This window comes from Bidens hawaiensis, unplaced genomic scaffold (assembly GCF_021521415.1).
Source record: "Bidens hawaiensis isolate Kalapana, Puna unplaced genomic scaffold, B.hawaiensis_p1.1 tig00000904_1, whole genome shotgun sequence".
NCBI lineage: Eukaryota > Viridiplantae > Streptophyta > Magnoliopsida > Asterales > Asteraceae > Bidens > Bidens hawaiensis.
Genome location: NW_027491052.1, coordinates 78,334 through 222,512, shown reverse-complemented (window position 1 = coordinate 222,512; position 144,179 = coordinate 78,334). Strand labels below are relative to the sequence as shown.

General features: G+C 36.4%; 6 protein-coding genes and 2 pseudogenes across 7 annotated transcripts; 5 read left to right on the top strand and 3 right to left on the bottom strand.

Moving 5' to 3' along the window:
- Positions 1-43,914: 43,914 nt before the first annotated feature.
- Positions 43,915-47,615, top strand: LOC143546399 (cytochrome P450 CYP82D47-like). The gene is made up of 2 exons (XM_077038081.1): positions 43,915-44,850; positions 46,832-47,615. The coding sequence occupies exons 1-2, from the start codon at positions 43,915-43,917 to the stop codon at positions 47,459-47,461; spliced, it is 1,566 nt and encodes a 521-aa protein (XP_076894196.1). The 3' UTR covers positions 47,462-47,615.
- Positions 47,616-48,753: 1,138 nt separating this feature from the next.
- Positions 48,754-50,944, top strand: LOC143544734 (uncharacterized). The gene is made up of 5 exons (XM_077036767.1): positions 48,754-48,766; positions 48,976-49,070; positions 49,161-49,803; positions 50,169-50,199; positions 50,869-50,944. The coding sequence occupies exons 1-5, from the start codon at positions 48,754-48,756 to the stop codon at positions 50,942-50,944; spliced, it is 858 nt and encodes a 285-aa protein (XP_076892882.1).
- A 10,880-nt stretch (positions 50,945-61,824) lies between these two features.
- LOC143544717 (cytochrome P450 CYP82D47 pseudogene) lies at positions 61,825-83,660 on the top strand (annotated as a pseudogene). Its single transcript, XR_013137299.1, has 2 exons — positions 61,825-62,807; positions 83,007-83,660. The product of XR_013137299.1 is annotated as a cytochrome P450 CYP82D47 pseudogene (transcript).
- A 5,253-nt stretch (positions 83,661-88,913) lies between these two features.
- LOC143545171 (protein JINGUBANG pseudogene) lies at positions 88,914-90,164 on the bottom strand (annotated as a pseudogene).
- Positions 90,165-92,399: 2,235 nt separating this feature from the next.
- Positions 92,400-95,130, bottom strand: LOC143544696 (putative E3 ubiquitin-protein ligase ARI1). Its single transcript, XM_077036736.1, has 6 exons — positions 95,020-95,130; positions 94,606-94,638; positions 93,949-94,228; positions 93,357-93,828; positions 92,577-93,116; positions 92,400-92,502 (listed from the first exon to the last, which is right to left on the bottom strand). The coding sequence occupies exons 1-6, from the start codon at positions 95,128-95,130 to the stop codon at positions 92,400-92,402; spliced, it is 1,539 nt and encodes a 512-aa protein (XP_076892851.1).
- Positions 95,131-99,264: 4,134 nt separating this feature from the next.
- On the bottom strand, positions 99,265-100,918 carry LOC143545160 (small ribosomal subunit protein uS9c-like). Its single transcript, XM_077037096.1, has 2 exons — positions 100,575-100,918; positions 99,265-99,728 (listed from the first exon to the last, which is right to left on the bottom strand). The coding sequence occupies exons 1-2, from the start codon at positions 100,905-100,907 to the stop codon at positions 99,441-99,443; spliced, it is 621 nt and encodes a 206-aa protein (XP_076893211.1). The 5' UTR covers positions 100,908-100,918; the 3' UTR covers positions 99,265-99,440.
- A 29,567-nt stretch (positions 100,919-130,485) lies between these two features.
- LOC143545149 (ent-kaurene oxidase-like) lies at positions 130,486-134,814 on the top strand. The gene is made up of 8 exons (XM_077037087.1): positions 130,486-130,618; positions 130,727-130,887; positions 132,643-132,804; positions 132,894-133,037; positions 133,124-133,378; positions 133,465-133,626; positions 134,190-134,384; positions 134,465-134,814. Exons 1-8 carry the CDS (start codon positions 130,486-130,488, stop codon positions 134,771-134,773), a joined length of 1,521 nt encoding a protein of 506 aa, XP_076893202.1. The 3' UTR covers positions 134,774-134,814.
- Positions 134,815-136,394: 1,580 nt separating this feature from the next.
- On the top strand, positions 136,395-139,865 carry LOC143546382 (serpin-ZX-like). The gene is made up of 2 exons (XM_077038067.1): positions 136,395-136,804; positions 139,006-139,865. Exons 1-2 carry the CDS (start codon positions 136,418-136,420, stop codon positions 139,786-139,788), a joined length of 1,170 nt encoding a protein of 389 aa, XP_076894182.1. The 5' UTR covers positions 136,395-136,417; the 3' UTR covers positions 139,789-139,865.
- Positions 139,866-144,179: the final 4,314 nt, after the last annotated feature.

Sequence of the window (144,179 nt, the reverse complement as noted above, 5' to 3'; positions counted from 1 at the left end):
AGCGGTCTTACCTAGTACCGAACCAAAATGATTTGAGGACATGCTTATAGTTGGTTATACGGACAAGAATACTGACTAAATTTAAGGGTTTTCTGGAGCGGATGTTTGTCGTATCGCATAGTGTATATATATTACTACTAACTAGTGTTAGAGCCCGTGTAACATACGAGATAATTCAAATAATAAAGTTATAAATAAAGCGAATAAGTACATGCTGTATATGGAAAAATGATTACATCTATACTTATATCTATACTATGTGCCTATGTGTACATAAATTGATTTAATTTATATCAGAAAACGATTTTTTTCAAAAAAAAAATGAACTTAGAATAATAATAATAATAATAATAATAACATAAGTGCAAAAACATATCTGAGAACAGTCCAACTATTAAAAATTTTATTCTCAGTATCATATATATATATATAATTGAAAGAATTTTGGTTATGAACAAATTTAAAAAAAAAACTTTTCATATAATAATAGTTCTTGGCTACACTATGAAAAAGATGTTTATAATTTTGAGGGGACTTATCAACTTTGTGAATTTTTTGCTTCACTTGAGCATAATTTTGTATGACATGTTTCACACACTACATTTTAATCATCATTAAAGGAAAAGTCAATGCTAACACAAATGTTTTAAATTTGATAAAAGTTAAAAGCATTAATAGGCCTGAAGGTAGCATGTCGAAAGTGTTCTCCGTCTTTTTTTAAATTTTAATAGTTGTGGGGAAAATAGTCAATTAGCCAAATCCCGAATTTTTTCATTATTTCCAAAAATGTCATTAAAAATAAAATCGAAACCTAAATCACGTTTAAAATTCTAACTTTCATTTGTTTGACATTTTCAAGTCAAAACTTTGAACCTGCAACAAATTTGATGATAAATCTACTTGCATTCTCAAACTTTTAAAAATACTCATATTACCCCTTTTGACCCGTAACAAATTTTGAGCCAAATGTAGTTAACTTGTACCACATAATCTATTTACCAACTTTTAACCCGTAACATTCAAATTTAAGTTATACAAAAACCTGAAACAATCATTGATAAAAAAAAATTGATAAACTGACTATGATAAACTTTATTATATATGAAAGTAAATGTTATATATTATTACATTTTAACATATATATATATAGTTTAGTAAATTAACTGAAAAACTAAATGAATAGATTTAAAATATATATTTATAAGAATATTTATTTTTATAAAAAGTATAGTATATATAATAAAATAGAGTTTAAAAGAAAGTAAATAATTTACTTATGTTATGTATAAAATATAAATGGAGTGTAAAACGAAATGAATAATTATTGATCTATGACATAGTTAATAGTTTGGAGGGAAAAAAGTTATAAAGTTTAACCACAAACTGATACGTGTCTACAATTATTTTACTTTATTAGAATATATAGATTGTTTGGCCATGACTAATATATATTTGCATATGCATTATGTTATTAATCATAGTTAACAATTATACACTATGATACAAACAATTCAAAGTTAGATAAAAACTAATTGTTGAAAATGTTAACACCTTCTGCTGACCTAGGGCTTAACTTGACCAAAATTCCTTTATAAATCTAAACTTTTCTAAAAGATATTTAGGAGTTTGCTTTTAATATTAAACTTAATTAATCCTCAGTCCCATGCCAAAATATATGGGTTTGGCAATGTTTGTTAATCCTCACATACACGCCATTTCTTTCTTTGTTTAGGTTCATAAAATAATGTTCTTTTGTTTAGTTTATCTTTTAAACATTCTAATATACCATTGGGTGTATGCATTTGATTAAGTCATATATCCTTATGTTCTTTCAGGTTCAATGATTCTATGACAACGCACTTGCAATCCAGGCTGCATATAACCACTAAACATTGATTGACTAATCTCAAGAACCACATGCTTTTGTGACATCTCAGGATGTTTAACTTTGTTATAACTCAGATCTGATGATGTATATCTTGGTGGTAATGTAGTCAGTACATTACCTCATTGCATTAGAGGTTAACTAGTAACAATATTTATGTATTATATTTATTTTTTATCTTTTTAAATAGACGTTAGTCTTCCATCCACACACTTGAAACATAGAATGTCCTCATTATGAATATAAGAAAGCACGTAAAACAAAATAGAACAATCAACAACAAAGAAATGAAACAACTCTACTTTCATGGTATATATCACTACATTTATTATCTAATAATCCTCGGGAATAAGTTACAGAATGTTAGCTGAGCTATAATGTGAATCAACACAAAATATTCATAAGAAAATTATTTTTGAATTATTTTTTATTTTTATTATTTTTTTAATATTTTTAATCTTTTTTTTGTTATGCTCTTACTTTTAATTTAATTTTTTAGCGGGTCCTCTCCCGTACCCACTTTCAAGGTTATAATTTCATTTAGCACGCGTTATTTTCACAGAATTCGTGAGAATTCAAAGGAACTGGAATTAAATCCCATGACATAACGTGTTCGTTTCGTTAGAATTGGAATCTTAATTCCATTTTGGTGTGTTTGGTTGTCAAGAAATTGGAATTCAATTCCTTCAAATTCCTTTAAATAGGGGGATTCCAAATCCTTCCAAAATGTGGAGGATTTCAAGTGAATTGGAATCTTTTTTTTAACGAGTACAACGAATAAAGCATTTTAGTTTTTTTACTTTTTTTGTTTTCGATTTATATTTTGAGTTATGAATTTTTTATTATTATTTTTGAATATTTTTTTGAGGGTTTTTTTATCTGAATAGAAAACCCCTTAAAAAATTCAAAAAATAAAAAATAAAAAAATCATTGTTGGGCCATATATTGTGGTTTATGCTTTGTATTTTGTTTTGGTTGGGCATGCATATGTAAACCAAGATCATTTGATCTCGGTGGGATTTAGTCCGTTTTTGAGCCTAGTTGGTAGCCTATATATAGGATATGTATTTACTATTTTAGGGTTGTTCGTTAAAGTTCATCTTTCACACGTGTAAGTTTTTTAAGGGCTTAAGCACCCGACGTATTAATATACGTGTGTTTTGAAGCTTGTTCTTCGTGTTTGTTTGTGTTTGTGTTGGATTTGTAGAATCGACTTGGTGATTAGTTTCCGCCTAGTCATTGAGTTATTGATATCACATTGAAAGATCTTTTTTCGAGACTTACAATTGGTATCAGAGCCTATAGACCTTTTCTAGGCTCGGTTATTGGTGATATTAAGGATTATACCGGTTATTTACGGGTGTGTGTTGTCACACCCCAACCTAAGGCGGAAATGACGGGGCGTGATCTGATTGCTCACAACTCGAATATACTATCATAATATAAAGGTGACAATATCTAGTTAATTATTTTATTTCAAGTGTACACACAACATTCAAATACAACAAAACAATTCAGATAAATATATACAACAATTTAAATTCATGCTCTTCTTCAATAAAACCCTAAAGTCTTTCTAAGTGTCCAAACTTCAACTCAAGCAACCTCCATATACGTAGAAAACAGAGTTTGTCAACAACACATGTTGAGTGAGATGATCACCAATTTTGACACAACAATAATATATATAATAGATAAATGATAAGTGATAAATGCGCCAACCAATTTATGTGGTAATAATCAATCAAACCTTAACAAACCATGTATATAACCGAATCGTGCTAGTGTGCCAATGAATCGTTGCCAAGCGAATCGGGCATTGGTTACAATGACTAAAATTGTCGTTTTACTAACACGGTTTTATGATCATACTAATGAGAATCCAAGACTTGATATAACACAAACACACTTAAATCAATAGCATTTAGCAAATAGCATTTAATTGATACAGTACACAATGATCATGTTTGCGATTATTTGAGATATATATATATATATATGATAGAAAATATGAATAAGTACACATATGTCCCCAAAACGTTTGAAAACAATATATAAAAAGGGGAATGATCAAACTCACCTTAGATTAATGACAAGTGATTAATAAATGTGATTAATGAGCTATGAATAAGCGAGTCGTCCACTACACGTCAAATGTTATGAATAGTTCAGAATTTGAGATTTTAGGATATGATAATATAAATAAAAACAAATTTTTTGCCGCTAGAATCAATCCAAACGGACGTCTAGAACTCAAGTTATGTTTGTTTTAAAATTTAAGCGAGCTGGTACTAACCAGAATCAGAAAAGCAAGTCAGAAATCGAGTTTTGGTCAGTAGCCTTAAAATTTCATTATGAAAATAAAAGTCTTTTGGACCGAACGTTGGTTCTGACCAGAAGCACAACAAAACTTTAAGTCAAACTTGTTGACTATTATGCCCTTAAACGGGTTTGAGTACAATTCACCACCGAGAATCCCTCAATCAGCAAAATTGATTGAGGGCTTTTGTTGTACAGATAAAAATCTATAATATTGAAGAAGACAACTTACCCAAACAATGAATGGAACAAGAGATAATCGAGGTCAAAGGGTCTTGAAGCTTGAAAGTCAAACTGTAGATGAACGAACTTGAACAAACTTTATGAAATTGATATACGGAATGGGAATTTCGTGGGATATAGGGTTGATAGCTGGAAATCAGTAGTTATTAGGGTTTATATATGTGTTTTGATTAAATATAACATGTTATAGCTTGTTTATGAAGTAATCCGCTCGATTAGGAAACTAAATAAGCTATTTAATGAGAAAATTTAGTACAATAACTAACAAATTTTGGCTTGGACACCAAGAAAACGAAATTGGACCAACTATAACATTTCTTGGAGTTTAAGTTTCGTTAATTTAATCAAAAATATGAAAGAATTGGCAAATTTAGTCCATATAGTTTCCGAAAATGCGATTTTTAGTCATTTTAAGCGATTTTAAAGGTTTCTAAGGGCTATATGGCATAATTGAAATTTATGAAATTATAAAATAAGTTAAACCAAGTTAAATACCAATAAATCTAATTTTTAAATAGTTTGAAAGATCTGAATTACATTCTCGAATCGGTTTAAAAAAATACGAAAAATCCGAAATGTTATAGTCTCCCCTACTTTAGGGAATTTCGTCCCAAAATTAAGGAAAACTAAAACATAATTGTTTTGAAAATAATTAAATTTTTAAAGAAAATATCATAACATAGAACTTTCAATAATCGAAGCAACGCTTCAAATGACAATCCGATAAGGGCATTTATATATAGGATGTACCAGCGGCATATCCACAATGTCCTTATCATTTCATCATTCGTACCGTTACTCAAGCTACCTTAGGTTCTAAATCATGACACACAATTGTACGTGTTATGATTTCCATGCGAGTACTTGGATAATTATGTTCCGGACCATAATTACTCTTATCCTCCGATGGTTCGCATAACTCTTTTCATCATGTGGGTTATAAAACCATCATTTTGGAAGAAACAAACGTTTTGATTATTTAAGTATAAATTCAGAAGATAATCAATAAATATTCGTGTTTGATTAATAAAATAAGGTAAGTTTTAAAATATATTTTGCTTATGAAGGAAACAAATTTCGTGAAATAAATGTTATCTATGAATCGTGATAATCGAGACTAAGGAAATTGAGGTATAGGTATAAGATTCTGATAAGTCTATCTTGATGAAATGAATTTTATTCAGGGGATGAAATACGCAAAGGTTTAATTTATAACAAATCTTAAAATAGTTAATAGCATGCGGACTCCTTAAAAATCGTATTCTTTAGGAATGAAGTTCTTAAGATCGAGAGTATAAGTTTAAACATAGTTAACAAAAATTTTGATGAGTTGAGTTTGATTAGTTTGAAAACTTATGAGGTTAAATATAAGTTAATATGAAGTCATAGCTTTTCCAGTTGGTGATTTTGAGATTAGACTAATTCGAATAAGATATTCCAAAATATGAAAATAGTTAGTAATTAATGGTTTAAATATTAGTGATAATGCGGAAATATACATATTTGAATCAAATTGTTAATAGATTAAACTGGGAAGCGGATATTCCCGAATCACCGAGATAGTCCTATTGCAATTAAATCTTTAAAATTTAGATTAAATATAAAGTAGGTAATTAAATTGGGAATTCATGGATTTTTTTTTTAAATCGTTATAAATAGTAGGAAATAAGTAAATTGAATTATTGATGATTTATAATGGAAATTCAAGTAAATAAGAAATTTTAAATTAATCATGATTCCAAAAATAAGATGTGAAGTACATAAGATAAACGCGAGACTAGAAATGCATGAACCACCATGACTATCCTAACAACTACCAATTTATCGTTTAAAACGTTCAAAATATTCAAAATGTATCAAACGTCAAAGTAGGGAGTTGTAATATTTATGAACCAACATTTAGTTTCAAATAACGAACTTAATCAATAAATAAAGTGAGTGATGAGTTTTTGATAGAGATTTAACAAAAAGTCAATTTTAATGGTAAAAATTTAATTAATGGAAAATTTAATTTAATAATGAGAATTAAATTTGGATGATGAAAAATTTAGTTTAATATCGATAAAATTTGTAATATTTGAATTTTAATAATAAAGACTTATGGAAAGTAAGTGTGAAAAGTAACATGAGAAAAAACAAGAGATAATAAAATATTTATAGTTTAAAGTTGAGGATAAGGATTTAAATGCACTTAAAAATTTATAGTTTGAGAATATGGATATAAATAAGAAAAGATAATTTAAATAATATTTTAATGGATATGAGTTAGTAAAAAATTTCTTGTTCGGTGTATTTTAGTTTTGTCGAGATTGGCGGTCATTTGGTTAACGGAAAACATCAGCAAACTCCTTGTCGATCCTAGTAGTCGATCAGTAATCACGAGAAATAGGGGAACGACGTCGATTATGACGATGATTTCCTAGGGAAGACATTCTGCGAGGACCAAGGATGAAATTTTAATGAGATGATGGGTAAGTTGTGTGAATAAGTTGATGCGAGATAATAGAGAAGTCTACGTAAATAAAATTGTGCAAGTGATGACTCGAGGACGAGTCGGGATTTAAAATAATGTGAGTAATTTTTTTGAGATATTTAATTTAATAAATAATGTTTATAAAAATTTCCAAAGTAAAATGTTATTGGGTTGGGCTTTCAATGGGCTTCCCATGGTAGCTCAAGAACCCAATTTAAATAACAAAACATGTTCAATGAATTGGCCTCCCATGAGCTTTCCATGGCAATTTGAATGGCCCAACTAAATAAAGCAACATAAATTTTGTGAATTGGGCCTCCCATGAGCGTTCCATGGCAATTTATTGGCCCAATTAAAATAACGAGTAACAAACAATTGAGTTGGTCAGCCCATGAGCGTGCACATGGCGTTTAACTGACCCAACTAATTAACGAATTATCAAATAAATGGAGTTGGTCGGACCATGAGCGTTACATTGAATTAAACCGACCCAACTAAATATCGAATCAACGAATCAAATATGAGTAGTTGGTGTATCTCAGGAACCACTCGGACGATACATGCCAACCAAAAATCAAATTGAAAGTGGTTTAAGAAATGGATAGTTGGAGTGACCATGGATTTGCATGGATTTTTCACCCAACTAAGCATTTAAAATAATTTAAAAACATAATTTGGAAGTATAACCGTTTAGCCGGTTATGTTTGCCACGCAACCGTTTAGCCGGTTACGGGTACCACTTAAAGTTACGATCGTACGACATTTTTCATACCCCCATGCTTCAAGGTGAAGGAGCAAAAACAAAACACGGAAATTCTTAAGGAATTTCCCACAATAAAAGATAATCTACCAAAATAAAAGATTTAGAAAAATATTTTTGAATGTGAGCCATGGCCTCGGAATTTGTGTGAGTGTTCAATAAATAAACAAGATAAATACAATTAAAAAATTAATCTAAGCAAGCTGTAAACAATTTATTAAATAGCACATAAGGCAATTTAGATAAGCACGTATAGGGTCCTAAGCATATTTCTAGGACAATTTCTAACGACCTATCTTATAACCTTCGGCTCTGATACCAATCTGTCACACCCCAACCTAAGGCGGAAATGCCGGGGCGTGATCCGATTGCTCACAGCTCGAAGATACTATCATAATATAAAGGTGACAATATCTATTTAATTATTTTATTTCAAATGTGCGCACAATATTCAAATACAACAAAACAATTCAGATAAATATATACAACAATTTAAATTCATGCTCTTCTTCAATAAAACCCTAAAGTCTTTTTAAGTGTCCAAACTTCAACTCAAGCAACCTGCATATGCGTAGAAAACAGAGTTTATCAACAAAACATGTTGAGTGAGATGATCACCAATTTTGACACAACAATAATATATATAATAGATAAATGATAAATGATAAGTGTTAAATGCGCAAACCAATCTATGTGGTAATAATCAATCAAACCTTAACAAACCATGTATATAACCAAATCATGCTAGTGTGCCAATGAATCGTTGCCAAGCGAATCGGGCATTGATTACAATGACTAAAATTGTCGTTTTACCTTCGCCAAGCGAATCGGGATCCTGTTACTAACACGGTCTTATGATCATACTAATGAGAATCCAAGACTTGATATAACACAAACACACTTAAACCAATAGCATTTAGCAAATAGCATTTAATTGATACAGCACACAATGATCATGTTTGCGATTGTTTGAGATATATATATATATATATATATATATATATATATATATATATATATGATAGAAAATATGAATAAGTACACATATGTCCCCAAAACGTTTGAAAACAGTATATAAAAATGGGAATGATCAAACTCACCTTAGATTAATGACAAGTGATTAATAAATGCGATTAATGAGCTATGAATAAGCGAGTCGTCCACTACACATCAAATGTTATGAACATTTCAGAATCTGAGATTTTAGGATATGATAATATAAATAAAAATGAACTTGTTGTCGCTGGAATCAATCCCAACGGACGTCTAGAACTCAAGTTATGTTTGTTTTAAGATTTAAGCGAGCTGGTACTGACAAGAATCCGAACATCAAGTCGGAAGTCGATTTTTGGTCAGTAGCCTTAAAATTTTGTTACAAAAATAAAGTCTTCTGGACCGAACGTTGGTTCTAAACAGAAGCATGAGAAAACGTTAAGTCAAACATGTTGACTATTATGCCCTTAAACGGGTTTGAATACATTTGACCACCGAGCCTCCCTCAATCAGCAAAATTGATTGAGGACTTTTGTTTTACAGATAAAAATCTACAATATTGAAGAAGACAGCTTACCCGAACAATGAATGGAACAAGAGATAATCGAGGTCAAAATGTCTTAAAGCTTGAAAGTCAAACCGTAGATGAAAGAACTTGAACAAACTTTATGAAATTGATATAGGGAATGGGAATTTCGTGGGATATAGGATTGATGGCTGGAAATCAGTAGTTATTAGGGTTTATATATGTGTTTTGATTAAATATAATAGGTTAGAGCTTGTTTATGAAGTAATCCGCTCGATTAGGAAACAAAATAAGCTATTTAATGTGAAAATCTAGTACAATAACTAACAAAATTTGGCTTGGACACCAAAAACGAAATTGGACCAGCTATAACATTTATTGGAGTTTAATTTTCGTTAATTTAATCGAAAATAGGAAAGAATTGGCAAATTTAGTCCATGTAGTTTCCGAAAATGCGATTCTTAGCCGTTTTAAGCGATTTTAAAGGTTTCTAAGGGCTATTTGGCATAATTGAAATTCATGAAATTATAAAATAAGTTAAACCAAGTTAAATATAAAAAATATAAGTTTTAAATAGTTTGAAAGATCCAAATTACATTCTCGAATCGGTTTAAACAAATATGAAAAATCCGAAATGTTACATGTGTTTGGTTGAAGATTTCTGGATCTTGAAGAACTATTCTTTGTGTTCTTCGGCTGGTGAGGAGTTCTGTTTGGAATAGATTTTGGTAAATTTTGTGTTTGATTTGAATCCCATCTTTCTCGGGATTTAGTTAAACATTCTAAGATTACCATATCTTGAACTATTCTTAGTTCTCGGTAAATATGTTTCGGTTTTCGGGAAGATTTCAAGGCTTTCGGGAGGATTTTTAAGTTCTCAGGCTGATTTCGACGTTTTCGGTCAACTTTCTGTGTTTTCGGAAGACATTTGCTGTTTTCGGTTTTTCTTCCAAGTTCTCGGTTAAGGCTATTATGGATCAATCTGCTGTTAGTACATCTTCCAATGCCACTCTTTATCAAGAACTCGACTCCATCATGGGGACTACCACTCGCATGCCCCGTCTATTGACTTCGGAAGGGTTTGCTGAGTGGAAGTTCAGGTTTGAGAAATATGTGAAGGCAAAGGATGCGAAATTATGGAGGAGCATAGTTAGAGGTCCTCAAGTTATTACGTATCAGAGAGGAGGGTCTGATGAAGTGGAGACGAAGCCAGTTGAGTCGTATACAAATGCTGATTTTGAAAAACTTGAGCAGGAGGAGTAGGCTCTGGCTACTTTGACCATGGCACTCTCGCCTAAAATTGCCTCGGGTTTTAGAGAGTTGGATTCTGCTAAAGAACCTTGGGAGGCTCTTATTGAGGTGTTTGAGGGAAATCAAGACATAAGGAGAAGTAGGCATGATCTCCTAAGATAGCAATTCAACATGTTTAACTATGTCTTGGGAGAATCTCTTGAGAAGCAGTTACACCGGTTCATCTCATTGGTCACTGAGATGAGATCGGCCAATATAAGCCTCAAGCTAGTGAACTCACTGCCATAGAACTGGGATCTGAATGTGACTGTTATTAAGAAGACCAAGGATCTGGCTAGACTGGCACTCTCTAAGGTGATGGCGATTATCAAGGCTTGTGATATGGACGACAAGCAGTGTGCAATCAATCATACGAATACCTACAACATTGCTGGTTATCGCATTGCCTCCAACAATGCTATAGTTTCACAAGACAGTTTCTCATTGTTCAAGTCGTCTCAAAGTCAGCCAGCTCAATCGTAGCAGTCTCAGCAGACCTTCTCCATCTTCAAGTCACCACAGAGTCAACCTACTCCATAACCTACACCAGCTGCTCCTGTTTTCTTTCCGCAACTGACTCTTATACCCAAATCACAAATTCCTATGGCTACCTCCAGCCAGTCTCCCATTCAGATTCCTTTCGTTTCTAAGGGGACACAAGAGAACATCGCATTAATGGCAGGTTTTATGAATTGCTATAATGCCTTTCTTGTTGGAGACCTGGTACAACCCGCTGTGGCCGCTGAGCTAGATCAGATACATCCTGATGATGTGGAGGAGATGGACATCTCTTGGCAAATCGCCTTGGCTGTTTTTAGAGCCAAGAAGTTCACTAAAAGGACAGACAATAACAACAGAAAGGGCCTGTAAATCAAAAAGTGGGATTTAACAAGAGTTCTTTGAGGTGCTACAACTGTCATGAGCCGGGTCATTTTGCTCGTGAGTGTACGAATCCGGCAAAGGGAATAAAGAGAGGGCGATGGTTCCAAACTTCTCCTGGGAGGATCAGAGGGCAGCACTGAACATGAGTGATCAAGTTGCAAACTTTGCTGAAGTGGATGTTGAAGAAGAGGAGAACGAAGTTGAGGAGCAGGTCAGGGATCTTCAGGATGCTTTCATGGTCTTCACCTCCACCAAATCCTCTGAGGTAAGTCCTGCATTATGTTCTCAATCATGCATTGATAAAGTAGGCCTGTATAAAATTCAATTCATTTCTCGAACGAACACATCAAGAATGGAATTGGATTTCAATTCCTTCCAATTCCAATTCCTATTGAAATGTTTAGATTCCAAATCCAATAGTAGTAATATTTCTAATATAATAATAGTTATATTATAATATACAAAACAATAATAGTAATTATATAATAATAATATAATAACTATAATTGGAAAATAATAATAATAATTATAATTTTATAATAGTAATAATGATTGTTAACTTTTTGACTTTTTCATTTCTTGAAGAAATGAAAAAAAACACTCATACCCAAAAGAATAAAAATCTTAAATATGGAAGAAGTTTCATTCCATGTGAAATGATCCATTCCATTCATGCATGGTAACCAAAAATGTTTTTTTTCATTCCTTTGGAATGACTTATTGCATTCCACCTTCCATTCCTTCAAAACAAACACTACCTTAGACTATCCACTATCACAACCCAACCCAACCCAACCTATCATTAAAAAACTAATTCCTCTCTCTTCCACCTATACAACTAACCCAATCCAACTTTCACACTCATTCACAACCCATCTCAACCCAACCTAAACTAATATTTTCTTACATTAATATGATTTATATTTATTATATATTATATAAAAAACTAGGGTCTGGAATGGGATGGACAACGAAATGGAATGGACGTGGGAATGGAATGGGTTATTACCATTCCAATGAGATGTTTGGTTACTACATGGGAATGCAATGAATGATTACTTTGCGTTGTTTGGTAGGTAGGAAAAAAAAGAAAAATAAAGCTAAAATGGTAGTGAGTGACGATGGTGGTGGGAGGTAGGTCGTGGTCATGGCATTGGTAGGCAGTGATGGTGGTTGGTGGTGGTGGGCGACAAGAGATAATGGTGGTTTGAGGTGGATGGTGGTAGTGCTGGTGGTGTTAGGTGGTGGTGGTAGCAATGGCGGCGGTGCGCAGCGGTGACGGTGGGCAGCAGGTGGTGGTGGTGAAGGGCGGGGGCGATGGTTGATGGTGGCAGCGAACGGGTGGCGGTGGTGGGCGGCTGACACTAATGACAGTTGTTGGTGGCGGTAACACTGGTGGTGGACGACAATGGTGGTGATTGGTGTTGATGGTGGTGGTGGTGGTGGGTGTTGATGGTGGTGGGTGGTGGTGGTGGAGGTGATGTAGGGTGAAAGAGGGAATGGAATGAAAAAAACATGGGGTATGGATGGAATGAAATTAGGGTATTTTAAAGGGAATGGAATGGACTAGGTAATAGATCATTCCATTCTTTTGATCAACTAAACACACTTTTCTTCATTCCCTCACAATGAGTCATTCCATTCCGGCAAACCAAACGCTACCTAGAAGAAATAAAAATAATACATTATTTGAAGTGGATAAATTTATATATTAAAATAAAAAATAAATATTTTATAAATAAATTAATTAACAATAAACGAAAAATATTAAAAAGATAAAAAGATAATAATAAATAAATAACCTAATTATTTAAAATGGTTATTGTAAATGAAAACTAATTGTTATAATTTATATATTAAATGATATGAGAAGAAAAAGGAATATAATAATATTAAAAAATGGATTGTAGGTTTGCAACCAACGAGTGCACACGCGATCCAGGTTGTAAGTAATTGTCATTTTTTTGTAATTAAATAATGAAAAAGTTAATTTGTCTTATTAACATGTGACAAACGGTTGCGGTACTTGTTCACCATAGCAAGTAGTCTTAGGGTTCAGTCACTCATATGACGGATATGGTTAACAAGATTGCGACCTTGGACAAACTGAAGCTCTCCATGTTCGTTGTCCGTATTATTACATTACACATTGGGATTTGCGTTTTGCAATTATATCCGTTCAAAAGAACCACTGCCACCAAATAATTATTGTGTGTGTTCGTTTCTCTTGAAACAAAGGTCAAACAATATAGCCGACAACCAATTGTGAACATCGATAAGGGCATGTCGCTATCCACATTCTGATTCATATTCCATTATGTTGGAAAATTAATTAGAAGTGTGTGTGAATGAATGTCTCAAAAGTTGGTCAAACGATTTAATGATAATAATTATTCTCTTAATGATTATTATTATTAATTTCGGTTTTGAGCATTTCGTAACTGATAGTCAATGACATTAATGATCATTATTCAGTAATGATTATTAGTTTCTGTTTCATTGCACTAATGATTTCGTAACTGATGGTCAATGACATTAATGATCATTATTCAGTAATGATTATTATTTTCTGTTTCATTGTACTAATGATGGCCATTATGGTGATAATTATGCACTAATTACTAAGTATTATTATGGTCAACAATAAGTTATGAGTTTTAGTTTTATTGATATAAAACTAGATGAAATGCTTCAGTTCATACACCCAGATGAAAAGACACGCAGCTCTCTCTTCCTCTCTACTGCAACATCTTACGATTTCGTTTCAGACAAGTGATCAAGTCCGGCAGTCCGTTACTGCTTCGAACCGGAATACCCTGGGAACATACCGTTATCATTTATTGTTTCTATTCTATTATTTCGGTTCTAATACAGGAATATCCAACAAACATAAACAGATTACTAATTGTTCATGTGTATTTCGTTTCAGACAGACAGACATAATGGAATCCTAGCTGTGATCACTTTCGTTTCAGACAACCATGATCGTTGTTTCTATTGTTGCTGTCACAACCAGTTTGGTTGCACCACTGCCTAGTGTAGTTACGTCTCATACTGACAAACCGGAAAAAAAAATTCACCGGTGTGAATTTTTAAACAGTGGCAATAAAAGATGTTCTTTTATCTGACCACGTTGAACCAAGTGAGGTTCTTGATTGAAACCGCTCTCCATGTTGATATAGGGAAATGAATGCTCATTCGGTGAGCACGGTTCAGGCTTGGAATCATTCAGATTACTCGTGCCGGAATCATGTTTTGAATGGTATGGTGAATGCACTGTACAATGTTTATTGCAAGGCCAAGACTGCCAATGAATTTGGGAGTCTTTGGATCGCAAATAAACATTAGATGCCGGTTCTAAAAGTTTGTGGTGGCTAAGTTCTTGGACTTTAAAATGATAGACTCAAAACTTGTCATGAGCCAAGTCCAAGAGTTGCAAGTTATTCTTCATGATGTTCATGTGGAAGGAGTGTCGCTTAGCGAGACATTCCAAGTTAAGACTATGATTGAAAGCAGTAACCAAGTTGGGTTGATTTTAAGAACTATCTCAAGCATAAGCGAAAGGATATGACCATTGAAGATCTTGTCTTTTGTCTTCATATTGTAAAAATAATAATAATAAATAAAATAAAGTTCCAAGGAACTTGTTACAATTATGAAAAGCAAGGTCATAGGGCCAATGAGTGTAAGCTTCCAAAAAAAGGAAATGCTCGACAAGTAAACATGGTTCGTGAGGTTGATAACCTTGTAGTGGTCACGGACCTCTCGATTATGGTCACCATAGTTAACTTGTGTCGAAGTAAAGCAAACAAGATCGTCATTCAAAATGAATGAACGATTCACCGAACCCCTCGAGATCGAAAAGCAATTCCTACTCGTGGTGAGAGTAAGTACTTCATCACGTTTATTGATGATAGTACAAGGTATTTCTATGTGTACTTATTTAAGAGTAAGGATGAGGATATTGATAAGTTTATCTTGTTCAAATCCGAAGTTGAGAATCAACTAAATCGAAAAATCAAAAAAAGTAAGGAGTGACCGAGGAGGTGAATATGTTTCACCTTTCGTTGATTTGTGTGAAAGAGATGGAATCATACATGAACTCACGCCTCCTTACTCCCCTCAATCAAATGATATAGCGGAACGCAAGAACCGCACTTTGAAAGAAATGATGAATGCCATGATGATAAGTTCTGGTATAAGCCACGAATGGGGGGGAAAACAATCTTATCGACGTATTATGTCTTAAACATGATACCCAATAAGACGAAAGATGTAACTCCATACGAATTATGGACGGGAAATAAACCATCATATAAATACTTGCGAGTATGGGGGTGCCTAGCCAAGGTAGTAGTAACACCACAGAAATGGCTACTAATATGACCTAAAACAACGAATTGTATATTTATAAGATACACTCGCCTTAGTGGTACATTTCATTTTCTTGTGCAAGATTCCAAGAACCATGGAATAAAAAAAGGCACAATACTAGAATCAAAGGATGCATCATGGTTTGAACATATGTTCCCATGCTTGGGTAAAGAAACCGAGTTGTTTTCTAGGCCGGTTAAGGAAATTGTTCTAGAAAACGAGGGTGCAAGAGATGAACCTCGAGAACAATCCGAAATAGAGGAAGTTGAAATTAGAAAGAGTTAAACGGGAAAGGAGTGAACAATCCTTCGGCTCTAACTTCCTTACCTACATGGTATAAGAGGAACCCCAACCGTACCAAATAACTTAATGATAATTATTATTATTAATTTTAGTTTCAAATGTTGCACTAATGATCATTATTCTGTTTTATTACACTTTATTGATCATTATGACGTTTGTTATGATTATTATAATAATTACTAAGTATCATTATTACGTTTGTTATGTTTTCAAATGTTGCACTAATGATCATTATTCTGTTTATTACACTTTAATGATCATTATGACGTTTTTTATGTTTTCAAATGTTGCACTAATGATCATTATTATGTTTTATTACACTTTAATGATCATTATGACATTTTGTTATGATTTTATGATAATTACTAAGTATCATAGCCATCAAAGGTGAGATAGATTCAATATTACAAAATCATACTTGGGAACTAGTGGATCTTCCTTAAGGATGTAAACCACTAAGATATCGATGGATCTTCAAGAAGAAGATGAAACCAGATGGCACCATCGAAGTACAAGGCAAGGTTGGTGATCAAAGGATATAAACAAAGAGAAGGTTTAGATTACCTTGATACATATTCGCCAATTACGTGAATAACCTCCATCAACCATTGCCGCCATTAGAAATCTGGAAGTTCACCAAATGGATGTGAAAACAGCTTTCTTGAATGGAAATCTGGAGGAAGAGATTTACATGGAACAACCTGAAGGTTTCATAAACATTGGGCAAGAAAATAAAGTTTGCAAACTTGTAAAATCCTTGTAAAGATTGAAACAAACTCCAAAACAATGGCATCAAAAGTTTGATCATGTCATGCTTGATGCCGGGTTCAAAATCAATGAATGTGACAAATGTGCATATGTGAAGGACACATCAGATAGATATGTCATTCTGTGTCTATATGTAGATGATATGCCCATTGCTGAAAGTGATGACAAAATCATAACGTCCACAAAGAACATGCTAAAGGCAAGATTTGACATGAGAGACATGGGTTTTGCGGATGTGATCTTGGGAGTTAAAATCACACGAACCCAAAGTGGACTTGTTTTAAGTCAAGCCCATTACGTGAACAAAATTCTTGAGAAGTTTAATGCGAATGACTCTAATGTAGCTAGAACTCCAATTGACACAAGTCAACATCTAGCTAAGAATAGAGGTGAACCCATTAACCAGTTGGAATACTCAAGAATTATCGGCAGATGATATATCTTATGAGTTGTACTAGACCAAACTTAGCATACGCTGTGTCACACCCAGTTGAGCGGTCTGCGGAAGCGTAAAACGGAAATGCAACAGATACAACTGGTATCAAATACATTGTTCATAAAGAAACATTACTAACTAATTTACAATATATTACATCGTTCTAACATCTTTTACAAACTAAGTGATTCAATCAAACTAGTCCGTTAACTACTTCACTGCATCCTCGAATGCTCATAGCATCGATCACAATCCCAACACGAAACACATAAGCAATCTATTCCACCTTACTGATTACCTGAAAAGCATGTTTAAAAAAATGGTCAACTACGAATAGTTGGTGAGTTTCATAAGTTTAACGAAATCAGTTCTGCGTACCACACAGTCATAGTTTGTATGTACGCGCGTATGTAAAAATATGTATTTACGTTTGTATAAATATGTACAGCCGTATCCTTGTGTGTGCATATACGCACATGTAAGTTTATAAATGAATTCGAAATTTCGGTAAAATCGTGATTGTTTGTTCGTACTACGTGTTTCCAATTTCCGTGTTTAACTAACCACTATGGACCCCCTCCCACAACGGTTCCACATAAACTCAACCACTGTGGCCCCCCTTCCGCCCACAACGGTTCCGCGTTAACATCAACCAATGTGGTCCCCCTTCCGCCAACAATGATTCCACGTAAACTCAAACATTATATAGTGTACACGCAAATAATTAGTATATTCTACACATAGTATTTCCTATGGCTAATCACATAGCATGTATATAGACACATATACACATATAGTATTTATCACGTATCACCAAACACTGTGGCTCCCCATCCTCCCACAATACGCATAATCACATTATTTTCCTAACATTCATGTCATAATCAAGTTAGTTCGTTTAATAAGTTGCAGCAGAACTTGGCTCATAGGTGTAGGTTCCCTGGACGGATCACACGAGATATCCCGATATACACAGGTGCGGAATCCCTGTGTAGATCGTTACGGACGTAGAACACAATCACACGAACACACGAATACGATACGAACAAACACACGTTATATTAATAACTCAACACGTGATACTTACAGACTCTCGATCTCACGTCACTTGACTCACTGAATTACACGTTAGTTAACCAACTCGAACTCTCACGTAAACAGTAACCTGTAACCTATATAAATACACGACAACTTCGCCTCAGGTGAAGTTTTCCATAACTTCGCTTGTTCAACAAGTTCGCCTAGGCGAACTTGTCAACAACTTCGCTTGGTTAACAAGTTCGCCTAAGTGAACTTGTCAACAACTTCGCTTTAAACAAACAAATACATAAACAATATTACAGACTCGATTACAGACATTAGACATATGAACTACTGACATCTATGCACCAACAGACTCCCCCTTGGCAGTAGCTTCATATCTTGATCTTTCAGCTCTTGTCTCGTAATCCTGTATCTTCACGCGTGCACTCCTTCTCTAACACACACCGTGACTACTCGCTGATATTTCCTTGCTTCATCCTTCCAAGCAGGAATATAGAATATCTTCATTTCATTCAACACTTGCAGATCAGCTTTCGATAAGTTAACAAGATGCATCGGATCATACACCCTCAGCACTTCTTGTTCATCTTCGTCTTCCATCACGGCTTCAGCAGTCTGGCAATCAACATACCACCATTTTAGATTCTTCAACACATCTTGAGGCATAGTCTTCATAGGAACCTCCTTGATGCATCGGATCGGTTTGTACTTCATCACCATCCATGGCTTGCCATCTGCTCTCATTCCCCTTTCTGTATCCTCCACGAGCTTTCCCTTCTGTGGCTTTAATAATTCAAACTTCTTCTCTTTTATGCTTTCTTTCCACACGATCTTCCCAATCACTCTTGCCATGTTGTCGTCACTTCTATTTATCAGGCCCAACCTGGCCAAATCCTTCACCTCACATTCCGGCAACGTATTGAGAGATCTCAGGGTTCTTTTGAAGTATTGAATACCATCATATCGCTTCACCACAAACAACTTTATCTGTTCATCATATATCCAACAGATAATTCCCTTCTTCGACTCAGCATAGCCTTTGATGTTATAACTCTTCTTGAACATGGCTGGAACAGCAGGCTTCTTGGTCTTAATAAACCAATGAGCACAGCCTTCCTTCCACCTAGGCTGCTCCTCCCACTCAGTCTCATCCATCTCAGTACCCATGTCGGCTTTCTCAACATCTGGGATCTCGTGTTCAACGTCTTCTTCTACTATCTCCCCCTCTTCTATCCCATCTTCAATCACAATCTGTGCGCCAATCTTCTCAATCTCCTCACACGGCAGCACATCTTCATCAAACAACACATCATCGCTGAACATATCATCGTCAAGTTCCCTCAACGCATCAATCACGTCATCATCAACTAACACCACATCATCACCACCAGAACCACCAGCCGCGTCGGCAGACTCCCCCTCAGCTGTGGAAGTACCAAGAGCTTGAGAAGTTCTTGGCAGCTCACCACCTGCATCTTTCGATACATTGGGATCATCGTCTCGGTCATTTCTTCTTTTCGTCCTGAGCTCGTCGCCCTTACAGCTCATCTCCCCCTAAGATGCCAAGAACTCCTTCAAGGCATCTATAATTTTCCCATTCTCAACCAGGAGGGATGACTGTAGTTGATTTGCTTCCACTAGGCTTTGAATAGTCTTTGATTGCTCTGCCACGATCCGCTTTAGTGAAGCTATTCTCTCTGAGTCTGACATAGGCGTAGGCGAGACATCAGAAGCAGGCGTAACCGCAGGTGGTACCATACCTGATAACCCTGCAGCAGTGACGACCGTTGACTCTACAAATCGTGCAGCTACCACCGACTGAGTAAGCGTTGGAGGTGGTAGAGACACGATCTCCGGAGTCGACGTCTGGATAGCAGTGATGGATGGAATGCCAGCAGATGATGTAGCCACCACGGGAACATCCGCAGCGCTTGTACTTGAAACCTGTACAGATGATCTGGATAGTCTGGGTCAGGAAAACCCGGAGGTTGCTCAACATACACAACCTCATCAACTTTCCCATTCAAAAACGCACTCTTCACATCTAGCTGAAACACCTTCATCTTTTCCTAAGCAGCAAACGCTAAAAACAGTCTTATGGCTTCCAACCTAGCGACAGGAGCGAACACTTCGTTATAATCAATCCCCTCTTGTTGATTAAAACCTTTAACGACTAGCCTCGCCTTGTTTCTTATAATAATCCCCTTATCATCTCTCTTGCACTTAAACACCCATTTTGTGCCTATCGCATGCACATTCTTTGGTTTTTCAACCAAAGTCCAAACTTCCATCTTCTCGAATTGAGCCAACTCTTCTTGCATGGCTTTGACCCACGAGCTGTCCTTTAAAGCCATTTGATAATTCTTCGGTTCAATCTGGCTTATAAAGCAGTTATACAGGCATTCATTGATTATTCCTGTCTCCTTAATGCTTGTATAAACACAGGTGTGTTCATTCAAGCTACTTCTCGTTTGTACACCTGAGGACACATCACCAATCACATTATCCAAAGGGTGATCTTTATGAACTCTCGTGGTCGGAACAGAACCGACATGCAAATTATCTTCCAAATTAGAAGAGATCTCGTCAATGGTTGTTTCTGGCTGAGAGTGAAAAGGATTGATAAATTCTTCTTCAGTTGAGGCAGCAGGGGTACCGATAGTGTTTGATGAGGAAGGTTGACATTTATCAATCAGCTGTCTTTGCAATAGATTTTCTTCCTCATCGAGTATCATCTTCGTCGCAACTCTTTCTTCTTCTTCAGAAATTTTCAAATCTGGTATGTTAAACGACTTAAAAAGCTTAACATAGTCGAAAAGCTCAGCAGGTCCATTGCTTGGTTTTGGCGGTTGGTAACTTGTGATGTCGGTGTTACACACCACCTCCACCTTGCAGGTCGAAGTATTGAAGACACGTCTGTTGGGAGTACCAACAACATAACCGACTAAGATTCCTTCATCGGCTACTTCGCCAAATTTAGAATCTGTCTTCAAGATCGAACAAGGGGACCCGAATGGTTCAAGACCACTCAAGTTGGGCTTCCTTCCATGCATAAGCTCGTAACACGTTTTACCAAGTCTCTTAACGGTTAACACTCTATTCAGAACATAGCAGGCTGTAGCAACTGCTTCAGCCCAGAACATCACAGGAAGCTTCGAATCTGCCTGCATAGTTCTGGCTCCTTCAATTAAAGTTCGGTTCTTCCTTTCAGCCACTCCATTCTGTTGCGGAGTATACAGAGCGCTGTATTGGTGTTCAATTCCTTTCTGAAGACAGAAGATTTCCATCTCAAAATTCTTGAACTCCGTTCCATTGTCACTCCTGATGAAATTAACTGTTTTACCCATGACGTTCTCAACTTTGGTAATCAAATTCTTCACCATTTGAGCCGTCTCATCTTTCGATTTTAGAAAATATACCCACGAATATCGCGAGTAGTCATCAGTGATCACCAAGCAGTAAGAAGTACCTCCTAGACTTTTTACATTCACGGGACCGAAGAGATCCATGTGAAGCAGTTCTAGAGTACTGGCAATAGAGTTGACCTTCTTGGTGAGATGGGATTTCTTGTGTTGCTTTCCCTTCTTGCATGCAATACATTTGTCTTCAAAGTTAAAACTTTTCAAGGGAACGCCCATCACAAGTCCATTCCTGACAATGTGGTTCATCTTCCGAAGATGAATGTGCCCCATTCTCCTGTGCCACAATTCGGATTCCGATTCGCTTGCTTTCGTCATTAAACATGATTCTCCCGTGGCCATTTCAGTAGACCTCATATCCATCACATAAGTATTTGTATCACGTGGAGCTTTCATCACTATCCACTCGTCTGGTATCTGAAAACCAGGCTTCAACACGATCGCCTCATTCTTCGTGAAGTGAACAGTGTAATCCTTATCACAAATCTGCGACACACTCAGCAGATTGTGCTTCAACTCTTCTATAAAGTTCACATTCTCAAGAGTCATTTTCCCATTGGACACCGTTCCTTTTCCAGTAATTCTGCCTCCACTTTCACCGGCAAAGCTAACTCTCGCTCCTTGAACAGGTTTTAAGTCGTGCAACAAGTATTTGTTACCCGTCATGTGCCGGGAACAGCCGCTATCTACAATCCAAAGACTGTGGGCAGCCCTGTTCAACTGTTCCTACACAATAAAGCAAAGGATTAGAATCTAGGGACCCAAGACCAATTGGTCTTGGATCTATACATCCCGTACTTCTGCTTTCCAAAGTTTGCATCTGGATAATTCCTGTCAGTCCTATTAGGAAATCTCCTTAGAAATTGAGTGTGAGGCCTTCCAAACCTATGTACATTGAAAGTATTATATCTTGTGGTTTGGTTATTAGCGTTGTTAAACTGAGGTTTGTTTCTGTGAAAACCTGAATTAGTTACATTTCGGAACTTTGAAGGGTTTTCATTTTTAGCAGTATTAAAATTACCGTTAGGCTTATGCTCAGTTTTAATAGGCCTCACACCTCTAAATTTCGGCGTCAGAGGGCAATCTGCAACAAGATGTCCTAACTTATTACACCTTAAACAACACATATGCTCCATTTTCTTTTCAAAGGTTGTTTTGGATGTAGAGGCTGTGTTACCGGCCGTTCGTCTCACATAAGGTGGGACGTACGGGTTGAGTGAAGTACTCTTTTTATAAGTTTTATCTTTTTCTCCACCAGTGGGTAACACTACCTTCTCTTTTGTCTTACCCGATTCGGACAACTTATCCGAATCTGATGAGACTGGACTCGTAACAGAAATTTTCACACTTGAAACAGGCGAACTCGTTTCGCCACTACTAACACTTGGTTCTTTACTCGTAACCTTGATTGGAACTGTCTGAGGAACTTCAAAATCAACAGATTTCTGAACACTAGGGTTAAAAGTGTAATTGTGGTTATAAGGTGGTGGAACCTCGTGATAACCAATTCCTCCCCTCTTCGCAGAGGTACCTTGATCACTAACAAGGTGATCAAGAATAGCTGAGGAATTTCTGAACTGCTCAAGTTTTCGGTTCAGTTCCACCACTTTCACCTGGTGGTCAGCAATCTGCTTTCCTCGTTCAGCAATCAGTTTAGTCTTTTCTTCTAAAACCTCATAACTTAGATCAATTACTTCAATTTTCTCAGCAAGTTTTGTTTTTAAGCTTTTAACATCTTTTTCACACGCTTTTATTTTAACTTTGTAACTGTTTTCTCTTGCTTTCATAAAGTGATGATCTTCTTTAAGAGTTTTAAATTTAGCATCTAAACGAACATACTGATCAGTTATGGTAGCAAGTTGCTCAGACAAATTCTCACATTTAGTACAAATAGGTTTAGAACTTACCTCGGAGAGTTGATCCTTGTTATCTGCCATGAAAGCTTTTTCCTTACCAGTAGCTTTCTCTTCTCCGTTAATCTTCTCACAATCTTCATTCTCAACCTTAGCCATATTTGCCTGCTCAATAGTTTCATTCGAATGCAGGTTCCAGTTGTATTCACCTGCTTCTCTAGACATCATGGCATTGACTTCTTTACTACTCCCAGTGTGCTGTGCAGACCGGCCTAGACCACGTTCAACTCGCTCGTTTCTGCACTCTTTGGCAAAGTGCCCGTTTTGTTGACAGTTATAGCACCTCACCTTAGACTTGTCGAACCCTGGCCTGCCACCAACGAACTTTCTCCCCGTCTTTCTCATAAACTTCTTCACTCTCCTCACTATCATGGCCATCTGCCATTGTAAATCCATTTCCTCCAGATCATCAGCATCGATCTGGTCATAGTCTTCATCCAGCATCGCTGGATCAACCACCTTTCCTTGAATATAGTTTTCATATGAAGCAATAAACGAAGCATAGAGGCCAAACTGCTCTTCAGCAGATTTGACGCTCATTGGCATCTTAGAGTAATTATTGGGAGGAACTTGAAGATCCACTAATCTTGCTTGCTGGCTGTTGAGTACCACTTGATCCACCGGCTACAAAGCAAACATCCCCATTTGAGTTTACTGACACATGCCCCTCTTGTGAAGACTTGTCACAAGACTCGCCCTTCGAGTAGTATACGGCAGAATCAGTCTTTGAACTTGTATTGGAGTTTACTTTAGCACCGTACATGCCTGGATCTTGAACCTGATCCATAGATGTTTCTTTTCTTACCATATTAAGCTCAAAAGTTCTGAGCTTGTTGACAGTGGTTTCAAGATCATAAGTAGGGAAGTCCTTGTCTTCCCTCATCAGTACAGTATACATCTCCCATTTTGGTGGGAGGGCATCGAGAAGCTTTTCCACAATCTCTTCTTCTCGGTAGGAAATAGAATAGTTACTCAATTCAGTCATTAGATGATAGTATCGAGTGATAATGTCATCCAGAGATTCGTTCTTTAAGTACTTAAAGACTGAAAATTGAGTCTTGAGCAACTTTATCTTTGAAGCCCGAATACCTACAGTCCCCTCAAATCTGTTCTCAAGAGCTTCCCAAAGCTCTCTAGCTGATGTATACTTTCTGAACGTATGGAGGATCTCCTGTGGAAGAGCCATTGTGATTGCAGCTTGGGCCTTGCTTTCGGCTTCATACATTTTTTTCTCCTCCTCTTCCATTTTACTGTATTTCTTGATTTGGTCTCGACCCTCATACTCCATGACTGGTGGAATATATCCATCTTGGATGCATACCCACATTTTCGCATCCTGGTACTTAACGTATTGTATAAACCGATCCTTCCACGGGACAAAATCGGTTCCCTTCAGCAACCTTGGGGCCTTTGTAGCTGACCCCGCTTCAACTTCCATCTTTACAAGCTCCGAAATGTTGATCGACGACATCCTTCTTGAAGACTAAGAAACCCGGAAAAATTCTGAGTAGGCGAAGTTAAACAAAAATTCCTCTGAACAATACTGTAGGCGAAGTTAAGGATAACTTCGCTTAAGTAATAACTTCGCTGGATCTTTCTTAAATTCGCGTGACTGGGCGAAGTTGAGAATAACTTCGCTTAGGGTAAGCGAACTTAGAAAGTAGGCGAACTTGATGAGAACTTCGCTGAGTTAGGCGAAGTTGATGAGGTAGGCGAAGTTGTAAATAACTTCGCTTCTCCTTATATCTTCGCCGAAACCCTATGTATCCTGACGGCAACTTCGCCTGATGAATAGCAACTTCGCCTGACGAACTTAAACTTTCTGCAGATCTGTAAATCGGATTTTAACGACGTTTTTGACGGTTTAAAGGCTTGAACACACTGGTAGGAAGCTAGAATGAGCAAAAACACCAAAAACTCGTCCCGTGAATAGTCGAAATGGGACGAATTCTACACCCGCGTGAATATCCCGAACCACACAATCGAGCAAAAGATCTGATACCAATTGTAAGTTCCCTGGACGGATCACACGAGATATCCCGATATACACAGGTGCGGAATCCCTGTGTAGATCGTTACGGACGTAGAACACAATCACACGAACACACGAATACGATACGAACAAACACACGTTATATTAATAACTCAACACGTGATACTTACAGACTCTCGATCTCACGTCACTTGACTCACTGAATTACACGTTACTTAACCAACTCGAACTCTCACGTAAACAGTAACCTGTAACCTATATAAATACACGACAACTTCGCCTCAGGCGAAGTTGTCCATAACTTCGCTTGTTCAACAAGTTCGCCTAGGCGAACTTGTCAACAACTTCGCTTGGTTAACAAGTTCGCCTAAGCGAACTTGTCAACAACTTCGCTTTAAACAAACAAATACATAAACAAAATTACAGACTCGATTACAGACATTAGACATATGAACTACTGACATCTACGCACCAACAATAGGCCATACTCAACTTTAATTTATAAGTTGCAGCAGAACTTGGCTCATAGGCCATACTCAACTTTAGTTTGGTACTATTGTGGCCCCCCTTCCGCCCACAATAGCCTCATGCCCATCACGGAACACGTTATTCCCAATGGCCGTTACAGACCACGTTATTCACCCATGGCCATTACAGACCACGTTATTCACTCATGGCCATTGCAAACCACGTTAGGTTTAACAGTACACAGCGTATTTGTATAAACGTTTTGTCACATGCTAATTACATTATGTTTTGGTATTCGTGCCATATCCATTTAATTTGTTATTCAACACTACTATTCACCATTCATTTGCACGTAATCAATCGTTATGTTTGTAAGGACTTTTTGTTTGTTAACGCTCAGGTAATTTATTTCCTGACCCATTTCCAGATAGATAACGTATGTAACTATGCTTTTCACCCCAAAAATTTCGTAAACAGTTTGAAAAAAGGGGTCATGAAACTCACGGTTTTGTAGGCACTCAGTGCGAGGTCAGCTCGGGGTTTGTTTCCCTTGCTATCACTTAGTCCCTATAATTAATATTATAACAATATTAATATTTTAATATTAGTATAATCCTCATACTAGACTGGGCTGTATATCTAATCTGGGTATAGCTGTTACACCCAGAAAGTGTCAATAGGCTTAGATTGTGATGTTGTTCAATGTCTAATGTTTAAAATCGAACTTGGCTCAGTTTCCCCGTTTCACCAGCTGGGCCAAGTTGCTCGTTTATGCGTTTGGAAAACAGTTATGGGGATGTAAGCTTGGGTAAATCTGTTGGTTGATAAAATGATTAAGTTATAAAGAAATATCATACATTGGGGTCCCAGATTAGCTACGGGGCCCGTTTCCGTTAATTCAGTTTGATTTGAGAAGAAACGCGCTCAATCTATCCAGGTTGTCCAGGCTTCTCATAAAAAGTTCATTTTTACTTAATTAATCCAAAAAAAAAATATGATTTTTGATCACTCTTGGTGTTTTGATATTCCCGCAGGTTCGTTAATCGCCAACTTGCCGGTTTTTATTAAAATTGAATTTGTTTAATATTCAAATTAGCATAATTAATTATCCATTAATCATTAAATTATGAAAATTTAGCCACTTATCAAATAAAATATGTAGATTTTTATAAAAATATTTCTGGAATTATTTACTAATTTAATAATTTATAAAAATTCATTTTATCAGCTATATTTTGCTTGAAAATTGTCCGTCTATCCCAAACGATTTCCAAAAATTCCAAAAAAATTCCTGTATACTCAAATTATGTCCCAAGACAACACCTGTATAAATTCCAGAATGTAAAAAGCTCGTTCAATATTCTTTTCGGCCCAAATTCGGCTATGAAAATTCACACGAACGCATATGCACAAAACACCCTTAGTCTTCTCCATATGATCCCAACATTCATATGTGATCAAAATACATTAAATCTGAGTTACCTGAAAATTTTGATAATTTTTGAAGCATTTTTCACTATTTTTTCCCATTAAACGTCCCAATTCGGTAATAAATTCGCCATATATTCTTGGATGGTCGAAAAATTACCAAATTTGAACAGGGACTCAATGACATGGTTCCTGATGTCCCTGAAAAATTTCAAGGCCTAATAATATGCACATCACAACTTTAACCTAAACAGCCCGTAAGCGAGTGTTTCGGCATTACCTTAGCGGTTTTGGTTCGTTTCCGCCTTTCTTATCAACTTTTCAAGATCTTGTGCTCCTATGTAGGCTAGATACAAGTCCTATATCACAAACCAAGAAATTTTTCATCAACATAACCGCCCTTAACTTAGGGTTTCGGCTGGTGCACAAATTCGGCCCAATATTCGGTAATAAATTCGCCATATATTCGGCCCAAACAAATTCGGCACAAATTCGGCACAAATTGGCCCATACAATTCCTATAACAAATTCGGCACAAATTCGGCCCAATATTCTTTTCGGCCCAAATTCGGCTATGAAAATTCACACGAACGCATATGCACAAAACACCCTTAGTCTTCTCCATATGATCCCAACATTCATATGTGATCAAAATACATTAAATCTGAGTTCCCTGAAAATTTTGATAATTTTTGAAGCATTTTTAACTATTTTTCCCCATTAAACGTCCCAATTCGGTAATAAATTCGCCATATATTCTCGGATGGTCGAAAAATTACCAAATTTGAACAGGGACTCAATGACATGGTTCCTGATGTCCCTGAAAAATTTCAAGGCCTAATAATATGCACATCACAACTTTAACCTAAACAGCCCGTAAGCGAGTGTTTCGGCATTACCTTAGCGGTTTTGGTTCGTTTCCGCCTTTCTAATAAACTTTTCAAGATCTTGTGCTCTTATGTAGGCTAGGTACAAGTCCTATATCACAAACCAAGAAATTTTTCATCAACATAACCGCCCTTAACTTAGGGTTTCGGCTGGTGCAAAAAACGAACTTTTGAACCGTAAAAATGCCGTTTCAACCCTCTAATCCATGTTTATGGCCAAAAAAACTATCAAACCATGTTCCTTACCATGTTTATGATTAAAACATGTTTATGGACCATTTTTAGATTTTTTACATGGTTAGGAATGATTTTTAGCAATTAAATCATGTTTTTATGATTTTAAACATGATTAAAACTAGTTTAACATGGTGAAATTAGTAGAATTTAGCTAGGGTTTTAAGAGAAACCTTTGAAGATCAGCTGAGTATGATAGCTTCTGCAATAAGACTCCCAAAATATCTTCATTTCTTTTATATATTAAATTTAGTTAATAATAATAATAATAAGAGTGGCGGCCGCAAGGGTTTGGGCCCCCCTTAGGCCCCACTTTGGCCCAATTAACTAATTTTTCAAGCCTAAACACGAAAGCCCAATTCTAAATTTACATCGGGTTTGGTTTTTGGCGCGAAAAACATATCGGGTGCGTCAAACAGTGCCAAAACGAGTGTTTTTCGGCTAGTTTTGTGTAAAATTATAAAAACATACTATATTTTTGTAAAAATCGAAAATATTTTAACAGATCGCTTAAAACATTTCAATTAAGTGTTTGGTAAGTCTTTTTCGGCTAAACGGATGATACAATGCTTGTTTTGTAACTATCTTTCGCGTTTAAACCTATAGCGGGTAGTTAAACGAGCATGTTTCCGTTTAACTTGTTTGCTATCGAACTAAGGCCATATTACTAATATTTTAGCTTATATTAAACTTATATCACTTATAGATGGCCCCTCGGGGATATCTGAGTCATAACCCGACCCGTTCGGTTAATCGTTTGTTTGTTACGCAAAAAACGTTTATTTGCTTAATCGATAAATACGTACTGAGGTGTACCTTGTTTTGGCTCAAATGTCACATTCTCCCCCCGTTAGAAAATTTCGTCCCCGAAATTTGATAGGTCAATTACGCCACTTTAGGGAGAAAGTTTATAATTATATTTTACGGATTTCATTCTTCTGTTTCCGTACACAATCGATTCCCCGTTGTGGATACTCCCGAACTTATTCAATGAGATTTTATTGAGTCATAAGTGTTTGATTTTCCCCGTTCAACATTTTCACGTGTTCTTTTATAGAGTTTATTTGTATATAAGATTTCAGGTGGTACTAATTTCGTCTTGTTAGTAAGGCACTTGTTCTGATTCGATATATATAAAATATCGGGAATGAGGTAATTTTGTTTAATACGTTACGGGATTAACCTTCGAGGCAATTTTGTACAGTTCCATGTAATTTCAAGTTAACTCGTCGGTTTTATTAACTCAACTAACACCTTTCAAGAATCGTCACCTTCTCACATTCATCGGTATAGTACTCTGGTTAGCCTCAAGCGACTTTCAGTTTGTTTTCGATATTACGAGCTTTATCTATGGTTTCCAGAATCGATTCGGGTTTTGTAATTTAGGGGTCGCCAATTTTCAATTGAACAAGGTAGCGAGTTACATTCTTGCTCGTATAATATCTATATCTGTGTATCGGGGATTGGAATTACTGGTCTCACTTTCCTCTAATGTTTGAATATTGATTGTTTGTTAGAGGTCTACAGACCGTGTTCAGATCGATTAGGGATCTGAAGTTTCATACACAACCCACCAAGAATAACACGTGAAGTGGTTTTCTCGATCTAAAATAACTAAAATGAGCTCCCTATGTCGATATACGATTAAGGTGAATTTTTCAGGTGCGCAGTTGTTACAGATCGGAAGGAAGTATGCGGATTAGGTCAGTCAGTGAACTATTATTCAGATTGCGTTGCTTTCTTAGGATGTTTTAGGAGCATGTGCTAAGAGGTCCATTGTAATTTGTTCCTCTCTTCTTTGGGGTATTTCAAGCTATTATAATGTTCCCGAAGGTTTTTGATATTCCGCCTTAACTTAATATAGAGTACACCTTTACAACACATGTGACTATAATCTTTCTCATACCAGTTTGTTCATAAATTTCCCTTACATCTTTACATCTTGCACTAATACTCGGTCTAACAGAACGTTTGGACTAGATTTTCTTCCTTCATCACCCGATCATTGAGGCTATAAAAGCTTGAAGTTCAAGTTTCGGTTACAAGTAGTATAGTTCTTCTCATCCGTGTTTCGTCATTGGGGTACTAGGTTTTGTTCCGTGTACGGGATCACTTCTTTATCTAGAAGAGGCAGTATAACAGTTCTATTTCTATATATAACCTTCATTTGAACTTAATTAACTAGTCCATACTGACTATTACACAATGACTCCTCACTTCCACCGGAAGTGCATCGATAAGGTATAGCTAGTTATTTAGGTTAAGAGGGTAGTTTTTCGAGTAATATGGTTAGTATTTATAGTCTTACTTTTAATAAGTATATTAGGCATTACTAAGAACGTACCTATTACTACATTTGTTCTATCCGGTTTATTCACAATATGTGACCCCTAGTCAAGTTGGACGTCGATGCCGGTCCTTGCCTTTGTCTTTCCGTCGCAATTGGGTTCAATCTAGGGTAGTCTTTCTTGATGTGCTTCACACTACCACACTCATAACAGGCATTACGGTTTATTATGGGTTGGTTTTGGTAGACTGGTTGTTGTCGTGTTGGTTGCGGTTGGGGTAGTTGTGAGTCCTGGAGTTGGGTTGGTGGATTTATAGTATTCATAACGGTTCTACAATTTCGGGCATAGTGTCCCACCTTCCCACATTTGTGACACACATTGGTCCGACATTCACCAACATGATAATAACCACATTTTCCACATCTAGGCAAAGGCCCGTTATACTTATCTTGCTTCACATCAGAACTGATCGTAGCGTAATTTTGTATTGTAGGGCGCGCACATTTATTCTATTGTCTTTCTTGTATTCTCGCTCCATAATTGGTTCATTTTGTACCAAATGATTCCCCAGACATTCTTAACGCACAACTTCTAATCAAATCAGAAGTCATAATGCCGGCTTGTAACATGGCATTTTCGAAAGTTACAGGGCCAGTTGAATTAACCAAACTCCTGACTTCGGGGGCTAAACCCCAAATGTAGCGTTCAGTACGTTTAGATTCTGGAGTAACTAACCATGGGACTAGACGAGCCAGTTCGTTAAAGCGGTGAGTATACTCCAAGTGATTTGCACCCTTCATTTCTAGATTCCAAAGTTCTTGTTCTAATTTCTGAATTTCGTTTATCGGACAAAAGTGTTTTATCATAAGATTTTTAAGTTCTGTCCAAGACAACGATTGGTTGCCTCTTGTCCTCGAATTTGCACAACAGTATTCCACCACATTAGCGTGTGGTCTACAAATGTAGAAGTAGCAAATTTGACAATACAATCTGGTGGACAGTTAGTGATATTAATGATGGATTCAGTCTTTTCAATCCAATTTACCAGTCCATTTGTTCCTTCAGTACCGCTAAATTCCATAGGTTTACACAGCATGAAGTTCTTAAGTTGATATCCGTGTTACGGGGGATTTTGATTGTTACGACTATTGTTCAAGTTCGGTGGGAGATTATCATTATTAAAAGTAATATTAGTATTCAACGGGGGAGTATTAGTTCTGATAGTATCAGTATTTATCGGGGGAGCATTTGTGGTTGTATTAGTATTTGTCGGGGGATTAGTATTTACAGCTGCGTTAGCGTTCGGCACTTGATTTGTATTCATAGTTGTATGGATACCAGCAGCGAATTGTGCTGCTATTGTCGGAAGTACTGTTTTTAGTTGTCGAGCGATCATCTCGGCTACATCTGCCTCAGACAACATGTATACTTTCTTCGGGGCCATTCTATAACAAAAACCAGTTATCTCACAATTAACAAAATTCACATACGCTAATGATCACAAAAGGAATTACAATAACAAGTAATCAGGTATTTCAATTAACACGTATATATCACACGGGTTTGTTCTCGAGTCTGAATACTAAGGATAGTATGTAAAATTAGCCTAGCAAACGCCAAAGTTTGCATATATATTAAAAGTTGTCATCTCATGACAAGAAATTTTAACCCAATAGGGGTCAATGTTTGTATTAAAAATGCCCAAATCGTCCTCCATATTAGCATAGCGCACCACCATATGCTTGTATGGAGTATCAGAAGCTATACAAGACAATACTGTACTATCCTTATCTATCAAAGCACGCGTTATAACAATTATAAATAGTTCACAACTTGTACGACAATTGTTCCGATATGATCCCATTATTGGGAAGCTGTTTTTGTTCGGTCTCTCCCGTAGGTAGATATTTGCTCGCTACGAGTAGAGGTGCACAAACCGGTTTTTTTAAAAAAACCGGTTCAGTTATTAACCGGACCGGTTTTTTTTGGCCCGGAAAAAAACCGGTTCGGTTAATAACCGGACCGGTTAATAACCGGTTTTTTGCTGTCAAAACCCTAACCGGTCTAACCGGTTAGGACCGGTTTAGAAACCGGTTAGAACCGGTTAATAAACCGGTTTTTTTATTAACTGGTTTTTTTTATTAACCGGTTTTTTTTTTTTTTTTTAATTTCGCGGTTTCAAATACGAATATTTGTTTTTTATATTTTGTACTTAATGAAGACCATTATTTTTTCACAGTATAAACAAACCGGTAAATACAAGGCAAAACGGTAACTACAAGGCAAAACGGACTGACCGAAGCCATTCTTTGCTTTCGTTGTTAGGGTTCTTTGCTTGGAAGATGAGTATGAGTGTGTGTTGGTGAATGTGTTTTCAACAAACCAAAGATTAAAAACACATAACTTTCATTTATAGTTTTTACATTAAAAATACAAACATTAAATCGTTATCGCATATTCGTAACTCAAAAATACAAACATTAAATCATTAACACTGAAGAAATCTCTGCCAAGAACTGTTGTTCATGATTTAACTCAAAAATACAAACATTAAATCGTGAACTAGCAGATGCTCCTGTTGTTCCCAATCGCAGTTTGTTCATGATTTGCCTCCATGTTTGCTGTTTCTTTAACTAAATTAGAAAAATCCAAATCAACAAGTAAATAAGAGCACATATTAGGAAAAAGAATGCTTAGACACGATTACATGAACAACTTGCTGTTTCTTACTCATGATTTGCCTCCATGTTTGCTGTTTCTTTAACTAATTTTCTTCGCTACCCGATCCCGAGCTATTTCTTAGGTAATCGTCGTACGCGGCTTCTTCATCGGTCATTGGTTGAGTGTGTCCTTCATTGACCTCGTCTTCATACAAGCCCGCTTCATACTCCATTTCCCCCTCGAGTGAGCGTTGATGTTGTGCCCTATCTAAAGAGTCCAAGTAATCCTTGTAGCAAATCGACATCTCTATAGCTGGTGCAGTGAGTCGAGTCCTCCTAATCGATATAACCCTGCCAGAAACAGAAAAAGCAGACTCTGAAGCTACCGTGGAAGCTTGGACCATTAGTAAATCTTTGGCCATGGCGGCGAGGATCGGAAACTCATCCTCCTTACCTCTCCACCAAGCCAGCAAATCAAGACTTCTAAATTCATCCGGAGTCATGTGTTTCACAAAGTTGGTACCACCATACCTTCCAAGTTCACTGCTTGGGGTGTTTACCTTTTGACGTTTACCGGCGTCTTCCCAAATCATGTAGTACATCCCCATTTCAAGGTCGGTTTGGGATTGGGATTGGGCAACAGCTCTTAACGAGTCATGAATTTGGGAAGACGACCCGTATTTTGTAAGGTAGACATCATACATGTTTGACAAGGTGGTGTTGAAAGCATTCTTTAAAGTTTGGCTATAATAGGGGTTTTGATCGTCGTTTAACCCTAGCTCATCACAAATTTTTTCTATTAAAGCTTCAACACCACCAACATTGATGCAAGGGTTTAACGCAGCAGCACATGTCAAAACAGCGGGTAGTTCTTGAAAATATTTTCTAAATTTTTCTTTCATTTTTACACCCATATCAAAATAAGGTGCACCCCTACAATCAAGTTCACTCAACTTTATGCACGTGACAGCAATTTTTGGTAAAGCAATGGGGCTTGTTGGATAGTAAACCCCGGATAAACTAGTTGTGCAAGATTTAAAAATTTGAAGGACCTCCGTAACGATCTCAATCAATAACCAGTTTCTAGGATCGTACGGTGCACATTTACCCCTACTTGACAAAATTTGATGAAACGCAATTAATGATTCTTTTTGTTGGATGGCTTTCTCAAACATATTACAAGTCGAGTTCCATCTTGTTGGACAATCCCAATTTGGCCCCAACCATTGACAATTAGCTTCTACACAAAATTTTTGGTATCTTGAAAATGTTTTATTGTTGCTAAAAACATCTCGTAACATTCTTTTAAAATTGTTTCTTTGCGTTTCGATCACGTTTAACCCATCTTGCACGGCCAAGTTGATAATATGTGCAATGCATCGGCTATGAAAAAACGCTCCATCACAAATAGGTTTATACTTTAATTTTAAATGGCCAACCGCGGCCGTATTGTTGGACGCGTTATCAAACGAAATTGAAAAGATTTTATGTTCAATCTTGTATTGTCGAATGACTTTATCCAATATTTGAAAAATATTTCTACCCGTGTGCGGGTAATCAAACAATTGAAACGCAACGGTTCGTTTCATCATTTGCCACGACTCGGGGTCAACCCAATGAGCCGTCACACAAATGTATGAGTCGGGTGAACCATGAGGTACCGACCACACATCCGTTGTTAAGTTTACACCAGTTTGTAAGTTTGAAAAGTATGAAATTAGTTCGGATTTAGCGTTTTTCCATGCTTTAAGACAATCTCTTCTAAGGGTCGAACGACTTACGTGTTGGTAGCGTGGTTGAACATAGTTTTGCATCATCTCCGTGAATTGAGGGTTGTCGAAGTGGTTGAAAGGAAGTGTTTGTTGAATCACAAAGTTTGAAAACTGTTGACGTACCGCTTCAACGTCGTACGTAAACACCGCTCCTTGATTCGTCATCTCCGGCTGCGAACTACTTCCCGATTCGTCCTTCAAGGCCTTGCAAAAGGGCCTTTGTACATGCGCTTTTAAAGTGGAGTTTGCATCTTTGCCATAAAACTTCAAACAATGTTTGCATCGAGCTTTTTGGCTACCGTTAGACATTTCGCATAGGTCGAAATGTTGCCAAACATCATGGTTTCGTTTCGTGGGGATGACCCGAACGACCGTTTCTCCCGTGTTCGAGGCACCCATGTTGACTGATGAAGCAGCACTTTGGGAGGCCATGATAATCGACTACGAAATAAGAGTGGTATACTCGAGTATGAAATAAACGACTACGAAATAAGAGCGTATGGAGTGGTAATGTGGTATAATTAAGCGTGAGATAACAAAATAATCGCGTATGAAATAAACGTTTAGAGCGTTTGGAGTTGTATAATCGAGTGTGATCTAACCAATACCCAACCTAAACTATATATAGATGTTTGTGGGGGTAAAATGGTAAAAAAAAAAACGGTCCAAAAACAAAAAAAACGGGCATATAGCCGTTATAAACCGGTTTTTTTATAAACCGGTTAACCGGTTTTTCCATAACCGGTTAATAAAAAAAACCGGTTTTTCCATTAACCGGTTCGTTAACCGATTTTGGATCTAGAACTTGTAACCGAAAGACGAACCGGCGGTTTCTAAACCGGTCAAACCGGTTTTTAAAAAACCGGTTTTCGTAAAAACCGGTTTCCGGTTTAAACAGGTAAACCGGTTCCCCAACCGGTTTTTTTGGCCATCTCTAGCTACGAGTTTAATCAGTATGTTATAATGGGAATGCACGTGTATATTTCACCTGACTTCTGAATGTTTGTTAACTAATATCGTAAAATATATTCTTTCGTCAGGTCATTCTGTATTCGTAGGCATGTCGGACTTAATAAAAGTAGTAGTTTGCTGGTTGGAGGTAATTAGGTTTCATTCCAGTCGGGGCACGTCATCATTTCGTGATTATGGGGTTTTCATTTTATAATAATCGATCGGAATCGCGTAATATAAGAGGGTTGAAGGTTGTCGAACATAGATGATTCTAAGAGTTTGCTAGTTAAGGAGGTTCATCAGAATTAGTTGTACTGGTGATATGTAAAGGAAATTATTATTATTAATATTTCTTTTTGAAATATCATTAATACATTATATGTACCGGTAGTCACGGTCTATTTATAGAATTAGGGATTCAATAAAGTAGTTATTATATTTATAATTCAATATGTTGTATTCATCACTAAGTATTTCCCCCGGGATGGTGTTTGTTTTTCAAACAACAGAAATCGAAGGATGACCAGAAAATAGTTTAGTTTAGTGTCAAAGAAACGAGTACATGAAATAAAGGTTAGACCCAGGCTGAGAGGTATTATATGTGTATATATATATATTCTTGAAATCATTATCTGTAGGACACGCCTCTCGTGATTCTTTCCCGGGCCTTGCATATTAGGTTCCTTAGTGGTTTCGTCATATCACCAGATTTAGTTTGAAGTCGGTTAAGCGTTCTCGTATTCTCGTTTACAGGCAACACCGGTTCCTTAGTTGTCATAAGGCTACCCGATCTCGATATCCTTTGGTGTAATAGTTAGTCATAAAATAGAATTTTCCAACAGCTTTAATCTGAGGAGAAGATATTATTAATTAGGGTAAAAATAAAATATTTTATTTGTTATGTATTCATATAATATTAATTGTAATAAAATATAATATTAATTTTAGTAAAATATAATTTTAATTAACATAGGGATTAGTATTGTTCATAACCGATTATAATGTTCGTTTCGATAAGATTCCATAATATCGGTAGTACCGTATGTACACGTATCCCTATACCTCATTTCAGATAAGCACGTATGTACCTTACATATATACTCAACATCACCTTTATAAACGTATGTTGCCATTTTTACCTATCAGTATGTTCTGCGACTTCTTCCCGAATTCCCTCGTACAAGCAAATATGTTATTACGTTCCGGACCATAATAACTCACTTGCCCTACGAGTTCATCCCGGCATCCATCAGTATCTATCGTTACTCATTATTAAGTTTCCCAGTGATAATCAAGCCTACGGTTATATTCTAGGTATCCTAAGGGATAACCTAATCCTTTATAACCAATGGCTCTAATACCAACTTCTGTCACACCCCGTTGAGCGGTATGCGGAAGCGTTAAACGGAAATGCAACAGATACAACTGGTATCAAATACATTGTTCATAAAGAAACATTACTAACTAATTTACAATATATTACATCGTTCTAACATCTTTTACAAACTAAGTAATTCAATCAAACTAGTCCATTAACTACTTCACTGCATCCTCGATTGCTCATAGCATCAATCACAATCCCAACACGAAACACATGAGCAATCTATTCCACCTTTTTGATTACCTGAAAAGCATGTTTAAAAAAACGGTCAACTACGAATAGTTGGTGAGTTTCATAAGTTTAACGAAATCAGTTCTGCGTACCACACAGTCATAGTTTGTATGTATGCGCGTATGTAAAAATATGTATTTACGTTTGTATAAATATGTACAGACGAATCCTTGTGTGTGCATATGCACACATGTAAGTTTATAACATGAATTCGAAATTTCGGTAAAATCGCGATTGTTTGTTCGTACTACGTGTTTCCAATTTCCATGTTTAACCAACCACTATGGACCCCCTTCCTCCCACAACAGTTCCACATAAACTCAACCACTGTGGCCCCCCTTCCGCCCACAACGGTTCCGCGTTAACATCAACCACTATGGTCCCCCTTTCGCCCACAATGATTCCACGTAAACTCAATCATTATATAGTGTACACGCAAATAATTAGTATATTCTACACATAGTATTTCCTACGGCTAATCACATAGCATGTATATGGACACATATACACATATAGTATTTATCACGTATCACCAAACACTGTGGCTCTCCATCAGCCCACAATACGCATAATCACATTATTTTCTTAACATTCATGTCATAATCAAGTTAGTTCGTTTAATAAGTTGCAGCAGAACTTGGCTCATAGGCCATACTCAACTTTAGTTTATAAGTTGCAGCAGAACTTGGCTCATAGGCCATACTCAACTTTAGGTAATAAGTTGCAGCAGAACTTGGCTCATAGGCCATACTCAACTTTAGTTTGGTACTATTGTCCCCCCCCCCTTCCGCCCACAATAGCCTCATGGTCATCACAGACCACGTTATTCTCCATGGCCGTTACAGACCACGTTATTCACCCATGGCCTTTACAGACCACGTTATTCGCCCATGGCCATTACAGACCACGCTATACACTCATGGCCATTGCAGACCACGTTATGTTTAACAGTACACAACGTATTTGTATAAATGTGTTGTCACGCGCTAATTTCGTTATGTTTTGGTATTCGTGCCATATCCATTTAATTTGTTATTCAACACTACTATTCACCATTCATTTGCACGTAATCAATCGTTATGTTTATAAGGACTTTTTGTATGTTAACGCTCAGGTAATTTATTTCCTGAACCATTTCCAGATAGATAATATATGTAACTATGCTTTTCACCCCAAAAATTTCATAAACAGTTTGAAAAGAGGGGTCATGAAACTCACGGTTTTGTAGGCACTCAGTCCGAGGTCAGCTCGGGGTTCGTTTCCCTTGATATCACTTAGTCCCTATAATTAATATTATAACAATATTAATATTTTAATATTAGTATAATCCTCATACTAGACTGGCTGTATAGCTAATCTGGGTATAGCTGTTACACCCAGAAAGTGTCAGTAGGCTTAGATTGTGATGTTGTTTAATGTCTAATGTTTAAAATCGAACTTGGCTCAGTTTCCCCGTTTCACCAGCTGGGCCAAGTTGCTCGTTTATGCGTTTGGAAAACAGTTATGGGGATGTAAGCTTGGGTAAATCTGTTGGTTGATAAAATGATTAAGTTATAAAGAAAAATCATACATTGGGGTCCCGGATTAGCTACGGGGCCCGTTTCCGTTAATTCAGTTTGATTTGAGAAGAAACGCGCTCAATCTATCCAGGTTGTCCAGGCTTCTCATAAAAAGTTCATTTTTACTTAATTAATCCAAAAAAAATATGATTTTTGATCACTCTTGTTGTTTTGATATTCCCGCAGGTTCGTTAATCGCCAACTTGCCGGTTTTTATTAAAATTGAATTTGTTTAATCTTCAAATTAGCATAATTAATTATCCATTAATCATTAAATTATGAAAATTTTGCCACTTATCAAATAAAATATGTAGATTTTTATAAAAATATTTCTGGAATTATTTACTAATTTAATAATTTATAAAAATTCATTTTATCAGCTATATTTTGCTTGAAAATTGTCCGTCTATCCCAAACGATTTCCAAAAATTCCACAAAAATTCCTGTATACTCAAATTATGTCCCAAGACAACACCTGTATAAATTCCAGAATGTAAAAAGCTCGTTCAATATTCTTTTCGGCCCAAATTCGGCTATGAAAATTCACACGAACGCATATGCACAAAACACCCTTAGTCTTCTCCATATGATCCCAACATTCATATGTGATCAAAATACATTAAATCTGAGTTCCCTGAAAATTTTCATAATTTTTGAAGCATTTTTAACTATTTTTACCCATTAAACGTCCCAATTCGGTAATAAATTCGCCATATATTCTCGGATGGTCGAAAAATTACCAAATTTGAACAGGGACTCAATGACATGGTTCCTGATGTCCCTGAAAAATTTCAAGGCCTAATAATATGCACATCACAACTTTAACCTAAACAGCCCGTAAGCGAGTGTTTCGGCATTACCTTAGCGGTTTTGGTTCGTTTCCGCCTTTCTAATAAACTTTTCAAGATCTTGTGCTCTTATGTAGGCTAGATACAAGTCCTATATCACAAACCAAGAAATTTTTCATCAACATAACCGCCCTTAACTTAGGGTTTCGGCTGGTGCACAAAACGAACTTTTGAACCATAAAAATGCCGTTTCAACCCTCTAATCCGTGTTTATGGCCAAAAAAAACTATCAAACTAGGTTCCTTACCATGTGTATGATAAAAACATGTTTATGGACCATTTTTAGATTTTTTACATGGTTAGGAATGATTTTAGCAATTAAATCATGTTTTTATGATTTTAAACATGATTAAAACTAGTTTAACATGGTGAAATTAATAGAATTTAGCTAGGGTTTTAAGAGAAACCTTTGAAGATCAGCTGAGTATGATAGCTTCTGCAATAAGACTCCCAAAATATCTTCATTTCTTTTATATATTAAATTTAGTTAATATTAATAATAATAATAATAATAATAATAATAAGAGTGGCGGCCGCAAGGGTTTGGGCCCCCTCTTGGGCCCCACTTTGGCCTAATTAACTGATTTTTCAAGCCCAAACATGAAAGCCCAATTCTAAATTTACATCGGGTTTGGTTTTGGCGCGAAAAACATATCGGGTGCGTCAAACAGTGCCAAAACGAGTGTTTTTCGGCTAGTTTTGTGTAAAATTATAAAAACATACTATATGTTTGTAAAAATCGAAAATATTTTCACGGATCGCTTAAAACATTTCAATTAAGTGTTTGGTAAGTCTTTTTCGGCTTAACGGATGATACAATGCTTGGTTTGTAACTATCTTTCGCGTTTAAACCTATAGCGGGTAGTTAAACGAGCTTGTTTTCGTTTAGCTTGTTTGCTATCGAACTAAGGCCATATTACTAATATTTTAGCTTATATTAAACGTATATCACTTATAGATGCCCCCCCCCCCCCGGGATATCTGGGTCATAACCCGACCCGTTCGGTTAATCGTTCGTTTGTTACGCAAAAAGCGTTTATTTGCTTAATCGATAAATACGTACTGAGGTGTACCTTGTTTTGGCTCAAATGTCACACGCTGTGAGCAAGCTAAGTAGATACACGAGCAAAGCAAGTTCAATTCATTGGAACTGTGTGATTCGGTTGCTTCTGTACCTAAGATACACTCGGGAATACGGGTTGCATTATAACAGATATCCGGCAGTTATCGAAGGACATTGTGATGCAAATTGGATATCTGACACGAATGTTCCAGAGCAACAAGTGGGTATGTATTCACACTTGGAGGTTCTGCTATATCGTGGAAATCGTCTAAACAAACGGTAATAGCTAGATCCATGATGGAATTAGAATTCATCGCCCTAGATAAGGCGGGCGAGGAGGCAGAATGGTTACGTCAATTTGTCGAGGATATACCAAGATGGCCTAAGCCGGCATCGGCCATTTATATACATTGTGAGAGCCAATCGGCAATTGGCAGAGCTCATAACACAATGTATAATGGTAAGAACAGACATATTAGATGTAGACATAATACGGTACGACAACTAATCTCTACAGGAATTATCACTGTTGACTACGTGAAGTCAAAGGATAATATTGCGAATCCGTTAACAAAAGGCCTAAGTAGAGAGTTAGTTCAGAAGTCGTCCACGGGAATGGGACTAAAGCCCTTGAAAAAATTAAAGGTTCATACGAAGGAAACCTAACTCAAAAGATTTGAGATCCCAAGAATTGAGTTCAATAGGAAAACCTAATTGTATGAATTAATGAGGTCACTGTGGGGGGATAACCCTACGTATTTAAAAGGTAGTTTACTGCAAGGTCGGTAAACTCCCTAGTCCATTCCTAAAAGTGACAAATGTGAGGCTAAGCCTATGGCTTTTAATGATTCAACTAAGATAACCATACATGGTGAATCACCTATGTTAGAGAGAAGTGGGGTCGCTTCGAAGGGTATTGTTGGGACACAATCCTTAATGGCTCTCGCAGAACCAGGCTCATGTTCATGACCATAACGAACATAACTATGAGGACTTGACTTTGTTAGGGAGAGTCTTGTGTGAAGTGTATTGCCGTCTACACAAAAGACAAATGAGTTCAAAGACATCGCTGTCTACTCAGATTCAGTGGGCTAAGTGCGCTTCATAAGCAATGGTTCAAAGAGTAACATCTACCTATTGTATGCAAGATTCAACTGCTGAAATCTAATCGGAAGAATATTGTTTCGACCTCCATTCATGTGGGGGATTGTTGGAAAATTAATCAGTAGTGTTTGTGAATGAATGTCTCAAAAGTTGGTCAAACGATTTAATGATAATAATTATTCTCTTTTATTGATTATTATTATTAATTTCGGTTTTGAGCATTTCGTAACCGATAGTCAATGACATTAATGATCATTATTCAGTAATGATTATTAGTTTCTGTTTCATTGCACTAATGATTTCGTAACTGATGGTCAATGACATTAATGATCATTATTCAGTAATGATTATTATTTTCTGTTTTATTGTACTAATGATGACCATTATAGTGACAATTATGCACTAATTACTAAGTATTATTATGGTCAACAATAAGTTATTAGTTTTAGTTTTATTGATATAAAACTAGATGAAATGCTTCAATTCATACACCCAGATGGAAAAACACACAACTCTCTCTTCCTCTCTGCTGCAACATCTTACGATTTCGTTTCAGACAAGTGATCAAGTCCGGCAGTCCGTTACTACTTCGAACCGAAGTACCCTGGGAACAGACCGCGAATCTGTTTAAGGGAATTGTGTCAAACACAAGCCCGGTTCACCTTTATCATTTATTGTTTCTATTTTATTATTTCGGTTCTAATACAGGAATATCCAACACATTCAAGTTTTAATTGTTTGGGTTAATTAATTTTTAGTTCAGGTTATACTTATCGTTTGTTTCCTCTTCACTATTTGTTATTCATTATAGAAATCGATTAGAAATACCATTAAGTTCTTAAGTCCCGACCGATTGCATTGTATTGATTTATGTAGCCCTATCCGACTTATTTTGGGTCAGTCACGTACACGTAATACATAACAGACTCTTTTCTTTATAATCTACAAACGAATTATAATACAATTAAATAATAAACCTAGCAAGCCCTTTATATAGGAAAAATAGACTTAAGGAACAAGTTATCTAGAATTAGGAAACAAATCAAATTCTATGAAACTAAGTTTGATCTCCTCCATTCACCCATTCGATCGAGCTGGACCACTCAACCAAGCTATAAGTTTTGCTTGTTCGTTAGCCTACACATCAATGATACACTTAGAAAACAATATTTATAATTAACGGGTGGCTACAATGTTGTTTCCATTTATTTGAACGTAGACAGGATAGCATTTTATTGTTCACACGTCATTATGAAGGCCCACTCATTCTATCAGGACCACACAACATTAAAGTCTTATCATGTATTGCTTAAACTGATTGTGATAATACATTCCTCAAAGTACTTTAACAACTCATGTCCCTCATATTCATCATCTAAAAATTTCTGTAGATCTTCCTGTCCCAAAAGCTTGTTATATATGGATTTAGTTTTATTATTCGTAATCTTTGTAGCCAGCATATTATGTTTTCTTATCTTTAGTCATCTTGGAATTAGAAATGGGGTTACTAGGAGAGTACCAGAAGCTGCTGGAGCATGGCCAATAATTGGTCACTTGCATCTTTTAGCTGGTTCCCAACTTCCTTACAAATTGTTGGGCTCTATGGCTGACAAGTTTGGACCAATTTTTACCATCAAACTTGGTGTTCACCGAGTTCTAGTTGTTAACAATTCTGAGATGGCTAAAGAGTGTTTAACTACCAATGATAGAGTCTTTGCTAGCCGGCCAAAATCATTGGTAAGTGACCTGATGAGCCACAACTATGCTAATTTCGGCCTAGCACCATATGGACCATATTGGCGTTTGATTCGCAAGATAACGATTATTGAAATGTTGTCTCACCATCGTGTTCAAACGCTAGCACATATCCGAGTCTCTGAAGTGAAGTCATCCCTAAAGGACATCTACACAACTTGGGCAAGTAATAAAGGGTCTTCTGAAATGGTAATGGTTGATATGAAAGAATGGTTTAAAAACGTCACTGTAAACATAGTGGTAAGAAAGATGTTTGGGAATCATTTTTCAGCCGGTAAACAAATTGGAGACCAGTTTCGCAAGGCAGTTAAGCAGTTTGTGGAACTGTTGGCAGCGTTTGCTCCATCAGATGCCATTCCATGGTTGAGGTGGTTAGATTTAGGAGGGTATGAGAAGCTGATGAAGAAAACGGCGAAAGAGATGGATGTTGTAATTAATGGATGGTTAGAAGACCACAAAAGGAAGATTAATTCTACTTCTAAACTCCAGGAAGATGAGAACAATGTCTTCATGGCTGCAGTGTTATCACGTGTTAAAGAAGAAGTAAAAGAGGAAGATTATGGCTTTAACACGGATGAAATTGTGAAAGCTACATGCTTGGTATGATTTATGTGACTCTATTATGTCCAAAATAAATAAATAAATAGCACGACAGAGAATAGTTATCAGAAGAAAAAATTATTTATCCTTCAAAAACAGGCAAACTAAAAAACCCCATCAATTAAGAGACCTTTTTTTTTTAAAAAACACTATTATATTATCACCAATTTTTACATTTATATCTATTTAAAAATTACTTATTTACTAAATATATGTAATCTCGCTATGTACATATATTTTACTAAATAGGGTTAGGTTATAATAGAAAATATAGTTTTTGTAGGAAGAATAAAATGTAATCTTGTCCATTGATTTTAAACATGAAGGGTTGAGATTAGTTTAGGGGGAAATCAAATGTGAATATAAGGGAAAGGGCATAAAAGAAGTAACACATTTATTGGATTTCTCTCTTCACATACAAGGCACATATCAAATTCCCCCATCATTTTAAAAGTCCATAACTTTTTTTACGACGTTTTTATTGAAAAAAATTCACCATAATAACAAGTGTCTTTTTATCTTTTATATAAGTACCATATTGTTATATAAAAATTAAAAAAAATTAGTGGGTTTTTTACAAATTGTGTTTTACCAAAATTGTGTTTTACAAAATTGTGTTATACAATAGTATTTTTCGTTGTATTTTATTTCATTGTGCTTTTTCCGTTGTGTTTTTTATATTATGTCATACAATTGTGTTTTTTATTGTGTTGTTATCATTGTGTTTTTTTTTTCATAGTTTTTTTTTTCTATTGCGTTTTTTCCATTGTGTTTTCCATTGTGTTTTTTCGGCGACCGTTTCCCTGTGACTTTTTTCGGCGACTTTTCGGTGAATTTTTCGGCGATTTTTCCGGCGAAATTTCTCGAGGATTGTTTTCCGGTGACTTTCAAACGACTTTTCAGGTGAAATTTTCCGGCGAATTTTCCATAGACTTTTCTTGCGAGGTGTTGGCGGGACGGTTGTGCTGGCGGTGGGCGGTGGAGTGGTGGTGGTTATAGGAAATGAGTGAAGATGTAAGTAGTTTTTTGTAAGTGGGTATTTGAAATTAATGTAAGTGGGTTTTGGGATTAAAGGAAATGCGTTTTGATATAAAGTGTTAGACAAAAATACTCTCTTTCCTAGCCTTTTTAGAAAAATCAAACTTTTTATTTGAAACTAACCCTTACTAAATATATGTGATCTCGCAACCTACATATATTTAATAAACAATAATAACAAATGAAAAGAAAAAAATTAAAAATATTTTGTTAGTAAATGAAGTTTTCTTGTGTTCTTACAATTAATTGAGTTTTCAATACATCATTTACAATTTTTATTTATTAATTAACCCAAATCACCTGTCCCCACCCTCCTCGTACTCGTCCCACACTAAATTGTTCGTCTTGTTCTAGTGGATGAACGATGAGCCCATATCCAAGTATAACCAAAACCTCCCCGAAGGGGACGTCTGACGCCAATAACGTCACCTAGGCTTCACAGCTGCAATTTTGTTAGATTATAACTTCAATTTTATAGTTATTACTAGTAATAACAAAACTAGTTTAGAAATCTAATTATGTAAACAATCAATTTTCTGTGTAATTAAATTCTTAAAATCGTTTTTATTTTATATGATTTCATACTCACTTTATTTTATAAATCTTTAAATCTATATAATACTTCTTACGCGTCTATTCAGTTCCCTGCCATGTCGCACCGACACTGCTCTCTCTTTCTATATATGTATATATATCATGAGAGAATTCATTCTTTATGAGCAAACTAGAGAACTCCATAATACATATACACAATATAAAATACTACATATATTGCATATATATGTGTCATAGAGTTCTTTAGTTCTTACACGAAGAAGAGTTCTATATATGTATATATATCTAGATTAACTATGTATGTTTTAATATAAATTCTGTCACTTTATCCAAGCGGGTAAATTTTGTTACATTTTTATGAATTTTCACACTTTTTTGCTTTTCATAGGCAATATATTCAGCAGCCACAGACACGACAATGATTACTCTAACATGGGCTTTAGCTTTACTAGTTAACAACCCTCTAGCTTTCAAAAAAGCCCAACAAGAGCTAGAAACCCACGTTGGAAAAGATAGAAAAGTAGAAGAATCAGACATTAGCAACTTGGTTTATCTTCAAGCCATTATCAAAGAAACGATGCGACTTTATCCCGCTTCGCCACTTTCTGTTCCCCATGAGTCCATAGAAGACTGCATTGTAGGTGGTTACAACGTCCCTAAAGGCACTCGACTTTTCATAAACGTTTGGAAGATTCATCACGATCCACAAATATGGAATGATCCATTTGAGTTCCGACCTGAGAGGTTTTTGACAGGCGAAAAAGAAATTGATGTGAAGGGTCAGCATTTCGAGTTGATCCCATTTGGAAGTGGTAGAAGAATATGCCCGGGGATGTCCTTTGCTATGGAAGCTATACAGTATATACTTGCCAGCGTAATTCATGCATTTGAGTTCCAAAATCCATCTAAAGAACAAATTGACATGACTGAAGGTCCAGGGATAGTTATTCAAAAAGTTTGTCCACTTGAGCTTCTTGTTGCACCTCGATTATTGCCGCAGATGTATGGCTTGGCCTAGGTCTCTATCTTTATGCAGTACTTACAGATGCCTATGTTGGGACTCGTTAGTCTACCAATTTACAAATAGATACATGTATAAATGATAATTAAAATAAACATATGCTACTTGTTACGCCTTAACTATTGCCACATGTGTATGGAGTCTTGGCTATAAGACCAGGTGCCTTGAAATATAACATATGTGATGTTGAAGACCTTTTGTTTATATTTATCGACGTTAATGTTGATGACTCTTATATGTTGTTTGATTTAACCCATTTTGAGGTTTAACTTTAAGTTTAAGATTTTAACTAAATCATTACGTAATGTGTATCTCTTGCAAGAAGGATCTTGAAAACAAGTATATATTAGCTAGAGAGCATGTGAAATCTATATACGAGTGATTTTAGAGAAAAGGCTTGCATTCCGTATTACATCCACCAACGATTATGAGTGAATCATGTGGGTTATTGTTAAAAGGTAGCGTTTAACTACATACAATTCATACTCTCGATATTAAAGTGTTAGTTATTTTTTTCTAATATGGTTTTATGTTTATTTGCATATTTTTGTGAGTGCCGGACCTGCTTATAAACATCGTGTGGACATTTCTTGAAGTAGTGGGCTGAAGTTTTGGGCTTAACAGAGTGGATAAGGAGCAGGCCCATATATGGCCCATTATTTTGTAAATGCAGTGATATAACATCCAGATATGGATCTAGAGGAAAATCTAGTAGTCAAAATTTTCTCTCAAGTTCTTTCATCTCTTGAACTTGTTTTCTGTATGGTTTAGTATTGTAATCAAACCTATTGTATTTGGTTAATCATTCAAGTATTATGAAGATTCCTTCTTATATTCGTGACATGGCATCAGCGCTTCGGCTATGATCCGTCACTGCTCTTCCGCATCTGTTCTCTGATTTATGGCGTTAGGGTTTCAAGATTGAAATCCGTTCAAGACATGTTGAATCGATTGAAGCTTCCTCGGTGTTCAAGGGTGACTCTGCAACCCTAAGCGAATGTTACAGGTCACTGACTCTTCTGATATTATTCAAGAGTGGCTTTGTAACCCTAAGTGAAGGTTACGAGCCATCAGTGGAGTTCCTCTCTATGAGATTGTTCTTGCTCTTTACTTCTTATTCTTGTTTTTTTTTTTATTTTTTTGCATTAGGCATATTTGGCTGGGTTAAGGGACCAGTATTGTTGATTGATTATAGATTTACTTGTCGCTTTAGGCATCCTAGGGTTTCTATGCATTATTTGTGACTGTTTAGTTTAATAATTGTGTGATTACTTCTTAATTGCCATAAAATGGGTGATGAAGGTGAGTCTAGTGGTTCTAAGACTCTTATTAGTAGTTGGATGTGAGTGATCCATTGTACCTACATTCCAGTGACTCAAGTTCATTGTCTATTATCAATGTAAAACTAAACGGTACTGAAAACTATAGAGTTTGGACTAATGCGTTGAAATTGGCCTTACAAGCAAAAAATAAAATTGGTTTTATTAATGGAAAATGCTTAAAATCAACAGACGATGAGGTACTTGCTAGTCAGTGGGATATGTGCAATTCTGTTGTGCTTACCTGGATATTAAATTCTGTTTGTGATGAATTATACGTCGGTCAAGTTTATTCTGAGTCTGCCTTTGATGTGTGGGAAGAACTAAGGGACACTTATGATAAAGTTGATGGTTCGGTTATTTTTGGTCTTTATTAGAAAATAGGTTTATTAAGTCAAAATGGATCATCAGTCTCAGAGTATTATCATAAGTTGACCACTGTGTGGAAGCAGTTTGATGCTATGCTTCAACTGCCTTCATGTTCTTGTCAAGCATCGAAGAGCTTTAATGATTTTAATACTTTAATTAAGCTAATGCAATTCCTTATGGGATTGGATGATGTATATCAACCAGTTAGAACTAATCTTTTAACTAGAGAGCCATTGCCCACCGTGAAGACTGCTTTCTCTATCATCTCTAAAGAGGAGTCTCACAGGAGTGCTAATGGTTCTTCAAAAACTCAAACTCAAAATGTTGGTTTGTTTGCAAAAGCTAATCAGAAAGGAATTTATAGTGGACCTAACCCAAATTTAAAATGCTCCCGTTGTAATAAAATTGGTCATACAGTGGAGAGGTGCTTTGAAATTGTTGGTTATCCTCAAAATTCTAAACCAAAGTTTGGAAAATTTAAAAATCAAGGTGCAAAATCTCTTCAAAGTAATTCAAATAGTTCTAACTCTGGTAAGGCTAGTACATCATCCAACTCCGCCAATGTTTCTCTTACTCCTGATCAAATTTCAAGGCTATTAGGTTTACTTGGAGATAAGAATGATGACAACAATCAAACTCCAAATGTTGGAGGTAAATTTTTTGGTAATTTTTCTCAAAATCTGTTTAGCAAATAAATATTTGGTTTTTCAAGCGGGATTTCTTCTCAGTTTGAGTCAAATTGGGTTGTTGATTCTGGAGCCAACCAACACATGGTTATGAGTGATAAAAATGTGTTTAATGAAATTGATGTAACTGATTTTGACATTAAAATTAAACATCCAAATGGATACAATGCATTAGTTACAAAGATTGGTAATATAAAACTAAACAACAATGTGATTTTGAACGATGTGTTGGTTGTTCCAGAATATAGTGTCAACTTTTTGTTAGTATATAAACTTGCATGTGATAACAAATTATCTGTTACATTTAATGAACATACTTGTTATATTCAGGACTCACTCACAAAGAGAATCATGGTGACTGGTAATCAAATTGATGGTTTGTAGTTATGTGGTGATGCTACTAAACCTGTTAAGGTGTGTTATAATAGTGTTGATCAAGTAAATTTGTGGCATACTAGGATAGGGCATCCTGCTTTCCAAGTTCTAGATGTTTTGAAAAATGATTTAAAACTTAAAGTGCAAAATAGTTCTAATCCTTGTGAAGTTTGTCACTTGGCAAAACAACATAGGGAGCCTTTTCCCTTAAGTGAACATCTGAACTTGGAGAGTTAATACATTTAGATGTATAGGGTCCTTATAGGGTTAACAGTAAGGAAGGATATTAGTCTTTCTTGACTGTTGTTGATGATTTTACTAGGGCTGTTTGGGTGTATTTGCTAAAAACTAAGAATGAAGTCTATCTTAATCTTGTAAGTTTCTTTAATATGATAAAAACTTAGTTTGGAAAAACCATTAAACCTTTTAGGAATGATAATAGAACTGAATTTGTTAACACTCAAATGCAAATGTTTGTCAATAATAATGGTATAATTCATCAAACTTCTTGCATACATACACCTCAACAGAACGGCATAGTTGAAAGAAAGCATAGGCATTTGTTGAATGTTGCTAGGTCTTTGTTGTTTGAGAGTGGTGTTCCTTTGAATTTTTGGTCTGAATGTGTTCTAACTGCTACTTATTTAATTAACAGGACTCCCTCTTCGGTTTTAGATGGTAAATCTCCATATGAGTGTTGTTTGGCTTTAAACCCTTTCTTAACCACTTGAAGTTTGTGTTTTAGTACCATTTTAAATAATACAAATAAGTTTGCTAAAAGAGATAATAAGTGTGTTTTTTTGGGATATTCTTTTCAAAAAAGGGGTACAAATTGTGGAATATTGAAACTAAACAAGTTTTCTTTTCTTGTGATGTCAAGTTTTATGAAACTGTTTATCCATTTAAAGATAGTAATAGTATGAAAATAATTGATAAAACTGTTGATTCTTTTTTAAATGCTTTAAATTTTTTTGATCTTTTTTGTGATAATACCGAAGTTATCTCAAGTAGGACAAATCCCGATGATGAGGAGAGGGAGCCTAGACATACTAACCCTAGTGAACAGCCTCCTAGTACTAACAATCATATTGAAGGCGGGGTTGAGGATCAATAGTTTGTTGAGAATGAGCAGCCTAACAATCTTGATTCTAGTCCTAGTTAGGGAGTTTCTAGTGGTGGTACAAATGATGAGAGTAACTCTCCTGAGGGTAATGTCGGTCCTATTGGTCAAATAAACATGAGGAGATCATCTAGGGAGTCTAGATTGCTGAAAAATTTGCATGATTATGTTGTTGAAGGTAAGGTTAAATATGGGTTAGAAAAAGTGTTGAACTACTCTAAGCTGTCTAATGAAAGTTTGTGCTTTACTTCTGTGTTAAATAAATCACTTGAACCTAGAACTTATAAAGAAGCATCATCAAATCAAAATTGGATAGATGCCATGAATGAGGAGATGACTGCTTTAAATAGAAATCAAACCTGGGAATTAGTTGATCTTCCTATTGGTAGAAAACCAATAGGATGTAAGTGGGTTTATAAGATTAAGTATAGGTCTACAGGTGAAATTGAAAGATATAAGGCTAGATTAGTAGCAAAAGGTTTTAATCAAAGAGAAGGAATAGATTTTGGTGAAACGTTTTCACCAGTAGTTAAAATGATTACTGTTAGGACAGTAATATCTCTTGCTGTGAAAAACAATTGGTCTTTGTATCAACTTGATATAAATAATGCATTTTTGTATAGTGGTTTGTATGAAGATGTTTATATGACTTTACCTGAGGGTTATTTTTCTAAGTCTGAAACTAAAGTGTGTAAACTTATCAAGTCCTTGTACGGTTTAAAACAAGCTCCAAGGATGTGGAATGATAAGTTGGTAAGTGTTTTACTTGGATAGGGTTTGTTCAAAGTAAGTCTGACTATTCCTTGTTTATTAAGTCCATTGATAATGTGTTGATTGTGTTACTTGTCTATGTTGATGACATTGTCATCACCGGAAATAATGTAGAAGAAATTGGAAAAATAAAAGGTCTTTTAAGAAACAAGTTTTTGATTAAGGATCTTGGGATTCTAAAATAGTTTTTGGGAATTGAAGTTTTATATTCGTCAAGTGGTGTTTGTTTAAATCAAAGAAAATATTGTGTTGAACTTCTTGCGGAGTTTGGGTTGACCGCTAGTAAACCAGTAAATACCCCAATTGAACAAAATCACATTGTTACTTCCTTTCGTGAAAAAGATAGTACACTTTTAGAAAATATCACCAGTTATCAAAAATTGGTTGGAAAACTTATTTACTTATCTCATACCAGACCAGATATCTCTTATTCTGTTCAGTTTTTAAGTCAATTTATGCATAGTCCTACGATTTCTCACTTAAAACTAGCATTAAGGCTTTTAAGGTATCTTAAGAAATCTCCTGGTCGTGGTATTAAGATAAGTAAAGAGGGAGGTTTTGAACTTAAGGCTTATGCCGATTCAGATTGGGTAAAATGCTTGAGTAGCAGAAGGTCTGTTACAGGTTTCTGTATTTTAATAGGAAACTCACTTGTTTCCTAAAAAACAAGAAACAATTAACTGTTTCGAGATCCTCTGCTGAATCAGAGTACTGATCAATGTGTGCTGCTGCCGGGGAAATTATTTGGCTAGTGAATTTATTGGCTGAGTTGAAAGTGTCGGTTACTTTGCCTGTGAAAATGTTTTGTGATAATTCAGTAGCGGTTTCCATTGCTGCTAATCCAGTTTTTCATGATCGGACTAAACATTTTGAGGTGGATCTTTTCTATTTGCGTGAAAGGATCTCAGCTGGTGTTATTCAAGTTGTCAAAGCTAAATCTGCAAGTCAACTTGCTGATAAATTTACAAAGGGATTATTCCCGGTTCAACATGACTATTTATGTCAAAAGTTGGGCATGTTTGACATGTTTGAGTAATGAATTGTGGGGGGGGGGGGGGGGGGTGTTAAAAGGTAATGTTTAACTACATACAATTCATACTCTCTATATTAAAGTGTTAGTTATTTTTTTCTAATATGGTTTTATGTTTATTTGCGTAGTTTTGTGAGTGCCGGACCTGCTTATAAACATCGTGTGGACATTTCTTGAAGTAGTGGGCTGAAGTTTTGGGCTTAATAGAGTGGATAAGGAGCAGGCCCATATATGGCCCATTATTTTGTAAAATGCAGTGATATAACATCCAGATATGGATCTGGAGGAAAATCTAGTAGTCAAAATTTTCTCTCAAGTTCTTTCATCTCTTGAACTTGTTTTCTATATGGTTTAGTATTGTAATCAAACCTATTGTATTTGGTTAATCATTCAAGTATTATGAAGATTCCTTATATTCGTGACAGTTATATTGGTGATCAGTCAATGACTATTTATTAAACCCGGTTCAATAAATGTGTCAAATAATAATTAATCCAATTAATTCATATATGCGAGCGAAATAAATACAAGTGATCGGCACTTTAACAAACCCGACAGGATTCTGTTACAAAACCATACGAGCATGGTAAATAATAAACAATTTATTATAACTATCGATGAGATAAATATACACCTATGTTAATGTATAACCGGTTGAGACACCGAGAGTTAACGAGCGACGCTAGGTGACGAAATGAGAAAGTCCGACGGAGGTGCACTACAGTTGCGGCGACGGTGGCACTTGAGGTTCGGGACAGTAGCAAACAAGTGGTGCAGGACTTCCTATGCGATGGCCGGTGATGTGTTTGGTACCGGCGGTGGCCGGAGATGGGATTGCGGCGGCGTACAAGGTTGCTTGCTTGCTGCCGTGAAAAACCAAAAGAATTGTTGTGGGGATTGTGATGGCTCCAACCTTTTGGAGTATGCCCCGGTTGTTTTGTTTTTTAGGTTATCATAATATATTTATATTGATTATATTCATAATTTTATTTATCAGTAATAAAACCTAACTTGGTCTCAAAGTCCAACTCGTTTAGAAGCCCTATCCATATTTATTTATCTAATAATAAACTTTAAGTTTTATTATTTATATTTAGTAAAAGTAATAATCCTGTTAAATATCGTCAATACCGGTTAACTAATTTAAGCAAATTTTATGCTCATTACCCAAGTTGTAACTCTTACGGGTCATCTGATCGGTCGGCCACGTTAACTTACTCGAACCAATCCATTATTTCCAACAGTCTCCCACTTTAATGGCCTTCCATTAATCTCCTTAACGCTGACAGCCAGTGGTGCTGTAGCTACACTTGGCTGCCCCCAACAAGTTATGACACTTTAAAGTCATTAACCAAAACATCTTGGAACATCCTATTGCAAGACAATGAGTTTAAGGTAATCGTTGTCATCTATCATTTCCGTATAAGACATCAATTGAACAATGAGACATGGATCATATTCAATCTCACATGGCATTCAATTATTATTGTTCTCGTTCTAGAATAAAAGTAATCCAATCAAACATACAATAAGTTTCGGTGAGGCCTCACACTTCACCATTTTGAATCAGTGAGGGCCCCACGATGTCTAACTGTTACATATAATCTGAGAGTACAGAATCCCATCTTTACTGCATTCAACTACCACTGAACTTCAGAACTACTCCCAATCAATGCCTTTATAACTGGCAGTTACGCGACAACGCTTGACGCTGATCAAAGAATATTTTTTGGTAGACGAAAGTTCTAGTATTCATCTCAGGTCAAAGGATACTAAATGAGTATACTATGTGAAATAACATGCTAAATGTGTATGTGCTTAGTTCGTAGATTGTTTCATAAATTGTAATCGATTGCGTGTAATTTGCATGTTTTCGGCTTTTATAAAATAGTTTTAACAAAAATATCAACAAGGCTTTATTTTTATTAGCTTGAGTTAGTATTTTTTTCATAATGATTCGTTATGACCTGGCTTGGTGTTAAAATTGCTCGTTTAAGTCAAAACTCGTTTAATAAGGGACTATTCTTGTAAATGTTGATAACAAAATATTAAAATAAAAATCCCAACCCTAATCCCCCCTAACCAGCCATTCTCTCTTCCTTCTCCCTCCCTTATGACCGTGAAACCCAACCCAACCTACATCATCTTCAATCAAGCCTACTACATACAATGGTTGTTGTTTCTTGATCATTCTATCACTTCTACATGCGTAACAAGTAAGATTAACATCCAATTTCGTTTAATTTTATGATTTTTTTAAGTTCTTGATAAACCCTAAATGTCCAAAGTTCTGTAATATTGATGATTTTGATGTTAATTGATGAATTAGAAGTTATAAGCATGTTAGGTTTGAATTTTGATGATAACAGTTTGCATACAGATTCGTACTAGTTTATTGTTTGGTATGTAACTCAATGATAATTGATTGTTTTTTATTGATTCTTATTTCCATGATGTTATACTTTCAGTCTAGTTTCTAGAAAGGTATAATTTGTAATATTTGGACGAGATTTAAATGATTTTTATGATTTTACAAAAACATAGGTCAAAGCTGATTCGGGGAATTATATTCTGGCCTGTCTTTCCAACACCACTACTCCCTAATGACAAAATCCAACCGGGTTGGTTCCACTTCTGGAACTTAATATTATGAGTTTATGAGACGACCCAAATGGCCTTTCATAATTTGGATAAATGAGTTGAGAGAACCATTAAAATACTTTTTGTTGCGCAATCTGCTGAACTGTTGGTACCTATCTGCAATGAATGAATTATTGTGAGTTTTATATGCATTATTAAAATAAAATAAAAAAATTTTCAGAAACATAATTCATGTATTCTACTATGGTAAATTTTGTAGAATTTATTTCTAAGTTTTGCTTACTAAATAAAATCTGTTTGCACATGTTACAATCTGTCTTGCAAACTGCCTGATCAGAATTTGAATTATATGTTAATTGCTTGATGTTTTGATCATGGTGTGACATAGGATGCATGTTAGAATAACTTGGAACTACCAACATTAGTTGAAATCGCCAACGAGTCGTCGGGTCAATTTTGTTTTTGTGTGTGAGTCCATACGTGAGTCTTAGAGTCTTGTGTTGTTGACCATACTCTCATAACATAAACACTTGTACTAGGTATCTGTTAACGAGTCAAGTGCATTCTTTTGACTTTTAAGAAAAGTCTATTACACGCGACACCAGGTGAGTTTTATGATGCCCTTTTTAGTCTTTTTATGTTTTGGACTAGCATACACACCTTACTATGATTTTACTCGTTTAAACTATTTTGATGATATGGTATTGTATTACTAGTATTTGTTATTCCTAAAATTATGTATAAATTATATCCTATGCCTTAGGATATTTTTAATCTCGTTTATGATCTTATCTTCCTGAAAATTATATATATTATCTATAGTCTAGGCTTGAGGATATTATTGGGCCTTGTAATAATTCCTAGACTACTCATTATCTATAGTTTACACGTCATGATGTTGTTTGGTTGATTGATTGACTAAGATGTAGGTAAGTGTGTATATGGATGTGTATGTTTTGATAAACTGTGACCGGGTCAAGTATATTACTCGAGGAAGACTCGAGGTGAGGAGGCTATGTTGCATGTTTATGTTAAGGCAGGTCAAATATATTGCTTGAGTCCTTGACTTCGTGTCTCGTGACTTGGGGAAGAGGCCCACCATTTCGTTGAACCGTGATCGAGTCAAATATATTACTCGAGGAAGACTCGGGGTGAGGAGGCTCGTGTTACGTGAACATGTTTTGTTAAACCGTGACCGAGTCAAAAATATTACTCAAGGAAGGCTCGGATGAGGAGTCTCGTGTTACGTGATTATGTTTTGTTAAAACGTGACGGAGTCAAATATATTACTCGAGGAAGACTCGGGGTGAGGAGGCTCGTGTTACGTTATTATGTTTTGTTAAACCGTGACTGAGTCAAATATATTACTCGAGGAAGACTCGGGATGAGGAGGCTCGTGTTACATGATTTTCTTTTATTAACCGCGATCGGGTCAAATATATTACTCGAGGAAGACTCGGAGGTGAGGAGGCCCGTGTCGCATGTTTGACCAAGGAAAATTATTCATTTATTTATTTATTTTCTCCACCATTTTTATATTTATAAATTTTAAACTGATTTATAAATGTTGTTTATTAAAACATGAACTCACTCAGCTTAAGCTGACTTTGTGTGTATGTTAGATTGATTTTCAGGTTGAGAAGCTGGGAGTTACCGCTTGGACGTGCTCGAAACTACCCAGACGGTTGAAGGCATATCTAGTCGAAGACATTAGTAAAACAAACGTTTTTCTTTAGTATTTGATTTGGATTTGAATTTGGGCATAATTTCCCGGTTTGGGATTTGGTACTTGTTTATTTTTCCGTTGCATATCACTGTAGACTTGTTTTAATAAATTGAAATTGTTTAACTTTAATTTATGAAAAATTTTGGGTATGATGACTAGCTGTTTAACTCCCAGGTTTCGGGGGCTTACATGGGCTAAGCGAAGTTGTGATAAATTCACCTATTATGTAATAGCCGAAGATATGTATTATACAAACATATCTTCGGCCAAGGGTTTTAAGTTGTTCATTCAGTTTGCCATGAGCTTGTGAAGTGCTTTGGAGTGTATTGAAAGATGTCGGGTTGTTATTCAGTACAAGCAATCGTTGTTTTTAACCTTTGTATTCTATTGTACTTGTTTATGAGTGTGTGATATCTCCTGTAGCGATCCATTCCGGGGACCTGCATATACATACTTAACACCACCCATTTATTCCCACGACCTATTACTCAACCATTTATCCCAACTATATGCCTTACCATATACTCGTGCTTCAAGCCTGCTACGATTGCAGTGACCCAAGTACACCCGCAATACACAGAAAGGCCTAACTTGTTTCCGCCATGCAATATCCTATCCTGCATCCCTTGTCCACTTAAAGTTTATTCGTTTTCGGCATCAATATTTAGTCCCTTCATAATCATCAAACATGTCTATATTTTTTTAAAAAAAAATTCATGCATACTTTTTCACATTTATTTCTTTTATGAACACCTTATACTTATAATTTCAAATCCTCGATTATTTTTAAAAAAATAGTTATTAAGTATTTAATCAAGTTGATTTTTCCAAAAGAACTTTACGTCAATTTGAATGCTTCATTTTATTATAATTATCATTGTTATCATTACTATTGTTACTATTATTATTATTATTATTATTATTATTATTATTATTATTATTATTATTATTACTACTACTGTTATTATTATTATTATTATTATTCCAATAAAATCTTTAAAATAAAATAAAATATTTTGTTTCAAACAAGTCCTGGAGACTATTTTTCTACAACGAGTCATTTAATCTAGCGACCCTTTATTTCCAAGGGCATCGTCCAACAGAAAACCTTTTACACTAAAAGTTTTATAAAGTTTCGTAAGCATTAACGCTAACCAAGGAGTTTTTGAATATCATAAAATAAAATAAAAAAATAAAAAAAATTCCTTGAGTTATAAAAGCATTACGTTTTTGCAACCGATTTTCACAAACTAAAAGAAATCTCTCAAAAAACTTTTTTTCTATTTTTCCATGCCAATGAGTTTTGATTAAGAAATCATGGCACAAACTAAAACAAATCTCTCAAAAATCTTTTTTTCTTATTTTTCAATGCCACGGGACCACCTTCGAGAAGACAAGCATCACAAGTTATATTTTGTTTTTCTTTCCTTCTTCATATATATTTTTTTATATAATATTCTATTTGGATATAATCGAAATAATTCTATGTATCTAATTCTATCGAATGTTGTTTATGAAATTTATATTTAAGTTTGGTTATTTATTGATTGTAGAGCTATTTCTGTTAGTATTTACTCTCAAGCACAAAACACAAAAATACATGCACCATTTATAGTACATAGTTGCATTATTGAATCGGTTTACTTTTGTTATCTCAATCTAGCAGTTTATGACCGATTTCCTATAAACGTAATTGTTTAGTGGAAATTGAGACTATGAGCATGGTCGTGTACATAGTTATCTAATAGAAACCGTATTCATACATTGACTATTTATGAACGGTTATCTCCTAACGGATTCATTAACTTAAAACTAGGGCTATGTTTATAGCTGTCTAATATACGTCACATGTACATGTAGATTTTATAATTATTTTTACACGAATTGTTTTGGTTATTTTATGGTTCTCTTTTCGCTCAATGTTTTGTCGAATCATCTTGTTATTCTTGAGCTCAATGTTTCATCAATTTGAGACCAATGTTTTACTTTGATCTCGAAGTTTCAATTATTTACTTTGTTATTCTTAATCTCAATGTTTCCTTTATTCACATTGATATTTTGTTTTATTTGAAATTTTCATTTGTTTAACGTGTCATTATTGACTACAGGAACTTAATCTATTTTGATATTTTGACATTAAAAGTTTTCGTTATCTATTTTATTCTCGAACCCAACGCTTTATTGACTTGCGTGTCTATATTTTTTTAGCTCAATGTTACATCTATTTACCTGTTATTCTCGACTCCATTATTTTGTCTAATTATTGTGATGTTCATGATCTTGATGTTTTCATTCATTATTCTTATTATTTTGGTTACTCTAGAATCTCGCTTATTTCATTATAAATAACATCGTTTATTTTGTTTAAACTTCAATGGTTTCATTTACTTATTTTGACATAATATTCTCGCTTATCCTTGACCTCAAGGGTTTGTTTTATTTTGTTAATTTTGATCCTTATAGTTCATTGTTCTTGATTTTCAAGTTTTCATACGAAAATTTATTGTATTTATTGTTAATATCTTAAAACCCACACAATGGGACAGATTATGTGGACCATTTGACGATAAAGGTAATTATGGGTCGACATGTAATTATCAAAGTCCTCACATGAAAAACATAATAAGTACGGTTGTGTGCAATAACTGGGAACTTGAAATGATTTTGGAAAAGGGAAAAATGCAGTATAATAAGGTCAAGGTGGATACGTCGCTGGTACATCCTATATATAAGTGTGCCTATCATATTTCCCGTTTGTGCCGTTTTTCGGGCCATTCAAAGGTCCGCGTTATACCTTTTATTTAATTATGTATATATAAAATTGTTAAAACTTTTAACAACTCCATGTATTAGTTATTTTCTTTTAAGATTTTATTTTTATTTTAATATCGGGACGAAATTTCAAAAAGTTGTGAATCCTGTAACATTCGTTAGTTTTCAAACCCAAAAACCTGACCCGTTTTAAATTTTCGGTTTTGTTTTTATTTTTATATATATTTATAATATTGTTAATTAATCTCAAGTTTCGTTTCATGTATTTTATGTGACAGTCGTCAATTTTGAACTTACTTTTAATTCACCTTTCAATCATGTGATTCATTTATACAATTATATTTTCACCACCCTTGTAGTATTGAATGTTCATTTAAAACATTCATAATCAAAATCATCTGTTAATGTACATATCCCATGCGATTCACTTGAATTATTCTTGAACTATCATCATCATCATCATATGTTAATTAACTAATAAAAACCAATGAATGTTTTAATTAAATAAAATTGATTGAAAGAGTTAAACACTTCGAAAACCCCTTAAATCATTTTAACTTTTGTTTTAAGTTATATTAAATATGATTAATTTTCATAAGTTTTATAAAGCATAACAACTCTATAATTTCACTATAAAAGGAGGACTAATCCTCCATCATTTTAACACCTCAATACATTCTTTTCTTAAGTTTGAGAGCACTAACAAGTAGGTTTTACAATTTCATTCACTTTATAGCTTTTATTTTGGTTTTACCTTAAACGTTCATACTTGTTCATAAGTTATTCTTCATGATCATGGTATTTTTATCATAAAAATCTTATATTTTGGTTTTAAGAATCATTATGATAACATATATCCAAGATAAGCATTTTGACTTTTCTAAATCTTGCCTCAAACCTAGTTATTTTGCAAGAAAAAAAATGAATATTTATTTAAATCTTATGATCCATTGATGATCATAAACTTTTACAAGCTTTTTTTAAGTCAAATTGGAAGTAAATAATCTTAGCTTTTATGTATTAGCCGATAATAATCCCACTTTAAAAATCACTACCAACAATCCAACCTTTCAACTATTTTGTTTCAATGGTCCTCCGTTCAACTATTTTTAAAAAACACTTTAAAAATCACTACCAACGGTCCAACCTTTTAACTTTGTTGAAAATGAAATCAAAGAGCAAACCTTTTATGCACTACCACCACCGCCATCTTCTTCTTCATGATTTCTTAAATCCTTCACATTCTTTACCAGTCACATAGATAACGTCTCTGAATTTCGTATGAGCTCTCGCCAAGTCTTGGAACACCAAGAGATACACGTATTCTTACAAATTAGGGTATCCCTGGTCTGGGCCCGATACCCGACCCGAAACCAAATTGGAATGGAAATATGATCCGATCAAGAACCGAATGTTATATTGCAGGTGCAGGTTTCAGTCTTTTTTTATCCGTGTTATCGGGTTTCAGTCTCACGTCATTATGAAGGCCCAGTCATTCTATCACGACCACACAATGTTAAAGTCTTATCATGAATTGCTTAAACTGATTGTGATAATACGTGTTTTAACAACTCATATCCCTCATATTCATCATCTAAAAATTTCTGTATATCTTCCACTGTCCCAAAAGCTTGTTATATATGGATTTAATTTTATTATTAGTAATCTTTGTAGCCAGCATATTATGTTTTCTTATCTTTGGTCATCTTGGAATTAGAAATGGGGTTACTAGGAGAGTACCAGAAGCTGTTGGAGCATGGCCAATAATTGGTCACTTGCATCTTTTAGCTGGTTCCCAACCTCCTCATAAATTGTTGGGCTCTATGGCTGACAAGTTTGGACCAATTTTTACCATCAAACTTGGTGTTCACCGAGTTCTAGTTGTTAGTAATTCTGAGATGGCTAAAGAGTGTTTAACTGCCAATGATAGAGTCTTTGCTAGCCGGCCAAAATCATTAGCAAGTGAGCTGATGGGCTATAACTATGCTATGTTCGGCCTTGCACCTTATGGGCCATATTGGCGCTTGATTCGCAAGATAATTGTGATCGAATTGTTGTCGCACCATCACCTTCAAACGCTAGCACATATCCGAGTCTCTGAAGTGCTCTCATCCATAAAAGACATCTACACAACATCAACAAATAAAGGGTCTTCGGGTACGGTATTGGTTGACATGAAAGAATGGTTTGGAAATTTGGTCGTAAACATAGTTATAAGGATGATGTTTGGGAATCATTTTTCGCCTGGTGAACAAAACGGAGACCAGTTTCGGAAGGCCATTAAACGGTTGGTGGAACTGTTGGTAGCATTTGTTCCATCAGATGCCATTCCATGGTTGAGGTGGTTAGATATAGGGGGGTATGAGAAGCTGATGAAGAAGACGGCCAAAGAGATGGATGTTGTAATCAATGGATGGTTAGAAGACCACAAAAGGAAGATGAGTTCTACTTCTACACTCCAAGTAGATGAGAGTAAAGTCTTCATGGGCTGCAGTGTTATCACGTGTTAAAGAAGAAGTACAAGAGGAAGATTATGGCTTCAACACGAATGAGATTGTGAAAGCTACATGCTTGGTATGCTTTACATCACTATAAATGTCCAAAAAGAATTAAAAAAACAAATAGACACTAGCTATCAGAAAAAAAGATCAATTATCAATCAAAAACAGCAAAAACCCAACCACTAAAGGCATTCAAAAACAAACGATAAAAACATTATTATATTATCACCAACTTTTCCTTTGTCATTTTTTAATAGATTTGAATCAAAAACAAATTAAATTAGCGTGCTAACTGTGAGAATTAAGTAGTGCAATTAAATATAAAGCATAGTGTAATTATAGTATAATTACACTATGATATTATTACATAATTACAATACTTGTGTATATAATTACACTACTTGATTCGCACGGCTAGCACGTTTTTTTTAGTTTATACGTTAACTTTCTCCTTAATACATCTATGTAGTCTTGCTACCTAAAATAATAATATATGAAAACATATTTTGTATTTAAATGATGTTTTCTTGTGTTGTTGAGTTTACTTGTGTTGTTGAGTTTACATAGGGTGATTTAAAACTTCTATTTATTAATTAACCCAAACCACTTGGCTTCACCCTTGGTCTCACGCTAAGATAACATTTGGTATGTAAGAAGATATGTTTGGTATGATGTAATAAAATGGGTGATGGAATGAAATGATCGAGGGAATGGAATGGACAAGATAATTGAATGAATCATTACCATTCCATTGAGATGTTTGGTTACCATGTCGGAATGAAATAAATTATTACTTTGTGTTGTTTGGTAAGCTAGAAAAAACCAAAATAAAATAAAAATTGCGGTGAGTGGCGATGGGTGGCTGTGGTGGGCTGTGAGCAGTAATGGAGGTGGTGGTAGGGGGTGGCGATAGGCTAGAGCTAGGAGTGATGATTGGTGACGATGGGTGGATAGGTGGTAGTGGTGGGCGGGTGGTGGTAGTAGTGGGCGACGAGCAGTCGTGGTGATGGTCGGGAGCGATGGTTGGTGGTGGTGGGCGGTGTTGGTAGGTGGTGGGGGCGGGTTGATGATGGTGGTGGGTGGTTGGTTGTAGCGATGGCGGTAGGTGGTGGCGGCGTGGTGGTGAGAGGCAGGGTGTTGGAGGTGATATTGTGAAAAAGAGATGAAAAAAAAACAAGGTGATGGATGGAATGAATTTTAATATATTTAGAGTGAATGGAATGGACATGGTAATAGGTGATTCTATCCCTTGACCAACCGTTTTCATTCCCTCACAATGGTCCATTCCATTTCGTCTCTCATTCCTGCATACCAAACGCTACCTGAGAATGAGAATGAGAATGGGAACGGAATGAATTAATGTGATGGAATGAAAAAAGGGGTGTTTGCTTGGTCAATGGAATTAACCATTATACAAGGAATTTCATTCCATCAAAACCATTCCTTCTTATATTTTTTTCTCATTTCATTCATCCTTCACCCTACTATCTAGGCAGCACCACATGACAACCACCACCACAACTTGACCACCACTTTACTGCCACCATCGTTGCCACCACCGCCTCCACCACCTTCTGACCACCCACCACCACAACCACCGCCACCTGACTTCCACCCCGCTGCCGCCACCTAATTGTCTCCTCCACCACCACTATTAACGCCACTACAGCCACCATCACCACCTAACCGCTGCTACCACAACCACCACCATCGTTGTCTCTACCATTGTCACCGTCACCTGACCACCATCACCGCCATGACCATTTTTTGTTTTGTTAATTTTCTTTTTTGAGATATGCATCTTTGTCATTTGTATTTTATTCCTACGGTATTTTTTTTACTACCAAATAAAATGAAGTAATAATTTATTCCATTATCATCTTGTTCAAGTGGTTGAAAGATGAGCTCACGAAGGTGTCGATGCCAAAAACGGTCACCAGGCCTTCGTAGCTGCAATTTTGTTAGACTACAACGTAAAATTTGTAGTTAATACTATTAATAGAGAAGCTGTTTTAGAAATCTAATAATGTAAACAATCAATTTTCTATATAACTAAATTCTTAAAATTGTTTTTATTTTATACGAGTTCATGTTTACTTTATTTAATAAACCTTTAAATCTATATGATACTTCACACGTGTCAATGTCAGTCTATTCAGTTAACTATCATGTTGCACAGCCGCTACTCTCTCTCTATATATATATATATATGAGAAGAATCAAGAGAAAACTCCTCTTTAGAAAGAAAACTTACAAACTCATAAATAATTATATTTAATAAAAAATAAAAAAAATTAAATTTTTGTTTCTTCTATCCTTCTTATATTTTCTTACTATTCACCAGGAAAAAGTAAGCAAATAAATAAAAACTTGACGTAATGCACATGTGTAAGACTGTGCAATACTGTTGTATTACATATATGCATTAGTGTGTATTTGATGTGTTCAATAGTGTTTAATTGCATATATTCAATAGTGTATATTGTATATATGCAATAGTGTTGTATTATAATAAATAAATAAAAATCAATGTAATTCACATGTGCATTGGTGTTGTATTGCAAAAACGCACCGGTGTGTATTCGATGTGTGTAATAGTTTTATATTGCATATATTACAATAGTGTGTATCAAATATGTGTAATAGTTTTGTATTCTATGCAATACAACACTCTTTCATACATACAATACACACTATTACACATATGCACTACACCGACTAGATTTTTTTTTTAACAATATCAGCATATAAGAAGAATGTAGGAAAAAAAACTACAAAATATTTTTTTCTAATAAGTTAAAAGTAACTCTTTAAGAGTTTATAAAAGGAGTTTTTACTTGATTCCATCTATATACAAATATATGATTGGAATCGTGCGAGAACAATTTTGGACAAAAAAAACCTCCAAGAAGTAAAATTAAATATAAAAAAAATTATAAAGCCAAAAACAAAAGAAAAAAAAATCAAAACGTTTATCTAGCATCCCGGTTTTAAAATTTTGAAAAAATTAAAAAATAAAAAATTCTCTGTTTAGCTAATTTATACATATATGTATAATACTATAACAAAATTAAAAAAAAATTACAAAGAAAAAAAAAACTCAAAGATAAAAAAAGTAAGAAAGAAATTAACAAAATGTTTATCTAGCATCTTAGTTTCAAAAAAACAAATAAAAAAATTTTCGGTTTACACTTTTATTTATAATAGATATTTTTTTTATTTTATACGCGTATGTACATATATGTACATACACGTTATTCTTTATATAAATGTGTACAATTAAGATATATGATAATGTATATATGTGTACATTATGTAACAAGATATTAAATGATAATATACATATATGTACAAGTAAGTTTAAAAAAAACGGGATGCTAGATAAACTTTTCTATTTTTTTACATTTTTTTTGTTATATAATTTTTTTAATATTTTTTTGAAGCGGTTTTTTTAGTGGTCAAAAAAAGTTCTCAAAGTTCTTAATTTCAAAAAGTTCTTTTATGATCCTCACCCTATGTGTGTGTGTGAGAGAGAGAGAGATCCAATACAATAGTTAACATACATTACATATTCAACTACCAACACCCTTGATTTCAGAAAACACGTAGTGGTAAATTTGTAAATTCTTTAAATTTGTTTCCATCTTAATTAGCCGTTATGATCATTCAACCATCTTCACTTACTCCGTTGCAGACTCCACTTCAATTGAATTGAAAATTCGAAAATTGATTCAACTAATAAAAGTCTAAATACGTTCTAGATTTGTTCATATGATGAAATCGATGATCAAATCAATGGTTAATTGATGATTATTTGATGATTAAAAGATTATATGAAGTGATTCAGTGTTCAATTTCATGATAAAAAAAGTTTTAATTTTCATATTTGACCTTGTGACGTTTAGAGTTTTTGTTATGAGTGTTTAAAGTTTTGTTCTAAGTGTTTAAAGTTTTGTTTTGAGTGTCTTAGATTTTAGTTCTGAACGTTTAAAGTGTGTAACTCGTTTTGGCTAGAAATTCTGAGTGTCTTAGATTTTTGTTCTAAACGTCTAAAGTGTGTTCGCTTAGGTTAAAAATTTGTTCCGAGTGTCATAGATTGTAAGTCCTGAATCTGGATCACTACAATTATGATATCAACAATCTAGGTGTTGGTGCGGAATTCCAACACTAGATAATTCAAGAACACAAGTAAACATAAACATGTAGAACACAAGAATGGCTTCAAAACACACGTATTATTATACGTCGGGTGCTTAAGCACTATCAATACAGAACTCGTCTAGAACAACTCTTAGACGGCCAAAAGCACAAGTGAATGAACAACCTAGAACCCTATACAATGCATTCTATATATATAGGGTTGTGATACCACAAGCTAGCCCAACAAAGACCAAAAGCCCACCGAGATCCAAAGGGATCTCGGTTTACATACGCAGCCCAAACAAAACAAACAAACTAAGTACAAACCAAATAACTAGGCCCAACAATCTCCCCCTTGGTTTGTAGCTTGGTTCTCAATCATGCTCCATATAATCGATGTCAGCGTCTTTCAAACCACCTGCCCAAAATTTGCATCTGATAATAGAAGCCACCATGCTTGTATATTCTTTTGCAGCCGGTTCAAAAATCGGGTCGGCAATTATCTGAAATGCACTGAGTGTCTTGATGTCTTTCTCTCCTAGCTTTAGCAAATCTCTTGGATCAACAAATATGTACTGCCCTTTGCCCTTCTGCAAACGTATAACAACGGTGGCAGTTTCACTATCATACATCCAGAATCTCATGTTATCCAAAGTACCATCCGGAATAGCTTTAGGCAGAGGAATATGAGTGGCCTTCTCTGTAGCAAGCCACATAACGTGGACCATTGTCTTTCCTGTCTTTGGATCCACGACCCCCTTTGCTTTCTTCAAGAACAATTCTGCAGGTGGCATTTTCGGAAAACCTTGATCAACTTGATTTCTCAGAAAGTTCCAGAAATCTCTACCACGATAATCATTAGTTGGGTTGTGGAATGGAGAATTTATCAAATCACTGAGATCTACTTTAGTCCAAGAACCAAAGTCTTTCATCTTATTATAGTACTCAGTGGGACCGGACTTCCGTTTAACCCACCACATGTTCTTTTTAGCATCAAAACCCCATGACACAACTCCAGAACGATCTCCATATTTATCCGAAAAACCCTTTTGAAGAGTAACAACGAACCTGTCTGGGTGATCGGATGATTCAACATTCTGATTGGAGTTTTTCATCACCAGCAGCTTCTTCTGAATTCTATCCGACTTCTCTTTGGTGAGTGGAGGTTCAGATAGGTATTGTTTCAGCGTCTCAGATTCATCTATAATTTCAGCCTGACGAACAGTAGAGCTACCAATTTGATCAACGTTGGGCATCTTTGAGGTTATATCATCACTACTCTTGAATTCATCTCCAAACTTTTGAACAAGCTTTTGTTGGAGGTCTAGATAAACAGCAGTTAACTCTCCCATGTTGGATTGAAGCTCTTTGATCTTGGAGTCTTTATCAGAGTTACTGGCTTCCAGCTCTTGAATACGCACATCTATCACGACAGAATCTTGTTCAAGTTCAAAGACTCTACGTTGAAGAGCTTGCACATAAACGGGAGCATCATCAAACACCACTCCTTTGCCTTTATCTTGCAAATATCTTTCTTGCATAGCCAGAATCTGAGAAACCTTTTCGGAAACATTTGAGCTTGACTGACCCAGATTGGACGGGCCAGAAGATCCAGAAGCAACATCAGTGTATGGCATAGTAGCCTCATTAGTGGATGGAATATCTGACTCAAATTCAAATTCACGAGCAATGTCATCAAGCATCTGATCTTGAGTCAGTGGCTCTGCAGTGGATGAACATGGTTCAACTTGAGTCTCTGGAGCTTGTGACTCAGGTTGTGATTGTTGCTGTAGGCTAGTGGTTGTGATTGTTGCTGGTGTTGTGGTTGTTGTTTCAGTTTCACGAACCAGCACACCCGATCTCAGATCTTTCTTTCTGTGCTTTCGTGGAATGAGTACAGCAGCTGGTTCCTCATGGATATCAACTTCTTCATTTATAGCAACAGCTTGAGGAGGCTTCAGAGCGGTTGACTGTAATAATTCTTTGAAGGCTTCAAAATCTCTTAATTGCTCATCAGCAGAGCAGTATCCTTTTCACGGTGTTCTATCTCTTCTTCTTCATCTGAACTGATCTCGAAGGCAGCAAACCGCCTTTGAACAGGTGTCACATGTTCTTCGGCAACTTGAGCAGTAACTGGTACAGCTTCAGTCTCAGCAAATTTACCAAACTTTTCCAGAGCATTGAGGCCCTGATAGATAATCTTGGAGCCTTTCCAGGACTACTTCATTAACCCAAAGGTGTTGGGTCCCATTGACTTCATATCTAATGTATCAACAGATTTGACAAGGTCGGTGTAGTGTGAGTCAAAGATCATTTGCAGAAATCTGGGATACATGAGGAACATCTCTTTCTTCTTCCCTTTCAGATTGCTCATCATTTCATTAAAAACGAACTTGGAATAGTTGTAATTCCAATCCATGATCAGAGCAAAAATAGTAGACATCTGAGTATGACTGATCACGTCAGATCCCCCCTTTCTGACGTAAGTCCCGAATATGGATCATTACAAACGAACTTGATAGTGCTTAAGCACCCGACGTATAATAATACGTGTGTTTTGAAGCCATTCTTGTGTTCTACGTGTTTATGTTACTTGTGTTCTTGAATCATCTAGTGTTGGAATTCCGCACCAACACCTAGATTGTTGATATCATAATTGTAATGATCCATATTCGGGACTTACAATTGGTATCAGAGCAACAATAGCAGACATATGAGTATGACTGATCTCGTTAGATCCCCCCTTTATTCCTGACACGCATGTGAAGAACGTGTGTATCAAAACCTCTAGTATGGGTGAAATAGTTTCTTGATTGCTGGAGGATAAGTACCCTCATAACCCATCCTGGTAAGAATCTCAGAGATAGCAGTAGCAGAGTATTATGTCGGGTGATCAGGTTGATCACCAAACAGAAGCACATCCCTTATAATAGCCCCTGTGATGGCGACCGTCTTGTTCTGCACTTTGGAGTCTATCGACACAACTCCATCTGCTCCTCATGAATTGATTGAGGCATTATTCCAAAAATCAGTGATCATCTTTCTGCAAATGACAGGGTTTTCTCGTAATAAGTGAGAAATCCTGCAAGTGTTAAGGCCGACAATCATAGACTTGAATTCCTTGTGGGCTAGTGGTGGATCAAACAAATGTCCAACTATGTTATGTGTGTCCACAAACTTTAACGGAGCCTGATAAGCCATTAATGCACCAAACGAATCAAGTTAGTAAATACAAACTTGACTATAGTTATATTTTAAAGCAAATTAGTCAATTTTTAAAACATGAGGGGCCAATGATGACAAGATCACATTTGGTGGACCAATAGGAAAATATAATAATAGTATCACAATTGATCTCGGTCCACAATCAGTTTTCAGTCAACAAGAGATTTCAGTCAAATAAGGTTAATTCCAGCGTTTTCGGTCAACAAAGTCAACCGAGAACATGAGTTCTCAGTCAAGGCTGGGAGATCTCGGTCAACGAAAGTCAACCGAGAACTCCTTGACAGCCGGGGATAGAAAACCCTTTGGGTTTCTTCTTGGAATGTGTGTCGTCTTCTCCAAGTCACCAAAATCTCCATTAATCCTGCAACGAAACCCCTTTAACTTCCAACAATATCCAAGATCACTCATTACCTATAAAACGATTAAAAGAACACCAAATATCATAGAGTGTGATTAGCTTATGTTTGTGGGGTTTTCTCCTGAATGGTTTGAGAGAGATGAGTTTTAAAAGTGTTTTTGAATGAATGAGAACAAAATCTGGGATAAATATTATTTATACCCAAAAGAGATGGGCCGAGAACCCACAAACAAGCCCAACCCTTTGTTTCAGCCCAAAGACTTGTAATCTCATACCTGACAATCCAGTCTAAAGCCCAAAGTAATATAAACACATTGAAAACGACCCAGTTAAATCACATGTTTTGAGGAGAGTGATTTCGAGATAAAGCAAATAAAAAAACATAAAACATAAAGAAAACAAGAATAGAAAAAAAAAATACAAGAATAATCTTTTTGAGATTTTTGCAAATTGGGATCAAATTTCAATTTTGTAAAATCGCCGTCTTTTACGAAAAGATCCGAACATGAAATCATATTGTTTAAGATGTTGTCACAAGGATTCATGTTCAGCGTTATTATGACATAAAAAGACAGGTTGATAGCAGGTAAAACAAACTTAGTATGACTGTTATTGCATCAGTGATATAAATTAGGTTCAGTTCAGCATAAATCTTAGATGGATATCACTCATGGACCTGTGATGCCTCCTATCTCTTCTCAAAACGTATTTGACTTTCCCCATATCACCCCAATTTGACTTCAACACCCTAGTACTTGATCAAAAGGTTTTTATTTGAAAATTAAACAAAAATTTGAGCTTTAAGGTTGAACGTTGGACTTACAAGCCATCCGAACTTACATGCCTTTCATTCGAGACATGACATGACTTACTTTTATGCCCCCATCTCTGTAGTTCTAGTTTGACCCTTTAAGCTTTTTGAAAAACGAACTTTTAAGTACCACAATAATAATTTTTTTTTAAATAATAACTTAGAAACATAACATTTTTTGGTGATCAAGACACTAACGGGCTCGTGTATGTCTGGGTAATTGCTTTTCTGTCTATCATTCGGAGAGATGTATTTGGAGACATGCACATTTCTTCAAAATGACTCTCCACAGTAAGTTTTGCAAATTTAGTTTATATCACTTCAACTTTTACGCATCATGGAGAGCTACCATACAAATCAATGACTTTTCTAGAGCCTTCTAAGCTTAATAACTTCACCCGTTAGGCACACAGAAACAATATATCTATCATTTTCCAATGGTTGGATCAATTTTCGTTTGAAAATATTTGAAGCTTCCCAAAAGCTGTTAACTGAATAGTAATATAATTTCCTAGAAGACAGTTTGAAACTCGATCACCCCGGTCACTCTTAGGTTTCAGGTAAATGGCTAACCCGTATGTCCACAAGTGGTTCACATGACCAAACACATATGAAAATACATATCCTTCCAACTTAGAGTTACCGACATAATTTTAGGTGAAAGAATTCAAAACACAAAACATATCACAATCGCCCCAGATGCTTTCACTCTTTAGATAAATGGCTATCCTCTGTGACTCTACAAGTAGATCACCGGACCAAACATATACAAGTATATGTTCTTCAAACTTTTACCGACATAATTTTAAGCGAAAATGAAACTTTTAAATGTAAAATTTTTGTTTTTTATTTTAATTTAATTTTAATTAATTTTTTTTAATAAAATAAACAACGCGCGCACACACAATTTTTCTTTTTTTTTCTTAAATTTGTGCAAATTAATAAAATATGTACAAATTTATTCCCAAAAAGACTCAATCCTCAAAGCGAAACATTTTTAGAAAACTCACAAGCACATTAAATTTGGCTGTTCCGCCCGGTTTTGTAAATAAGTCCGCCACATTGTTATCAGTGTGGACTTGCTCAATATGAATTAATTTTCGGTTGTAACAATCACGAATAAAATGAATTTTAATATCGATGTGCTTGGTTTTGGAATGTTGAACTTGATTTTTAACAATTGCAATGGCAACATCATTATCACAAAAGATGGGAGTATCAAGAAATTCCAAACCGTAATCCAGCAGTTGATTTTGCATCCAGATAACCTGAGAGCAGCAGGCTGATGCAGCAACATACTCCGCTTCGGCGGTCGAGGTGGACACCGTCTGTTGTTTCTTACACTGCCATGAAATGAGACGATCTCCTAAGAACTGGCATCCGGCAGATGTAGATTTCTTGTCAATGTCATCTCCACCATAATTGCTATCAGCAAAAGCATAAAGATCAAGTTCTGATTGTTTGGGATACCAAAGACCTAACTTCGGTTGTCCCTTCAGATATCTAAAAATACGTTTGACAGCAATTAAATGAGAGAGTTTAGGATTAGCCTGGAAACGAGCACACTGACAGACTGCAAACATGATATCGGGTCGTCTGGCGGTGAGGTACATTAGAGACCCGATCATTGATCGATAGTATGTTTGATCTACGGGACTCCCTTCCGGATCAGATGACAGTAAAGGCCTTTCCGCCATGGGAGTGTTAGCACTCTTGGAGTCTTGAAACTCAAACTTTGAGAGCATATCCTCAACATACTTCCCTTGATGCAGTAAAATTCCTGCCGAGCTTTGGCGAACCTGTAATCCCAGAAATGTTGTCATTTCACCCAGCGAACTCATCTTAAATCGTTTCTTTATTACTTCTTCAAACTCCGCGCACAACTCAGCACTGGTGGATCCGAAGATAATGTCGTCTACATAGATCTGGACTAAGATCAAATCTTTTCCGACAGTTTTGCGGAACAGGGTTTGATCAATGGTTCCTCGCTTGTAGCCATGATCTAGAAGATGTGTTGTCAATGTAGCATACCATGCTCAAGGAGCCTGACGAAGCCCATACAATGCCTTGTCTAACTTGTAAACATGATTTGGCTTCTTGGAATCAATAAAACCCGGTGGCTGTTCCACATATATCTCTTCCTTGACCTCGCCATACAAAAATGCAGTCTTAACGTCCAGTTGATACACTGTGAACCCCATAAATGAAACGTAGGCCAGAAAAATTCTGATGACTTCAAGTCTAGCCACTGGAGCATAAACCTCAGTGTAATCCAACCCTTCAACTTGACGAAACCCACGAACTACCAATCGAGCCTTGTTTCGAACAATAACCCCGGTGTCATCTTGCTTGTTTCGGAACACCCATCTCGTATCAAGTGCTTTCTTTCCCTCCGGTAACTCAACCAATCTCCAAACTGTCAACTTGTCAAACTGATTTAACTCTTCATGCATAACGTATACCTAACTAGGTTCCTGGAGGGCCATGTCTACTGTCATTGGCTCTATCTGAGATATGAAACAGGAAAACAAACAACTGTTTATATTTCCAGTCTGACTTCTGGTGGACACACCCGTTTCAAGAGGACCTATGACGTTCTCAATTGGATGATCTTTCTGAATTCTTGAAGGAAGTAATTGATCGAAAGCATCACTGGTAGAATTCAAGTTTGACAAATTCACGTCAATGTCAGCAAGGGGGTTCTTCCATCCGAAGGTCGCTGTACTATGTGAGTATGAAGTGCTGGCGACATATTCATTTGGAATGTCATCGGGAAATAGTGTGCTCCCGAAAATATGATGAATAGGACTCTCCCCCTCAACTGTCGCGGTATCATCAGACGGACTTTGCGAATATTCATTTTCTGGAACTTTTTTCGGCTGAGAGACGGATGCGGGTTTGTGGTCATTAACTGGTTCTGGGACATCATCATCTAGAAGTGGAGAGATGTGGGATACTGCATGTGAGTCATCTTTCTCAGCATCCACTGTAGTGCTGCCAGAAGGTTCTGTGTTGATGACGGGAAGCACATTGAACGGTTTGAAGAGTTCATTATAATCGAATAACCAGTCCGGACCAACACGAGCATCATTCTCGTTTTCTTCCAACCAACGAACATCATAAGATTCTAGAATCTGTTTGGTAGACTTGTTGTAGACCCTGTAAGCAGTATGGCCCGCATAACTAACAAAGTAGCAATCATCAGCTTTGGCCCCAAATTTTAGAGTAGACTCGAGGTTCAGTAGAGTGCATGGGCAACCAAAAGCCTTGAAATGCACGACAGTAGGCTTATGTCCAAAGACAATTTCATAAGGAGTCTTCATTTGTGATTTGTTGATTATCACCCGATTTTGAACATAACAGGCCGTATTAATTGCTTATGCCCAGAAAAATAACGGCAGCTTAGAATCACACAACCTCGTCCTTGCAGCTTCAATAAGAGTTCGGTTTCTTCTTTCAGCCACACCATTTTGTTGTGGTGTCCGTGCTGAACTATATTGACGAAGCACTCCCCTCTCTGAACAGAAATAATTTAATGATGCATTCTTGAATTCTGTACCATTATCACAACGTATTCCCTTCAGCTTCAAGTTCAGTTGGTTCTCCATGAGCACTATAAACCTTTTTATCAAATCTGCAATTTCACTCTTATTCGACAAGAAAAACACCCAAGTAAAACGTGAGTAGTCATCAGTAATAACAAGACAACAAGAGCTGCGTGAAAGACTCAAAACATGCACTGGACCAAAGAGATCCATATGTAGCAATTGAAAAACTGATGAGATGGTGTTGATCAATTTTGGTTTATGAGTTTTTCAATGATATTTACCCAAGGCACAAGTCACGCATTTTTCAATAGTAACAAAATCTTTAATGGGTAAGCCACGAACCAAATCATTTTTAGCAAGATGATTTAAATTTTTCGTATTAGCATGACCAAGACGACGATGCCAAAGCATAGCATTATGTTCCGACACTTTCGAAAACAAGCATGTTATTTCATTAGGAACATTTTTGTTCATGTCGATCACATAAGCATTATCTTTTCGTTGTGATCGAACAAGAATCCAGTTTTCTGGTATAATGATACCAGGTTTTAAAATCAAACATTCTTTCTTAGTAAAGTGAGTTGAAAACCCTTTATCACAGATTTGTGACATGCTAAGCAGACTGTGCTTCAATTCAGGAATGAAATTAACATTTTCAAATTTTAGAACACTGTTACTTACAGTACCCTTTTGTGTGATCTTTCCCTTTTCTCCTCCCGAGGAAGGACACATACCCACCGTTAAAAGTTTGAATGTCGTGTAGTTGGGAAATGTCTCATGTCATGTGCCTGGAACAGCCACTATCAACATACCAAGGTCTGATGATATTCCTCCATAGCTGTCCCTGCACAAAGCGCGGGATTAGTTAGATTTTGGTACCCAGTCCATAGTTACACTAGGTGACCCTGATACGTTTAAAGTTATCACGGGTTGCCATGACATGTCCTTTTGATCATCAAACAGAATTTAAAACATGCAGTTTTAAAGGAACATCAGAAACAATGTCATTATTAAATTCAAAACAAGGGTCGTCAACCTCATCAGTCCATTCCCTCACAGTTACTTTTTATGCACAAGAAGTAAACACGTTAGAATCGTTCACTCTTGAAGTGGACGCACTTGCATTCACAGAATTAGCTTCATCATTTGTATCTAGTTTGTTGTACTTCAAGCCTTTTACCTTTTCTTCTTGTTCTTTGGTAACAGGAGTGCTAACGTAATTGTGATTGTAAGGTGGTGGAACACTACTATAACCTATGCCTTCACCTTCGTTTTCTTTCCACCACAATTGATTTTCAATCATTGAGTCAACTATTCTACTGGAACCCTAGAATTTTTTAAAATCTAATTTAGCTCTTTCAAATTTACTAGCTAGATTCAAATTTCCAATTTAGAGGCTTCCAGCTTAGCAATTAATTCAACAATTTCCTGTTTGGCATCTAGGTAATGACAGCATTTTAGACTAAATTCAAACTTCAGCTTATTTGCTTCTATTTTATCTAGAAAACCTTTTTCGTTTTTCTTGAGTTTAAAGTTTTCAGATTTAACTCTTTCCATGTCTCTAATTAAGTTATCATTGTGGAGCCTATATAATTCTATCTTATCCACACAATCTTGAGAACATGGTTGAAAACTTACCTTAGATGAGTCGGAAGAAGTGAACGCCATATATGCAAACTGAAGTTCCTTGATTTGCTCCTCAACAGCGTTTTCCTCTTCAATGTCTTCAACATTTGCAAAATTTGCGGTCTGATTTCCAATGTTGAGAGCAGCCATCTGATCCTCCCAAGAGAACTGTTGAGCAACCAATCCCCTTTCACCATTTCCCGAACTAGCACCAACATCTCCCCTAGCATTACCCACTGGAACCAGCGCCCTTTCAGTGTTTCCTTCCTTCGCTGGGTTAGTACATTCACGAGCAAAATGACCCGGCTCGTGACAGTTATAGCATCTCAGAGTGTTCTTGTTAAAACCCACTTTCTGATTATTAGGCATGTTCCAGTTGTTTCTACCAGTCCTCTTAGTGAATTTCTTGGCACGAAATATCGCCATGGCGATTTGCCAAGAGATATCCATTTCTTCAACATCATCAGGGTGAATCTGATCGAGTTCAGCAGCCACAACAGGTTGAACCAAGTCTCCAGCTAGAAAAGCATTATAGCAGTTCATGAATCCTACCATTAGAGCTATGTTCTCCTAAGTCTCTTTTGGAATGGAGGGAATCTAACTTGAGTTCTGACCTTAAGCAGTGCCAGCAGATGAAGGTTGAGCTGATGAAGATTGAGCAGACTTGGTGAAGAAAACTGGAGCTGGTTGAGGCGGAGTAGAGGATGACTGGCCTTGAGTGGACTTAAACATCTGAAATTTTCCTTGGGTTGGAAGTTGCTAAGTGGCCTTGAACATAGAGAAACTATCTTGAGAAATAAGAGCATTGTTGGAAGCAACGTTGTACCCAGCTGCACTGTAAGAATTCGCATGGTTTATTGCACGTTGCTTGTCGTCCATATCACATGCCTTGATAGAAGCCATCATCTCAGAGATAGACATTCTATAGAGATCTTTAGTCTTCTTGATAACAGCAACATTCATATCCCAATTCTTTGGCAATGAGTTCACCAGTTTGTTGTTTATCTCTGAAGTTGCTAGATAAATACTTGCAGATCTCATTTCAGTCACTAGAGATATGAACCTTTGGAGTTGAGTTTCCAACGACTCCCCCATAACATGGTTAAACATGTTGAAATTTTGTCGCAGTAAGTCTTGGCGACTCCTTTTCATGTCTTCGTTTCCTTCATACACCTCAATTAATGTCTCCCATAGTTCCTTAGCATATTGAAGTTCTCTAAAACCAAGGGCGATCTCAGGTGAAAGTGCCATAGTTAGAGTTGAAAGTGCCTTATCATCATCCTCAATTTTAGCAAAATCATCATCATCATACAAGGCAACAGGCTTCACAAGAATTTCAGTCGAGTTTTCACGTTGATAGGTAATTCTTTGAGGCCCCCTAAGAATACTTCTCCAAACTTTGGGATCCTTCATCTTAACGTACTTCTCAAAACGAAATTTCCATTCACTAAACCCCTCATGAGACAAAAGACGGGGTATTCGAGTGGTAGTCACCATTATAGAGTCGAGTTCTTGTTGGAGTGAAGAGTTGGTTGAGACATTGTTGTTCGTTAACTGATCCATTTTAAATTAGTTTAAGATTAATTTAAGTCCAGGAAAGTTTTATAATCCAAGTATCAGGCCCAAATCAAACTAATCAAACCCAAACAGAGTCTACAGTTTACTGAGCCGAGAACCAAAAGTTGACCGAGAACTAATGGCAGCCGAGAAAAAATGCCGAGAACTACAAAAATTGACCGAAAACCCAAAGTCAACCGAGAACTGCCTTAGCCGAAAACTGGTAATAGCCGAGAACCAATTGTGGCCGAGAACCGAGTGTAACCAAGAACTGATTGTGGTCGAACACTAGATGTAGCCGAGAACTGATTGTGGCCGAACACTAGATGTAGCCGAGAACACAGATTCGTCCGAGAACCAACAAATTTCACCGAGAACGACCAAATGATGGCCGAAAACAATGAAAATTGTCCGAGAACTTCCAGAAAACTCAAAGATGCTTTGACCAGATAATTTTGGTAATAAATTAAATCCCGAAATCTCTGGGATTTGAATTTTAACCAAGATTAGGTCAATCTTCAACCCAAAAAAAACTCTTTCCTTCTTCGACGAGAGTATCACCGGAAAATCAAACACAACCACCAAATATCAAAATCTTGAATCCTTGATATCACAATAACGAGCCTGAATAGGTCTAACGCTTTGATACAATTATGATATCAACAATCTAGGTGTTGGTGCGGAATTCCAACACTAGATGATTCAAGAACACAAGTAAACATAAAAACGTAGAACACAAGAATGGCTTCAATACACACGTATTATTATACGTCGGGTGCTTAAACACTATCAATACAAAACTCGTCTAGAACAACTCTTAGACGGCCAAAAGCACAAGTGAATGAACAACCTAGAACCCTATACAATGCATTCTATATATATAGGGTTGTGATACCACAAGCTAGCCCAACAAAGACCAAAAGCCCACTGAGATCCAAAGGGATCTCGGTTTACATACGCAGTCCAAACAAAACAAACAAACTAAGTACAAATCAAATAAAAAAAATTGTGTGTGTGCGCGTTGTTTATTTTATTAAAAAAATAATTAAAATTAAATTAAAATAAAAAACAAAAATTTTACATTTAAAAGTTTCATTTTCTCTTAAAATTATGTCGGTTACTTAAGTTTGAAGAACATATACTTGTCTATGTTTGGTCCGGTGATCTACTTGTAGAGTCACAGAGGATAGACATTTATCTAAAGACTGAAAGCATCTGGGGCGATTGTGATATGTTTTGTATTTTGAATTCTTTCACTTAAAATTATGTCGGTAACTCTAAGTTGGAAGGATATGTATTTTCATATATGTTTGGTCATGTGAACCACTTGTGGACATACGGGGTAGCCATTTACCTGAAACCTAAGAGTGACCGGGGTGATCGAGTTTCAAACTGTCTTCTGGGAAATTATATTACTATTCAGTTAACAGCTTTTGGGAAGCTTCAAATATTTTCAAACGAAAATTGATCCAACCTTTGGAAAATGATAGATATATTGTTTTTGTGTGTCTAACGGGTGAAGTTATTAAGCTTAAAAGGCTCTAGAAAAGTCATTGATTTGTATGGTAGCTTTCCATGATGCGTAAAAGTTGAAGTGATATAAACTAAATTTGCTAAACTTACTGTGGAGAGTCATTTTGAAGAAATGTGCATGTCTCCATATACATCTCTCCGAATGATAGACAGAAAAGCAATTACCCTGACATACACGAGCCCGTTAGTGTCTTGATCACCAAAAAAATGTTATGTTTCTAAGTTATTGTTTAAAAAAAAATATTATTGTGGTACTTAAAAGTTCGTTTTTCAAAAATCTTAAAGGGTCAAACTAGAACTACAGAGATGGGGGCATAAAAGTAAGTCCTGTCATGTCTCGAATGAAAGGCATGTAAGTTCGGATGGTTTGTAAGTCCAACGTTCAACCTTAAAGCTCAAATTTTTGTTTAATTTTCAAATAAAAACCTTTTGATCAAGTACTAGGGTGTTGAAGTCAAATTGGGGTGATCTGGGGAAAGTCAAATACGTTTTGAGAAGAGGTAGGAGGCATCACAGGTCCATGAGTGATATCCATCTAAGATTTATGCCGAACTGAACCTAATTCATATCACTGATGCAATGAAAGTCATGCTAAGTTTTTTTTACCTGCTATCACCTGTCTTTTTATGTCATAATAACGCTGAACATGAATCCTTGTGACAGCATCTTAAACAATATGATTTCATCTTCGGATCTTTTTGTAAAAGACGGCGATTTTACAAAATTGAAATTTGATCCCAATTTGCAAAAATCTCAAAAAGATTATTCTTGTATTTTATTTTTTTTCTATTCTTGTTTTCTTTATGTTTTATGTTTTTTTATTTGCTTTATCTCGAAATCACTCTCCTCAAAACATGTGATTTAACTGGGTCGTTTTCAATGTGTTTATATTACTTTGGGCTTTAGACTGGATTGTCAGGTATGAGATTACAAGTCTTTGGGCTGAAACAAAGGGTTGGGCTTGTTTGTGGGTTCTCGGCCCATCTCTTTTAGGTATAAATAATATTTATCCCAGATTTTGTTCTCATTCATTCAAAAACACTTTCAAAACTCATCTCTCTCAAACCATTCAGCCGAAAACCCCACAAACATAAGCTAATCACACTCTATTGTATTTGGTGTTCTTTTGATCGTGTTACAGGTAATGAGTGATCTTGGAGATTGTTGGAAGTTAAAGGGGTTTCGTTGCAGGATTAATGGAGATTTCGGTGACTTGGAGAAGACGACACACATTCCAAGAAGAAACCCAAAGGGTTTTCTGTCCCCGGCTGTCAAGGAGTTCTCGGTTGACTTTCGTTGACCGAGATCTCCCAGCCTTGACCAAGAACTCATGTTCTCGGTTGACTTTCGTTGACCGAAAACGCTGGAATTAACCTTATTTGACTGAAATCTCTTGTTGATAGAAAACTGATTGTGGACCGAGATCAATTGTGATACTATTATTATATTTTCCTATTGGTTCACCAAATGTGATCTTGTCATCATTGGCCCCTCATGTCTTAAAAATTAACTAATATGCTTTAAAATATAACTATAGTCAAGTTTGTATTTACTAACTTGATTCGTTTGATGCATTAATGGCTTATCAGGCTCCGTTGAACTTTGTGGACACACATAACATAGTTGGACATTTGTTTGATCCATCACTGGCCCACAATGAATTCAAGTCTATGATTGTCGGCCTCAACACTTGCAGGATTTCTCACGCATGACGAGAAAACCCTATCATTTGCAGAAAGATGATCACTGATTTTTGGAATAATGCCTCAATCAATTCATGAGGAGCAGATGGAGTTGTGTCGATAGACTCCAAAGTGCAGAACAAGCCGGTCGTCATCACAGAGGCTATTATAAGGGATGTGCTTCTGTTTGGTGATCAACCTGATCACCCGACAGAATACTCTGCTACTGCTGTCTCTGAGATTCTTACCAGGATGGGTTATGAGGGTACTTATCCTCCAGCAATCAAGAAACTAGTTCACCCATACTGGAGGTTTTTGATACAAACGTTCTTCACATGCGTGTCAGGAATAAAGGGGGGATCTAACGAGATCAGTCATACTCATATGTCTGCTATTGTTGCTCTGATACCAATTGTAAGTCCCGAATATGGATCATTACAATTATGATATCAACAATCTAGGTGTTGGTGCGGAATTCCAACACTAGATGATTCAAGAACACAAGTAACATAAACACGTAGAACACAAGAATGGCTTCAAAACACACGTATTATTATACGTCGGGTGCTTAAGCACTATCAATACAAAACTCGTCTAGAACAACTCTTAGACGGCCAAAAGCACAAGTGAATAAACAACCTAGAACCCTATACAATGCATTCTATATTTATAGGGTTGTGATACCACAAGCTAGCTCAACAAAGACCAAAATCCCACCGAGATTCAAAGGGATCTCGGTTTACATACGCAGCCCAAACAAAACAAACAAACTAAGTACAAACCAAATAACTAGGCCCAACATAGATTTTTGTTTTGAACTTTTAAAGTGTGTAATTTGTTTCGTTCAGAAATTCGTTTTGAGTTACTTAGATTTTTGTAAAGAGTGCTTAAAGTTTTTTTTTTCTAAGTGTTCAAAGTTGTGTTCTATTTGTTTAAAGTTTTGTCTGAGTGTTTAAATATAAAGTCTATTTTTGTCTGAGTGTTTAAATATACAGTGTATATTTTGTTCTGAGTGTCTAAATGGACATGAGTTTTGCTCTGAATGTTTAAACGCGATATTCTAAACCCTGATCAGAGCTTACTGAGTGTATTATTCTGTAATTTCATAATCGGTTGATGATTTTACGCTCTCCTACACATCAATTTGATGATTAAGTCATCACTTTTTGATCAATTTGAGGATTCTTGATATTCAACAACGTTGTATTTTGATGTTGGTTTAGACTTTTGAGATTTCATACTTTAAGCTGTGATTAGGGTTTAGAAATTGGAAGAGATAGAGCGTGGAGTTCAGAATTTAGATTAGAAACGATTTGTAATCGATGAATTTGATCACGAACTAGTTTTGTGTTATTTACGAACTGCCACCGCGTGTTTTGTAATATAACGCTATGGAAGTTCGCTTACGTAATGTACGATAAAACATTATTGTACAATAATATATATTATATGTGTGTATGTATGTATGTATCACTAGGGTATCTATTCTTCATGAGAAAACTAGAGAACTCCATATTACATATATTGAATATGTATGTACTGCATATATATAATATACACTTCATATATCTATCATAGAGTTCTTTAGTTCTCACATGAAAAAGAGTTCTTTCACAGTCTCTCCACACATACACAATTGGACGGTAATAGTTAAGTGGTGGAAACTAACTACCATTTTTAACATAAATTGTCTAGATTAACAATGTGTGTTTTAACATAAACTGTGTCACTCTAAGTAGGTAAATTATGTTGCACTTCTGTGAATTTTTCATACTTTTTTTGCTTTTAATAGGCAATATATTTGGCAGCTACAGACACGACCATGGTTACTCTAACATGGGCTTTAGCTTTACTAGTTAACAATCCTCTAGCCTTAAGAAAGGCCCAACAGGAGCTAGAAAACCATGTTGGAAAAGATAGAAAAGTTGAAGAATCAGACATTAACAACTTGGTCTATCTTCAAGCCACTATCAAAGAGACGATGCGTCTTTATCCCGCTGCGCCACTTTCGATTCCTCATGAGTCCATAGAAGACTGCATTGTAGGTGGTTACACCATCCCTAAAGGCACTCGCCTTTTCATAAATGTTTGGAAGATTCATCACGATCCACAAATATGGATTGATCCATTTGAGTTCCGGCCTGAGAGGTTTTTAGCAGGCGAAAAAGAAATCGATGTGAAGGGTCGGCATTTCGAGTTGATCCCATTTGGAAGTGGTAGAAGAATATGCCCGGTGATGCCGTTTGCTATGGTAGCTATACAGTACATACTAGCTAGCATAATACATGCATTTGAGTTCCAAAGTCCATCTAATGAACAACTTGACATGACAGAAGGTCCAGGGATAGTTACTCAAAAAGTTTCTCCACTTGAGATTCTTGTTGCACCTCGATTATTGCCTGATATGTGTGAATCAATGGCGGATCTAGAGAGAGAAAGAAGCTAAGAATTAGGTCAAACAACTGAACGATATCTCATTAACTAACTAACTGACTGTTAAGTACAACGACGACTAACTAACAACACTTTTACAGAATTACAAATTCAGCCCTTATACTTCTACAAAATACCAACAAGACCCCTCTGACTTATTGACTTTATTAACAACCATACAATGCCTCTCCCTTCAAAGCATTTTGACCCCAAAATTAGACTCCAAAATTGAAATCTGGAAAGCGCGCCTGAAGATATTCAACATTCTCCCAAGTTGCCTCTGAAACAGGCACATCTTTCCATTTGATTAAAACTTCCACAGCAACATGATTGCCTCTCTTGACCATTTTCTTGTCAATTACTGCAGTTGGAACAAACAAGAACCTGGGTTGGTTTGGTAATGGAACCACGACTGAGTGATTACCTCTGGCAAGTTTGAGTAAAGAAACATGGAAAATCGGATGGATTTGGGCATCAGCAGGCAAGTCTAAACGGTAAGCCACTTTTCCCACTTTCTCAATAATAAGAAATGGCCCATAATATTTAGGGCTGAGTTTGGGAGCTTTAGGTAGTTTCAAGGAATTTTGACAATAAGGATGAAGTTTTAGGAATACCCAATTGCCAATATCGAATTCTCTTTCTGTGCGTCTCTGATCAGCAATCTGTTTCATTCGATTCTGAGATACCAACAAAGATTGTCGAAGTTTCTTAATTTGGGCCTCCCTATCACAACACAATTGATCCACTGCCTCTACTTGGCAATCCTTAGGTATATAGGGCACAAAAATAGGAGGCTTGTACCCGTAGAGTGCCTCAAAAGGAGTTTGATTAATGGCAGAGTGGAAGTTAGTGTTGTACCACCACTCTGCTAAAGGAACCCACTTTAGCCAATTGGAATTAGTGCTTAATGTCATAGATCTCAAATAGGATTCAATGCACCTGTTAACCACTTCCGTCTGACCATCCGATTGAGGATGGTAGGCTGTAGACATAGCTAGTTGTATCCCATGTAATCTTGTGAATTCTTTCCAGAATTTACTTAGAAACAATGGATCTCTATCAGAGACTATTGTTTGTGGCCAGCCATGATACTTGAAAATGTTATCCAAAAAAATTTGAGCTACTATAGTCGCTGTGTAGGGATGGCCCAAAGGAATAAAATGGGCATACTTGGTGAACCTGTCAACGTTTACCAAGATGGTGTCTTTTCCCTGAATTTTCGGAAAACCTCCCACAAAATCCATTGATATATCCGAAAATACATGTGTAGGAACTGGTAAAGGTTGAAGTAAACCTGGATAAGCCACATTCTCATTCTTAGTCCTCTGGCACACTTCACAAGTTCTTATAAACTGTCTGACTTGCTTAGAAAGACCTCTCCATTTGAACAACTGTCTGATTCTTTGAATGGTGGCATGTACTCCTGAATGTCCACCCATATGAGAAGCGTGACACAAAGTAATGATTTCTATCTGTACAGAAACAACATTACCAACCACTATTTTATTATCTTTAAGTATCAACTGACCATCCCATTTATAATGGTTCACTATTTCACCCGAAAGTAATCTTTGCAACTTAGCTTGTAACTTCTTATCAGTCTGCCATGTATCTTTGATTTTAGAAAATAAAGTGTCATCTAAGGTAGATAAGGAGATAGTGAAAAGGGTCGGACCGCTGACCCTAGACAATGCATCTGCTACCTTATTCTCAACCCCTTGTTTAAAGACGATTTCATAGTCATACCCCATAATCTTGGAAAGCCAAACATGTTGTAGGGGAGTGGTCAATTTCTGATCCAATAGAAACTTCAAACTCTTCTGATCACTCTTGATAACAAAATGACCCATAGACAAGTAATGATGCCAATATTTAACCGCAAAAATAATGGCCAGAAGTTCTTTTTCATAAACTGAAAGAACTTGTTGTCTAGGAGATAATGCCTTACTTATGAATGCCAAAGGATGGTTGTCCTGCATTAATACAGCCCCAATGCCTTTGGCTGAGGCATCTGTTTCCAACACAAAGGTTTTAGAAAAATCAGCTAATACTGGGGGAGAGCAGACTATGTGTTTAAGTTGCTCAAATGCTGTAGTAGCTTCTTCAGTCCAAGTAAAACTATCTTTCTTCAGTAGATCAGTTAATGGTTTTGCGAGTATGCCATAAGATCTAACGAATCTTCTGTAGTAACCAAAGAGACCCAAGAATCCCCTTAATTGTTTCACATTAGCTGGCACAGGCCACTTTTGAATAGCCTCAATCTTCTTTGGGTCAGTAGCCACACCTTTTGCAGATATGATGTGACCCAAATACTCCACATTAGAACCTCCAAAAGAGCACTTAGAAAGTCTTGCATATAATTTTTGCTTCTTAATAGCTGCAATACTTCCCTTAGATGAACGACATGTTGCTCTAGTGATTTGCTGAACACTAAACTGTCATCAAAAAACACCAAAACCTATTTCCTGAGTTGGGATTTAAAAGTGTGGTTCATAAGGGATTGGAAGGTGGCTGGAGCATTGGTTAAGCCAAAAGGCATAACCAAAAACTCAAAATGGCCTTCATGGGTTCTGAAAGCGGTTTTATGTACATCATCAGGAAACATTCTAATCTGGTGATATCCGGACCTGAGATCCAACTTAGAGAATATAGTAGCACTTCCCAACTCATCCAATAGTTCCTCAATTAGAGGAATTGGGTAACTGTTTTTAATTGTGGCATCATTGAGTTTCCTATAGTCTATGCACATCCTCCAACTCCCATCTTTTTTCTTAACCAAAACTACAGGGGCTGCAAATGGGCTACTACTTCATTGAATTACCCTTGTGTCCAGTAACTCTCGAGTCATCTTTTCTATAACATCCTTTTGTGTTGCCTGGTATCTATACGGTTTCTGATTAATTTCCATATTTTCATCTTTGAGTATGATTCTATGATCAAATGCTCTAACCGGAGGAAGACTAGAGGGTGTTTGAAAAACATCCTCAAATTCCTTTAACAGCCCTTGAATGCCCTCTTGGTCATTCAATTGAGATACCACAGTTTTATGTTGGAAATGATCTTCCCCACTAACAGTTTGTAGGCTAAACAACTGAGAATTGACCACTTGATCCTTCGAACTCAACAACTGATCCATTACTTCCAAAGAACATAAAGATAGTTTATTAGAATTACTACCTTTTAGCTGATAAACTTTGTCATCTACTTTGAACTGCATAGTCAGATCTTGGAAATTCCACACAATATTTCCCAAGGGAATCAACCATTGAATACCTAACACCATATCATAGCTAGCCAATGGTAATACGAGCACATCTGCCTTAAACCATAGGCCTTGCATTTGCCATTGGAAATTTGGACACATTTTAGAACAGTTAAGTTGAGTACCATTTGCTACTCCTACCTTCATGCCCCTGATATCCTTAGTTGTACACCTCAACTTGTTAGCCAATTGTTCATCCATAAAATTATGGGTTGAACCAGAGTCAATTAAGATGTGTAGTTGTTTAGTACCTATGTTACCAACTACTTGCATAGTGGAATATGAAGGTACACCCATAAGAGCATGAATGGAAATAAGAGGGTAATTTAGGCCGGATTCTGTCACATTAGTATCTACAAGAGGAATAATTTCTTCATCATCACCTACTAACTCAATAACAAACAACTGCTTATTGGGACACTTGTGGGCTGGTGTGAACTTTTCAGTGCACCAAAAACACTCTCCTCTTGACCTCTTCAATTACATTTCCTTAGTGGATAATCTTCTTGAATTAGTGGTTTTGTTCTGAACAATGGGTGCAGGTAGTAAGGGTAAATGAGAGGTATTCACAAGAGGTTTGAAAGAAGAAATACGAGTGGGACTTAAAGTGTTAGCATGAGATGAATAGTTTCTGATAAAGGACTTAGGCATATTAGAAATGGCTATATTTTGTTTCTTGGCTAACATATAAGCTTGTTTCATACTTTTAGGATCAAGAACCCTCACCAAACCACTAAGTTCAGGTTCCAACCCTCTTAAGAATATACTAACAGCATATTCTTTCGGAATAGTGACCCTTAAGATTCTCATCAAACTTATCACAATATTTCATTTTTATTGATAAAGATTCACAATATTTCATTTTTATTTTCTAATACAAATACAAATTATTCTTACTAATCTATATATTTTAGAAAATTATTTATATCTTATAAATTAATAAGATATATATTATACATATCACTATATTTAATTTTTTTGTTATACTTTTTAACTATCCGTGTATCACACGAGCTCTATCCTAATATTATTTACTTCTAAGGCAATCACTTGTTATCCAAAATGTCTACGAATACTTGGTTATTATCCTTGTTATACTATATATAGAATAGAAATTTGCTTATCTGTGTAGTTTTGGTAAAAATCATTTTATACATTTAAAACTCAACCATGTGAGAATCGTTTCTATTTTTCTATAATATTTTGCACACATCAATCTTACTATTTGAACTTTATTTCAAAAATCTATAATTTATTTTTACGTTACAAAAATAATAAATAATGATTTTATATTAATTAATATAACTAATGCGTTATCATAAAATTTAAAGGAATCCGATGTTAAACATTTTATTGGTATCTTTCACTAATTTACTTGTCCATAACGAACACTTTGGATGAGCTCAAAGTAGCCCAGTCCGTGATCCATTAGTTAAGTCCATCAGCAATCTGTCGAAAATGAGATTACCTATTTCTTTCAATTAGTTACTAAATGATTTTACCGTTAGTGATACTCATTTGTTTTATAGTGTTTCCATTATCTCATATACATGATCCACCTAGCTCGCATACACAGTTAAGTATAGTCGTTGACAGAAGTACATAATTAGACGGACATAAACACATGTCACCCCCACAAAGACCCAGATAGGTGGTCTAAGTATTAGAAATTTTTTTGTAAATTATTGATTATATACTTTATATTTAGGGGACTTTTAGATCTTGTCTCTTAATTCAAATAAACGCATTGAGTTAAAAGACAAGATATGCAACTAATTACCCATTTAAACAAGGTAATTTGTAATTTATCCTAAAAGTTCTGATATTTGACTATGTATGAAGAAAAGTAAACAAGATGCAACTCTCTCTCCCCTTCGTGTCACGTTTCTTCTTTTTGATACAATCATGAATCAACAATTGTACAGGAGGAAATTAGAGTTTGGAAATATATCACATGGCATTACATCACAAAATAAGCCCCATGAAAAAAAGAAACAACGGCCATCAATATTTGGCCGACCGTATTTGATTTCCATTATGCACCACAGTCATTTGTTGCATCACGGGAGCTAACTCCGAGACGCTCCATACTTTAATAGATTTGTCCAAACTCCCACTATAAACCTTCCATCTCCTTGCGGTGGTCGACTCCATCTCCCTGACCACCGCCAGACACTTCACCGGCCCAAAATGGCCGGTGAGTACCGACATACACGTGTGCATAACACCCTCCCTCTTCCACACGCATATCATTTTATCCGCAGACCCACTAAACACCAAACTACCCGCAGCCGAAAGACATAGAACCGCTAACTTGTGCCCGTTTAGGGCACCACCGTGAGCCAGCTGGTTTTCTCTCTCCCAAAAATTCACTATCCCATCCGACGTCCCACAGTACACGAACGAACCGTCTTTAGACACTGCCAGCGCGGTTACCGCACTTTCTTGATTTAATAACGTCTTCACATAGATATGTTTTATCGATTTCTTTCCGTTCCCTTCACGTTTCCACACCTTCACCGACCCGTCTGCGGATCCCGTGAACACAAACCCTTCAACGGTTGAGATGACCGAGTTCACCGCATCATCATGAGCCTTTACGGATTCGACACATTTTGAGGTAGACATTTTCCACACTTTGAATGTCCTGTCCCATGAACCAGAATAAAGCAAACCAACTTCTTGGTCTAAACTAAGGCACGAAATCACGTCACTATGTTTGATCCAGACCGCGGTGTGTTTACGTTGAGGCTTCATTGAACAGTTAAAGATGCCAAAGGCGGACGGGAACGTGCCTATCCGGTGGTAGTGGTTCGGGTGCTTGGTACTTGCTTTCCAGACCCGAACCCTCCCATCATGATGTCCGGTGAAGATCTTTTCACCGGATATAATAATGGCCTTCACTAATCCGCAATTGGATTTGAAGGCCGAAAACTCGGTCATGTCTTTCCAAACACGAATGTTCTTGCTGTCGGATCCCGTGTAAAGGAGGTCACCCGAGGCTGCAAGGGAATAAATATGCCCTTCTTCCCTTACCAGCGAGCCAACGAGCCCATTCTTGGGATCACTCGAGTCACCACCATCCAGGCTGCCCACAGACCATGGTGTACCCGGGTTCCAGGGCGACTTCATCATCGGGGAGCCCTGCGGTTCGTTACCAGAGAAGTCGCTATGACGGTCGCTGAGTTCTTCATCTGTTTCAGAAAACCGGAACGAAAAGTCTGGATTGGAAAGCGTTCTTGTTGACTCTCTCATTGTTTATGAATCAAGGGTATGGTTTTTAGAATATGGATCAAGGGATATGATGACATGGAATGATGTTTAGAAATTAAAACATCATCAAACTTTGGGCGTGGGTGAATAAGAGAGAATTATGGGGATCCTTTCTTTGATCAAATATGTATGAATATAGAAACTTAATTAATTTTGTTTACATCTTGATTAATAATTAATTGTAGAAGATCATGATGTTTACAATTGCTTACACATAGAATAATTTTGAGTGTTACAATTGATGCAATTATATTTTGGCATGTTAATTATGATTGCATCAATAGGGTAGAGGTACCGGAATGGATAGTAATAAAAGAGCTGAAATGGTGAGGATACCAAGTAGGGGCACCCTTGTTCCGCAGAAGGTGCATATCGCGCTAGATACTTGTCAGTACGTTGTGTAATGATCTTGTTGTGTCAACGGGTCATTTACTCTTAGCAATAATTTGGTCTTTCCTAACTAATTGGTGTAAGATTCCTCTCGCGTATGCATTCTTTATAAAAGACTTTTTTATCATACACAGTCATCTTCAACTTGGAAAAACGAAAGCAAAGGCGGTTCATGTGATGATTTTAACATGTTTGTGTGCATATGGAGAGGCCGAAATGAAGCAATATTCAAAGGAAAACGTGCAAGTCCAAATGGACTAAATATAGGGGTGAACTTGAAGCTTTAGAGTGGAAATGTTGTTGGTGTCGTTTTGTATTATTATTGGTGATTTTATATGCTATGTTTTGGTGTTAATTACTTAGCCTGTGTTTTTCCAATGAGATTGGCAGTTCAAAAAGAAAAAAATTACATCTAGTTCCACAATATTTAAAGGAAATCTAGTAATCACTAAACCCTAAACTTCCCCCAAATGGTCATTTGGCTAAATTTTATAATAATCTAACCATTTCGTGAATAGTCTCAATGGAAGAAAATCATAGCTTCATGTGAATTAAATCACGTTTTAAGACATATTTTATAGGAAATTATGTGGCACAAAACAAATGACGTCACGTACTCATCAAATTCACGTTTTTAGCACTTTTTGGCGAAAGTACACGACCAAGAATGGAACCAATCAAATGATTTAAGTCTAAGTCTATGATGATTTCTTTTATCACTAAGTTTATGCAAAATATGCAATAAAATGGTGTTACTTGCAATAAAAATATGTATACCGGTACCAAGATAGTTCAATTCCACATAGTTTGCAACAAAAAATTAAAAAAAAAAATCCTAAAGTTAGAAGTAGAAATCTAGAGAATGTGTCCTTTCCAATACGGTGTAGTGGTAGGAAGCTTGGGTTTCTCAATGGAAGCCCAGATTCGATTCTCACAACACTTTGGGGAGGGTATTGGTGGCTCAACAAAGGAAGACCGGGTGATCTCCGGTTCGATCTTAAGGGCGTCCAGGTTTTACCACCAGTGAGCATTTCCGCATTTGGGCGAGTAGGTTTTCCCCGAAACTAGAGATAACTTTGAAGCGCTCAAGGGCTACATACGGCTGGGTTAGGCCAGCTGACGGTAACATTTTGTCATTTTGTCACCTCGTACGGAATACCTAGACAATTCTCTATTTGTTACGGAGAATGTGTGAGTTGAACGTTACACTTGTTTGCAACTCATGCATTTATGTTAAAACCAGGTTTAAAGCAAATAAAATAATAAATAACTATCTACGGTCATAATAATCTATCGAACTTTTATTAGGAGTGCCCCCATCATCCAAACCGTCAAAGGGGTAAAGTCTTGCAAACTTGACACACATAGGATGATCGTCAATCCATTTGGAAATTAGTTTAGTTCCATGTAGGTGTGTCATACGCTTGATTAGGGTGATCAGTACAAGGTCGCCAAACCATTTCATGATCAGTTTTTATTCTTTGCTAACTCACCATTTATCACGTGCCTTCGTAAAATTATATAAAGTTAAATGGATAACAAAATGGTCAAATATTGATATCATGATATGTCACATCACTTGTATTTTTACTTTTTGGTGTGATCTGATCACCAAACCACTTGACGGTCAGTTAGTTTTTTAAAATTCGGTGAAGGCACGTGATAAACAACGAATTGGCAAAGAATACAAGCTGATCGTCAAATGGTTTGATGATAAGTACCTCATCACTGACCGCAAAACGGATTGGCCCCTATGTGTGTCAAGTTTGCAAGGTTTTGCCCATTATGGCGTTTTGGGTGATCGAGTACCCAATAATAAAAAAAAATCTAATCTATCTCCACAGCCTTATCAGCACCCTTGGATTGATAAGGCGCTATGTCAATCGTTGTTCCCAGATTACGCAATATCTCCTTATCAATGCAGTCATACCTGCATTCAACTTTGTGATCAGAATCGAAAATCTAAACATTAAATTCAAAAGAATCAAGAGAATATGTACTCACAGATGCTTGCAGACGGTATCCATAACAACAGTAAGCCGCATGATGTTCTCTTTTATATCCTTAAATTTATCTTCAGGGTATTCATCAAACGGTTCCGCAAGAAAAAGTGAGAGTTTCTCAATATTACTCTCCACCTGCTGCAGCTGAATTTCAAATAAGTTCTGTTTAATGGCCCGGTCTTCTTTTGTCATTTCTTCACTCAGAAAAACATCACCAAACATATAATAAGCAAACGGGTAGGAATATGCAATAATCCGTCTAGATAAAACGAGCCTGTCAGCTCCTTTTGTCACCCAACTATAATCCACAACATTCTTATCGCGATCTTCCATAGTCGATATCTTTGACTGTAACTCCTCCTTTAGAGCAGTTTCGGCCTTCGAAGAGTCAGTATGAGCTTTGAAACGATCAAGATGGTGCATATAACGCAAACTATCAGATTTTTCGCGTTCTATTTTAGCCATACGATCTACTTTACATGTGTGACCATCTATACTCGTCCAGGTGTGTTGATAACCGGTTGCTCCACCACATAACCAACTGCATATTCACAGAAAGAAAATAGCTAGTCATTATATGATATTCAATACATAAATATTAAAATCATATACTCAAATAAGATAACAAAAAAGGATATCATAAGAAATCAAGAGATCTTTTAAGCCCTTGTAAACTTGATTACACGAAAACGTGAGCAGATATTTAAAAATAACTAAAACAAAATTGTGATAATCACATAACCAGTTCTCTGGGAACAAGATTGCATAATCACATACTCACCAAAATCCTTGACGACATATACATACAACAAGATTGCATCCTCCATTCTTTTCAACTGCATTATGACATTTGGGACAATTTTTTGTATTGACCCTCATCCAGTCAGTACCACTCTTGTTCTTTTGGGTCCAAAGCTCCAACATCTTACATGTACAAGGAGAATGCGCTTCTGCAGAACAACTAAAGCAAAACTGAACACCGCACGCGCACTCAACCTCACAATATTCGTCATCGTCAATACGAATGGCATGCCCACAATGTGGAACACTAGGACACCATTTTACCCTTTTATTATCTTCAATATATGATTCTAGAATGTACCGATCAAACTTCTTAGCGAGGTCAGGGTCCTTTTGACTGACAGAGGTTCTGATTTTACCTTCATCACAAACCACATTGCATTTGTGAGCCATGCAACTGATGCGCCTACTTTGACCCTCGTTTATCTTCACCAGAAAGTGTTCTGTCCAACCTTAAATAAAGGAAACAATGCAAAAATAGTGTTAAATTCTTTTTTCCAAACTAAGATTTATCTGATCCCGTTAGATACCAGGACTCCAAAAATTAAAAAATAAAAATGTTTTTTACTTACAGTTGTTGCAAAAACAATGACCACAATCCATTGTGGTCATCTTGTAGGCAGGAACTTCCTCCATGCATACTTCACAGGTTGTTTCAAAAGATCTTGGTAACGAAGAACTATCACGATTATCATGTACCGTCACACATGCTTCTTCATATAGCCGATCTTGTCCCTTGTTCACGAACACTTCCGAGATCTTATCAACATCCCATCTATAATGGATAAGCAGAGTTCTTGCATGCTTCTCTTTTAAAGATAGCAACTCCATTACTTTTTGTAGATCTTCTGTCTGCACAAGGAAATAACATAGTCTTAGAATCCAACCCCTTACGATTAAAGACCACATCTCATCATTAATCAATGCCGGCTCCGATCACCCTAATAGGCCCAAAAATTTTTAAAAAAATTTGAATATAAATATTTTTTGAAAAGAATATGCATTCTTAATGTTTAAACCAAATTACCCGATTCATTTAAGCCCCTTTCTATTTAAAAAAATGCAAAACACAAACATAACCCAATAAGCCCATTTAAATATTTAATTGTTTAAACACAATTTTTTTCTCATCTTCAGCCAAAAAAATTTTAACAATTCTCGGGGACGGCCCGTCAGTAATCACCATGTGCAGCTAATAATAACGTTATATAATAAAGAACAGGGCTCACCTGTGCAGCCAGTAAACATTCTTTTGTGATAACCTATGTTTTAAGGTAAGAACAAATGTCAGATTAATATTCAAATCAAGAAACAGAGGAAGAACGACTCAGAGCAGATCATAATCAATCTTGGTTCATACTGTTAATAATAATAACAATAATAATAATAATAATAATAATAATAATAATAATAATAATAATAATAATAATAATTAGAAAACAGAGATGATCAAATAGTATTCAAGTTCATACTGTTTCAATCAATTTTGAAAACTTTGATCATGTTTTATTAATAATATGATCAACACCCATGAATGATCTTAGTTTTATTTGCGAAAAAAAACATAATTAAAAACAAACCCTAAACCTTAAAAAAAACAATATTTACGTTTATTAATAAAAAACTTTGCATCAATTAATTACCTTAAAAGAGGAACCAATGGAGCTTCGTGAATCAGCCTCCGAGACTTCAACATCGTAGCCGTCGTCGTAGTCGTAATCGTTGTCGTAATAATCGCTACTATCGGAATCCATTTGTGTTGTAGAATATAATGATAATGATGATCCGTAATAATAAGATGATATATAGGGTATTAAGTTACAATTACGTACCCTATATATCCAAATTAATTAATGCAATTATATATTATTTGTAGCATAATTGGGTAATAGGGTTGATAAATACGTTAAGCAAGTCTCGTTTGCTTAACGTATTTATCAACCCTAGTCTATGACTATATGAGAACGTTACAGTCAATAATGAAAAGTGTATTCAATAACCAAGTCTATCGAGTTTGATTTTTTTAACGAATAATGAGGTGGGGTGACCCAATAATAAAAGACGACAATGCCCGTAATTGCAAACAGGACTGGGTAGCCAAAACTCACCATTTTCTCATACAGAGAAAACGGACCACCTGAAGACTTACTATAGTAAAACACGGTTGTGATTAGATTCAAACTTGAAACCTTGCTACTTATGGTTCAGATCTTCACTGCCTATCTATTGAGCTTGGTTGGTAGGGGTCCACGAGACTAAACAAATCTACTATTTATTTTAATATAATAATATTTAATTTATATAATAAAATATTTAATTACAAAGTAAATGTGTGTTTGTAACGACATAAAAATAACAAAGTATTATACACAAAATTACTATCTATGTGTGTTTCATAAGTTACCTTTAAAATGCACATCAAACATCTTTTATATAAACTTTTAGTAACATATTCTGTTTTTTATAGTGTTTGCTTTTATCATTAAGTCAAACCACTTGACTTTTATGTGAGGGTAATTTGATATTTTCAACCCCTCCTCTTTATTAAACTTTTATTCATATATTTTTTTCTCTCACCCTCGATCGCCATTAATACTCTTTGTATGCTCTCCATCTCTCTCGCAAATTTGCAGGGGATTAGTGACGATTTATTACTCGTGTGGAAGATAAGCAATGGTAAGTATTTTTTTGACCTCTTAAATTAGCATCAGGGCTGTCTCTTAAAATTCAAATACCTAGACCGAACATACAAAAAAAGGCCGTAGATCCTAACGAGTAACGAAATGTATAAGCTAATTTTTTTAACCGACATTAACGTTATAACAATAAAAATAGCAAAAATATAGAAATAAACTCAAATACAATAATAACTAACGGCTAACCGATGATTTGTGAAGCTCTATAGCATTCTTAACAACAAATTGTTTGATCACCTCTTCGCAGTTTATATTATCTAAGATTTCGCTCTCGATAGCTATCATCGCCAATTCATTATGTCTTTCTTGGGCATTCTGGATCGTAAATAAGATTTTAGTAACTTCAATTTTGAAAAACTTCTTTTTATGTATGCCACCAAAAACTTATTTTATTTATTTATTTTAATTAGTTTGGACCAAATACCACAAATGGATTATATGAATACAAAATTAGGCCCAATATATAACAAGGGGATTAACATTTACTTATATTCTACAAAAAAAAAAGTTAATATATATAAAATTTTATGCCCCCGAAAAATAAGTGCCTTGACCGGTTGTCCGGGTTATACCACCCCAGGCTGACACTGATTAGGATGGTACTTTATCGATGATGATGGTTTTTTGGCAATTTATTTCTTTGGCCTAACTTTTTAATCAATTTTTATTTTTGGGTTATGTCAACAATCAATGGAGATCATACCAAGTCTACTGAGGTCAAAGAACGATCTTGAAGCTAAACTGAAAGCAAGTGAAGATGAAACGAAAATGAGAAGACGTGATTGTTAATTGGATATTTTGTTATTGGGTTACGATAAGCGTACCCCTATCTACTTGTCATATCTCACCCTCTATAAAATCAAATCAAAGCTTGTTCAATCAAATCAAAGGTTGTTCGTTTTCTAAGATAATAAAAATGTTTTATTAAACTAAATATAAAAATGTTTTTCATTTATAAAGAGCTTAAATGTTTTCTTTAAAATTTTAAAAAGTGTTTTAATAACATTTCTCTAACTAGTATTTTCAATTTTTTATAAAATGCATTTAAAAGATAATGATATTATGTCTTTATAAAAATGATTAAATATTCTTTTTTAAATTCAGATGCAAAAGATTAATATTACCTGATAAAAGAGCCAAACTTGTTGACCAAGTCATGTTATTTAACCTTTTTTATTTACTAAAACAACAATATGTTTTTTTAAATGTAAACTATCTTTAAAAATTACTTTAAAAACACTTTCCAAATAAATTAAAACATTTATAGAAAATAAAAGTATTTTTAATGTGAAAAAAAAGTTATTTGGTTACTTAAAAAAACATTTTAAAATAAGTATATATAGAAAAATTGTAAAAAGAGTTTCTTTAAATGGAAAGAAAAATGTTTTGAAAAATAACAATGATAGTAAAGTAACACAGTGGAGAAGAAAAAATAAAAATGTATGAACCGTATTAATATAAAAGTTATGGAAATGGGTATTGAAGAAAAGATAAGCATGTTTAGCAACACCCTTTGCTATTATTGTTATTTTTTTAATCTAGGACACTAGAAATAGAAAGATAAAACACAAGAGCTAAAATTAATTCAAATTTAAAATTGCTAATACAGTGATACGTGTGAGATTAAAACTCATAAAGATATAGTCTTTCACCATTTAAGCTACCAACTTTAACTTATTTTTATTATTATGTAGTGGGCTAGGTTATAATGGGAAGTATAGTTTTTTTAGAAAGGATTAGAAGTAATCTTGTCTATTGATTTTTAAGATCGAGGGTTGAGATTAGTTTATGTGGAAATCATGTGTGAAAATAAGGGGAAGGGCATAAAAGGAATCACATATTTGTTGACTTTCTCTCTCCACATGCTAGGCACATGCTAAATTCCCCCATCATTTTAGAACGTCCATAACTTTTTTTACGATGTTTTTATTGAAAAACAAATTCACCATAATAACGAGTGTCTTTTTATCTTTTATATGAGTACCATATTGTTATATAAAAATATTAGTGGGTTTTTTACGTATTGTGTTTTACCAAAATTGTGTTATACAATTGTATTTATTATTGTGTTTTTTTTTCTCATTGTGATTTTTTCCTTTGTGTTTTTTACATTGTGTCATACAATTGTGTTTTTTATTGTGTTTTTATCATTGTATTTTTTTTTTTCATAGTGTTTTTTACATTGTGTTTTTCATAGTGTTTTCCATTGTGTTTTTTCGAACTTTTCCTGCGAGGTGATGGCGGTGGGTGACGATTGTTGTGGTGGTGGGCGGTGGACTGGTGGTGGTTGTAGGAGATGAGTGAAGATGTAAGTGGGTTTTATGTAAGTGGGTTTTTGAAATTAATTTAAGTGGGCTTTAAGATTAAAGTAAGTGGGTTTTGATATTAAATTGTTAAGACTAAAATACGTTCCTTCCTAGTCTTCTTAGGAAAATCAAACTTGTTATTTGAACCTAACCCTTATTATGTAACTAAAATATACACCCCTTTATGTAACCATCTCAAATAACTTTCTTTCTTCAAAAAGAAAATGTAACTAACATAAATTTGCCAGAAAGTAAAAAACACAATTTGTTTTCAGAACTTGTCATTCCACTATAATTAACTCCATTGGTTTTTTTTCATTTTTTTTTTTAACTTTACTTTCGTATTTGGTTTAAAACTCGTGAACCTAGTTCATTTTTATCTGAATCCGTTTTGACACATGAGACTTGCCCAGTTAGCCAGACCTATTCAAGCTCTATTAAGTTTTCGTTTGAGCTTTTAACGATCCAATCCCCAGTAGCTTAGGACTGACTCGCTTCATCCACACCCATGTACATAACCATCCAGAATAACTTCCTTACAAGTCCAAAAAAAAAACTTCTATGAGACTGGCCTGTATGGCCCAATCCATAACTTTACCGAGTTCACTCGGTTTTCATGCTCCATCTCTTACAAATCCGTCAATCAAAGAACACAGTTAAACCGATTATAAGCTTACTAGCTTTCCCATTTAGTTTGTTAAATGTCGAACCAATCCGTCTCAAAACACCTGTAAGGCTGTAGCTGACGTCCATGTAACAATGTATGATGAATCTTGCAACAGATCACTAACCGTGCAGATTTCAGCTAGTGATTCTTTGTCGAAATAACAAATAAATAAAAATATGAATAATGTTGCAAACAAAATGCTCAAGAGCATGCAAAAACTCAAGCTGAAGTGGAATATGATAACATTTAGTGAACCGATTCATCTAATTTACACCGAAAAAGTAGAACTATATTCTACAATAATAATAATAACCAAATGTAACAGCCAAGGTTTTCGGGTAACATTTCAAAACAGATTACAGCACAAAACAACATATGAATTTCCAAACCGCACCTTAACGTTTGGAAAATTGTGGTGCCTTTCTGGCTTTCTTGAGACCCGGTTTCTTTCTTTCAACTGTTCTTGCATCTCTAGTAAGAAGGCCTTCTTTTCTAAGAGGTTTTCTGTGATCTTCACTCACTTTTAATAACGCACGCGCAATACCAAGAGATATTGCTTGTGCCTGACCCGAAAGACCGCCTCCATGTGCTTTAACAAACACATCGTAGCTAGTTTCGTATCCTAATGTGGCCAATGGGATTTTGATGTACTGAAGCCATAATGGGTTGCCTTGAAGATATTCCTGTATAAAGTCATTATTTGGATGATGTGGCAAAAATTAGTTGATGCATGCATGCCCAAATGCAAATTCACTATTTTGATGATAACAAAAATTTGGTCATATAAGTTGCTTACATGCCCAAATACTAATTTATTATTTTGATAAACTCATGCTGCCAAATGAGTTTTTAGAACAAAAATATTGCACTATTATCTAACAGAGCTGACTTTTTTTTCCCTCACGGCTTGCTAACATAACATGACTCGACACCATGTTAAACGGGCTTGGACCATAAACGGGTCAGCATGTTAATGACACGATTATAAACCTATCTAAACACGTTTAACTAATCATGTTGAATGGGTTAAAAATTCCAATAACTAAATATACATTTCACATATAAATTTTCCTCCTGTAGGCTATGCCTAATTTAAAGTTTTTCGCTTCTAATATTATCACCTCTTAAGCGAATCATATCAATTACCGTTTTAAAGATGTCGATCCATTCGCACTAAATAAATTTGTTAATTATGTTAAACTGCTTGTATTCTTTTACTAGGTGGTTATTCTTAATCATTTCAATCGTGACGTGTAACCCATTAACTAAACACAATCCATGTATGTGTTCACGAGTTTATTTAACGAAAGAAAAGAAAGGAAAGGAAAGGCCTTCCATTTCCTTCGTTTTCTGAAACTCGGGAACACAACCAATATTATTTTCTTTCCCTCCCCTTCCCTTCCTTTGCTTTCTTTCCTGAACTCTGATGCATTTGCAAATTTTCCCCCAAATTTTTACTTCTTAATTGGAGTAAAATTTTGCGAATTACAATTCGAAAATTGAAATTGAAAACAATTAATTTGACTTACCTTTGCATCACGGTAATTAATAATAAACTTGCCAGTCCCTTCCTGAATAACAACCCTAGCAATGGCACATTTCCTACGGCCAGTGCCGATAAGCGTCTGGGCAGCAAACCCACCTGGGAGTCTGGATTTCACATACTTCTCGAGGTTCGATGTCTCCAAATCGGCAGTAAGAGGCTCAGCAACGACTGTGGCAACAACTGTAAGTTTTGTTTTGGGATTTTGAGACTTGAAGGATGGTGTGGGTGACAGTGAGAAGGGCTTTTGTGAGATTTGGGAGGAGAAAGAGAGAGAAGAGAAGGAGGATGTGAGGGTAGAGAGGGATACAGTCGCCATTTTTGGTAGCTTGGGTTGGTTCGATGGGATGAAGATTTGGTTGATTGAAGATGAGTTTATGAGTGTGGAAAGGGGGATACAGGATAACGTAAATTTTGTTTGCCCAAAATGCCCCTTGTTTGACAAAAATAAATAAATAAATAATATTATTTACGCGGATTATCTGGTTGGGTTAATAGCCTTAACTATTGTCGTATGTATCTAATTATGTTGCGAATGTGCTGACTTGTTGTAAGGCCTCCGAGGATGGGTGCCCTACTTTCACGCTGTTTGGATTTACTCATTCACATAATTCGAAAATCAGAGTTAATTAAAATATTTCGCGGAAATAAAAGTCAATAATTCATACATAACATAAATACTTTGTCTTAAACAAAAATAACATAAGTCTTAGTCATGAAACATAAATGACACGAAAATCTTCTTCATAACGATGTCAGTCTTCCTCTTATTGTCACGTGTCCTCATCAAGCAACTTGCTTCATTATAATTGTCTGTGTACATATTAAAAGTCAGCTACGCTGAGTGAGTTCTAGATAATCAATTAACATACATTATACATACATTCATAATCATACTTATACGTATCCGAAGATATGTATTCCATACATTACTTACTATTACTCATTCATACATACATTACGTACATGCATACGTACTTACATACTTTCTTTCATACTCTTCCTATGGTATACCGTAAACTATCCTGCTTCTTCTATCTCAGATATTCTTAGGGTCTGGTCCCTCTATCTCAGATATTATCAGGGTCTGGTCCCTACTATCTCAGATATTATTAGGGTTTGGTTCCTCCTGCCTCAATCTCAGATATTATTAGGGTCTGGTCCCTTTCATCTCAGATATCATTAGGGTCTGGTCCCTTTGTCTCACATAACCATACATCCATACATGTCTCGTCAACCATACATACATTCATTTTAGGCTTTCATTATCATACGAGCATACTTTACCTGTCTTATGTATATATAAATACATATTCATTCATATAATAATATCATTCAATGCACAATCATACACGTATCTTATACTTATCACTTAGGATAAGTATTTTAACTATCACATAGGAGTATACACACAGCCCCGAAAAACGTTACAGAGAAAGGGGCTAGAACTCACCTGTAGACGATTCCTCTCCGAATTAATAGTAATACGTTTCTTCAGCTGTGCCCGACTAACTGCTAATAATGTACACGTATTAATCTCTATATTTGCTTCTTTACTTATTTCATTAAGTTAACGGGGTTAGCTTTTAAGTTAACCGAACCGACATGTAACCTTCTTAAATCGATCTTATTAATTTAATATACTTAATCCTTATTTATTATATATATATATATATATATATATATTATATTCACTTCATTATTATTAATTCACGTTCTCAACGCATTTACATGTTAACATTTCCTTAAGCGAGTTCGGGTCATATCGGGTTTATACTTAACTTCATTAATAATTTTCATTTCTTTAACGAGTAGGTTCTTGTGTTTGGTTCATTTTCAACTTCCATTCCTTTGTTTGAGGCAGGTCACAGGTCGTTAGACGAGTCGGGTCTTGGGTTCGGGTTTCGCTCAAGTCTTTGAATTTATTTTGTTCTTTTACTGGCATTAAGCATTATTATTATTATATTATCATTTGTTATTAATAACTTATTATTGTTATTATTAAATTACCATTATACCCCCTAGACCTAAATATAAACCCCCCCCCCCCCCCCCCCCCCCCACCTTCTCTTTCTTTCTTTCTGCCCTACCAACTCATAGCACCCCCTGCCGTCGCCACTCCGGCTTCCGACAACATCACAACGAAGGAGGGAGGCTGGCTTGGGTCTCACACAGTTCTAGTCGCATAGGGGTGAACACCCAAACCCATTTGAGTCGCATAAGGAATCCGCACAACAATGATTCGCATACAAAAAGGAGTTGCATCAACCATTCGCATGGTATGCGAATTCTTTTCTGGCACCCATTCGCATCCAAAGTAGTCGCATGGTATGCGAATTGGATCTTGAAAAAGAATTCGCAAGACAAAAGAATTCGCTTGCCAAAAGAATTCGCGAGGTGTGCGAATGGTTTAATCGATTCGCGTGGAACTCGTGCGAATGGTTTAGGGCGTGCTGCATAAAGGGTTTGGATCTGGTTCTAACCAAGCCCGCAACTCGAGCCGCCATGGTGCGTAATCACGTCAAACAGACTGGGGTCCGTTTTGGGTTCATTGGTTCGATTAAATCACTCCTCGGGTTTCGTGTCTGCAACCTGGATCTCGCCGAACCTCGCCGGATCCTCAATCCGCGGATTTCTCGGGATAGAACATACATATGCGTACATATATCATATGTATATTATTATTTGTATTACTTGCCAAATTTCATATTCATTGCTATTTATTTGATTCAATTAAATCTCATTCATATCAAGGTCGTTTATGTCGGTTTGAATTCGTTTATGTCGGTTTGATTCGGTTCATTCGTTATTAATCTTAACGAGAAAATGAAATGAAATGAATACAATATTTACCTTTTGGATTTGTTTAAACTAGATATTGAATAGATGAAATTGGATTTAGAATGTTTGGTACATAGGATTTATGTGTGATAATGATTGGAAGAATGATGAAGATAAGGATGATTTAGGGTTTTAAACAGGCAAAAGCCTAAAAGCTTTTAGGCTAATAATTGTTCAAGTCCACTAACCTTAATAATCTCATCTTTTCCTATTATTTAATTAACTAAATAACGCAAAATGACTCGTAACTAAAATAACTCATCTAGTTAATTAAAATACATATCAAAACGAGGATGTTACACTTGTTTTATCGTCCACTAACCTTAATAATCTCATCTTTTCTTATTATTTAATTAACTAAATAACGCAAAATGACTCGTAACTAAAATAACTCATCTAGTTAATTAAAATACATCTCAAAACGAGGATGTTACACTTGTTTTATCGTCCACTAACCTTAATAATCTCATCTTTTCTTATCATTTAATTAACTAAATAACGCAAAATGACTCGTAACTAAAATAACTCATCTAGTTAATTAAAATACATCTCAAAACGAGGATGTTACACTTGTTTTATCGTCCACTAACCTTAATAATCTCATCTTTTCTTATTATTTAATTAACTAAATAACGCAAAATGACTCGTAACTAAAATAACTCATCTAGTTAATTAAAATACATCTCAAAACGAGGATGTTACACTTGTTTTATCGTCCACTAACCTTAATAATCTCATCTTTTCTTATTATTTAATTAACTAAATAACGCAAAATGACTCGTAACTAAAATAAATCATCTATTTAATTAAAATACATCTCAAAACGAGGATGTTACACTTGTTTTATCGTACGTGTTAATTCTATTTTTAACGACCGGGCTACTAATATGACTCAGGTGCCTAACATTGAGATATTCACTATTACGTAATGAATTAGACAACCTTTTTGTTAATAATCCAACTATAACGTAATCTAGCAGTTTGTTATCCAAAATAATGATGTAAAAAGTAAGTGTGATTTTGATGATGATAAAAGTTGGATGGTGTGAGTTAAATGTCACGTAAAGATAGTTATTATGATCATATAGATAAAGATCTATGGAGACATGAAGGAAAGATAAAGGTAACAAACAAAGGATACCCATGAAAAAAGGATACCCCGATTCAACATAGGTCATACTTGTTGGATGTTGAAAGCGTGGATAATAACTAAAAATAACCAAAAAATATATTGGTTTAAGTATGAGATCGGATTCACGATGATGATCATCGAATATCTGATTATTAGTATCAGAGATTTGATTAGGCTAAATTCTCAACAGATCTCTATTTCAATCTTCTTTCTTCTTAGTCTTCTTTTTTTTATTTAATACTTACAAAAGATAATCAATTGATAAAATGATAAAAAAAATTCCCAACATAAACAACAATTACATTAACCCAAAAGGCTAAGACAAATAACAAACATGAGTTTGCTTAGTTCAAAACAATATTAAATATGCAAATCCAAGAGCGTAGGTTGGGCCGGATTTAAGGAGGGCAGGGTGGTCGATGGATCGCAGCCTGACAGCCCGCTAGGCCTGAAATTATTTTTTTTAAATTATTTATATTTTTATGCAAAACAATATATATATATATATATATATATATATATATATAGGGGAGGGATATTTTGATAACCATGTTGAGTTTTAAGAACTTAATAACTCAATTCTTAGCCACACATTTTATTAAATGGATTGGATTGTGTGGTTGAGATTAAATCTTACTAAAAAGTCAAAGTAGGAGAGAGAATAAAGTTGTAAGTGATTACACTAATTTTTACGTTCGTTACATATGTGTAATAAGTCGACTAGGCGTGTAAAAAATTATGTAATTTTTTTACATGTATGTAACTTACATATATTACGCATGTGTAAAAAAAATTCGAAAAAAAAATCGTTACACTGAGTTCTTTCGAGTTATTAAAACTCAAAGGGGTTCTCATTTGAAATCTCCCTTATACATATATGTGTGTGTGTGTGTGTGTGTGTGTAATGTTTAGACTCAATTATACAAACACCAGCTTGGTCTAGTGGCAAAAGGATATAACTCCCAACCCAACTAAAAGTTGTCACACTCCAACCTAAGGTGGAAATGCCGGGATGCGAACCGTTGATTCACAGCTCACAAGATACTATCATACAATTTTAATATGACAATATCTAATTATTTATTTATTATAAAATTTTAATCAAGTACACAAAATATAACAAATTACCAAAATAAAAATAGTACACAATTATCTTTTATTTCATTAACTAAGGTCTCTCTAAGTGTTTCGTCATCTTAGCTTCAATCAAATGATAACCTGCAAATGCGTACAAAATAATATAGATTTGTCAACACGAAATTGAGTGAGAAAAGTCACCAGTTTTGATATAATAATAATGCATAAGTAAAATGAACAAAACTGTTATTGTGAGTATAAATCAATCAAACTAGCAAATAGTTGTGTCAGTTGACCATTGTCTAGCGAATCGGGCTTTGGCTACTATGGCAAGCAAATACAAATAAGGGTGTCGGTTGACCATCGCCTATCGAATCGGGCTTTGGCTACAAAGACGGTGTATGATCATACTGACATGCTAGACTTCTGATGAACCTCTGATGGTTGGGTAAAAGTTAGTTAGTATTATATATTAATTAGTTAATTTTAGGTAAATAAATGAATGAACATTGGTACTTCAAGTATTGTTATGTGTTTTCAGGACATTGGACGTTCGGAGCTTAAACGAGCTAATTTAGAGCCATCCAGATGAAGATTAAGCAAGCCTCGAGAAGATGGAAGTATGAGGAAACATATATGGATGGTTAAGAAGGATTCGGGAAATGATTGGATGAGAAACCTGAAGTCGAAGTGAAAACTGAGCAATATGGGTTACCAGGAAAGTGTCTTTTAGTAAAACGGGCATATCTCAGCCTAGAAAATGAGTTACAGAATCCATAATATATGAATTTCGGGTTTCACTACTACACGAATCTGAATATGAAATCAGTTTGTCCTTCGCACGACGCGAAGGATCCATGAGAAGCATCTTCGCGTGTTGCGAAGAAGCAATTATCTAAGCCCGTCTATTTTGTCCTTAGAACAACGCGAAGATGAGGCCCATGGCGGCTTCGCGTGACGCGAACCAACCTAAAACCAAAAAAAATTAGGGTTAATCACTATATAAACCCATCTAAATCCCCATTCGTCATACAATTAATTCTAGAAGCAAAAGGTTCAGCCTAGGGCGATTTTCCACCATTCCGAAGCTTCCGGTTCGTCTCGGGTTTGCATGTTCATCAATGATAAGATATTTGAATAATATGTCGATGCTTGGCTAAACTTTTGTGTTCGTTCTAGGTTAAGGTTTTGTGCAATTCTCCTTAAGACCAGATTCATTGTGCCTAATGTTAAGAACCTGATTTAATTTATTGGTTTTATCTTGTTCAATTATTACTTGGTTGTTTAAACAATTTGTGTTTGCGATTATTGATTAATACATCACTTGTTTGGTTTTGTTCATCAACACTTAGGGTTAGGCTCTTGTGTCATTGAACTAATAATCATCGGTTAATGTTACTTAATTAGTTGTCATAAAACATAAATTGGTAATTGGGTAGATCGAGTTCAATTGTGTCAACAATTCGGTTAAGGTATCGTTTGTCATCACAATCAAACTACTAGGTCTAACAATTATTGCGCAATCAAGTCAGTTGAATCTGTAATTAAGTTGAATATCACATTACCCGAACCTAGAATGAATACTTTTCATTAATATTGTTTACAAAATCTTAAAAGTAATTGTTTTAGTTTAATTAATCTTTTCAAAAACCGCTTGAACCTAGAATGAATAATTTTCATTAATATTGTTTACAAATCGTTTTAAAGTAATAATTTAATTTTAATTAATCTTTTTCTAAAATTGGTTGACATTGACTGTCCACCTTAGTTTAATAATTAGTTTAGTAATATTAAATTAGCACTTTCCTTGAGTTCCTGTGGAAACGACCTTACTAACCCGTACTAGTTTATAGGTATTTAAGTTTTTAATTAATTGTTTTTTAGTAGACCGCGACAGCCTACGTCAAAATGCCGCCGTTGCCGGGGACTCAGCGCGCTTAGTGCTAGTTTAGTTTAGTTTAGTTTAGTTTAAATTAGCATAATTTAGTTTAAATTTTAGTTTAGTTTCTTTTCTTTGTTGATTTTACGCGGGGTGTGCTTGTTTGGTGTTTGCAGTTAATCATCTAGGTTGATGCATACGAGTTTTTCCCGGTATAAAGGGGTGTTGCAGTTTGATCCAGAGATTGAGAAAGCCGCGAGAAGAAAATGAGCAAATCGAAGAAAAGGTGAACCTTCAAGGCCAAAAGAAGAAGACATGAACCATCAGGAAAATAACCCATACCTAATCCCACCGGTGTTTCAACCCGACAATCTTAACCCACTGCCCAATCAAGAACTACCCATTCCACAACACATTCCACAAAATCCTCCAATCCATGACTTACCACCACTAAACCAACAAACCTACCATTCAACCAACATATTAACCAAAACCAAAACCAAAACAGGAGACCTCAGAGACAGTACTACATGAGAGATGATCGTTCCATACGGTCGGAACCGCCAAACAATCGGGTCGAGTTTGAGTATGAAAGGGTAGCTAATCGGCGAAGGTTATTTGTTGAGTTTGATGAGTTTGAGGATGAAGAAGAAATGGAAGATGCTCAAAGGGTCAGTACTATAGAAGACAACAACAAAAACCCCCACTCGTTCAACAACCGAGAAACTGTCGAGCCCAAAGAAGACAAGAGATTCCCGAGCCACAATTTCCGGAATATGAGTTTGATGATGGGGTCCCGAGGGAATTTGTTCCACCTCCCGTTCAGGGAGTTCAAAGTCACTTCATTCCACAAGTGGCCATGAACCCACTTCCCATTATTATCCCGGTTAGAGAAGGAAGAACATTTTCAGTAAGACAAAGCAACCTGACCGGGATGCCTACTTTTCATGGGAAGGCAACTGAAGAGCCGTACTTGCACTTGAGCGAGTTTAATGCTATTTGCGCCACCATCTCAAGTCAAGGGTTCACTGCCGATGAAGTCAAGCTAGTGGTTTTTCAATTCAGTCTCAAAGATTTAGCAAAGCAGTGGTTTTTATCTTTACCATTAGCGAGTATTTACATGTGGCAAGATCTGGAACAATAGTTTTTGGACGATTATTATACACCAAAAAGAACGTCCGAGGCCCGAACTTCGATTAGAAATTTTCAGCAAGGTGGGTCAGGCGAAACATTCTATGAAGCTTTCACGAGATTTAAGAGGTTATTGAGGACCTGCCCTTATCATGGGATAGCATTGTGGGAGTTGATTAAGGCATTTCATGACGGGTTATCGAGCGATGATGTGCGTGATCTTCAGTCGACCACAAACGGGTCGTTTTTGACTAACGATGAGAACGAATATTGGCAACATTTAGAGCGGCATGCGATGAACTCAAAGAGACAAGCTTAGTCAAACCACATGGTTAAAAAAGCGATTATGAAAGCGATGGATAGTGGTGAGTCGGATGATCGTATGGCTAGGTTAGAGGGAAAGTTGGACCAATTGATGGGTGTTTGTTGGTGCATGATGTCAGTAGTTCAGTGTCTAGTGTCTGTAATCGCGTTTGTAATGTTTTATGTTTTGTATAAGTGAAGTTGCTAACAAGTTCGCTGATATGGGCGAACTTGTTAGACAAGCGAAGTTAGTGACAACTTCGCCTGAACATGCCAGGCGAAGTTGTCGTGTCTATATAACGTTTAGGTTACGGCTTATTTCATAACGAACACACAGTTTTCCAGAGAGTATTCGAGAGAGAGAGAGTCTGTAATCAAGTGTCTTCGTATCACGTGTTTAAGGTTGGTATACAACATGTTTGATTATCGTATCGTGTGTTAATCGTATTGTTTTCTATACTCGTAACGTCTTACGTAGGGATTCCGCACCTGCGTAGTACGCGATATTTCGTGTAGATCCGGCTGGGAACCTACAGTGTTGGTACGAAAGAAAAGGGTAATTCGGGCAAAGCTTATCCCGTGTGTGAAGGTTGTGGTGGATTAGGCCATGTTGTGGCAACTTGTGGAGTTGTGATGGAAGATGAAGAAGAGGAAGGGAGGTGAATTTTATGCAGGGTGAGAAAAGGTACAATAATAATATGAATTCAAACACTTATCACACAGGCCTCCGAAACCACCCCAACTTTAGTTATGGAAACCCGAACACGCAACAAAACCCGAACTTTCAAGTTAATTCCCAAAAAGCAGGTTATCAGTCAAATCAGCGTTAATATGGGAGTGAGAGGAGTAACGGTCATAGCTGGTATAATCAAAAGTAGTCGGTGGGTTACAACAAGGGTTATCAGAATAGTTATCTGATGTGTTGTAAAACACACGTATTTTCCGCACCTTTTATCTACGTATTATATTATATTTTATGTGTTTTTACTTGATTTATATAGGTTTTACATAGTTTTAATAATCATGTAGGTTTTGGGTGAAAGAAAGAAAGAAACTGGGACTTTTCGAGCAGTTTACGAGCTTTTTACGCATACGTTTTCAAGTAAAACTCAAAGCCCGGACCATATGCATCATGGAAAAGCCCAAGCCTCTTGTTAATATGATAATAAAAAAAAAACCCTAGAGCAGCAGAAGTTGCGATCGGCAGTAGCAGCCAAGGGAAGAAGAAGAAAAAGTTTTTTTCATGTTAGGGTTGGAGCTTGTGGCGGCTAGGGAAGGAAGAAGACACAAGAACCAAGCCTCGGGATCATTCACCATCAATTTTACAGCCAAGGAGCAGCCCGGAATCACTCCATATCCTTCCATCTTTTACATTGTTCATCATATTATTTACTTGTTCAATTGATTTCATAGTTTTGCAATTGTGTTAAAGATTGACTTGTTTATGATTTCTATTGATTGTTGGATGATTGTTAAGATGTTTGAGATGAGTTTATTAATGATTTTATTGAGTGTTCATGGCTGTCCAAATAATATGAGAGGCTAAACTTGTTAGTTCTACCTAGGAATGATAACAATTGTTAATGTTTGATGAGCTTGTTGGATTGTTTGATTGATAGACTTAATTTGTTGATGTAAAGTTTGACTTAGACATGAAATAGGTTGTGTTTAAGGACCGGAAATTTTGGGTGATTCATTGCTTAAACCCCGTGTGTCGGTTAATTAGTTTTGTGTTGATTGATCGGTGCATTGTTTGATTCTACACTTTGTGTTTAGGGTTTGTTTGCGGTAGGTACAACCGTAGGGTTTTGTTGCGTGAATTTGAGGTTAAAGTACAGCGGTTAGGCACCTTCTCAGAGACCGAGAGGTGATAGGAAGTTAGGGTTGTCTCATTGCCTTTGCATGCTAGAATAAGAATTGCACGAGAGCGAGTTCGTTTCTTGTCAAGTTTAGGTGTTTTGAGTGACTAGTTGATCTATTTTGGTTTAAGTTGAATTGTTCCTCTATCCTTGGTTGTGTAGTATTCATTGCCATTAGGGTCTAGTGTTGGTGAGACCGAGAGGTGAGTCAACATTAGAACACGTTAACAATTGTTTACCGGTTTGGTCGTTTTAGGCGATTTTGAGTAGTTTAGGTTTATTGAGTGAGACCGAGAGGTGATCCAGTGAGCCCGAGCGATCCTTAGTCTTGTCATATTTAGAAGCCAGTGTCTAGATGTCATTCAATCCATTAGCTTTTTAGGCCTACAGTTTGATCCAGACCTAGATAGACGTTTTTCTCCATCCAAAGTTAACACAGTTAGTTCCCCGTTAAGTTTTCTATTTTTGGTAAGTTATGTCAGTTAGTTAGGTTAGTTCAGTTAAGTAATTAAAAATCAAAGACCAATATAATGCTATTCTTAGGTGGGTCTTGTCTAGGGTTTGTGATCGTTAGCGTCTTACGTGTCCACGTGTTCGATACTCGGACTTCCTAGGTCTATACTACTTGCGATCGGTACACTTGCCGGTTGTGTGTGGTTTTAGGATTTTCGTTTTATATTTAAATCTTAGTTGTGAGGGTCATTGTTATAGGGTTATCCGACGCACATCAAGTTTTTGGCGCCGTTGCCGGGGACACGGTTTTAGGTGTTTTGAGAGCGACTCGAGTTAGGACTTACCTTGTGTGCTACTTGTAATTATTTTTGTTTTTGTTTTGTTTTGCTTATTTGTTAGAATAGTTTAGTTAAATTTATTTCTAATTATAGTTTTATGCGACAGACTCGATCTCAAGGACCACCCGACACGGAAGCATTTCCCGAGACAGAGAGAGAGTTTCGTGAGAGATGTCGCGCCGTTTCACCATCTTCCACTTCTTCATCGGTTGACTTTGACGATAGGGATAGGATCATGAGCGACATTCCACCACCGAGGAGGATAGTTGCAGACCGGGCCTGTCCGGCCAATGCTAGGGCGAGATCCATCATCGCACCACTCGCCATTGGAGTTAACGCGAACTTGCAGATTCCTTCGAATATTCTGAACACCATTTCTCATTCTGCTCAGTTCCACGGGTTATTTCACGAAAACCCGCATCATCATCTCACTCGTATGGCGCGTATCTGCGACACCTTCCATCTTGTCGGCGTATTCAAAGACGCCGTGAAACTCCACGTTTTTCCATTCTCGCTCATTGATAAAGCGAGTCTGTGGCTCGAGTCCTTCCCACAGGGCTCCATAGCTACTTGGGCTGCCATGCAGACCTTATTTCTTGAAAAATACGATCCTCCGGTTAAGGCCGCTCGTTTGCGTAACCAGATACATTCTTTTTAGATGAAGGATACCGAGAGTTTCTACGAGGCATGTGAGCGTTTTAAGAATCTGTTAGCGTTGTACCCGAATCACGGCTTGCAAGATTGGGCGGTTGTCGAGAAGTTCTACAATGGAGTGACGTACGTGACACAAAATATGCTTGACACGGCGGCGGGAGGAAATTTGCTGACGACGAAGGACCCGGATGAGTGCATCGCTTTGTTTAACGGGTTAGCTATGAGTGGATACCAGCGACCACCCGCCAAGGGTGGTAAGACCGTTGATTCTATTTCACGCGGCATGCATTCGGTGGACATGACCACCGCACTCACGGCACAGGTAGAGGCGTTAGCGAAGACTGTTAAGGACTTGCAGACGAAGAGCAAGCTGTGCGAGATATATGCAGAGGAGGGCATGATACCGTTCAGTGCCCAGTCAGTTCGCAGGAGGAGGCCGTAGACTTTATAGGAAATCCAAACCGAAATCCTAATTCTTTCAATTCTTATAATTCGGGATGGAGAGGCAACCAGAATTCCAACCGGAGGGGCGGTAATCAGTCCGGTTTTCAGCAGCGTCAGAGTTTATTCCAGGATGCCGGTGAGGGAGCGAGCAGTGGGGAGAAGAAGCCCACTTTGGAGGAGATGATGGCGCATCAGACGCACATGTTGTCACAGTTTATGATACAAGAGGATTCCCGACATAAAGAGACTCGGGAGAAGTTTCTGGAGCACGAGCAGTTCATGAGGAATCAGGGAGCGTCGATTCAGAATCTCGAGCGACAGATGGGAGAGATAGCCAGTCAATTGAACGAGAGGCCGCAGGGTACGCTACTGAGTAATACCGAGCAGAACCCGAGAGGATTCGTGAAGGCTATGACGACGAGGAACGGTGCAGGGGCACGAGATGAGCCCATGATTCAGGAGACGTCTAGAGGGAGAGTCGTCGAGGAGCCTGCAGTAGTTGTAGAGGAGTAGGTGGATGAGGAGATTCAGTTGGAGTCTCCGCCGGCCCAGGTGCATCAGAGGAGCAGCCTAGGGAGTTCAGCACAGGCCGAGAGATAGCAGTTACCGAGTGAGCCACCAAGAGTCTACAAACCTAGATTGCCATACCCCGGGAGACTCCGTAGAGATAGAGATGAGGAGCAGAACTCCAAATTCCTTGATCTTTTGAAGCAGCTTTACCTTAATATTCCATTCCTTGAGGCACTAAATCAGATGCCTAAACATGCGAAGTTCCTTAAGGATATTCTCTCGAATAAGGAGAAGTTATCTGAGGTCGCTTCCATCCCTTTGAGTGCTAGTTGTTCTGCTGTCTTATAGAGGAAGTTACCAGAAAAGATGGCCGATCTAGGGAGTTTCACAATTCCCTGCATCTTGAGTGATGATACGATGATTCATGCGCTGGCCGACCTTGGGGACATATTAATCTTATGCCATATTCCGTGTACAGCAAGTTGGGCTTAGGCGAACCGAGGCCTACCAGGATGAGTATCCAGCTTGCTGATCGTTCTGTGAAGTATCCGCGTGGGATTGTTGAGAACATCCTCGTTCGCATTGGTAAGTTCATCTTCCCGGTGGACTTCGTTATTCTTGAGATGAACGAGGATGATAATGTTCCACTCATTCTGGGCAGACCTTTTCTAGCCACCGCGCATGCATTGATCGACGTTCGCGATGGCAAACTGATTCTTCGAGTCGGGGATGAGAACGTCACGTTTGACGTTCGACAGTCACCTAAGCATCCCAAATCGGCTGATGACTCCCTATACTTCATTGATACGATCATGACTCATGTGGGGGAGTTTACCAGTGACCCCTGTGGAGGCTCCGCCTCAGGCACACAGATTTTAGATAGGGGGACTCCAGAGGTTGAGATGGTCGCCTCGACTGAACAACCCTTTGACGTTGACACTGAGTCTTCCTCCCTTGATTCTGAGTTATCTACCGGAGATCATCGTTTTCATCAGTTGTATGAGTTGGAGGAGTTACGGGACCACACTTACGCGCATTCAGATCGTTATAAGCAGCGGGTGAAGGAACTACAGGATCGTAAGTTGAAGGGTAGTAAGCAGTTTAAGTGTGGGGATTCGGTCTTATTTTATAATTCCCGGTTGAGGTTATTCCCGAGAAAGTTGAGATCCCGATGTCGGGACCGTTAACTGTCAAGATAAAGGATAAAGGCGGGGCGTTTAAGGTGAACGGTCATAGATTGAAGCACCACATTGGTGAGCCGATGACTGATCAGACGGTCGAGGTATTCTACCTTGACTCGCTCTCCGAGACGTAGACGTGTGGATGCACCACTCGGGAGACTGCCCGAGTTGTAGATTTTGTATTTCTGTATTTGTGTGTGATATCTGGTTTATTTGTTTTGTCTATTTCAGGATGTTCCAAATGAAACCGCTCATACCCAATCTCCATTCGAGTTGGTCGATTTAAGGGGTGTTCTTCTATAAAAAAATCATAAAAACCAAAAACACAAAAATATGTTTATTTCTTTATGTTTTTGTTTTCCGTGTTGAACGCCACTACATGCGAGCGAGTTTGAGTTTTGCAGGTTATATTATGCGCATGGTAGCTACGATGGCGTCTTGGAACAGGTTTTCCCAAGGTTGCGGCCGCGAATGAAATGCTATACGGTCGTTTGGGTACTACACAGCTGTTGATGATTTTGCACACAAACCAGGGGGGTAACCGTTCTTTGTTTTAGTCTTGTATACTTTATTTTTATTTTATTTCTTTTCCTTGTACTCATCGAGGACGATTTCGTTCTAAGTGTGGGGATGGGGTTTATTTTACGTAGTTGTAGGAAAATTTTTGAAAGAAAAATAATAAATAAAATAATAATAATAATAATAAAATACAAAAAAATAATAATAAAAAGAAAAAAAAATTGAAAAATTTGAAAAAATAGTCCCTTGAAATTTGTTTTCTCTACGTTAAACATGAAATGATATTATTACCGAGTAGTGTTTATTATATAAATTCTTGGTGTTTTCAAAAAATATATATATAATAAATAAGAACAGTGCCTATTAGACTCTCACGTAATGTATGTCAACCGGACGGTTTAGACTCAGTAATCAATGTGCTGGTAGGCTCAGCCTTCAAGAATGAAAGGGCGGTTTGGTTGTTGACTTAAATTTAGAAAATGGGATGAAAAGGCGGGTCATACTCAAGCCTTATGTTTAGTTGGATCGTAAAAATAAAAAATTTTATAGAAATTGGAATAGACTAATCATATGATGCTTGGGTAGGCTTAACATGAGGGTATGCAAAGTAGCCTGTGATATAAACATAAATTTCATGCTTCTAGTTTTAGTTGTTAACACTTCATATGTGTATGGTTTTATAACCTTAAATCCTGTATTGATGGGATGCCCCGGGGGACGGACACCATGGGTCTTTATGTGATTTATCATCTGGGTATTCACATCTCCTAAGTGGAGTTATGAATATTAAAAGAGCTCAAAGAGCAAACCCGTAGTTTATCTGCCAAACATAAGTCAATAAACATGATCACTTCGTACTTCAGAGTACAAATACACTACTGACTTGATCATCCACGCTGTTAATCATATGGGGTCCCCTTGCTCGCGCCTCATTACCATTAAGAAACGGGCCACAAGGGACACGTCATATGTAAGCCCTACAGATGAATATGTGCATACTCACCTTTGGAGATGAACTTTGGGGTACTGCTTGATAACGGGGGTATGCCATGTAGTGGGGAACACTTACTAGTTAGCTACTTAAACGTACATTAATCGTATCTAATGGCTGCTAGGTAGACCTTAATGCTTAAGCTTAGGTGGATAAACAATACCTTTAATTGTCTTTAGCTATTCATAAAAATTGGTACTTCATGTTTTGATCAACTCGATATAAGGTTTAAGTCAACTTGGGGTGACTCAGGTCTGGTATGGTTATAAATTGTTGGGTCCCACTGTTTTTCAAACTGATAAAATTGTCGCGCCTTATTTGCCTCGGTAAGTATTGGGGGCTTGGGTTTAAGTGGACAACAATACCAGCAATCGACCTGATCTAACTTATTAGGTGAAAGTTGGAAGAAATATTTGGGTAACGGGTCACTTGTTCTAATACTTTAAAAAGAAAAAAAATTATATTAATAATAATAAATAAATAAATAAAACCAACAGTGGTCGGTTAAAACTCGGATATGATCCTGTGTAGTATTCTTTTTCAGGGACGAAAAAGTCTTAAGTGTGGGGATATTTGATGTGTTGTAAAAAACACGTATTTTCCGCACATTTTATCTACGTATTATATTATATTTTATGTGTTTTTACTTGATTTATATAGGTTTTACATAGTTTCAATAATCATGTAGGTTTTGGGTGAAAGAAAGAAAGAAACCGGGACTTTTCGAGCAGTTTACGAGCTTTTTACGCATACGTTTTCAAGTAAAACTCAAAGCCCGGCCCATATGCATCATGGAAAAGCCCAAGCCTCTTGTTAATATGATAATAAAAAAATAAAAAAAACCCTAGAGCAGCAGAAGTTGCGATCGGCAGTAGCAGCCAAGGGAAGAAGAATAAAAAGTTTTTTTCATGTTAGGGTTGGAGCTTGTGGCGGCTAGGGAAGGAAGAAGACACAAGAACCAAGCCTCGGGATCATTCACCATCAATTTTACAGCCAAGGAGCAGCCCGGAATCACTCCATATCCTTCCATCTTTTACATTGTTCATCATATTATTTACTTGTTCAATTGATTTCATAGTTTTGCAATTGTGTTAGAGATTGACTTGTTTATGATTTCTATTGATTGTTGGATGATTGTTAATATGTTTGAGATGAGTTTATTAATGATTTTATTGAGTGTTCATGGCTGTCCAAATAATACGAGAGGCTAAACTTGTTAGTTCTACCTAGGAATGATAACAATTGTTAATGTTTGATGAGCTTGTTGGATTGTTTGATTGATAGACTTAATTTGTTGATGTAAAGTTTGACTTAGACATGAAATAGGTTGTGTTTAAGGACCGGAAATTTTAGGTGATTAATTGCTTAAACCCCGTGTGTCGGTTAATTAGTTTTGTGTTGATTGATCGGTGCATTGTTTGATTTTACACTTTGTGTTTAGGGTTTGTTTGCGGTAGGTACAACCGTAGGGTTTTGTTGCGTGAATTTGAGGTTAAAGTACAGCGGTTAGGCACCTTCTCAGAGACCGAGAGGTGATAGGAAGTTAGGGTTGTCTCATTGCCTTTGCATGCTAGAATAAGAATTACACGAGAGCGAGTTCGTTTCTTGTCAAGTTTAGGTGTTTTGAGTGACTAGTTGATCTATTTTGGTTTAAGTTGAATTGTTCCTCTATCCTTGGTTGTGTAGTATTCATTGCCATTAGGGTCTAGTGTTGGTGAGACCGAGAGGTGAGTCAACATTAGAACACGTTAACAATTGTTTCCCGGTTTGGTCGTTTTTGGCGATTTTGAGTAGTTTAGGTTTATTGAGTGAGACCGAGAGGTGATCCAGTGAGCCCGAGCGATCCTTAGTCTTGTCATCTTTAGAAACCAGTGTCTAGATGTCATTCAATCCATTAGCTTTTTAGGCCTACAGTTTGATCCAGACCTAGGTAGACGTTTTTCTCCATCCAAAGTTAACACAGTTAGTTCCCCGTTAAGTTTTCTATTTTTGGTAAGTTATGTCAGTCAGTTAGGTTAGTTCAGTTAAGTAATTAAAAATCAAAGACCAATATAATGCTATTCTTAGGTGGGTCTTGTCTAGGGTTTGTGATCGTTAGCGTCTTACGTGTCCACGTGTTCGATACTCGGACTTCCTAGGTCTATACTACTTGCGATCGGTACACTTGCCGGTTGTGTGTGGTTTTAGGATTTTCCTTTTATATTTAAATCTTAGTTGTGTGGTTTGAGAATAAAAGCGTAAATCAAAGATTAGAGCTCTAAGAGAAAGCCAATGCTGCGAGAGACAAACAAGTGAGCCTGCTTGCAGTAGAAGTGGCTAGTTTGAAGAGAATCCATCCAAATTACCAAGTGATACCGTGAAGAATTCGAGCCATCAGAGTAGTAGCTCATTAAATGGTAAAAACGTACACGTGAGTGCAAGCACCATTGAAGATCATGGGGTGAACGACACGGTTAAAGAATTTGAAACACGGGCACCACTTATTCCCATTCAGATTGGCAATTTCAAGACCACCACAGCGTTAGTTGATTATGGTGCGAGTGTAAGTGTTCTACCGGGGAATGTTTATGACCGGTTTGAGTTTGGACCTTTACAAGAAGTTGATACAACCTTGGTGTTAGCTGATTTCACTCGAAGACGGCCCCGATGGAAGTTGGTTGGAGTTGCAGTAAAGGCTGGTGATTTTTACTGTCCTGAAGATTTTCTTGTTCTTGATTATACACCGGTAGAGAATGAAGAAGAGCCGAGAGTGATATTGGGAAGACCGTTTTTGGCAACATAAAATGCTCAAATCAATTGCCGAGATGGAACAGTGTGCATGACCTTTGGTAACCGTAAGTTAGTTTTGCATATCTTTTCAATTTCATTTGATTATTCTTGTGAAAATAAATCTTCTAGGTCAATTTCTACTAACATGTGACTTCCTCATATAAGTGAGGATGACACCATAGAAGAAAGTTTATGTTTAATAGGCCGAAGCAGAAGAGAGAAAAAGAGGAGCCGAGGCATTTAAACTACCGAACTTTTAGAGGAAACTCGGCTGGAAAATGTCCATTTAGACCACCATAACCAAGAAATCAGGTAACGGTCCGACTGAAGACCTTAACAAAAACTTAGCGCTAACCGGGAGGCAACCCGGCCTTGTATTCAGGTACGTGTATATTTTTGTTGTAGTTGAACTTTGTAGGTGTAGTTCACTATAAACCCTCACAAGACCATACTCATCCACCCGGGCTACCGGGGGGTTTAAAGGGCTTGTTGCATACGCTAAATGCAATCGTGATTCCTACGAAAGTGAGTTAGGTCTTTTAACATTTTTACTAGTTTAACAAATTTTGTTATGAATTTAATTAATATTGGTTGGTAATTTAAAATGAATGGTTTTTTCAGACGGTTTAAAAGACCTATATTTTTAACGCTTGTGAGAAGCGTGCTTCTACACGTTTGAGAGTTTGCAGATTTCGTCTTGAGAGTTGAAGAGGTAAGTTCACCGAGGGCACGAGAGTTGCACATGAGAGTTATATTTTCTATTAGGTGATTTCGTTTTCAAAACCTTCTTTGTTTTATTAGTTTTTGTGCTAAAAGTGTAATTGTATATATGTATAATAAATAACCACCATCACATTAAGCCCGAGTTTAAAAGTGAGTGAGACAGTAAATTTTAACCCCGTCCCTATTTTATTAGTTGCATTTTAAACATTGAGGACAATGTTTGCCTCAAGTGTGAGGATGGGGGAGAAATTGAAAATTTTAAAAGTTTTAATGTTCCTTGAATTAAGATTTTGGCACAATAATGGAAAATGATAGAAAAATCGGGGGTTGTTTTTCAAAATTAGTATATAATATGAGATGATAAAAACGGGAACGCACTTAATTTGGGATGTATCGGTAGACTCATCCTTGAGAATGAAAGGATAATTTGATTGTAGACTTAATTGAATCTTTAAAATGCTTGATTTTTAGTGGGAAACGCCTTCAGGGTTTTGTTTGTTTAACTAAGCCTGCGTAAGGACTGGAATGAAAGATTAGGCCATACTCAAGCCTTTTGTTAGATTTGATCACCAAAAATAAAATTTTAAATATGAATAGTTATTGTACAATGCTTGGATATGATTAACGTTAGAATATGCTAGATGGCTTGTGATATAAATCTAAATGAAATTACTGCTAGTTAAGTGGTTAACACTTCATAGGCGTATGGTTTTATAACCTTAAATCCTGTATTGATGGGATGCTCCGTGGTTCTGAGACCATGGGTCGGTATATGGTTTATCATCTGGGTATCCATATTTCCTAAGTGGATTTATGTATATTAAAAAAGCTTAAAAAGTGCAAACCCGCAGTTTATCTGCTAATTCATAAGTCATTAAACATGATCATTATGTGCTTTAAAAAGTACAAATTCACTACTTACTTGACCATACACGCTGTTAGCCATATGGGGTCCCCGTGCTCACGTCTCGTTACCATTAAGAAATGGACCACACGGGACACGTCATATGTAAGCCCTACAGATGAATTCGTGCCTACTCACCTATGGTGATGGACTTTGGAGTATTGTTTGATAACGGGGGCATGTCATGTAGTGGGCGCTATTTACTAGTTAGTTACTTAATTGCACCTTAATCGTATCTAATGGCCATTCTGGTAGACTTTGATGCTTAAGTTTAGATTTTGGTTTCGATAAAAATATCCGAGATTGTCTTAGCTGTTACATATGGGCTTGAAAATTGTATAAATGTGCAAGAATTTTGATCATCTAATCTTAATGTTTAAGTCAAGTTGGGGTGGTCTTGTTCGGTAAAACTATAATGAAGCATGGTAAGGCGGCTTCAGGGCTTTGAGGTGTGGGTTCCAATTTAATCATATAAACTAATAAAATTGTCACACCTTATTTTTCCCGTTAAGTATTGAGGCATGGGTTTTTGAGTGGACAACAATATCGGCAATCACGATTTTTGTGTTCCTTGTGCTTAATTAAGATAACCAAAAAGCATTTTGTAAAAATGACCTCTGATTCTGATTCCATTGCAAAGTCTTTTTCAGGACGAAAAAGGATAAGTGTGGGGATGTGATGGTTGGGTAAAAGTTAGTATTATATATTAATTAGTTAATTTTAGGTAAATAAATGAATGAACATTGATACTTCAAGTATTGTTTTGTGTTTTCAGGACATTGGACGTTCGGAGCTTAAACAAGCTAATTCAGAGCCATCCAGATGAAGATTAAGCAAGTCTCGAGAAGATGGAAGTATGGGAAACATATATGGATGGTTAAAGAAAGATTGGGGAAAGGATTGGATGAGAAACCTGAAGCCGAAGTGAAAATTGAGCAAGATGGGTTACCAGGAAAGTGTCTTTTAGTAAAACGGACATATCTCATCCTAGAAAATGAGTTACAAAATCAATAATATACAAATTTTAGGTTTCTCAACGAGACGAATCTGAATATGAAATCAGTTTGTCCTTCGCGTGACGCAAATGATCCGTGAGAGGCATCTTCACGTGACGCGAAGATGCAATTTTCTGAGCCCAACTATTTTGTCCTTAGCTCGACACGAAGATGAGGCCCATGGCAGCTTCGCGCGACACGAACTGACCTAAAACCGAAAAAAATTAGGGTTAATCACTATATAAACCCATTTAAACCCCCATTCGTCATACCATTAATTCTAGAAGCAAAAGGGGCAGCCTAGGGCGATTTTCCACCATTCCGAAGCTTCCGGTTCGTCTCGGGTTTGCATGTTCATCAATGATAAGTTATTTGAATAATATGTCGATGCTTGGCTAAAGTTTTGTGTTCGTTCTAGGTTAAGGTTTTGTGCAATTCTCCTTAAGACCATATTCATTGTGCCTAATGTTAAGAACTTGATTTAATTTATTAGTTTTATCTTGTTCAATTATTACTTGGTTGTTTAAACAATTTGTGTTTGCGATTATCGATTAATACATCACTTGTTTGGTTTTGTTCATCAATACTTATGGTTAGGCTCTTGTGTTATTGAACTAATAATCATCGGTTAATGTTACTTAATTAGTTGTCATAAAACATAAATTGGTAATTGGGTAGATCGAGTTCAATTGTGTCAATAATTCGGTTAAGGTATCGTTTGTCATCACAATCAAACTACTAGGTCTAGCAATTATTGCGCAATCAAGTCAGTTGAATCTGTAATTAAGTTGAATATCACATTACTCGAACCTAGAATGAATACTTTTCATTAATATTGTTTACAAATCGTTTTAAAGTAATAATTTAATTTTAATTAATCTTTTTCTAAAATTGCTTAACATCGACTGTCCGCCTTAGTTTAATAATTAGTTTAGTAATAATAAATTAGCACTTTTCTTGAGTTACTGTGGAGATGACCTTACTTACCCGTTCTAGTTAGGTATTTAAGTCTTTAATTAATTGTTTTTGAGTAGACCGCGACAGCCTACGTTAACCTCTCTGAAATACAATAAATAAACAATTAAACAAATAGAAGTTAAATTATTCAATTGATAACGCACAACAATCATAGTTTGCTAGTGTGAATAATATATAAGTATCTAAAAACGGATAAGTACGCAAGTGTCCCCCAAACGTTTAAAAGTTGTAACATGTGGGGAATGACTTCTCACCTTATTACTTAAGAGAGTTTAGATAATAGTAACAAGAATAAATGAGTAAACCGTCTTTTAATGCGCTGACTGAGTTAATACGAATAGACTTTACACTTAAAAATAACAAACTACAATTAAAATCGAGAACATAGTCCCTAGAATTAGTCCAAACAGATGTCTAGAACTCCGGTTATGATATTTTCAGTAAATAAGCAAGCTGGTAATAACCAGAATCTGAACAGTGAGTCGGAAGTCGGGTTTTGGTCAGTACACTCAAAATATCGAGATAAGACCAAAAGTCTTCTGGGCCGAAAGCTAGTTCCGACCAGAAGTGATAGAATTCGATTGGTCAACCTTTAAACGGGTCGGAGTCCAGCTTACCCGTCAATTTCCCTCAATCTCAGAAAATTGATTGAGGGTTATTAATCATTGAACAATAGGGAAAAACTTTACAGAAGACAACTTAGCCGGAAAGTGCTTAGACTGATGAGAAAACGGAGTCAAACACCGGGAAAACACCAAAGTCAACTTGAATACTAACAGTCTTGAAGAAAATTATAAAGAACGAAGGGAAGAACGGGTTTTTCTTGAAAGTGACGGTTGATACAGAGTAAATTAGGGTTTAGGGAAGAGGTTTGCAGGTTATAATAGACTTGTTTATATAGGAATAATAAACTAATGTTAATTTTAGTCAAAAAACTCGTTTAAGCAACAACATCTTGTTTAATGAGCAAACTACCAGTTAATTTTAGACAAGCAACTTTTGGTAATTTGTAAGCAGGCATATGTATAAACATCTTAATATTGTAACTGTAAAATGTGTCATTTATAAATGAATGTACTCACAAGTATTTCCTACTGATCAAATATTTTTAAATATGTTTCAGGTGACTTGTTAGAGAAAAAGGAATGATGCCCGCAGGCTTCCGACTTAAATAAGTGGTTTGTCACTAGAATAAAGAAATGTGTTTTGTAAATTAGGGTTTATTCCTATAAAACTTATGTTTGTATAAAAATGAGTTTTAATCCCAGGTTATGAAATAAGAATTATGATGTTTTTATAACTCTGGTCATTTTTCCTAACTACGGTCCTGATAAAATATTGTGTTGCAAATTATTTTAATAAACACCGATACTGCCACTTGATGTTCACGGCTCCCCCCCCCCCCCCGGGGGTATAGAGTCCGGGGCCTGTGACAAGGTGTCCAATATACTTGTTTGACATATGTAACACGTTTGATGCTGGTAACACGTTTCATGATGGTTACTCATTCAGCGCATGCTACACATCTGGCGTATGTTGTTGATTAGGCAGTTGGCGCATGTAACACATAATCCATTGCTAATAATTAGGACAAAATTGTCATACAATAACTTAGTTTAATAAAATAGATAAATATATAATTTATTTTTTAGCTTGAGCAAAATTATGTAATTAATAACTTTAAAAAAGGAAAATATGGGTAGTTGTAATTAATAACAAAATTATCTTCTGTTATATATTATTTGTCGTCAAAACAAAAAGAAAAAGTATTTACTATGGACACAAGGATTTTAAATGTATTAATAATTATATTTGAAGTTTTAAGAATTAAGTAGTTGGTCATTCATTCGTTATTTCGTTGATTTCCAAATTAGCTCAAGTAATTATTGATGACATGAAATGATAAAAACGTTAGGTATTTAAAAGAAAGTAATCTTTATCCATCCATAAAATCATTTTTTCCAATTTTAACAAAACTTATCTACACTTTTATATATAGATTCCGTAACCCTACCTCCCGGCCCCCGCCTCACCTCCGCCCGCCTCACCTCAGCCAGCCGCACCTCCGTAACCCTCCATGCGAAGAAAGTGACTCACACAACAACTTCGCCCTCGTCCTCTCTCTCGTAACCTACCTCCCGTAACCCTACCTCCCGGCCGCCCGCCTCACCTCCCGTAACCCCGCCTCTCTTCCGCCCGCCTCACCTCCGACAGTCTCCGCCAGTCTCTCTCCCGTAACCCTACCTCCCGGCCAGTTTCTCTCCCGTAACACTTCCTCCCGACCGCCGCCACTATTCCCTCTCACCGGAAATCCTCCCCTCCACCTCACCTCCCGGCCCACCACCCTCCACAGTCGCCACCCCGACCCAGCCTCACCTCAGTCACCACCACTATTCCCTCTCTCCGCCTCACCTCAGTCACCCCAGTCCCCCACCCTGCTGCTTTGACCACGACCCTTGGCGGCATGGATTCAGAAGAATGGGAACATCCACGTAATCGGAAAGGGAAACGGAATGGTCATCAGGCTCAAGGTAATAACAAGGTTTTATCGAAGTTTTTTGTCTCAAATCTTCCCCCAAAGTGTTCTTCGCAAGACTTAAAAGATGTTATGGGTAGCTTTGGTCGTTACGTCTGATAACTCATCTCGTATCGTTTTCCGAGGTGAAAGATGTCAAACGGTTGGAAGATGAGTTATCAGACGTATGGATCGGTTCGTATAAGTTGTTTATTGCGATTGCTCGGTTTGTGGATGGTGGGAATCTACATAGACCCGATTCTGGTAATAGGAGGAAGACGGCCTCGGTCCCTGTTTATAGGCATGCAAATCCTAGTGGTCAAACAAACCCTAGTTCCGAAGGATCCGATATGAATGGGGTTCCTTATGCATCAGTTGGTAATGGGCGTTCCTTTGTTGATTCCTTGTTAAATCGGAACAAAGTAGATGAGATTAAGGTGGATGATTCGGTGGAACGGTTTTCTCATTGGAAGGGATGTGCTCTTACGGGGAGGGTGGTGAATCTTCACACGTTAACGTCTCTGAAAAAGTTGGTTCGGAAGCATGGTTGGAGATCATTAGAGATTAAGTATCTGGGAGGGCTTTCAGTGGTGTTGGTATTCTACGTTAGTGGGGATAGGGATGCCTTTCTGAATAACAAAGACAAATGGTCAGATTGGTTTGAGTTTTTAGAACCTTGGTCTGATAGAAATGGAGTGGAGGAGGGTCGGATCGCCTGGCTCCAAGTTCATGGGGTTCCGGCTCAGTTGGTGTTAGACGAGGTTTTCGATTTGATTGGAAGCAGATTTGGCAAGGTGGTTCAATCGGCTTCCTTATCAGGTGAAGAGAACAACTTATCGTATACTCTCATCGGTGTGTTGAGTAAACAGTGCAAACGGATTGTGGACCGGGTGGACATTAATTGGAGGGGAAAAATTTTTAAAGTGTGGGTGGATGAAGATGTAGGGGAATGGATACCGGAATGTGTAGTAGAGTTTGAAGAGGATGATGGTCCCGTTTTACCGGAGGAGGATAAGTGTGATGATAATATCGTGCAGGATGAGCCCCATAATGTGCATCGTGAAGAGGGCGAAGGTTCTCAAGCTAACGAGTATTCTGTCAGGGAACATGCTGTTAATGGGTTGGATGGTTGTGTGAACGATAATTCTAACGTGATGGTCGGTGAATTTTCGAACTCCTATGATCTTTCTAATGAGGAGGCGGTTGAGAATGGTAACGTTGATAGCACTAACGTTTCTGTGTTGAAAGGCAAGGGACATAAGAAGTTCAGACAGAAGTCTTTATTTTCTAATCGAAGTGGGGGTAGTGGTTCTAGGGAGCGTCCTAAGAAGAGACCAAGGGAGGATAAAGATATGTTTGATCTTGATAGGTTTATCGGTATTATGCACGTGCCTTCGGATGTTACTAGGGGTATCGAGACAGGTGTTGAAGGGGAGTTCTTAACACCGGATCTTAACAAAGGGATGTCTACTAATACGGAGGTGGTTCGAGACATCGAGGGAGAGTCTGAGGAGGCCTCGATGATTGGTAGAGGTATAGATCCGGTGCAACATCAAGGTCCGATTGAGGTGGAGTTGGAGAAGACCATTGAGCTGAGTAAGGCGTTAGGCGTTGAGAATTTGCAAGATTTTGTTTCTAATGTTAGAGAGGTTCTTGTTTCCGAAGGCTATCAAGATGGTGTTCAATGAATGTTTTTTCTCTGAACATCCGTGGGTTTGGGAGTTCTAGCAAAGCCGATTGGATTCGAGGTCTTCGAGTCCATCACGAGATTAGTTTTATTGTCTTACAAGAGTCGCAATTTGTTTCCTTGGATTCTGTGGATGTGGGTCGGTTTTGGGGTTATGGTGAGTATTCTTTTGATTGGGTTCCTTCATCTGGAAGGTCGGGTGGGTTATTATCGATCTGGGATTCTCAAGTCTTTCGTATGGAAAGGGTGGTCAAGAATAATAATTGGCTTCTTGTTTCGGGCACTGTGAAAGAAAAGAGTAGCTCATATCATATTCTCAATGTTTATTCTCCTCAAAATCTAGTTACTAAAAGAGCTCTTTGGGGGGAAATTCGTGATTTGATCGAGGAGGGTAATGGGATGTGGATTGTGGCAGGAGATTTTAACTCGGTTCGGTGTGCTGAGGATAGGCGGAATTCTTTGTTTAATGTGGGTGAGGCCAATGAGTTTAACGACTTCATTGATGATTCGAATCTTCACGAGTATTCCTTGAAAGGGAGGCGTTTTACTTTTGTCGCAGGAAATAAATTAAGCCGTATTGACAGAATCTTAGTTAATTAGGATTTTTTTATGGAATGGCCGTGTGCGGAGTATATTGCTCTCGAGAGGAATAAGCCGGATCATAGTCCGTTGGTTTTGAAAATTGGTTCTTCCAAGAACTATGGTCCCAAACCGTTTAGGTTTTTCAATTCATGGCTTGGTAGAGAGGATTTTGGGACGTTGGTTAAGAAGACGCTTGTTGATGGCTCGTTTCATGGTTCTCCGGACGCGAGATTGCTGTATAAATTTAAAGCTTTGCGTGCTGCTATTACTAGATGGGCGATCGATTGTAAAGCCAAAGAAAAGGAGGAAAGGGTTTTATTGGAGCAAGAGTTGCGGAACTTGGACCAAACCTTGGAGGTCCGGGATTTGTTGGAAGAAGAGACATGGTCTTTAAGCGAAATTAAAAGACGGCTAGGCGAGTTGGATAATCATTATTACAGGGATTTGAAGCAAAAGGCTCGTTGTAATTGGGCGATTCATGGAGACGAAAATTCTCGATTTTTTCACGGTTTTATTAATAAACGTAAAGTTTCAAATTATTTTCCGGGTTTGGAAGTGAATGGGGCGTGGGAAACAAACCCGGTTCTCATTAAAAAGGAAGTTTTGCGATTCTTTGCTGGTAAGTTTAAAGAATCTATTACACTCCGGCCTCGGTTGATTGGATATGGGTTTTCGGTCTTGTCTTCGGTGGAGGCGGATTTTTTGATCAGTGATTTTTCCGTGCATGAGATCAAGAAGGCGGTTTTTGATTGCGGTGGTGACAAAGCTCCTGGGCCGGATGGTTTTAATTTTAGGTTCATTCGGTTTTTTTGGGAGTTGTTCGAGAAGGATTTTGTGGATATTCTTGATCATTTTCATAAGGTTAAAAGTTTTTGCTCGGGGGTTGGTTCGTCTTTTATCACCTTAATTCCTAAGGTAAACAATCCGTCTTCTTTGGGGGATTTTAGACCGATAAGTCTCATTGGTTGTATCTTAAAGACTGTGTCGAAGGTGTTAGTGAATCGACTCAAAACGGTTATGAATAAGATTGTCTCAGAGCATCAGTCGGCTTTCTTATCCGGGAGATATATTCTTGATGGCCCTTTGGTGGCTAGTGAGGTTATTGCTTGGGCTAAAAAGAGGGAAAGAAGAATTTTTATGTTCAAGATTGACTTCGATAAAGCCTTTGATAATGTGAATTGGGAGTTCTTGTTGTCGGTTCTTTCTCAGATTGGTTTTCCTTCGGTCTGGTGCGATTGGATTAGTGGTATCTTGTTGGCGAGCAGATCGTCTGTTCTTGTTAATGGATCTCCTACTTTCGAATTTGGATGTCATAAAGGCATTCGTCAAGGTGACCCGCTATCCCCTTTTCTTTTTATTATTATGATGGAGGCTTTTTCAGGTATGTTGAAACAAGCCTGTGATATAGGTGCGTTTCATGGTATTACTCTTCCTAACGAATGTCCTACTTTATCCCATCTTTTTTATGCGGATGATGCTATGATTATGGGAGAGTGGTCTTCTTTTAATTTTGATAACTTGAAACGTATTCTTCGCATATTTTACTTGTGTTCGGGGCTAAAGATTAATCTCCATAAATCAGTGTTATTTGGAGTAGGTGTAGAAGATGGTGAGATCGATATCCAAGCCGGTTTCATGGGTTGTAAGCCGGGTAGAATCCTGTTTACTTATCTTGGGATTATGGTTGGAGCTAACATGAATAGGGTGGTTAATTGGGAACCGGTTGTGTCCAAGTTCAAGAAGAGGCTTTCTAAATGGAAAGTTAATTCGTTATCTATTGCTGGTCGGTTAACCCTTATTAAATCGGTGCTGGATAGTCTTCCCACTTATTATTTTTCGCTTTTTAAGGCACCCAAGAAGATTACCAATGATTTAGAAGCTTTGATGAGAAGGTTCTTATGGGGAGGTTCGGATGAAGTGAGGAAGATGTCTTGGGTGGCTTGGGAGGTAGTCACCAAACCTATAAAAGAAGGGGGTTTAGGTATCGCTCGTTTAGAGGTTAATAATCAAGCGCTGATTACTAAATGGCTTGGGAGATTTCTAAATGATCAGCACGCGATATGGAGAAGAGTAGTGTTGTCTATTCACGGAACCTCGCGCTGTTGGGGGCTTGCTCCGGTTAATAATGGGGTTCCCGGGGTTTGGAAGAATTGTGTTATGTTCTGGAACAAATTTAAGGTTGATGGTGTGGGTTTTAATAGAGTGATCCGGGCCACAGTCGGGAATGGTCGCCAAGTTAGGTTTTGGACGGATTTGTGGTTGGGTTCGGCGCCGGTTATGGACAAGTATCCGTCCTTATATGCGGTAGAAAAACATAAAAATGTCTTGTTAGCTGATCGGTTGGTGGTCACTGGATCTTCTCGTCGCATTGTGTGGGATTGGCTTAGAGCTCCTTGCTCCCATCAGGAGGTGAGCGAGAAGCAGGAGTTGGAAGATCTCCTTCAAGGGGTGGTGATGGTTGACCGTGAAGATTCATGGTCTTGGGCGGTTGGTAGCTGCAAAGAGTTTGAGGTTTCGGCGATTAAAAGATGGATGGTGCGGTCCGTTGTGGACGCTGGGAGTTCCAGTTTCCAATGGAGCGATTGGGTCCCGAAAAAATGTAATATTTTTATGTGGAGGGCCGTTCTGGATAGCCTTCCAACCAAGAAGGCTTTAGCTAGACGTCATTTGTATTGTGATGATCATAGTTGCGCTTTATGTGAGAGTAATGAGGAATCGCTCGAGCACTTGTTAACCGGGTGTTCCATTTCTATGGCCGTTTGGAATGCGATTGGTTCATGGTGCAACATCCCTAGACTATTTGTTTTTCATGTCAATGATTTGGTGGAAGTGCATAAGGTTTGTGGTGCGACGGGGAATAAAAGGTTGATTATTCATGGAATTGTCATCATTACTTGTTGGAGGATTTGGCGGGCTAGGAATGAAAAGATTTTTTCGGGCAAGAGCACTAACGTGGCAGAAATGGTTGCGGATATAAAATCTTTGGGTTTTCTTTGGTACAAAAATAGATCTAAGATAGGGGTGGTGGATTGGAAAAGTTGGTGTTTATTTGATGTAACGTGATTGTTGGTTTTGGTTTTTGGATTTCAGCGTCTTTCTCCGTCTTGGTGATAGTCGTTGGTTGTGTCTTTTTTTAATGAAAGTCAATTTTCAAAAAAAAAAAAAACAAAACTTATCTTTCGAAACATTTTATTTTAGGCAAACAAAAATTTAAAAGATAAAACAAAACTTGCCGGCCAATCACCACCCATTAATACAGTTTATTCATTATCATTATCAGAATAGAATAATGTGAAAAAAAAAGGTGAAATAAAACTCAAAACTATAACTATATTTAAACAATAAACCCCACTGAAGTGAAGTGCAAATAAATATAATACTCCTCCACTAACCACCAGTAGCCACCACTCCATATCTTTCTTTGTCGGAAATATGGATTCCGTCACCGACATGCTGACAACTCCGGCAACAACAACATTAGCCATCGGACTCATCCTCGTTATTTTATTCTGGTATCTCCAATCCAATCGCAGCCGTCGATCAAATCATCTCCCTTCGGTTCCTGGTACTCTTCTTGGATGCATCTGCATGTGATATTTGATTGATGCTAACTAGAATAAGTTAGTTCAATTGTTTATGTGTTATGTTAATTATTTATGATTATAATTTGCAGAGGTGCCCGGGGTGCCGTTGTTGGGGAATTTACTGCAATTGAAAGAGAAGAAACCGTACTTGACGTTTACCCGATGGGCGGAAACTTACGGTCCCATTTATTTTATTAGAACCGGAGCTACTTCCATGGTGGTCGTCAGTTCCAATGAAATCGCCAAGGAGGTACGCTAAGAAATTTGTTGGTGTATCCAATACTTTTGATAAACGGGCTGTGTTCGGGTTACTTTTTACGCATATGATTAGTATAATATGCCGGCCAGTTTGCACATTTAGATAAATTGGTTTAACAAGTCGGGTTACATGATTTTTACATGTGTGTTAGTGTGTAGGGCTGTAGGTTAATGTTGATCTTTTTTCAATAATAAAAATACGGGTAAAACTCTTACAAGTGTTTGGGTTAAGTTTAGAAAACCAAACATGTAATGGCCAAACTATGGGGACCATTTGTGGGCTCTCTCTATTTTTGACCAAGGACATATTTGATCACTGATGACAAAATCTTCATTTATTTTTAACAACTAGCATATGTCATTATTTATAAGATCTGTTTTGACTTTATTATCAGGCAAAATTTTCTATTTTTGAATCTTGAGCAGCAGCTAATATTAGGCTAAATGTATTAATTAATCATCACTGAAGATTTTTACCGAATTCGAGAGCATATTCCATCAATTTTGGTTTTAATTTTATAAACAAATGTGTAATACGTGTGATTTGGTGATCTATAGGGATGGGTGAGCATAACAATAAAGATTACTCCAAATGATAATTCAAGCAATACTACCATAATATTATTTTACCATGTAAAGTTGATTTAATCCAATAATCAATAGGATCCACATGATTGTTGTTAAACTTATATCTCTTTCTACTCCGGCATGATTTTCTAACATAAAGTGAAATTGACATTGGCTTTTATAATTAAAATGCAATTGTTTTATATACGTTCCTAGCTTTAGTTGTAAAATGATAGTTTTGAAGTCCTATATGCAAAAAAGGTTGTATAAAAGAAATCGGTTTAAGCAAGTTGCGTTCGTATCAACCCTCGAATATCTTTGTCGTATTCAGGTTCATATGTCTAACCAGGTTTCGGGCTAGTGTCATGTTTGAATTTATGTTAAAATTTCGGATAACAAACCACAAGCACGATCTATTTGTGTAGAAAATGACTAAAATTGAAGGACTTTTCTTTTACTATCAGGGAATATAAATTGTTTCTTTTCACTAGGCTCATTTCAAAGAGATTATTAGCAGAATAGTGGGACAATTACAAAAATTAAAAATAAATAAAGGTTCCAAAATTTTGACAGTTATGAGTAAGTTAATACAGTTCAAGATTTTTTTTTTGGAACGACCAACTAAGTACAAGATTTACTATGATTTTATTATATTAATAGTAATGTTTTTTTTTTTAAATTGTAGAAATATCATCAAAATATATAAATTAAAATAAAAGGTTAAATCAATTGTCACCAAAAGACCATTCCCACTTTGATGGGTTGGTAAGGTAATTAAGGTGTGAGGTTGGAGGTCAGGTTATGGGTTCGTTCAAAAAAACCAAAAGCATTAAATAATATCAAGTTAGATTTTTTTTTTAAATTTATTTAACACATTTATCAGGCAAAATGTATTAATTAATCATCATTCAAAATTTGTTATGGAATTTGAATATGGCCATAAATGATTATGATTTCAAGATCTTTAATCATTTTTAATAATTTATAAATAACAATAAAGATTAATCCAATGATGACTTAAGCATTAATCCATGAATATTCATGTTGTGGCCGGGTTTGTATGTCATATGCAAATGCAATATACAGGTTGATGTCATGTTCGGACTCATGTCCGGTTGGAACCACAAACTCATGAACACGACCCATTTAACACATCTTCTTTCATCCATCCATTTTCCAGGCATTTGTTACTAGATTTCAATCCATCTCAACCCGAAAGCTATCAAATGCATTAAAGATCCTCACAGCTGACAAAACCATGGTGGCTATGAGTGATTATAATGATTATCACAAAACTGTTAAACGCCATATACTCACTGGTGTCCTCGGACCAAACGCGCAGGTCAATGTCATAAGCTTGTCTACTTTTGTGCGCTTAAAAGACATAACCGCCTTTTTCTTTAACTGTTCGTTTTGGATGCATATATTCAGAAAAAGCATCGCATCCATAGAGACATCATGATGGACAATATTTCAAACCGACTACGCACTTTCGTTAAGACCTCTACTGAAGAACAAGAAGTAGATTTCAGGAAAATATTCCAGTCCGAACTTTTTGGATTAGCAATGAGACAAGTGAGTTCTCGTGTTATCGCATATTTCATATTTGTTAAAATTTATTAATATTTAAAACATTTGTCGGTTCATCCAAACATTTCTAGGTTCTAGGAAAGGAGGTGGAGAGCATATATGTAGAGGATCTTAAGCTCACCATGAGTCGAGACGAGATATTTCAGGTATTGGTGGTTGATCCAATGATGGGTGCGATCGACGTTGACTGGAGAGATTTCTTCCCGTATCTAAAGTGGATCCCGAATAAAAGATTTGAGAACACGATCCATCAAATGTATATCAGGAGAGAAGCTGTGATGAAGGCGCTTATTAAAGAACAGAAAGAACGTATTGCCTCCGGGGAGGTAAACTGCGATTCTTAATTTCCTGGTAGTTAAGAATTAAGTTCGCGTTAGAATAATACTAACTCGTTTAATTTATCGAAAAACAGAAACTGAACAGCTACATTGATTACTTGCTTTCGGAAGCACAAACGTTAACTGAAAAACAACTACTTATGTCCTTATGGGAACCGATTATCGAATCATCGGACACCACTATGGTCACCTCTGAGTGGGCAATGTATGAACTTGCAAAGAACCCCGATATTCAGGTAAACAAACCAAATGTTATGAACTAAATTGTTTGGTTCATTTAGTTATGTAAGCGAACTTGAACACGTGCCACCTTCGTTCATGTATGTTCATAAACGTTTGTTAGTTTGCGTTTGTCCAGTTACGTTCATTTATATATACATTTGAATTTCTTAGGCCAGTTATAACTTAGTCTAGTTTTATAAAATAAGATATCACCCATTACAGTTTAGTTTACTTTATTAAACCTTTTAGGCCGAACAGGTTGTTCTACACGTGTACTTGTAGTTGGTGTTTACTCGTTTATGTTTGTTTATTTCCGTTCATCTATATTCAGCTTACTTCTTTCTGTATAATTGTTTGTGTTCATTTACGTTCGTGATTTTCATTTGAACTATTAACTAAAAAAACATAAACGAATGCGAACAAAAAAATCCAGTTCGTTTAGTTGTTCGTGTTCGATCGTTTGTTTAGTTAAAGTTAAACGGTGCTGGTTCGGTTCATTTACATGTCTACATATAATATACATTTTTCTTAAATCTATCAAATTAACGAGTTCAAATGGTCTAACTATGTAACGCAGGACCGCTTGTACCGCGAAATCCAAAGTGTTTGTGGGCCCGACATGATCACCGAAGAAAATCTGACCCAACTGCCATACATAACCGCTATTTTTCATGAAACCTTAAGAAGGCATAGTCCGGTCCCTATAATTCCATTACGATACGTGCATGAAGACACAGTTCTAGGAGGGTACCATGTACCGGCTGGAACCGAGGTTGACTTTTTAAACAAGTCAAACTTATGATCTTTATATCTTTATGATTGTTAACTAACTTGATATGTTTTGATTTGCAGCTAGCAGTGAACATTTATGGATGTAACATGGAGAAGAATGTGTGGGAGAATCCTGAGAAGTGGGACCCAGAGAGATTTATGAAGGAAAACGGGCCGATTGATTTTCAGAAAACGATGGCGTTTGGAGGTGGGAAAAGGGTGTGTGCTGGCTCACTTCAAGCAATGTTGACTTCTTGCATTGGAATCGGGCGAATGGTGCAAGAGTTTGAGTGGGGATTGAAAGATAAGGCCCAAGAAGATGTTAGTACTATTGGGCTTACGACGCAGATGCTTCGTCCGCTGCGGGTCTTAATAAAGCCCAGAAACTGATCATGGGTGTAGGAGACCAATAAAGATCATTTAGACATTTGTGTTTTGACATGTTTTTTTTTTCGGGTAGAACTTATGTTAGTTTCCCTATAAGTTTAATAACTTATTATTGTTTAGGTTAGCAGCTACACCATTTTGTGTGCACAAGGTGTAGATGAAAGCTGGTGCCCTCTTCCAAAGGTCATTGCCAATAAATAAAAGAAAGAATTTAAGAAATCATACCTGCGAACAGTCGTCACGCTCAACTTATTGTTAACTGTATGATTCTAATTCCTACAATTTAATCTTAAGAACGGGTAGGATTCAAGATATTTCAACAAATAGAAAGGCATGGTAATCATTAGCCTTAGAAAACAGAAGTATGTGTCATAGAAGAAAATGGAACATGACGAGCAGTAACGACGTTTGGTCTTAAGCAATAAGCTCTTTACCAAGAGGATTAGAGTTCTGTTTCTACATTTGTGTCGGTAACTACTAACTAAAAGCTTGTAATCTATGGACCACCAAAGATAGAAATGGTGACCGAGAGAATAAAAGTATTAGATTAGACATTGAAATATCTCTTGTCGTTACGTCCAAACCAAACGCATACACCTTGAGAGAATGCACACAATTCCAAACCATGAGGCCCAAATTGCCTACAAAAGTCAATGAATACCGTAGACCGTGCCACAAATAAGGGGCTTCCAATTTTTTTAGGGGTAGGTAGATTGCAGTAGGTTCTTATTTTCTCATCACTCGGTTATCATTTCTCAATTTATCAAACTTCTGCTAGAATTGTGTGATTTTGATTGTTTTAGAACCGCATATAAAAATATGTGAGTCATTATGTTCCAAGTGCTATGATCCAAAGAAAAATGTAATTTTTCTACAATAAGAATCTCGATTTTAAGATCCGCTTTAGGCCTCAAAAAGTTTGAGACAATCCTACTCTTCTTTACATATATATATGTATATACAGAAATTGTACATTGGTTATTATTACCACGGGCCAACTCAACCAACACACTCTTTCTGATAGCAAAACGGAGTAAAGAAAGCAATCAAATAGCCAGCTTACTTTTTTTTAGAGGCTCAAAAACTTCATGATTGATTATTGATAAAAATTAATAATCCATAAATCAGGTGAATTATATATATAGCCTTAGAATTATATTCTTCTTCTATTCTATTGAGGGCGGTCTTCGATACTCTAGAAATGAATATAGATAAGCTGGTGGACCAGTAAATAACCCAAATTAACTTTTAAAAAACTTTTCTTCTTCTATTGAATTAGAGCGAAGTCCAAATAAAGTAAAAGTTATTAAAAATAAATAAAATTTTAAAAGAAGAATTCCGAAGTGTCACACATCCCACAATAAAGAGAAAGAAAAAAATATGAAAAATAAAATTCGTACAAGAAGAATTCGTAAATATCACTCACAATTGTCATCCCAGCGCACACAGACAATGCATCATCATCATCATCATCATCATCATCATCATCATCATCATCATCATCATCATGACGCGTACACGTAGTCGGTCAACCCACCAGCTGTCCTGTCCAGGTTCTTTCCTTAACAGCGTTACCTAAAAACAAACCCCCACTTTACTTTAAAACCCTCCTAGTTCATCATCAACTTCCTCAAAAAAGAACATCAAATGGACCTCCAACAATCAATCACCAACCAAACCCACGTCTCCACCACACTCGCAACCCACCTCATCACCACCAAATCCAAATCCAACCTCGTCTTCTCCCCTCTTTCCATCCACGTCGTCCTAAGCTTGATCGCCGCAGGTTCCAAGGGCCAAACACTCGACCAGATCCTAGGCTTCCTCAAAACAAAGACCACCGATGACCTTAACTCGCTGTCGTCCCAGCTTGTTTCCTTGATCCTGGCTGATGGTAGTCCCAGTGGCGGACCCAGGCTGGCGTTTGCTAACGGAGTTTGGGTTGAGAAAACGCTTTCGCTTAAACCGGCTTTTAAACGGGTGGTGGATGATGTTTATAAAGCGGCGTGTGATCAAGTTGATTTCCAGACTAAGGTTAGTTGTAAGTTTTTTTGTTTTATATTGGTGTTATTATGTTGGAACTTGAAATTGGATTGATTGATTGAGCAAACGATTGTGATCTGATTTGAATTGTAGCTTGAATTTAGTTTTTCTACACAGAGAGTTTATTATGTGATTCAATTAGGCCTGCCAATCTTGGCACACTAGGACTGGTAAATGGGTCGAGTGGGTTCGGCTCACGGGTCAGAACCTTGGAACGGTTTGATTTAGAAAAGGGTTATTTTGGTTTGGTCAGGACAGGGCGGGTCGCAAGGGGTTGGGTTAGAATGGGTTTGGGTCAGAACGGGTTATGGGTCAAATGGTTGGTTTAAAAACTCCTTCTGAAATTGCTGTATATTTCATCTTTAGTTATGCTTTTTTTGGCAAGTGCATTCGGGCGTCGGTTACACGCGAGATACAGGTTACGCATGCAGGGCCTTTGACCCACCATCTTCGAATTTGTTTATCTGGGATATATATTAACCTATTTCGTTCATTGTTTGGTTAATTCGGTAAATTCGGTTATTTGCCTAAGTAAATTGTCGCTAATGCTGGGTTGTTGAATTACAATTCATTTACGGTTTGGTTAATTTGGTTATGGTTTGATTAATTCGGTTATTTGCTCAAGGTAAGTTTTTGATCATACTTTTAGGTTTAGCTTCGATGGTTGTTAATGTTGGGTTGTTAAAATACAAGTCATAAGTCCTCATGTCGCTCAATACATAACCAATTTCAAACCGATTTTAAACTGTCCATAACCAGTCACTTCGGTTATCAAAATCCATCACCCATCGGGTAACTGTAAGTTTGAAGTTTAGTCATTTTCTGTTTTGGTTTAAAAATGGTTTCATACAAAAGCCCCCCTTTGGTATTGAATGCTCAGTTGCTTCAATCGCAGCACATTACATCACCATTAAACACGCAGCCTTTTTGTAACTAAATATTCAACCACTGCTGTAGGTACATTGTCTATACTTATAATCATAACTTCCACATAGTGTTATTGTTTATCTCAAGTTCTTAACTTTAAGTCGGTGTCTTATTGTCTTGTTAAACTTAGGATCATCATTAACTTAATTTAGGCTTTTCACAAAATTGACACTTAACAGTAAGTATTGTGCTTAAAGTTCAATCTAACCATACCACTGCACGCGCAAGACTTTTTACATTACTGTTTGAAAAATGCTTTACTGATTCATGACTGGTTTTCTTTTGGTAAACAAATAAAACCAGCATAAATAGTTTTTAAATATAACTGATAATTTGGTGAAATTTTTGGATTTGTGGTTAATCCTAATCCGTTTTGGGCCAGTTTTATCTTAAACTCGCAAAAACGTATCTTAATGGATCTTGTTTGGGTTGACATTATTTTTTTATGGTTTACCCGGTTTGGTTTTACACTTCATTTTTCTGAAAGTTGCATCTTATGCTTTCATTGTTTATTTTATGTCATGATTTGAAATATAAAATAAAATATCGATCAATTTTTATACTTAATACATTTTTTTTATTTTTTTATAAATTTGTAATTTATTTCATGTTAATTCACGAAAGCGCGTGTCATGTACGGGTTATGTGTCTAACACATTTCTTAGGTTCGTATCAAATCATCAGCATGACCCTCTTAACACCCTATTTATGTGGGGTACCCTTGTAAGTTATCTAGTTAATAAAAACTATATTCAATTCTGAAAACTAGATTATCTTGAATTCTTGATGACGAAGTTCATTTTAAAAATATATAACAACGACTAAATCGGTTATTAGAAAAGCGCTTAACCGAACCATCATATTCAGTTAGTAGAAAAATGCTTAACTGATTATTTCGGTGATGATTCCGTATTCATTTTAAAATATATAACACTGATTATTTCGGTTATGGTTCGGTTTATCGTATTTGCTCACACCTAGTGAGAACACATATACCTGTTGCATTAACTATAAAATATAATGCAGTTATACTTATACAAGTGCTTATGCGATTTCCTTCTCACAGTTGGTTCTGTATTGAACACATTATCTCTATAAGTCCTTGCCGATGGAATATTATTTACTCTCTATTAAGTTTATGGAAGTTATTTGGCTAACCAACAATTTTGTAGCACATTGTCAAGTTGCATCAGTAGATTTAATTTTGTATAATTCATCCTTTTTTTTTGGGCTAAAAGTAACATATTATTCGTTGATTAATGCAGGCGGCTGAGGTAGCAAAAGAAGTGAATTCATGGGCCGAAAAGCAAACTAATGGTCTTATCAAAGAAGTTCTCCCCGCTGACGCAGTCAACAATTCCACCCGCCTCATCTTTGCAAATGCGGTCTACTTCAAGGGAGCATGGAGTGAGAAGTTTGACCAGTCAAAGACAAAAGAATCCGACTTCCACCTCCTCGATGGCAACAAAGTTCAAGTTCCCTTCATGACCACCAAGAAAAAACAATTTGTGCGCGAATTCGATGATTTCAAAGTACTTGGTCTTCCCTACTTACAAGGTCAAGATAACCGCCAGTTCACAATGTATTTTTACCTCCCGGATGCAAAAGACGGGCTTCAATCCTTAGTACAGAAAATTGGTTCCACAGTTGACTTTTTTGACCGTCACATTCCACGCCAAAAGGTAGAAGTCGGCCAGTTTTTGTTACCAAAATTTAAGATCTCGTTCGGGTTTGAAGCTTCTGATATGCTGAAGAAATTAGGGCTTGTGTTGCCTTTCAACGGTGGAGATGGTTTGACTGAAATGGTTGACTCGGATGTTGGTCAAAGTTTTTATGTTTCGAGCATTCATCATAAATCTTTTGTGGAGGTTAATGAAGAAGGTACGGAAGCTGCAGCCGCATCTGCAGCCGTTGTGATGCTTAGATCGATAATGAGTCATGATAAGGTTGATTTTGTGGCGGATCATCCGTTTTTGTTTGTGATTAGAGAAGACATGACGGGTGTCGTGTTGTTTATGGGACAGGTGATTGATCCTCGTGCAGGTTAAAAATGTTATTGAAATGTTGGTTGCGTGTAATGTTTGTACTGTGGTTGTAAAAGAGGCTTTAGTGTTTGTACTTGATTAGTTGTAATAATAAATCACTAGTGTCGTGAATACATTGTGTCGTTTCTTTTGAATGAGAAACCTTTCCGGTTTAAGAAAATATAATATATGTTGGTTTACATGCTTTATACTTGTATAGAATCATTTGTATTAGTTATTCCTGAATTCTAAAAATTCGACATGGTACCAAAGTTGGTTTTTGCTGTTACATAAAACTACTTTTTATTTTGACAAGAATAGAGGTGTTCCTCGAAATCGGTCTTTTACATGCTTGGTTCATTGTAGAGAAAATCTCTGTTACTCAAACCACCCGGCAGCACCAAGCAATTGCTGTGGATTGAAAATAATTCACAAAAGGATAAGAGTAAGAAAACGACCGATAGGGAGAGAAGGCGTTGGTGAGGCGACCAGAAGGCAGTTTAGTTTACTTTTAGAAAGCGAGAGTAGCTGTCTTTAGGGTGCTAGTTCCCTTTGAGCATGTGCATGATTCTCTCATAATAACTGTTTGAAGTTTAGATTTGAATAAGTCTTGTAGTCAGCCTATGACCGAGTTTGTTGGGCTTAATAGTCATAGGTTGTTGCTTATTTTCTGGTTGTTTACGTTATGTTTAAGACTATATAAAGCCATCTAGGTTCTCCTTATTACGTATCCAGTTTATTAATTTCAATTGAATGAAGAGAGAATCCTTTTGTTAAACTTATTATTCTATCTATCAAATCCTTGTTCTTGCTCTTGATCACCAACATAGTGGTAGAGCCAAGGTGTGAGTGAGTAAGCAAAACCTAATTCCTTTCGTGAGCAAATCCAACCATGAGTGAGCCCTCAAACAATTCACAAATTCCAGTATTTAAGGGGGATGGATATGAGCACTGGAATATCCGTATGAAAACCATACTTAGGTCGAAAGACCTATGGGAGCTAGTCGAGTCCGGAGTTACCGAGGATGCTAATGCCCAATCCCTCAGAGAAGTAAGGAAGAAGGATGCCAAAGCTATGGCCTTGATTCAACAAGGTGTCTCAGATCAATTGTTTTCCCGAATTGCGGCTGCATCGTCTGCTAAGGAAACATGGGACACTCTGAGAATTGAATTCCAGGGTGATTCTCAAGTGTAGTTATAGGGGTTGAGGAGAGATTTTGAAAATCTCCAGATGAAGAATGGAGAACTGATAGGTGACTACTTCTCAAGAGTAATGGCGATTGTTAGCCAACAAAAAGCCTATGGAAGAAGAGGTGTCTGATCAAAAGATAGTTGAGAAAATCCTAAGAAGTCTCACATCAAAGTTCGATTATATGGTGCCATCTATAGAAGTGGCATATGACTTGTCTGAAGTAACCCTAGTGAAACTCATGGGGTCATTACAATCACAAGAAGAAAGGATGCTTGACCGAACTGATGAAGAGAAATCAGATGTGAGAATTGATGAGCAGGCTTTGCAGGTAATGCAAAATATGAGGAGAAACTCTGGTGAAGGGGATTTCAATAGTTTAAGAGGAAGAGGTCATGGTCACTTTAGAGGCAGAGGAAGAGGTAGATATGGTGAAAGAAATCGTGGACCACAGTGCCATCTGTGCAACAGATTTGGTCATATGAAAAGGGATTGTTGGTTCGATGAGGATCAACGTGCTAACGTTGCAGCTGATCAAGAAAAGGGTCGCGGTCATGAAGATAATGAAGATCAAAGATTGTTCCTTGCTTGTATCAATAATGATGTGAAAGAACAGGATAAACAAGAGTATATGTTGATGGCAAACTCAGAGTCTCAAGTTGGGTAATACATTGTGGTTCATCGATTCAGGATGTTCGAACCACATGACAGGAGTGAAAGAAGGGTTCACAAGGCTGGATGAAACATTCAAGTTAATTGTGCATCTTGGTGACAAGAAGCAAGTAAAGGTTGAAGGAAAATGTGACATCAAAATTTCCACAAGTAACGGTAACTTTAAGATTATGTGCGACGTTTATTATGCACCTAAGCTTGAATACAATTTTTTGAGTGTTGGTCAATTAATGAGAAGGGGTTTTGCACTCCACTTTGATGATGGAGCATGCTCCGTTATTCATAAAGAGACGCAGACTGAGCTGATCAGGGTGATGCTTGCACCTAATAACATGTTCTTACTTGATACTACAAAAACCAAACCATGCAACAAGGTTGCTGATAGTGATAGAGTGTCACTTCTATAACACTCTAGATATGGTTATTTACACTATGGTGGGTTGCAAACGCTACATAACAAAGGAATGGTCCACGGTTTACCTCCCATCAAAGCACTCAAATCCTGTGAAGGGTGCATATTGGGCAAGCAAAGTAGGCTCTCATTTCATGTCAATACTTGGAGAGCATCTCATAAACTAGAGTTGGCTCACTCCGATGTGTGTGGTCCAATGCAAATATCAAGTCTCGGAGGAAGTAAGTATTTCGTTTTGTTTGTTGATGACTTCTCTCGTATGTGTTGGATTTATTTTATCGAAAAGAAATCTGAGGCATTTGCTAAATTCAAAGTCTTTAAGGTCTTTGTTGAAAAATAAAGTGGCCATCAACTTAAGGTTTTAAGGACGGATAGGAGAGGAGAGTATTGTTCCCAAGAATTCATGTAACATTCGTTACTTTTCAAACCCGACAACCCGACCCAGTTCAAATTTTTAGTTTTTCTTATAAATAAATATACATATATAAATTAATATATATTATAATATTCTCAAGTTTCGTTTATAACATATTTCAAAGTTCGGGATCCAATTGTAAATTACATTTTAATTTTTTTGATCTTAAAAAGTACAAGGTTCAAATTGTAATTTAAACTTCAAATTCTATTTTAATATTATACCATAGTCCAAGGGGCTAAATGTAAAATGATTTAATAAATATTATTTTAACAAAACTGGCAACCCCCACCTTCTATTCAATACGTTTTTCCGGCTGCCGATTCCGGCGAGCCTGACGGCGCCGACAAGCCCTTTAAACACCTTAAAACTCACTATTTAACGTGATTAAAGCTCGTAACCATCATAGTCTGTAACGACAATTACTAATCAAGCAATATTAACACGTAATAACGACTGTAACGTGCACATTAATTCCAGTAATCGTCACAGGAATTCCTTAAAATCAATTAATTCCATATAAATGCTTAATGACTCCAATTAGATCTATAAATAGGACGTAAACAACCATCTAATCCTGCGACAATCATTCTTTTAATTAATCTAAAACATTCTCAATATCGAGAAGTTAAGCCGTCAAGATTCTTTTTCCTACTACCTTGGTTCTCCGTTAATCCGTATCAATACCAAGTAAGTAATATATGGTTTTTGATTCTTTTAAGCTGATAATTAAAACCCCTAACCTTAAATTGACAAACATGGAACTGATTTGTGTAATTGAATTCTAGGGTTTATAGGAGGAAGATGAACATGAAAGATAGTTTAAATAAATTAATTTCCATTCTTTTAAACAAAAATCATATTAGTGTAGTTGGTTAATTCATATGAGTGTAACTATGAGGACTCGGGTTCGAACCCAGGTCACTGCAACAGTTTATTTTCTTTTTTTGTAAACCATTTTTAGTAATTGCTATAAACTATATATATATTTTTATAAATAATTTAAAATCAAATAAAATTATTTTAATCACATAAAATCAATTATAAATTTGTACTTATCATTTTTACTTAAGAACCAAACTTTCAAAACCCGTCAAGTTCGTTTTAACTCGTTTAGCATTTATATATTTTTTTTATCATTCGTAAACTTTATAATTCGTTAACACTTTTGTTTTCAAAATAAAATATACCGCTAACACCAAATTCCTTAAACCTTATAATATTCAAACTTATTATTAATCTTGTAATTAAGATAATATTAAAATATTAATAAATCGTTAACCCGTTAATATAAATTCATTCGTTAACTTATATTTCGTTAACCGTAATCCGTTAAGTTAGTTTTATAATTCGTTAAACTTTAACCCGTTAAATTATAATTTATTAGCTTTAATTCATTAATATAAATAGATGTTCGAGATAGAATTTTCCATTCAAAATCCGTACTTGTAATATTGTAACTCGCATATTAGTGTTAAAGAATATTATTAAAATAATCCATGCCTTAACATAATAAAATATATATTAAATTAATACAAAATTTCTAAAACCAAATTGTTTAACTTTTATAATCCTGTTAGTTAGATTTTGTTTTAATTATAGTTCGTGAAGTTCGTTTGCTTCGGTTTGGTTAACGCGCTTTCGCTTTTTATTTCAAGTTGATCTTCAATTTCAAGGTGAGTTTTTCATAACCTCTCTTTTTTTTTTTTACTTTTACACGTGTTGGG

What these genes read in the sequence shown, in the direction of transcription:
- LOC143546399 (XM_077038081.1), top strand. Translation starts at nt 43,915, where the DNA reads ATGGATTTAGTTTTATTATTCGTAATCTTTGTAGCCAGCATATTATGT. An exon ending in TTGTGAAAGCTACATGCTTG is followed by an intron (nt 44,851 to 46,831) that starts GTATGATTTATG and finishes TGCTTTTCATAG; the next exon opens with GCAATATATTCAGCAGCCAC.
- LOC143544734 (XM_077036767.1), top strand. An exon ending in ATGAATTATACGTCGGTCAA is followed by an intron (nt 49,071 to 49,160) that starts GTTTATTCTGAG and finishes GGTCTTTATTAG; the next exon opens with AAAATAGGTTTATTAAGTCA. An exon ending in TCAAACTCCAAATGTTGGAG is followed by an intron (nt 49,804 to 50,168) that starts GTAAATTTTTTG and finishes TGTTATATTCAG; the next exon opens with GACTCACTCACAAAGAGAAT.
- LOC143544696 (XM_077036736.1), bottom strand. Translation starts at nt 95,130, where the DNA reads ATGGATTCCGATAGTAGCGATTATTACGACAACGATTACGACTACGAC. An exon ending in AATGTTTACTGGCTGCACAG is followed by an intron (nt 94,229 to 94,605) that starts GTGAGCCCTGTT and finishes TTCCTTGTGCAG; the next exon opens with ACAGAAGATCTACAAAAAGT. An exon ending in GATACCGTCTGCAAGCATCT is followed by an intron (nt 92,503 to 92,576) that starts GTGAGTACATAT and finishes AGTTGAATGCAG; the next exon opens with GTATGACTGCATTGATAAGG.
- LOC143545160 (XM_077037096.1), bottom strand. Translation starts at nt 100,907, where the DNA reads ATGGCGACTGTATCCCTCTCTACCCTCACATCCTCCTTCTCTTCTCTC. An exon ending in TTAATTACCGTGATGCAAAG is followed by an intron (nt 99,729 to 100,574) that starts GTAAGTCAAATT and finishes GACTTTATACAG; the next exon opens with GAATATCTTCAAGGCAACCC.
- LOC143545149 (XM_077037087.1), top strand. Translation starts at nt 130,486, where the DNA reads ATGGATTCCGTCACCGACATGCTGACAACTCCGGCAACAACAACATTA. An exon ending in TTGGATTAGCAATGAGACAA is followed by an intron (nt 133,038 to 133,123) that starts GTGAGTTCTCGT and finishes AAACATTTCTAG; the next exon opens with GTTCTAGGAAAGGAGGTGGA. An exon ending in ATGTACCGGCTGGAACCGAG is followed by an intron (nt 134,385 to 134,464) that starts GTTGACTTTTTA and finishes TTTGATTTGCAG; the next exon opens with CTAGCAGTGAACATTTATGG.
- LOC143546382 (XM_077038067.1), top strand. Translation starts at nt 136,418, where the DNA reads ATGGACCTCCAACAATCAATCACCAACCAAACCCACGTCTCCACCACA. An exon ending in AAGTTGATTTCCAGACTAAG is followed by an intron (nt 136,805 to 139,005) that starts GTTAGTTGTAAG and finishes TGATTAATGCAG; the next exon opens with GCGGCTGAGGTAGCAAAAGA.